Source organism: Myotis nattereri, assembly GCF_964212035.1.
Source record: "Myotis nattereri genome assembly, chromosome: 20".
Lineage (NCBI taxonomy): Eukaryota > Metazoa > Chordata > Mammalia > Chiroptera > Vespertilionidae > Myotis > Myotis nattereri.
In genome coordinates this window covers 1440535-1550773 of record NC_138096.1, presented here as the reverse complement: position 1 = coordinate 1550773, position 110239 = coordinate 1440535, and the positions used below count along the sequence as shown (strand labels likewise).

The 110239-nt window shown below is 54.3% G+C and overlaps 2 protein-coding genes across 3 annotated transcripts; one reads left to right on the top strand and one right to left on the bottom strand.

Moving 5' to 3' along the window:
* The first annotated feature begins 26616 nt into the window (after window positions 1-26616).
* Window positions 26617-65407, top strand: NEK7 (NIMA related kinase 7). Of its 2 annotated transcripts, none has more exons than XM_081114259.1 (10): window positions 26617-26780; window positions 40583-40667; window positions 44750-44890; window positions 45468-45530; window positions 46482-46592; window positions 50825-50933; window positions 51397-51504; window positions 54897-54991; window positions 59184-59297; window positions 62558-65407. In XM_081114259.1, the coding sequence occupies exons 2-10, from the start codon at window positions 40611-40613 to the stop codon at window positions 62666-62668; spliced, it is 909 nt and encodes a 302-aa protein (XP_080970385.1). In that variant the 5' UTR covers window positions 26617-26780; window positions 40583-40610; the 3' UTR covers window positions 62669-65407. The 2 variants fall into 2 exon arrangements, with proteins under 2 accessions (XP_080970385.1, XP_080970386.1); XM_081114260.1 differs by lacking the exon at window positions 26617-26780 and adding an exon at window positions 27172-27255.
* Window positions 65408-81272: 15865 nt separating this feature from the next.
* On the bottom strand, window positions 81273-92189 carry ATP6V1G3 (ATPase H+ transporting V1 subunit G3). Its single transcript, XM_081114636.1, has 3 exons — window positions 92075-92189; window positions 82739-82839; window positions 81273-81596 (listed from the first exon to the last, which is right to left on the bottom strand). The coding sequence occupies exons 1-3, from the start codon at window positions 92154-92156 to the stop codon at window positions 81423-81425; spliced, it is 357 nt and encodes a 118-aa protein (XP_080970762.1). The 5' UTR covers window positions 92157-92189; the 3' UTR covers window positions 81273-81422.
* Between the last annotated feature and the right edge of the window lie 18050 nt (window positions 92190-110239).

Sequence of the window (110239 nt, the reverse complement as noted above, 5' to 3'; positions counted from 1 at the left end):
GGCTTTTTAACACCCACCGTTTTCCCGACTCCACACCCTCCCTGGGCCCGGGCAAGGCTGTGGATAGGAGGCCATCAGGCAGCGGGAGGGGCGAGGCGCCGGCCCTGAGAGCCAGGGCTGAGGACCTGCGGCCCATCCTGCTCTGGGCGCTGACAGAACGTCTCCTAAAAGTTAGCCACCGGCCTCGGGTGCCGCGTCACGGCCGTGAGCACCGCAGAAGGTCACGCAGAGGGACGGAGGGTGACCTCCCGGGCGCATGGCAGCTGAATGAAGGCAGCTGAATGAAGGCAGCTGAATGAAAGCAGCTGCAGGAGATGCTCCCCACGCACCCAGGTGCCCAGGGGAGGAGAGCGAAGCAAAGCCAAGCAACGCCAAGCAACGCCAAGCAACGCAGGCAGGAGACGGCCTGGCCCCGGAGCCCGGGTCCGCCTCCCGCCTGGGCCCAGCGGGGAATGCAGGCGGCGGGCGAGGCGCTGAGAGGCGGAGAATTAAGACCATGTGAGTTTCCGTGCGAGCAGAAGGGCCTTCCCGGACCCACTCAGCTCCACGGCAGCAGCCGCCAAAGGGTCTGCCATTCAATCAAAGTCTCGGGCACCGGCTGGGTCTGTAGTTGTTTGTTTTTTTAAGTGATCTCTCTCTCTCTCTCTCTCTCTCTCTCTCTCTCTCTCTCTCTCTCTCTCTCATATATGTATATTTTTATTGATTTCAGAGAAGAAGGGAGAGGGAGAGAGAGGTAGAAACATCCACGATGAGAGAGAATCATGGACCGGCTGCCTCCTGCGTGCCCACACCGGGGATGGAACCTCTACCCCGGGCCTGTGCCCTGACCGGGAATCGAACCGTGACCTCCTGGTTCCTAGGTCGGTGCTCAACCACTGAGCCCCGCCGGCCGAGCACGTGTGCGTTTCAGACGAGCAGTTCTGACGCTGGGCAACAGGGCAGCGTCTGCCTGTGATCAGGGCGGTGGATGTGAGTCGCTTAGAACAACGATGCGACCAGGCAAGTCAGAACCACAGAGACTGGGGGAGGAGTGGGAGGGCCCGCAGAAAGGCATCGGGGAGCAGGGCGCGGGGAAGGAGGGAGGAGGGACATGGGCCGATGAGCTGAAAATAGGTCATCGCCCTGGCGGAGAAATCCTCCCATTTCAAACTCCAGCGTTTCCACTGGAAACAGGTTCTTCTGTGCTCAGCAGGCCCCGTCTTGGACTCTCGGGTCCATTCGAAACCTCCAGCCCTGCATCCTCCCAGTTTCCCTGGAAATGGTCCCATCCAGGGAGCAGCAGGTCCCACTTCATAGGAAAGGGCTGAACGCATTCTTATTTAAACAGACACGGTGTCAGGAGGCTTCTCTAGACGCCGAACGGGAACAAGGAAAAAAAGCCATGCGACTAACTCCCTCCTCCTGAAAACCTCTGTTCCTGTGCTGCCGGCGATGTCGGACGGCCACTGGGCGACCCACCCCCACCCCGGGGCCTTTCTCATCAAGCCCAGGACCCAGTTAGACTAAAAGAATAAATTAATAAAATGAATCAGAAGGCTTTTCTGGCCCTAACCGGTGTGGCTCAGTGGATAGAGCGTCGGCCTGCGGACTTGAGGGTCCCGGGTTCAATTCTGGTCAAGGGCATGTGCCTTGGTTGCGGGCACATCCCCAGTGGGGGGCGTGCAGGAGGCAGCTGATCGATGCTTCTCTCCCATCGATGTTTCTAACTCTCTATCCCTCTCCCTTCCTCTCTGTAAAATCAATAAAAACGAAAGGAAAAGAAAGAAAGAAAGAAAGAAAGAAAGAAAGAAAGAAAGAAAGAAAGAAAGAAAAGAAGGCTTTTCTGGGTCTTAACAAAGTCCTATATTCTTTCTCGCACCAATCCGTGCCCTCTGTAAAAAAAATAAAATAAAAATTTTAAACCTCTTTATAAAAAAATGTTTCCACCGATTAGGCTGTAATGAGGAACAGGAGTTTTATTTTGGATGGAGGCGGAATAAAGTCACATTTTCACCCCTTCCCGCCCTCAAGAAGCACAGACTTTATGTCCCGATAATCCGTTTTCCCCTCCAATATTCTTTGCCAAGCCCATTCAATGCTCAGTGCCCGGCTCTGTTTTAGATGTTAGAAAGGCCTGGCTGGTGTGGCTCAGTGGTTGAGCGTCGACCTATGAACCAATAGGTCAGGGTTCGATTCCCGCTCAGGGCACACGCCCAGGGGTTGCAGGCTCGATCCCCAGTGTGGGGCGTGCAGGAGGCAGCCGATCCATGATTCTCTCTCCTCATCGATGTTTCTATCTCTCTCTCCCTCTCCCTTCCTCTCTGAAATCTATAAAAGTATATATATTTTTTAAAACGTGTTTTACCCCATCAATCACTCGTCTTTGTGGAGCATTTCCCTCGGCTCTCCTCCGTGTTTCCCTGTGGGCTGAGAGCGAGCATGGAAAATCTCACCTTCCCAGACAGGCCTTCTTGGAAGCCGTAAGCCAGTGGGGAAGGGAGCTGAAATTTATATTTAACTTCAAATGCTTCTTACCGCAAATGTTAGAATACGGGGCACCGCGCGGCCTTTTCTGGGTATAATTGAGCTCGCGCGTTGGCCTGCCCCCTGATTTATGAGCCTCGTATAGATTTATTTGGGTGATTTCGGCGCCTCCTCCCCTCCATCTCCCAGAATCGAACATCTACAGCTTTTTATTTAATTTTTTTCTCCTCCTTGGCTACATAACCAAGAGGGTCTCCTACTAGTGAAAACCATTCCCATGCTGCCAAACGATAAGCGGAATATGTATTATCTCGGGCTATGGCGACCCCGAAGCACAGAGGACATGGGAGTAAAATGCCACAGCTCTCCAGGACGCTCCCCGCTCATGTGAGTGGAGAGGGAATGAAAGAAAGGGGTGGGCATGATGTTGGGAGAGGCAGGCATTTACTTTTTTTAAAAAAAATATATATATTTTATTGATTTCAGAGAGGAAGGGAGAGGGAGAGAGAGAAACATCCGTGATGAGAGAGAATCATGGATCGGCTGCCTCCTGCGTGCCCCCTACTGGGGATCGAGCCCGCAACCTGGGCATGTGCCCTGACCGGGAATCGAACCCTGACCTCCTGGTTCCTAGGTCGACGCTCAAACCACTGAGGCACACCAGCTGGGCTGGCATGTACTTTTTAATTTTCTCCCTGGAGTGTTGATGGGTTTAAAAATAAGACACAAACAGACATCAAGAGCAGGGTCCGAACGATCTTTTTATGTCTTCGTGTTAATGTATTTATGGGTCGATCCCTTTCTACGTTGTCACAGAGGTCAGCAGCTACAGGAATGGCACCTTCCAGACGAGGAGGGGAGAGGAGAAAAGTGGGCGGGGGGTAGGGAAAGGTAGGAAGCAATAAGGGGAAGTTGGTGAAAGGCCAGAATCCTCTGACTGGTGCCGGGAGGCCGCGGGAAGTAATAACTTTGGGGGCTGCCTGGGCGGAGGAGGTGTCCTGGGATCCTGGGGGGAAGGTGTGGACAGAGCGAGGTCACAGGATCAGGGGTCCCGGGAATGAACTGGGGACAACGGCAGCGGAGCAACTGGCACTTCTAATGGCTGGAAGGTGTGGCCTGAACCTGTCAGGGAGACCAGGGTCTGGGTCCGCCCTCGGGGTGGGCCGCGGCCCCTGGGGAGAGCGACAATCTCGCCCACGGTATGTTTTAGGGCAGGGATGGCGAACCTTCTGAGCTCGGCGTGTCAGCATTTTGAAAAACCCTACCTTCACTCGGGTGCCGTGTCACATATAGGAATTTTTTGATCTTTGCAACCATAGTAACACAAAGGCTTATATTTTTGATATTTATTTGATATATTTAAATGCCATTTAACAAAGAAAAATCAACCCCCAAAAATGAGTTCGCGTGTCACCTCCGACACGCGTGTCATAGGTTCGCCATCACTGTTTCAGGGTGACCTTTTAAAAAAATATATATTTTATTGATTTTTTTACAGAGAGGAAGGAGAGAGTCAGAAACATCGCTGAGAGAGAAACATCGGTCAGCTGCCTCCTGCACACTCCCAACTGGGGATGTGCCGGCAACCAAGGTACATGCCCTTGACCAGAATCGAACCTGGGACCCTTCAGTCCGCAGGCCGACGCTCTATCCACTGAGCCACACCAGTTAGGGCTAGGGTGACCTTTTGACCTTCACGCTGCTTCCCGTGTCCCACTCGAGCCTTGCATTTGGGGTTCCCAGGCCTTCTATGGGATTCGTGTCTCCTTTCCGCCCCTGGTGTGTCCCCAGCTGCCTGCAGCCATCAGGGCGTCGTCCGTAATCATTGGGTCAGTTCAGCAGCTGTGGTCGCACCACGTGTGGGATTTCACGTGTTCGTGTCGCTCTGGCTGTGGCGGGTGACGGGCTCATTCTCCGTGGCTCTGTGGCTAATTCCCTCCCCACCCCCGCCTCCCGGGGAAGCCGCTGCATCAGAAGGCTTTGCAAATACTTGCAAAAGTGGGGCTGGAAGAGAGCAGCTCCCCTTCGAGGTCCGTGCCGACCAGCGGTTCTCAACCTGTGGGTCGCCAACCTGTGGGTCGTGACCCCTTTGAGGGTCGAACGACCCTTTCACAGGGTCGCCTAAGACCATCGGAAAACACATAGATAATAACATACTGTTTTTGTGATTCCTCACTACGCTTTAATTATATTCAATTTATAACAATAAAAATACATCCTGCCTATCAGATATTTACATGACGATTCATAACAGTAGCAACATGACAGTGATGAAGTGGCCACGAAAATAATTCTATGGTTGGGGGTCCCCACAACATGAGGAACCGTATGACAGGGTCGTGGCGTGAGGAAGGTTGAGAACCACTGGTGTAGACCAAGCATGTCACACCCAAAGGCTAACACGGGCCAAATCCACAAGGCATGGGGCCGGAGGGCCGCGAGCTGGACATGCTGGGCGTGGACCCTGGACGCCGTGGCCACACACTCGGAACCCTTCTCCCCGCGTCGTGTGTCACCCCCGTGCCCCACAGGACAGCGTTCCGGTTTGGGAATTCCCGCATTTTCTGTAAACAGAGAAAACAGATTCTCCTCTGCGGCAAGGACTTGAAAGCAGAATTCCCCAAACGGGCCCCATGAAGGCAACAAACCCCATTTCTGCTCCAAGAGGCCCCCTCTCCGCCCCTCTCCCATCTGCCGCCGCCCCCGGCCGGTGGGACAGTTCAGAGCGATCGCTCAGGTTCATGCACAGCAAGCAACAAGCTTCGCTCGCCCTCGGGCCAGAACACCATGCATTTTAAAAGTTGTCTCAGCGGATGGCCTTGGACGAAGACAAATGGCCGAGGACGGACAGAGCCCTGAACGCGAATGTTTACCTTCCCCGTGAAGCCCTGCAGCAGCAGAAGGACCGTCCTGGGCAGGTGATTTAACGCGGGCGTGTGCTCGCCGACGCTCATGTCAGGCCCCGCACGGAGATTTACTGCCGGTGACACCCCGGGCCCGGGCTCGCTTGGGCCCCTGGTACCGCGCTGGGTTCCAAGAAAAACGCCTTGAACTTCCTCCTCCCGCGCTGACCTCTCGCCATAAAGCAAAGGGGGCCTGAGCCCCTGGAGGGCCCATGGCCATCCTTCACAGCGAAGGTAAACAGACGCTGCCATGCTCTGGCCCCGTCTTTGGGTCGCGCCTGGCCGGCGTGGCTTAGATGCCGGCCGGTGCCGGGAGCGCACCCCTCCTTGCTGGCTGCCTTCACCATTATGTCGGCGGAGGAGGGAGGGTGCGCTATAAATCTAAGCTATGCAAAGGCGCGGCCGGGACTGTCTGCAAAGCCACGTGGACTCTGAGGACACGAGTAGGATTTATGACAGGAATCGCTTCTCCTGGCACAGATGGGTGGCAGGCCGCATGGTCCCTTCCCTCGTCGGGAAAATGGAAGAGAGACTGCCCACAACCGCCCATTTCCAAACGCCAGCAGCGTCAAGTGGCATCGTTAGGCCTTAATGTAGACGTGCCCAGGACTAGCCAAGCACAGGATGTTGGCACACTAACTGTAATCGAATAACAGGAGTGAAGTCTGCTGGCTGTTTTTAAGAGTCTTGGCTTTTCACGCCCGAATTCCCGAGCCCAAGCCCAGGCCTGTCCTGGGACTTTGGAGGTGGGCGATGTCCTCAGGGCCTGCGTGGGGGGGTTCGGTGATGTCAGCTTGAAGTTGCAGAAACCTGACCTCAATCTGTCTTAAAGCGCAGGAGGGCCCGGCCAGCCTGGCTCAGTGGTTGAGCATCCACCTATGAACCAGGAGGTCAGGGTTCGATTCCCGGTCAGGGCACAGGCCCGGGTGGCGGGCTCCATCCCCAGTGGGGGGCGTGCGGGAGGCAGCCGATCCATGATTCTCTCTCATGATTGATGTTTCTAACTCTCTCTCTCTCTCTCCCTTCCTCTCTGAAATCAATAAACATATATTTTTTAAAAAAAGAGGAATCAGGAGTTTTGTTTTTTTTTTAATCCAGCAGATCTGAAGAGCACGTTGTAAAGAAATACCATGGGTTTTGGAAACAGATCAATCCCGTTTAAGTCATATCCTAGCAGCTTGACTGGGTCCCATTAATCCTCAGCTTTCTGTCAAAGGCGGTCTGACTAGCTCACCCCCCCCACCCCCGGGGCTGTGAGGGCGTTTACGGCGATAAAACCCCACGGTGCCAGGCACGGGGCATCTCTGGGAATATTTACAGGTTTGACATTTTAGAAAGGGTAATAAATGGGTCTCTCCGAAGCCGCCGCCGGAACAGATGTGAGCTGGCGGAATCCCCTTCCCGGGGACCCTTTGTGCAGTAAATAAATAAATAACCCAAAGCAAAATGAACCCTGGGTAGCATCTACCGGGCAATGGTGTCGGCAGAACGCATTTTAAAAGCTTTGCCGTTGTGGGGTCTGCGACGTCCCCCACGTGACTAGATGCCCATGATGCCGATGGCGTTGGGCTTCTGCTTGGAGTTTGCTATGGCTTAAGCCTTCATGCGGAAAAGGGCGATATCAAGTTGCCATGAGATCAGAATTCCCATTAAAAATGTGTCCATGGGGCCCGGCCTGTGTGGCTCAATGGTTGTGCATGGGCCTACGAACCAGGAGGTCAGGGTTCGATTCCCGGTCAGGGCACATGCCAGAGTTGCAGGCTTGACCCCCCCCCCCCCCCCAGTGTGGGGTGTGCAGGAGGCCAGGTTTGATCCATGATTCTCTCCCATCATTGATGTTTTTTTCTCTCTCTCTCCCTCTCCCTGCCTCTCTAAAATCAATAAAATATAGATTTTTTTTTAAAAAAAAGAATGCCCAGCATGCATATAAGCATAACCAATGGACACAGACAGCAGGGGGGTGAGGGCATGAGCGGGGGGTGGGGGGCTATAGGGGGATAAGGACACATATGCAATGCCTTAATCAATAAAGGGAAAAAAAAGAATGTCCATTGGCACCCCATAGTATTTTAATAAAGAATTGGGTCTAGTCCTAACCGGTGTGGCTCAGTGGATAGAGCGTCAGCCTGTGGACTGAAGGGTCCCAGGTTCGATTCCAGTCAAGGGCATGTACCTGGGTTGCGGGCACATCCCCAGTAGGGGGTGCGCAGGAGGCAGCTGATCGATGTTTCTCTCTCATTGATGTTTCTAGCTCTCTACCCCTCTCCCTTCCTCCCTGTAAAAAAATCAATAAAATACATTTTTTTAAAAAGAATTAGGTCTAGGTTTCATATTCTGGAAACCAGTGACCACCGGCATTTTATGAAATAATCAAATAGGAAAACAGAAACGGTGGTTCTCTCCGAAGAAATGAAGGGACTCCGTCAGTAGGGGGCGACCTCGCCAGGTTTTGCAAGGTGCCTGAACTTGGGAGGAGGGACAGCCTCCCTTCCCTCAGCGTTCCCAGGAGGTCAGTGGGGAGGTAGGAAAAGACGATGGGAAATGCAGGAGGGCTGGGGAGGGGTTGTCTGTCTGTCTGTCTGTCTGTCTGTCTGTTGTTGATCCTTTCTCGTGGCCCTTGACTAAGTAAGTGCCCAGGTGCAGAGTGAGCCGAGGGCATACAGAGGCTGAGGCCGCCAAGGTGATGGGCCAATGGTTTGACGCCGTTCCCGTGGCCGAGTTCTTGGCGTCTTGCAGGGGGGCCTGAGAGCATCTTGAGGGGCCAAGAATGCAGAGAGGGGCAGAGGGGACCCCAGTGCCCTCCATGGCAGCCACCCGAGAGGGTGGGTTATTTGGTAAACGCCGTGTCTTGCCCTGGCCGGTTTGGCTCAGTGGATAGAGCATCAGACCGTGGACGGAAGGGTCCCAGGTTCGGTCCCGGTCAAGGGCATGTACCTGGGTTATGGGCTCGATCGCTGGCCCTGGTCGGGGCGTGTGGGGGAGGCAACCAATCGATGTGTCTCTCTCACATCGATGTTTCCCTCTCTGCCTCTCCCGCTCCCTTCCACTCTCTCTAAAAATCAATGGGAAAAATATCCCCAGGTGAGGATCCACAACAAGAAAACAACGCCACGTCTTCTCACTGGATTTTTCAGTGACTGTAGTCTGTGTGCGTGCATATAGACATTTGTCTGTTAATGACACTGTTCGATGTCACCTTGAATCATCAGCACTACAGACGGAGTGGACGGGGTGGGAACTCTAGAAGATTCTGGAGAAAAAAGATCGACGGAGTGAGAGGAGGAAAACGCCTCTCCCAGGTGATGTTCGGTGAATTGATTACTTGAGAAACCAGCTCGGACAGGGCATGCTGACACGGGTGTTGGGAGTTACATTCAGTTAATGATACGAGAGGCCAGGTGCATGAAATTTGTGGACAGGTGGGGTCCCCAGGCCTGGCCGTCAATCGGGGCTTTCCGGCTGCCAGCCGGGGCCTTCCTTGGTTCCGCGACACGCCCTGGTGGTCAGCACACGCCATAGCGAGCGATTGAACTCCTGGTCGACCTCCTGCGGGGACAATTTGCCTATTAGGCTTTTCTATATATTGATTCTTTGCCATAGGAAGGCTATGATTCCTCGCTGGATTTAATAATGAATGCCCATAAGTATCGTATGTATTATTCAGAATATCAGGCAGTAGAACCACGATGAGCAGTCATTAAGAGCTTCCATGAAACGCCTTTGGAATGAGGGTTTAGATTTAGGACCAACAAAAGGCTGATTAATGGCATCTTTCTGCTAAATGTCACAAAAACAAACCAGACGCTCTCTCTCGTCAGTAAATCAGAATTGCTGCAGCTCCGGGAAGAATGCGTAATGAGAAGAGTGGGTAAGGTAACGTCAGCTCATTTCTATACGTGAGCCACTCCAGGTGAATTATTCATCTTTGCTGACCATAGCAATTATATGGGTTGAGTGGCAAGGTTGAGCGTGAAGGGTTCTACTCAGCAGGTCTCATTTGTATTCCCGCAACGGCACAGGCCACGGCTGGTTACGGATGAGCATGTCATAACGCTATATCATGTCATATTGGGAATAAGATCGCTTATTGAGAATGAGGATTTGTTAATGAGGAAAAGGCAAATTATATTTATTGCGGTTGCTCATCGCGGGGCAGTTCTCAGTGACTTTCCTTCAAAACGATGGGGAGACCACGTTTGGATTGACACCTCCATGATGACGACACGTAAGTTTCCTGGGCAATCACCCAATTCAACAAATAGGGATCGAGCCCCTAGTCAGTGCAAAGCACTGGCCCTAGATGTTGATGGGGTGTGGGTGATGGAGAGGACATGATCGTTGCTCTTACCACTGTTAGCTGTCACCTCATGCTCTTCCTGCACCCCTAAAATATGTCTGTCTTTGCCCCTCCCTACCTGGACACAGAAACCAGCAATTTTTATTTTATTTTGCATTCTCTGTACGGAACCAACACTCAGAATAGCACCGGGAGAGATGTAGTCTTTTCGATGCTTCCACCAGAAGGCGACATAGAGTCATACTTAGGAGCCTGGTTGGAACCTGGCTTTGTAGCTTCCCAGCTGTGCGTTGTTGGGAAAATACCTTAACGTCTCTGTGCTCGGCTTCCCAGCTACAACATAAGTACTTACAGGGATACGGTGGGTATTCGATGAGTTATAAACCTTGACGAAGGTCCAAAATAGTATTTTATCCTCCATCTTAGTATTTTAGTTTTGCAATCTTAAAGTAGAAGGCACTGCCATATTTTTATGGTGGCCCTCAAGTAAAATTTTTATGGTGGCTCATTAAAATTCTTCCCATTTTAGGGTTGGCAAATAGGAGGAGAGGAAAAGAAAGGACTTCTATGAGGTCACCAGGTCAGAAACCTTGGTTTCCATTACACTGTGATTTTTGCTCAGGGTTGGACAGGTTTTTAAAAAAGGAATTATTTTTTTTAAAAAAAAGAAAAAAAATTGAGTGTATAGAAAGTTATGCTTAGTCTATATAGTACAGAAACTTATCTTTATTATCTAAGTAGACAGTCTTTGGTATGATCCCGCCCCCCCCCTTCCCCCGGCTTCGTAAAATTTGAAAAGGAGTCAAAATCAATGCAAGAAAAGAATGCAGCAGGTGCTAATTCCCTACGGCAGTCTCTCATTTCCCCCCTCTTCTCTCTCATCCACGTCTGGGCAACTCCCTTCCTCCTGGTCCTTCCATTGCAAACCTGGAGGTGATATTGGAGCTGGGGACACAGTGGGAGTATTTTTAGAAGGTGGCTGTCTTGACTTTGTCTCTCCTTGGATATTCTGGGACCATCATCATCGCCGGCTGGGGCTGGGGGAGGTGTCTGAGAGCTGCTTTCCAGTGGGCCTGGGATCCCAAGCCTGAGGCCGAGACACCCGCACACAGCACGGGAGACCCCGGCAGTGGCCGGCTCCCACCACTCAGTCATCGTTCATTCAAAGTAGGCGAGGGTCTTCAAGCCCTTAGAAGACACCCCTGTTTTTCGGTTCAACAAACCACACTTCCCTTTCCATCCCTGGGAGCCCCCAGGACAACTTCCAAGCAAACTGACCAACCGCAGGGGAAGCCGTTGGAATGGGGTGGGGCGGAGCTGGAGGAGGGAGCCCTGCAGCCTGGGCGTGGGGATGGTATCTCTACTTGGCTCACTTTTGCAGGGAAGCTGGATGTGAAAGCTCAAGGTTCCTGAACAGCTGGCCCTGGGGCAGGTCCCTTATCCGGTGAGTGATAAGCATCAGGCCAGCACCTCCCCCTGCCTCCCACCAGGTACCGGATCTATCATCTCTATCATCATATCTATCGGGAGCATCAAATAGCAGTGAGGGGCGTTGGGGCGATAAAGCCCTCCTCCCCCCAAAGGCCAGAGCTGGAACGGGCATTGGTGGGATACCATCAATTTTCCCCAAGTGAACAGAATTGTTCATGGAATCGTAACTGTCATCCATCCATCCATCCATCCATCCATCCATCCATCTGACACCAAAGCAATGCTCCTCTGACAGATGGCGCTGGAGGGGATGAGTGTGCAGTAGTTACAATCATTATTCATCCCCTTGTTGCCAAGGCCACACCCAACCCCTGGGGCGGGGTGGGGGGTGGGAGGGCCTAGGGAAGAGGGGGACGCCTGGTACATTTCAGTGGAAAAACAAAGAGCTGAACCTTATGAAAGGCATTTTGCCAGTACAGTCGAGTCCTCATAATAATTTCTCTGAACTCACTGGTTACAAGCCACGGTAAGTAAAATCTGTTTCACATTTTATGTTACCCGTACGACGTCTCTTTCCTGCTGTTATTTTAAGACACGTAAGAGGGCAGCTAGGAAAATGGCCCAGCCCTGTGGCTCAGTGGTTGAGCGACGACCCATGAACCAGGAGGTCACGGTTCGATTCCCGGTCAAGGGCACATGCCCGGGTTGCGGGCTCCATCCCCAGTGTGGGGCGTGCAGGAGGCAGCCGATCCACGATTCTCTCTCATCGTGGATGTTTCTCTCTCTCTCCCTCTTGCTTCCTCTCTGAAATCAATAAAAAAATATTTTTAAAAATTTAGCAATTTCACTAAGGATTTGAAGACCACATGACAAAGAATGCAGTCTTTTCTTATTTTGCTATCTTGGTTGGACTCTGTTGTTTTTTTTGTTGGGTTTTTTTTTCTCCCCTTCTTTTCTTCCTCATTCTTTAAGGAAATACTCCTCCTTTCTTCTCTGGCTCAGCACCACCCACTCGGAAAAATTAATCATTTTTCCCGACCAAGATTTCTCCGTGGAAGAACCCCCAGGTGAGCCAGGGAGTGGATGAAAACATCTCCCTCCGGAGGCATCATTTCATCCCAAGTTCCCACTGTGTGGGCTGACGTCTACGTTCTCACTGAGATTTCCGATGAGAAGGCAACTCCATTGGGAATGTTGCTCCTTTCAGACTCAATGTGGATCACCCAGCAACTGGAATGCGTGCCCCAACCCTCCCTTCTCCCACAGAAACTCGCCCTTCTCCGGCCAACCCTTCCTTCTCGACCTCTACATACCGCCTTCCTTCCCATGGCGCAGGTACAACAGGGGGTCAGGCGGCCTCAGGGCCTAAACTTGAGGCTCCTCCCTCAAAACACTGACTGAGATGGGTCCCCAAACTTCCACCTGGTCTCCGAGGAAGGGTCCCTCCTGCAACTCAGAGCTAATTCTGCCAACTGTTCTCTTGACCCAATCAACTCCATCCCCGACTCTGATTCATTTCACCATTTCCCTTCCTCTGGGTTTCAGCCGTGTCTCTCTCTCTCTCTTTCTCTCTCTCTCTCTCTCTTTCTCTCTCTCTCTCTCTCTCTCTCTCTCTCTCTCTCTCTCTCTCTCTCCTGAAACGCACCTTCAACCCTCCCTCTCATGATACTTCTCTCTCTCTTCCTGCTTCTGCAGCCAGACCTCCTAGAGGTCAGCGCCTAACCCCCGTCATGACTGACTGTTGTGTTTGCTGCGGGAATTTCTTGTCATCTCAGCCTCATCTACCCAGTCCCTCGGTGCCCGCAGGCCATTCTGATGGATCGGAGCTGGACACTGGACCCCAATCATGCCAGTGAGAGCTCACCAGACTCCGCTTTGGGTCTTGCGTTCGCGTTATTGAGAAAATAGGTGTCCTCTTCCTTTGATGGGCTTTGAGCTGGAAACACCGACGTGCTGGAGCTGTCGCGGGCCGTCCGCCAACCCCGGGGCAGAGCCCAGCGGAAGGTGAGAGGCGCTGGGGAGAAACGGGATCCCGGTGACATCATCCGCCCGCCCGAGCCCAGCGGTGACTAAGGCCAGAAACACTCCTGGATATTTTCGCTCCATGAGCCAACAGATAACTTCTTGCCTCAGTCATTTCGGTTGTGGCATTTTGCCTGTTATTCTCAAGCAAAAATAAAATAAAATGAAATAAAAAATTCTTGGGGGATGCTGTTTCTAAGTCCTCACTTCTGGCTCATTCCTCGGCCCACGGCGGTCTGCCTTCTGGTCTCGGCTCACCCCCAAACGCTCTGTCGCGAGGGTCACCTCCTCTTTGCCGGGAGTTATTTCACGTGAAGCCCTTGCTGGAGGATTCGGAAACATTGGCCAATCTCTCCTTTTCTAAAACCGCCTGAGCCCTGGGTGCCTTTATGTTGGGTTTTTATTGGGTTTCCTCCTGCATCTCTGCAGTGCCTGCTCTCCCCCATCTCCCCCCCAAATCTTTAATCTGGCCATCACGGTATCGCCCTCTTTGTAGTCTCCAAATCGGCATTCTTTCCTTGTGCGAGTTCATCAGCGACCAAGGTTTTAATTATCCTTCATGTTCTAGTAGTTTCCACGTGTCTGTCTCTAGCTCCAAGTTCTCCTTCAACTCTGCACTCATAGAGCCAACTGCTCTTACGCAACCTCACCCCCCTCACCCCGATTTACCCTTTGCTATATTTCTTTCTTTCCTTTTCTGTCTCTCTTTCTTTTCTTTTTTTATTGATGTCAGAGAGGAAGGGAGAGGGAGAGAGAGAGAGAAGCATCCATGATGAGAAAGAATCACGGACCGGCTGCCTCCTGCACTCCCCACACTGGGGATCGAGCCCTCAACCCGGGCCTGTGCCCTGACCGGGAATCAAACCCTGACCTCCTGGTTCATAGGTCGACACTCAACCACTGAGCCACACCGGCCGGGCCTAAGTCCTTTATTGTAATAGTTTGTTTAACCCTCTCACAACAACTTAACAAGGCAGGGGCTCATTTTAATCCTCATTTTCTTCTTGCTTCAATTTTCAATCCCTTCGCCCTCGGACTTTCTTGGCTTCCATCTGGCTGTCCCCCAATCCTCCCTCCACGGCCTGCACCCTGGCGCCGGAGCCCAGCGGGAGGGGTTGCTTCAGTGTGAATCCATGGTCGCCGGTCCTAACGGGCCCTGAACCCCAAGTTTCCGGAGCCGGCCCCCTCCTGTTCTTAACCAAGTTTCGGCAGCCGCTCTCGCTCTGTTCTCCCGGTCCCTTCGGAAAAAGCCACCAGTAACCTTTATCTCCTGACTCTGGGGCTGGAGGTTAGGACAGCCTTTGGGCTCCTGGGAATCCCCTGCCTGCGCCTGACCCCGGGGAGAACCGCAGGTTTTATCACAGCAACTCCGGCTTTGTCATCCCGGATGCTTCGGGCCAAATTCCAGCTCCTCCAGGACCTCCTGGGGCTTATCTGTCTGTGGTCTTTTCTCCTCATTCCATTTCTTTCCTGGTTGGTTCCAGGGTTTGAATTTTGCCTGCGTCTTCAGTAAATTGCTTCCGGTCCTTTTAGGAGCGAGATTCGACCTGGAGATAGTGGCCGTGAAACATGTTTGCATCCACACCAGGAGCTGTGCAAACATAAGGCGGTAAATACAGGACTTTGAATCTTTTCAACAGCTGCCCTCCAGCCCAGCTGGGGTCTCAGGTCCCTGAACTAAAGGTTTGGGGAACTAGACTGAGCCCTGAGATGCATCTAGACTTTTTTTTTTTTAAATACATTTTTATTGATTTCAGAGAGGAAGCGAGAGGGAGAGAGAGAGAGAAACATTAATGATGAGAGAGAATCATCGATCGGCTGCCTCCTGCACGCCCCCTACAGGGGATGGAGCCTACAACCAAAGTATGTGCCCTTGACTGTAATCGAACCTGGGACCCTTCAGTTCACAGGCTGACGCTCTATCCACTGAGCCAAACCGGCCAGGGCCCCATCTAGACTTTTGACAACATCCAAGGGTGGGACTGACATAAACAGAGGGGCCATGACTCAGCAATTCTAGGAAAACTGGGATTCCTCATTCCTTTAGGACAGCGGTCGTGGCCCGGGACGGCCGGTTGGCGATCGCTGCTTTAGGTACAGTGCTTGTTATTGTTAAAACTAATTGACTGCTCTTATATGGAAGGAAATTTATTCTGTGGGGTTTCCCCCCATATAATCACCTTCACCTGACCTCTATGCAGTAGCATTTAGGAGGAACTCCTCCCTGTATACAACTGACTACTTCTTATTTTTTTTAAATATATTTTATTGATTTCAGAGAGGACGAGAGAGGGAGAGACAGATAGAAACATCGATGATGAGAGAGAATCATGGATCGGCTGCCTCCTGGCAGCCCCACACTGGGGGTTGAGCCCACAACCTGGGCATGTGCCCTGACCGGGAATCGAACTGGTGACTTCCTGGTTCATAGGTTGATGCTCAACCACTGAGCCACACTGGCCAAGCCTGACTTCCTCTTATTTTGAAAGAGTCATGTACAGAGCTATACTTTTATTCAAATAAGTTATGCAGCCACACAGAGAGCTCCCCAAAGGGGGGAACAAATGTATACAATAATATTTTATAAAGAATAAGTATAAAGAGGCATTCCACCAACTATCAGATGTTGATTGAGTGCCAACCGTACTCTAGGCTCAGTTCTAGGCTCTGCCGACCCAGTGATACAAACCACAGGCAAGCCCGGCCGGCGTGCAGTCTTATATACTCAGAGTCGACGGGTCAGGCATGGATTTTAGCATTATGACTATAAACTAGTGCCCAAAAGGGGAAGCGTTGCCCTAAAAAAATGTTTCAGATGTAAGACGAGAGAGAGGACCTAGTTCCTTTAAATATAGGACAAGGCGTGTGAGTCGATGATGCAGCCACAATCACCTGAGCCATAGGTTTGCTCCGACCAAGCTTGGCTTCTCTCTCGTTTTCCTCATTGGACTTCATGGTCTACTCTCCTTCCCGTTTCCCGAACCTTTCCCCCCCTAACAAAATAAATAATTAAAGCCACAGATGAGCTGTCAGAAGGGAGCATCGTTTCCATGCAACATTCACGTCTTGGTAATTAACATGGAAGCGGATGCGTTTAGCAGATGTAACAGCATTAGACTTGTAGATTTTAATTAAATGAACGGCTCACGAGAGCTGTGGGCTCTCTCCAGACGCTGAAAACACGGCTAAGGCGATCACAAATACTGACGGGAGGAAAAAGGACGGTCGTAGCAATGGCGGGTCTTCGTTTCTTACAGAATCGGTAACTTGAAAGTCCTCTTTTTTAAAGATATTTTTTGAGAGAGAGAGAGGAAGGGAGAGAGAGGGAGAGAAACATCAATGTATGTGTGCGTGTGTGTGTGTGAGAGAGAGAGAGAGAGAGAGAGAGAGGAAGGGAGAGGGAGAGAAACATCGATGTGTGTGTGTGTGTGTGTGAGAAAGAGAGAGAGAGAGGGAGAGAGAGAGAGAGAGAGAGAGGTGAGAGCAATATACCGCCCCGATACCGGGGATCCAGCCTGTAACCTGGGCATGTGCCCTAACCAGGAATCGAACCAGAGACCTTTCGGTGAATGGGATGACGCCCAACCCGCTGAGCCACACCCTCCAGGGCTGAAAATCCATTTAAGTGAGGCACCCGTCAAGCCAATAGAAGTCACGAGAACAGGCGATGATAACATGGAAGGGACTGAATCTACACTGCACACCCTGTTCTTACAAATTCCCCCTTTTTTGAGGGAGTTCCCTGAGATATTTCCCAGAAAGTCCATGGCAATATTTAGTCGCTTTAAACTAGCGGCTAATGCGTCATCTCTGATTCCTTCTGCAGTTTCGGTGGAGCGGGGCCATCCAAGGTTCCGTTCAGATGGCTCCGTCCGGGTTTTTAAAAGCAACAGTCAGTTCATCCGAGCGGCAAACAGAACCAAAAAAAAAAACCCTCCCCCAGTACAATTTCACTAAAATGATGACAATAATGGCGGAAGGGTAGCCACACTTCTTAGCCAACCAAAAGGACGCGTCCTATTCAAATTCAGGGCCAACGATCAGTACTTTGGCTGTGAATATCCAGTTTGTCTATTTACAAACGAGGATCATATTCCTTTGATATCCCCCCAAGTGTCTTTACTCCCGATGACGATGACTAATTTTAAGCAGCTCACTTACGTGACGGCACGCCTTCCATCCTAAGACCTATCCTTTTTACTTGCCAGCGTCTTGTGAAAATAGCACTCGGCAAAAATAGGAACTCAGCCACCAGTGGCTGAATGAAAGGCTACGTTTAATGGGTTTACGTTTAAATCAGAAGGTCAAAAATTTGAATGTTTTCGTAGAAATCGAAATGTGTAAACGAGAAGACATTCCCAATTCATGTTGACACTGATTATTAGCTAGTAAGTCTATATTTCATACATGATCTTCTATCGACCGTTAATATTGCTTTCTCGTTCTGTCCTCCAAGCCTGTCTCTCTTTTTTTTAAAAAATATATTTTATTGATTGTTTACAGAGAGGAAGGGAGAGGGATAGCGAGTTAGAAACATCGATCAGCTGCCTCCTGCACACTCCCTACTGGGGATGTGCCCGCAACCAAGGTACATGCCCTTGACCGGAATCGAACCTGGGACCCTTCAGTCCGCAGGCTGACGCTCTATCCACTGAGCCATACCGGCTATGGCTCCCCCCCGGCGCTGTCTTCACGTCCACCGCATCTTGCAAGGGCTGGTGGCACGGGATAAAAGAATGCAGGACGTTGAATGTCTCCATCGAGGAGCTATTCTGCTAAGACGACAGGGAAGTCTCCCAGCCATAAATCACGCCCGCGCTCTCAGCAGCCCTGAGTGAAAGAATTTTCATGAATCTTTAGCGAGAGGGCCGCATGCAGAAGGCTCAGCCGGGCTAAGCTTTAAATACCAGGGACTTTAGCAGCTGGCCTCTCCCCAGAGCGGCCACAGGCCCCGGACATTGGTGCTCACTTGTCAATGTCAGATTCCTCCCGGGGCAAAGCGTTGAATGGGTCGGCGGGGTCCCATGGGCTGAAGGGGGGGGGTGTGCATGGCAGAAATTAGGGATGAAACAGGGACCATTTTAACTCCTTTTCGCACTCCCTTTTTGGCTGGGTTTCCAGCCGCCGTGTAGACGGCTCATTTGCTGAGCTAGTGAAAGCTGGTAGCCCTGAGGTTTATTGTGGATTATAAATCGGATGGAATGTTGAGAATTAAAACTTGCCTCCTCATTGGTGACCCGAGGACTCTTTTAACTACTTTAAAACAGAAAAATGAAAAAAAAAAAAAAAATGACGGGAACTCCTACCCGGACAGAGTCTCGCATTTCAACACATAAAAAAAGTTGATTACGTAATATTTTCGTTATGAATTTTAAGCCTCTTTTAATAATCACCGTCAGCCCCGGGTCAGGTATGCTTCTGGCAATTAGTTACCAGCGGGGTTCTAGGAGCCCAGTTCTCATAAAATATTGTTAAGATGATTTTATGTTTTTATAACTTAGGAAGGCCAGCCTGGCTCAGTGGTGGAGGGTCGACCTAGGAACCAGGAGGTCACGGTTTGATTCCCGGTCGGGGCACAGGCCCGGGTTGCAGGCTCCATCCCCAGTGGGGGGCGTGCAGGAGGCAGCCGATCCATGATTCTCTCTCATCATGAATTTTTTTCTCTCTCTCTCTTCCTCTTTGAAAATCAATACAAAATTATTTTTAAAGATTTAAAAATTAAATGGAAGGACGGGGGCCCAGCACCCCATCTTACAACCCCGGGGAGCAGGGTGATAGCATCTCCAGTTGCTGGCATTCCTTCCACGCGAGCCATGGGAGGCGACCGGGACTTTCCTGAGCAAAAAGGAGGCCATTAAAACTCCCTCTGAGTCTAAAAATAAGACTCTCGCTTGGGAAGAGCTTAAAAAAAAAAAAAAGGCTCAAGGTCGTCTGGGAGAGTCACAGCCAAGGCATGTCGCACAACAGGTCTGATGAAAAAGGCCCTTGGTGTGTCCGCCCATCACTCCCCGGCCCTGCCTCTGTGGTCCCCACCGAGCACCGACTGTGCCCCGGGAACTTGGTCCCAGGACTCCAGAGCCCATGACGGCTCTTGGGACACACCCATGGGTGCCCCGGGGAGCCTGTCCCTTTCCCCAGTTGGGCAAGGTCAACGGGAGGATGTGACCACCGCTTGACCCATGAGCTGGACCTGGGTCGTCGAGGCTCCGCCCCCCTGCCCTGTGCTTGGGAATGAGCCCTCCCCCCCTTGTCTTTCCTGCTCCCAGAGCTGCTCCGAGGACACAGCCCCGGGACTGGGTGCGGGACTGACCCAGTTCAGACGCCCTGGGTGCGTTACGGAACCCCCCTGAGGACGCTATAATATAAACTCCCAGGATTCTGCCGGGCGGGCGTGGAGACCTACTCATCCTGTGGCCACCAAGACAAGCCTGTGAGTCCCCTTCCCTATTAGAACTGCCCCTACCCGTCTGTCACTCACCTGCCTTTCTCTCGGTTCCCTCCCTGCCCCAGCGTGTGTGGGTCGAAGGAATGGACACGGACAGGGAGAGCGGTGGCCAAGGTTAGGAGGTCTGGGGGGCTGGCTGCCTCTGGGTCCCGTCTCCTTGGCTGGCTGTGTCCTCACAAAGCCCCTTCTCTGGGGGTTTCTCTTGGTGGGTCCAAATTTCCTCTTACAGGGACAGCAGTCAGGGTGGACTAGGGTCCCTGCTCACAGCCTCCCATTAACGTAGCCACCCCACTAAAGGCCCTCTCTCCAAACGTCCTGAGGTACCGGAGGTTTGGGGTAACAGTGTTTGCAATGAAATCTTCGCCCTTCGGTCTTCCCGGGAGGCTGTGTCCTGGTTCGAAACACTGGCTGGGGCTCCTTAGATCACAGCGATAGGAACTTGATTGAAGAGGGCAAACCAACATCGAAAGCTGGGGTATTGAGGTGTGTAGCCGAGCAGCGCTCTGGAGGCGGGCTGCAGGCACGGCTGCATCCAGGGGCAGGCATTGGCCTCTCTCCACTTCTCAGCTCTGCCTTTCTGTGCACCGGCTTCAGGTTCCGCGGCCCAGAAGGCCCTCGGCCGGCCGCCTGCGATTATGTTCTACCCCGAAGGATTCCAGCAAAAGTCGTGAGGCCTGAGCGAGCTGGAGTCACAGTTATTTCTGACTCACACCTGTCCTGGCATTTGTTATTCTTTCTCGATTTCTATGTTGGAAACATGGATGTGATAGCCGGTGCCAGTCCCTCGTACGTGGCTATCCCTTACGTAGAAGTGTCCCCTTGGTAAAAACTATTATCTTTTTCCACCCCCAATGTACTCTTCCCTGCAATTTAGCCATCCAGTCACTAGGGGGCGATAGGCGCTCTAGTTATAACTGCCCACTGTGAGCAGGGCTTTTTGGGGTCTGCTCAACATTATTTTCCCATTCATTGTTTTCCCATCCCGTATGCAAACACTGTGCAAGGTCTACCCAGCTTCCTCTGTGACATAGTAAAACCTGCCCACCTACGTAGGTAGAAGCCGCAGGCGGAGGCGGACTTGAGGAAGCACCGATTTTGCTGAGTGTAGACCACGAAGAAGTGATATTTCTATTCCTCCCTTGTCTTCAGAGAAAAATGATAATGGTCTCCGAGCAAGCCAATGGCAAATACAAACACGACGGGGATTAAACAGCTGCATTCGCTGCTTGTCCAAACGACACGGGATGTGTGTGTGTGTGTGTGTGAGTAGATCCTTTGAAGTAAATTTGTAAACGTTATTGACATTCAGATAACTTTAAAAGTAATTTCGACTTCAAAAATAAATATTTAATAATACTCTTTAATAATTATCTCAAGATCATTATATACTGTGTATAAATGATTTAAACATGCTACAGATGAAATAAACCTACCAATTCACGGAGAGATTAGTCACGGTGATGGGCAACAGCGACAATATTTGTCCAGTCGGGACTGTCCGCGGTTGCCATGGGTAACCATGTACTGTGTGCTCTCTCCTGTTCTTTCCAAGGACGGATTAGTCCCTCTGCCTGTAGTTAAATATTGACCTGCCTCCTCCAGGCTTGTCAACTCAGAGGTTCCCGCCCTGACTCTCAAGGGCGGCCACTTCCTCCGGCGTTGACACACATCTCTGACCTTTGTCCCCGGAGCCCCAGCTTGAGACGCGACCCTGCTTGTTCCTGCCACGTGCTGTTTCAACCCCTCCTGGCCCATAGCCTTCTCTCTGCCTTTGGCCTGGGGAAGCGGGCAGGACAGAGGGACCAGGGACATAGAAGGGCCCTGGCCGGTGTGGCTCAGTGGATAGAGCGTCGGCCTGCGGACCGAAGGGTCTGGGTTCGATTCCCATCAAGGGCACCTGCCTTGGTTGCAGGCTTCTCCCCGGCCGGGGCCCCGGTACAGGAGACAACCCATCGATGTGTTTCTCTCACATCGATGTTTCTCTGTCTTTCCTTCTCTGTTCCGCTCTCCCTAAGAATCAACGGGGAAAATGCCCCCGGGGGAGGAGTAACAAATGAGAAAAAGGAAACAGAGAAAGAGAAGGTCTCCATCATTTGGCTTTTACCCCAGGGTGGATCAGGTGGCAGGGCAGTGGAGGGCATGGGGTACCCCCAGGTGGATCAGGTGGCAGGGCAGTGGAGGGCATGGGGTACCCCCAGGGTGGATCAGGTGGCAGGGCAGTGGAGGGTGTGGGGTACCCCAGGGTGGATCAGGTGGCAGGGCAGTGGAGGGCATGGGGTACCCCAGGGTGGATCAGGTGGCAGGGCAGTGGAGGGCCTGGGGGCCACGGGACGAAGGTGGCTCGCTGCCCTCAGGACAGAGCCTGCTCCGGTCTGCCTTTGGTTTGGGGTGGCGAGACCCTGAACCTGGTTTTACTCACATCCCGAATTTCCAAATAGGTTGACTATTGACAGGGCAACTGACCTGCTGGAGGAATAACACTAAAGGAAACTAATAATACTAAAGTATTATTTTAAATAATACTTCCTTCTGATTTCCCATTGTCCTTCCTCCTTAGGCCCCGGACAAGCACCTCGGCCGGCCGCCCCGGCAGGAATGGCGTGCCCGCATCCCGGGAGTGAAGCGAGGAGTCCGCCGAGGTACAGGGGGTGGGGATGAGGGACGCCTCTGCCAGGTGGTCCCATCCGGTTGTGGGAATCGAATCGCAGGGTGTTGGCGACACCCCTTTTTCAGGGGAGGTGCGTGCACGCACACAGCGTATTCCAGGCGAACCCCAGGGGGAATTCGGTGTTTCGGATGAACTCCAGGATGCGAGGGAGGACCTCCGGGATGCGAGGGCCGGGCTGCTGAGCGCAGCGTGTCCGGTGAAATGACCCCCTGCTTTGGCTCGGCACCAAGGCCGGGGTGCGGGCGTGTGGAAAGGGAAATCGTTTCTGAGTATATTTCCTCCACTGGTTTGACTTATGCCCCCTGCCCAGGAGCCCACAAAAAGCATGAGTTCAGTTGGGCTCTGTTGACCAGAGACAATCGTGATATGAACCTACACGGCTGGCTGGACTTTCTTTCCTATGGCGCAACCGGTATAAAATGTCGCATTCCCCTACATTTAAAAAAATACAGAGAATGCACTCAAAACTCCTAAGTTTCCCAGCTACTAGAAAAATAGCCAGCAACAGCCATCATTGGGCTGCTACTATTTTTTAAAATATATATCTATTTTATTATTTTTATTTTTAAAATATATTTCATTGATTTTTTTTTACAAAGAGGAAGGGAGAGGGATAGAGAGTTAGAAACATCGATGAGAGAGAAACATCCATCAGCTGCCTCCTGCACACCCCCTACCGGGGATGTGCCTGCAACCAAGGGACATGCCCTTGACTGGAATGGAACCTGGGACCCTTCAGGCCGCAGGCTGATGCTCTATCCACTGAGCCAAACTGGTTAGGGCTCTATTTTAAATAATTTAAAAAATATATTCTTATTGACTTCACAGAGGAAGGGAGAGGGAGAGAGAGAGAGAGAAACATCCATGATGAGAGAGAATCATGGATCGGCTGCCTCCTGCACGCCCCCTACCAGGGATCAAGCCCACAACCGGGGCCTGGGCCCTGACCGGGAATCGAACCGTGACCTCCTGGTTCATAGGTTGACGCTCAACCCCTGAGCCACACCGGCCGGGAGAATTGCTACTATTTTTATCTGTAACTAGACAATGCTCTAAGGACCAGAGCCAGCTCATCGGGACACGGCTCAGTCGTGTTTCTGGGATTTGGGTTCTAGCAGTTGGACGTGAGGACCCAGTCCCGGCTGATTTGTTTTCGACGGAAGCTTTCCCAGTGACCTCTGGCTTCCTAATGTCTTTCACGGGTGTTTTCAAAGCGAGAGAGAAAAAGATTTATTTTCTGACGCCGCACGGTGACCGCAGCCAGGGCCGGACAGCAGTGACCTCCCCCGGGTCGCTGGCCGTCTGCACTGGGCTTCCTCCTCTTGGCTGGGGTGAGTCCAGACATTTCGACAGCTTGACTAAGCCTCCTCGCCGCTCCCTGCCAAACCCCGCGGCTGCCAGCATCGCGCCGGGAGCTTCTAAAGGGCCCGCGGGGCCAGCTCCGTGACTGCGCCCCTTCTTGCCCTCCGTGGTGGCGAGGCTCCTTTCAAAGGGGAATTATTTCGAATATTACCTCACCGTCCTTCACTGGGAAAAAATGCTCCCGGCAAGCCTCTCTCCTTACAGGGGAGCGGCATTTATCCTGAACCAGGGCTGGGAGAGCTGAGGGATTTAAAGAAAATGGTTTGGAAAATCAACACGAACCTCCAATTTTTTTTTAAAAGAAATTATTTTATTTTTTAAGATATATTTTTATTGATTTCAGAGAGGAAGAGAGAGAGAGAGAGAGAGAGAAACAGCAACGATGAGAGAGAATCCTGGATCGGCTGCCTCCTGCACGCCCCACACTGGGGATGGAGCCCACAACCCGGGCATGTGCCCTGACCGGGAATCGAACCCCGACCTCCTGGTTCATAGGTTGGTGCTCAACCACTGAGCCACGCAGGCCGGGCTGCAGGCTTATTATTCTTTGCACGATTGCCTTTTTGACTACAGTGTGAACATCACGGGAGCGGGGACTTTGTATCTTCATTAACAGTGGTACCTTCGTTCTTTAGAACCGTGTCTAGCACATCGATGGACGCTTCTTTTTAAAAAATTAATTTTTTTATTGTCTAAAGTTTTACGTATGTCTCCTTTCCCCCCAATTAACCCCCCCCCCCCTCCGCCAGCCATTCCCACCCCGGGCAAGCCCCCACCGCCCCAGTGTCTATGTCCATTGGTGATGCTAATGGGCATGCACACAAGTCCTTTGGTTGCTCTCTAATCCTCCCCTCCCACCTCCTCTGCCATTTGTCTCTGGATCTATTTTTGTTCATCAAATTATGCTGATCATTATTATACCCCACATAGGAGTGAGAGCATGTGATACTTATCTTTCCCGACCGGCTTATTTCGCTAGCACAATGCTCTCCAGTTCCTCCACGGACACCTCTTGAGCCGCTGGAAGCCACATCTCCTCTGGAGATCTTGAATTCTTCCTCTTTCTGAAAATAAACTTCCTAAATCTTCGTTCGGCAGCCTTCGCATTTGAAATAAGTGTGAGCTGTGATCTACTCAGTCCTGCCTGGAATCCCCTGGGTAGGGAAGCCACACCAGTGCAAAGACCCCCGGGACGATAACTGTGGAATGAGGACCTCTTGCAATGCCAGGCTGGGCTCAGGCTCCTAGCTAGCCCTTTGCTTTATCTCCTAGCATTCTCTCCGCAGACTAGAGATAGGCGTCTCTGACTACCCTGCTCCCCTTTTACAAAGGGGCGCCTCCTCCCCAGAGGTGCACCACCTGGCCTCCAGGTCACACACAGTATTCAGGATCGCGGGGCTGAGATGAGAAATCCAGGTGTGGTGGGAGCCACACCGCCTCCTAGCGGTCACCTCCGCTGATGCGCGTCCAGGTGGTCAAGCCAGAAGGGGCTGGGTTGGCTGCCTTCCCAACGCGGCTTCTGGGGTGCATGTGTGTGTGTGTGATTACAATATGTGCGTGTGCGCGCGTGTAATTATAATATATGCATAACCTCCTGTGTGTGTGTGCATGGGTGTGTGTGTAATTATATAATATATGCATAACCTCCTATATGCGTGTGTGCATGTGTGTACGTAATTATATAATATATGCATAACCTCCTATGTGTGTGTGTGTAATTATGATATATGCATTACCTCCTATGTGTGTGTGTGTGTGTAATTATATTATAATATATGCATTACCTCCTGTGTGTGTGTAATTATATTATATGCATTACCTCCTGTGTGTGTGTGTGTGTAATTATAATATATGCATAACCTCCTGTGTGTGTGCATGTGTGTGTGTAATTATATAATATATGCATAACCTATGTGTGTGTGCATGCGTGTGTAATTATATTATAATATATGCATAACCTCCTATGTGTGTGTGTGTGTGTAATTATATTATAATATATGCATAACCTCCTGTGCGTGTGCATGTGTGTGTAATTATAACCTCCTGTGTGTGTGTGTAATTGTAATATATGCATTACCTCCTATGTGTGTGTGTGTAATTATATTATAATATATGCATAACCTCCTATGTGTGTGTGTGTGTGTAATTATATTATAATATATGCATAACCTCCTGTGCGTGTGCATGTGTGTGTAATTATAACCTCCTGTGTGTGTGTGTAATTGTAATATATGCATTACCTCCTATGTGTGTGTGTGTAATTATATTATAATATATGCATAACTTCCTATGTGTGTGTGTGTGTGTGTAATTATAATATATGCATAACCTCCTCCTTCATTGAGCTCGCCGGTGCAAACCAGGTTGTCCACTTTTCGGACACGTCCCAAGAGCCCCTGGCGTCCAGGCTGGGACTCACTCTCCCGCAGGTTCCCTCCGCGCACAGGTGGTTGAAACTGCCCTCGTGAGAGAGGCTGGCATCCCCACGCTGTGACCCCGAAGAAAGGGGACGTCACCCACTCGGCTCACCCCTTGCTAGTGGGGCGCGTTCACATCTAAGTGAACAACAAAAAGCAACAAGTTGTGTGGCTGGAAGTTGCCCCGAAGGAGGGGAATGGGGCGAGGGGGGCAGAACGGCGCGCCCCGCACAGCCAGGCCGGGCAGCGGCAGCGATGTGCCGGGAGGGGGGTCCCCCAGGGCGGCCTCGGCCCGGGAGTGAGGCTGCGGGGGTCCCTCCGCCACGCAAGGCGCCGAGAGTGGCGCGCGGGGACCACCCGGGAGTCTGCGCGCTGGCTGCTCGGCATGGGACTCAGGGGAGGGAGTGGGCGTGGTCAATGGCGGGGCGGGGCCAGAAGCACGGGGGCGTGGCCTCTCCGCCCCGCCCTCTCCTCGGGGATGCCGGGATGTTTACACTCCTGACAGCGGCGTCCGCGGGAGGAGGAGCGGGAGCCGCGGGAGGATGGGCCGCCGCTAGGCTCGCTCTCGGGACGCGCGGGGCCGTGCGAGGCGGGGTGGCCGCGCCTGCAGCGTCCGCGGGGGCGGCGCGGCGCGAGGTGGCGTTCGGCTCCGGGCACCGCAGCCACAGCCCCCGGCCCAGCGGGCCTTCCCGCGGCGCCTCCTGGCCGGGCCGCCCGCGCGCCCGCCCCGGGCCCCTCGCGGGCAGGAGGACGGGCGCCTCCCAACTTCCTGGTGAGTCGCTGCGGGGTCGCGGGCGCGGGGCCGGGCTGGAACGGCGAGTCGGGGCAGTTCGGGCGGCCTCCGGGCCCCGCGGCCGGCCGGGAGGTGGGGCGGGGCGCGCCGCGCTGAAGCCGGGGGTGGGGTCCCGCTCGTGGGCAGTGGAGTGGCCGGGGCTCCGCGCCCAGCACCGGCTCCGGCGGCCGAGGCCGCGGTAACTAAGAAACTGCGCGGCCTCGGCGGCGGCGGCGGCGGCAACAGGTCTTCGGTTTCAGGACCCGAGGAACTTGGGCGAAGTCCCGCCTCCTGCCGCCCGGCGCGTGCTGATTGGCCGCACCGGGTATTTATCCGTCGCTGATTGGTGGGGCCCAGCTGTCAGGATTCGGCCACCACCAGACTTGGCGGAGCGAAGTTCGGTGGCGAAGGGGGAGGAGGAAGGTGGTCTCCGGTGGCTGGGGAGGCGCGGGGAGGACCGCCGGCCGGTTGGACGGTGAGCTTTCGCGGGACGCCGTTAGGGCGAAGAACGGCAGGGAGGGATGGAGGGATGGCAAGGCCCTAGCGCGCACTGGGGGGTGGGGGTGGGGAGGGGGGAGAGACGATGGCAGCGGAAAAGAAAGACATCGAACTTCGAGGCCAAAGCCAGAGAGACGAAGGGGAGCCCGAAGGAAAGAGGAGGGAGGTGGGGGGGGACCACGTTTCCTGGGACAGGGTCGGGCAGCGAGCGCGACCCAGAAGATGCTACCGGCGGTGGCCCCTGTGCGCCATAGGCCTCGGCCAGGAGGTACCCCAACCGATGGAGCGGCCATCGCGCAGCTGTAGCCCTGGACAGGGGTCAGGAGGAAGGACTGACTTATTCTGCAGCAGGACATGCCCCCGTCCAACGCGTCGCACGAATGAAATGCTTTTCTTGCTCCTTGGAGACTAGGGATCCCAAGAATGCGGTGGGAGACGTCAGACGCCCGCGTTCCGGGAGCACCGAGCACCCGTCGTGATGACAGCCCCGGTGGGTTCTCGTCCCCCCTCCGAGGAGTTTTGCGTTTCAGGGAGCGTGCGCCCTCCCTGCAGGCGACAGCGGGGTTGCGCCGGGCGGCCTTTTGCAGAACCGCAGACAGAAAGTGTGTCGACGCGTCGGTGCGGGGGCTTGAGCGGCCGTGCGCCGGTCGGAGGGGAGGGCGAGCGGGCGCCCTAGGACTTGCACCCAGAAAAAGTGTGTGTGGCACGTTTGGGGCGACCCGACTGTCACCGACCCCGGTGCGTCCCCAGCGAGAGGGGCAAGTGAGCCCTGCGATGCGCTGTGGCAACTCTCGCCGGATGGGCGCTCGGGATTCTGGGCCGGAACAGCTAGCGGAGGCCAGTGCACGGGGGACGGTGAACGTAGCCCGTAGCCGTTTCGTTTCCCGGGGAAGGAGTCCGCTCCGCAGCGGGTTCACTGCGAAAACCGCAGCATCCTCTGCTGGTCCGGCCTGGGAGCGGGCTGGGCCGGGGAGGGGGGGCGGGGGGGCGGGGGGGGCCTGGAAACTTCGCTCCCGGGAGGAGTCAAAGGGCAGAAAGCAGGTGGGGACGGTGGGAGACGAGCTGTGGAAATAAAAGGGCGAAGGACCCCCTTGTGAGGGCTGTTGGCCAGAGACTCCGGCTCGGGGAGCCTGGGCGCCCCGGGAGGTGCGGGCCTGAGATGCCGCCCGGCAGCGCGACGCCCCGCCCCCGGGGCACTGACGGCCCCCGCAGCCAATGAGCGGCGAGGACAGCGTGGTTCCCGCTCGGGGCGGGACTTCCGGCCCCGGCGGGGGCGGGAGGGGCGGGACCTCCAGTGGAGGGAAGTGCTGGGCGCCGGGATGCGGGGCGCACGTGTAGGTGACGGCGGGGAGGCTCCGCTGTCCTCGCCCCTCATACGTGTCCGGCCCCCCAGCTCCCGCTGCGACGGAAACCGGAGGGTCGGCGGGAGACCGAGCCGGTCGGCAGCCTGAATTTGGCCGCGGCGACTGGTCGGGGTTTGCCCTGACGTTACCCCAAATGTCGGAACCCAAGTCCTTAGGCGATTCCTACAGCAGCGACCCCCTCTCTCACGTTCAGAGGGGATTTCCGGCCGGAGCAGGAGGGGGGGCAGATTGCTTTGTTCATTTAAAACGGAGTCTTTTATAAAGGACCCTCCCCCACTTCCCATTCAACCAACCGACCAATCAACAAAAAAGACCACTGTGCTGGGGGGGGGGGGGGTGTGTGTCCCTCCGTCCGTCCTGCACTCGGGGCGCACGCCATCGTCCTCTCCATCTGACCGCCGCCCGGCTTACCATCTCCTTCCAGAAGCTGCATGAGCCCATGTTTTCTCCTGGCTGAGTCTCTCCATTTGTCGGGACCCTGGTTTTCTCCGCTGGGAGAGGTCTGCTTCGGGGAGCAGAGGAGCGCCTCCCTGTCAAGTGCGCGGTCCCCGCGGGGTGCCCGGTTCTCTCTCCTGAGGACCCTGGGCCCTGGGGACCCCCGCTGCCCCTGCTTCCGCTTTGCTCTGTGATTCCCATATTCGTGATGCCCTGGGTTCCCGGTCCGAGTTGGTGTGTTTATGGCTTTGAGAGGCCGTTGCCCTTCGCTGCTGGGGTAGGAGAGGGCCACGGAGGCTTGGGGGTGATAGGATGGACAGCAGGACACGGGAGTTGCAGAAGACCCCGAAATCCCGATTGCGAAATGGCAAAATTAAAATTTCCTTCTTAGTCTGCTCCTATTATTATTTTTTAATTGTTAAAATATTTTCCTCATTCTCCTATTGATAACAAGGCCCCTAGCCTCTATTATATTGTGGTTAGGAAAATGGAATAGATATGCTTATATTAAGCTTCTACCACGGAAGGCATTGCGAAGCTTCCATTGCCTTTCCTGTCTGCCTGCCCGACCTGCAGTCAAATAATGCGGGATGTTTGCATGTCACACAGACACCCGGGGGCATGTCCTTATTCCAAACAGTGTATTTCCAGGCATGGTTTGTTATTCAACAAGTAGAGGTAAACGGAAAGATACTCATTATACACGAAGAGTGCTTACCGACGGGTTAATTTTGTGGGAAAGAACTCATGTTTTATTCTCAGTTTCTAATAGCAACGTACAAGTTCGCTTCTTTTGTGTTCTTTCTAGTCTTTGGTGTTAAACTAGTGTGGTGGCCAGTGTTTCCATTCAGGGTAGTAGGTGGGCAGGTGGAATATTCAGCGAGAACTGGCATTTCTGTTTACTTAACGTTTCCGTGTAGACCTAAAACAAAGTTTTAATGAAGTTTGTACATTCAGTGAGTATTTTGATTGTTGATGGCATGTTGTTTTAGCTTCACTTTGTTGTTCGATGACCTAGAGAGTCTGAACCACCTCTGATGATAAGGAGTTGTGTCTTGTTAGCAGTTCTCCCACTGCTCTGAATCATTCTCTGTGGAGTAGGGAGTTATGACGTGATGTTTGATGGTTGGCAGGGAGTCTGAGCCTGCAGAGTTGCCCCAAACCAGGCCACCAAGGGAGTGCTGTGCGTTCTGTGATCCGGGAGCCATCAGCCGGGACCGCGCAGCCAGGCCCTGGACACAGCCCTGGCAGGGAAGGGGCAGCTATTTTGGGGGCCCCAGACCCGGCCCTTGACTGCTGTGGCCCAGGAAGTGGATGCTGGGGCCCTGGCTCTGAACACCCAGAAGGCTGTCAGATCCGGGCTTGACAGGTACGCGGTTGGGAAGCAGGCACTCGGTGGTTTTCGTGTGCAGGTCCGGGAGCCACTGGTCTGCGATAGGCCACACGGGGATGCCACCGGCCTTTTAAAGGAAGATCTCTCATTGACAACGATGGATTGATGGATAGAGTCCGTTCCTGCTGCCGCCACGATGTCTGGCCGGGAGAGCGCACGCAGCTTCGTGGTGGTTCAGGCCCGAGAGTCCGCCTCTGCTGGCCGTTGTAGCCAGCGCCTCAGCTCAGATGCCGCTGGGCACTTGCTCTTTAAATCATTACTGTAACTCAGTCAGAATCAAGTCGATACAGAAGTACAGCTATTTTATAAATAACACTGAGTAATAACAGAAGAGAAAATCCCACTTCGCAGTGGAAGTAACAGCGCATCTGAGTGTGCGTTTCTGTTCCGTCCCAGCCAGGGGTGCCCACCGCAGTGGGTGCTGCTCTCACCTTTTGGCGTCTCTGCAGTGTCTCAGCTGGGCGTGAAGGCTGCCGCTTCCCGTGCCCCGGGGGGTGCAGTCCCACCCCAGGGCTGCCTGCAGCTCTGGCTCCGGCCGGAGGCACCCGCTTTCCATCCTGCCTACCTGGCCGCGTGGACGGCGTTCAAGAATGTCAGGATGAGTAACCGGTTCCTTTTTCCATGACCGGCTTCTTTCCACTGATAACAGGCGGCGGCCCTCGGCCCCTCCATCCGCCCTCCTGTCAGGAGCCCAGACAGGCCTTCGCCTGCCAGCCGGGCGCCCTGTGCCAAGAAGCTGCCCGGCTGCTTCCGATGCCAGCGTTCATTTGCTCACCTTTCTCAGTGATTGGGAGATTTGCTGGTGACCATTCCTAGGCCCACCTTAACACGGAATGTATTAGGATGAGGCACTTGGAAAAGAAGGTCTCCAAGTCCTGGGTTAAGTCCAGGCTCATCTCTATGTCTTTTCCCAGCCAAGCCCAGGTCTGAGGCTCAAGGAGCTGAGCTCATCCTTGGGACTGGGTCTGAGGGCGTGTCTGGCCTGGGAGGGGCGTGGCCGGTGGGAAGAGTGGCAGCTGGGCAGCAGATGGGCACGGTGTTGAGTGGGGCCGCTGGGACCCCTGCCTCCACGTGGGGTCCCTGATGCAGCTGTTTTGTTCTTGCGTGGGGTAGTCATCGCCCCACGGAGATGCGGAGGTCCATTTTCTCCCTGTGAGCGCTGATGGCACAGCGTCGGGTTCAAGCGAGTTTCACGTCAAGGTCGGCTTCTGTGAACTTGGGAGACAGGAGAGCCTGGACGCAGGATGTGGAGCCTTTGGTCACGGGAGGCTTCCCGCAGCCGTGAGATGGATGCGGCTGTGATCCCGCTCACTGCGTTCCTCTTTGCCCACTGGTCCTGTGATCCCCCACATCACAGGTTGAAGAAGAAATCCGGGGGTTGGTAGTAGTTGAAAGTAAGGAAACAGTCTGCACGAAAATCTCACTTTGTGCTTCTAGCCATAGTTTGGTTTTCGTGAATTGCAGGACGTGGGAGGCACCAGGCTGTGCCATGCTGCCTGGCTGGCCTGGAACCTGACCCTGACCCTGACCCACCTTTCCAGGCCATTCCCTTGTACTCCCCTCTGCTTACTCACCGCTGACCACTTTCCATTGCTTGATAAGTGCGCTTCCCTTTCTGGCTTCCCTGGCTCATCTGTATGCGTTTTAATGCCTGCTTTCTGCGCCTCAGCTCTTGCCTCTCGAGGGAAACAATCTTCATCCTTGAAGGCTCGGTGGCACGGGGGGTGCCCGGACGGCTCTCTGGCCTCCAGCTCCATCGCCTCTGCCCACAGTTGCGCTCGTCTCAGCTTCCTTCCTGGAGCATGAGCCTCTGGAAGGTGTGACTCACGCCCTGAGCCTCGCTGTGTTTCCTCACGGCCATTCTTGTCAGAACTGGCAACCAGGGGTGGCCGTGCCTGCAGCCCAGTGACGGCATGGGCAGAGGGCCTGGCGTTGGAGGAAGTGCGCGTGGTCACCGAGGCCGGAGAGGGATGACCAGGGTCAGTGCCGGCGGTGAGGAGCAGGGCTGAGGAAGAATGTGCCACTCCTGAAGGGCTGTCGGCAGGAGCGGGTCTCAGTCAGATTTGCACGTTAGGTAGGTGGTTCCGGCGAGAGCATGGGGGAGGAATTCAGTGACCAAAGGCAGGAGGAGCAGGATAAGCAGAGAGAGGATTGGGAGGTGGACTAACAATGGGGACTTTTGTGGAGGTGAGGGGTGGCCTGGGAACTCCCTGGGTGACAGGTGGCAATGCCACGCCCCGGGAAAGGGTGCAGAGGGGCTCTGAGGTGTTCAAGATGCCGGACCTCGCGAAGCGGGTGGTGGGTGGTCCTGGAGCCCCCGGCTCATAAAGCCTCAGCGTCAGGAGGCAGGTGTGCAGGAGGCAGGCGGGCAAGAGGCAGGCGTGCAGGAGGCAGGTGTGCACGGGAGGCAGGTGTGTGTGGGAGGCAGGTGTGTGTGGGAGGCAGGTGTGTGTGGGAGGCAGGTGTGTGTGGGAGGCAGGTGTGCAGGAGGCAGGTGTGCAGGAGGCAGGCGTGCGCAGGAGGCAGGTGTGCCAGCTGCAGACACATGAGCATTGATTTACATAACTAAGGGACTGGCCATATAACAGAACTCGAGCAAGAGAATCAGCAGAATTGCTCATTGATCGTAGGGCAAAAGGTGTATTTTGTGTGGAAATGAAAGCAGGTAAAACATTTCCTCTGAAACCTGCTCTTTCTAGTGGGGTTCCCGTTGCTGCTGGTTTATTTCAAGCAGGTACTGGATTAAGCAGTGACAGCTGCATGCACAGTTCTTCACCAGCAGCTGACAAAAGCCAGTCGCCGGAGCTGGTGCGTCACCAGGGCACTGAAGGCTCTCTCCAGGGTCACGGCATCCGGGAGCAGCGGGACAGCGGCCTCCCCCTGCACGCACAGCCAAAGCCCTGCTCTCGTGTGATGGACGTGGAGTGGAGTTTCCGGTTGTTAAGGGTTTGGGAGCTCGTGCCCCCTGGGCGCCCTTTAAAAAGCCCCTTGAAGATGTGCTGCAGCGAAAAGCCGGGCTGGGGAAGGGACGTGTTTGTGCAGAAGCAGCGGGACCGGCATTGAGACGGGCTCAGCGGAGAAGCGGGCCGCACAGGGGCCGACGCGCCTGGAAACAGCCAGAGGCCGGAATAACTCGGCAGGATCGGCCGTGGGATCACCCTGGCATCCAGCTGCCGGCTCTGTGCCTTCAACCTATACCGGGACGGGGTCAGCTATTCCTGAACAAAACGGGGTTCCGGGCCCCCCGGGCCGGAGGGCTGTCCGGGGAAGAGGCTCCTGGTGGCCAAAGGGCTCCTGCAGGAAGTCGGGTTTGGGACGGGGCTGCTCTGACCTCGCAGGATGTGGGCATCTCTGAGCCGCGCACACGTCCTGTGGTCGCGAGACGCCTAGGCCCACGAAACCAAAGCCGGGCCGGCCGCTTCACGGGCCGGGGTCCGCGGGTGCACACGCCGGCTTCTGCCTTTCCTAGAATCATCCCATCCCATTCCAGGAACCGCCCATTTCCTGGAAGAGGCGCAGTCACACGGCTTGGCATGTGTGTGCCTGTGTGTGAACACATACAAACAGGCTGATCTGCAGACTTCCGAAAACCCGAGCTCCGGGCTTGTCTCCGGTACAGTCCTGGGTCTCATCCGTCACCTGGAAACGACTCCCACTCGCCCACGGGGCGTCCTGAGAAGATTCTGGAGAGACTTGAAGTGTGTGAAGCCCGTTGCTGGCGTTTCGCTGGAAGAGTTCATAGAAACATGGGATTTGGAAACCCTGGGAGTCAAGGCCACGGGGGCACCTGCAGGCCCCCCCCCCCCCTTTCTTTTGGGCTGTAATTTAACGTTAAGCCTGCAGTTCTAACTGATACTGACAAGCCTGGGGACGCTGCTCACATTTCGCTCATGAAAGTGATTGGTCAGGTTCCCCCGAAGCTCCCGGTGGGACATGGTTGGCCCTTTGCTGGGGGACGGCAGGCTCCCTCGCTTCCCAGGGGGGAGCAGACGGCACCCAGCTGGAGTGATGGCGTCAGGGCCAGAGTTCATCGTTCGCATTGTTACTTAGCGCTCTGCCCCCTTTGGCCCAGGCCCCCCCGCCCCCCGATAATTATGACCTGAAACAACTTCTGATAATTATGATCCTTTAGTGTGGCTTTGCTCATTGAACTGAAGAGTCACAGTGAGAGCCCAGATGGAGTCGTTGCCATAGGAGGGCAGCGCTTTTTTCTTTGAGAGAGTGATTCTTCAGGTTTCTTACGTACATGACGTTCGTGGAGCCATTTACTAAAAATAAAAGTGTGAATAAGTAACGGCTGTCACTCCCACGGTTTCCGTGTGGGCGTGTGGAGGGGAAGGTGTGTGAGCGGCCTCCGTGCCACCGCCCCCGGCGGACTGCGTTTCTCGTGGGAGAGAAGCGTGTTCTGCGTGGGCCAGCCCGCAGGGGCAGGCACGTGACGGCACGGAGAGTCACCTTGTTGCCTAGTTTTCCCATGAACTGTAAACATGGTAGTTCCGTGCTACGTGGATGCGATAAATCATGATGAATCGGAATCTTGGGCATCGCAGCCTCTTTAACTAGCTCAGAGCACCACCCACCAAGAGGCCTCAGCTTTGCTTCTGGGTGAGGCCAGCGGTGGACGCGGTGTCGTTCTGAGCAGACCAGGCCTCGTGTCCCTGCAGTGCGGGTCCCACAGTAACCGGTCCTGGCCGGCTTGCAGGGTGCGCTCCCCCGGGCCGTCCAGGGGGTCCGGCAGGGCTGGGTCATGCGTGATCGCTGGTGGGTCGTCGCTATGGCAACTGCACTGGAGCACCCGCCTCCCAGCTTGGAGCCGCTCCCGGAGCCAGCATGCCAGCAAACCCTGAGTTTATGCAGCGTGACTTCCCTGTGCACTTATTTCAGAGGAAGTGGGTGGGCCCTGAGTGGACTGTGAGACTGGAAGGGACGCTGGAGACCAGGCAGTCGGTACCTCGTTCGCTGTTTGGGGAGCCTGGGGCTCAGAGCATTGTCGGTCGTTCTAAGGAGAATTCTGGGTAAAAGCGGGTGAAGGCTTGGATCCCTGCTCCTGTTCCACTGCTCCCCCCTAAATTATTTGTCCGTGAGACTCTCCTCTGAAACGTAACCTGCTGGGGCTGGATCCGGTCTCAGCCTTCCCAACAGAAGAAAGGGCTTCTGGAAAATTCCACGTGGAGGGTGGACGAATCCACAGGGTGGATTTACAGTCCACTTGAACACTTAGCCGCTTAAAGCCGGTCAGCCAGCCCCTCAACATGGCACGCGAGGGTCAGTGCTTGAGCTGAGGGAGAGGCCTCGTCAAACTCGCTAAATGATGAAAAGCAGTGGGTAGGACACTGAGTTTTGTTCTAATACAAAAGAACGGTAAAAAAGACAATTTTAAAATGCCTTTATACGTTTGACACTCGCAAACTAAGCGTGGGCAGGTGCTCTTCAGGGTGGCCTCTGTGATGGGAATAAGAGTGAAGCAGTGAGAAGATGGGCAGTAGGGAAAGGCTAGCGGCGCGTCAGTCAGCTCTGAGCACTGGCTGGAATGAACTGTTTGACCGACACTAACTCCAGGGGAGTTGGAGCCGCGTGGGCTGATGGTCAGCTTTCGGCAGGAGGGGTTCTCGGGCATGCACCGCGATGGGCTCACCATCCTGGGTTTTTCCCTGGTTAAAGTTTCATCGTATATTAAATACGTAGGTCTCTTCAGCCCCTGCTCCTCAGTGGACAAGGGTGTGTGTGTGTGTGTGTGTGTGGGGAGAGAGAGAGAGAGAGAGAGAGAGAGAGAGAGAGATTGGTTTGAGAGTATGCCTGCTCTCTCATTACTGCCCAAGGTTATGGTCATGAATTAAGACTTGAGGTTAGTGTTGTGGTTGGTGTTCTTGCTGCCCGGCCGGCCTGTGACTTTAAAGCGCCAGTAAAATGAAACCCAGTTGATACTCAAGTTATTCATCGAGCCTGTGAGGCACCTGGTGGGAAGCCTTGCTGATGTGCGGGCGGCCCGGGATCTCCGCAGCCTGTGGGTCGGACTGTGTGCCTTGCAGCACAGGAAGGCCTGGTGCCCAGCGCGCGGTGCTGCGGGGCACAGGAGGGCACGCCTGGCGGCCGTGGCTGCAGGGCGTCTGTGCTGGCCCAGGGCAAGCACGGGGCCAGGGGAACTAGGATTTCTGAAGCGCAGAGACGGCCGGTTTGGCAAAAAGAGTGGGACATGAGGCTCTGAGTCACTCCCCGTAGCTGCCCAGTGGCCTGTGTGGAAGGCAGCTCCGCCTGAGCAGCCACCGCAGAGCTGGGGCAGCCTGAAACCCGAGCCGCTTCCGGGCTGGCGTGGCCGCGAGCCTGGCCGTGGTCTGGACACTCCTCACCAGGCGATGAGCTCCCTGATGCCAGGCCCTTCGCTGTCATCCCTTCCTCCCGGGCCTGCCCACTTCAGAGAAGGACTCAGTGCGTTTCTGTGGCGTGAACCGGGCCTGCGGTTCCAGGCCGAGGAATTTGGACTTGACCCTGAGCCAGAGCACTGAAGGTCACCTTCCAGGGCTAGTTCCCGAGGAGCACTTCCTAGTAAGGCGGGTGGGAGACGTACACTCTGCTCAGAGCCCCGGAATCGGGAGCTCTTAGTTCAGCAAAGGCTGTGATAACGGGGACCCTGGGGCACTGGAGCGCGCACTGCGCACCGAGCCGGCGTTTCCTGTGCGGACCGGTCACTGCAGCCACGCCAGGCCCCGCTGCTGGCGCAGTTTGACTGGACCTGAAAAGTCAGAGGTGCTGCGGCCAGGCTGTTTCCAAACCAGAAATAACTCCGCGGCCTCAGCGCCCGAGCCCACACTCCTCTGGCTGGGGCATCCGTCATCACGCGAGGCAGGAGGCTGGCTGCTGCGGGAGGTGCTGTCAGGGGAGGAATCGTGGCGGCTGTGTTGGCAGGGAGGATGGAGAGGGCTGCTGGGCCGTGTGGGCGCTCACTGGCAGGGGGCAGGCTAGGGCCTCGCAGGCTTTGTGCACAGCCAGCGGGCGCTGGGGCTCCCTGGCCTTCCTCCCTTTCCCACTGACGCTCTCAGTGGGGCTGCTGCGCCTGCTGAACCCCCGGGCCAGGAGGGCTGGGGCCAGGCAGGGAGATGGGAAGAGAAGCAACCACTGCTGGGCCCTGGCTGTGTGCTCGGTTGCTATGGTCCCAGGCACCGAAAGGGTGCCTGTTAGATGCCCAGTCCGGGCACATGGCTGGTCGCAGGTTCCATCCCTGGTAAGGGGCTTGCAGGAGGCAGCCGGTCAATCTCTCTCTCTCTCTTTCTCTCCCCCCCACCCCCTATAATGGGCTTCATTTTCCAGTGAAATATGGCATCACCTCCTTTCAGCCTGCAGTGAGCCATTGATTTTAGACCCATTCTTGTTCATTGACTAGCCAGGGGAAGGTAATGTCTACTTTCCTACAGAGTTGAAAGGTTCATACGCTTCTCAGTTTCTCATGATCGCTGTTGGGAACGCTAGCTCTTCCTCCCTCCTCCCTGATGACTTGGCAGAAATACAAATCCAGTCGCAGATGCGACATGCAGGCTTTGGGGATGACCTCGTCGGAGCAGCGAGAGAGTGAGTGAGGAGATGAGGAGAGACCTCAGGGAGGGGTGGGGGCTCAGGACGAGCGGGCCACTTCCATCTTACTTCTGGTTGGACCGTGTGACCTGTTCCACACGCGCCCCTCCCGGAGTGGAGTCGAGTTCTTCTGCAGTCCTATTCCTAGCTTCCTACTCACGGGAGGCGAGCACTTGTGTCCGTGTTTACAGGGGCTTTGTCTGTCGTTGCCAAGCTGGAGCCCATGGCAGTGAACTTCAGGTGGAGGGTGGGCGACACGCGGGGACGTCCACACAGCTCAGTCCATCGTGTCTCCTCGTGGTCACTCGGGGTTTGCGAGTTGGGCAGGAACGTCCGAGGGTTTTCTTCCTCCTGCATCGTATGTCGAGGCACCTGGTGTCTCTCTAACTTGGTCTGTGGCTCGGGAGCGCTGCCAAGTTCTCTGCTTTCAGATCACCTTCTGCCTTGGGAACTGGTGAGGAGTGTGTGTGCGTGGGAGGGGGAGATGCTGTGGGAGACGGTACATAGCTTTCCCCACTCGTCTGCTCCACCGTGATTCTTGCCTTGAAGACTGGCAATAGTGACTTTTTAAACGCGCCCCTCCTCCTTTATAGGGGACCTTATCTTGGAAGGAGCCGCGTCCCCCTCGCCCACCGTGTGTTAGTGCCTGTCTGCGCCTCACGGGCCGTGTGAGGCGGTGGCTTACGGCGACGCTGGAACGGCCCCAGAGGTGGCGGCGCCCGTGCAGCTGGCGTGTCCCTGCAGCCGGTCCGCACTGCCCTTGACACACGCCTGCATGTCGGGGGCTCGGTGTGCACTCCCAGCCCCGGCCGCTCAGCAGTCACTTTCCAGGGAGCCCTGGCTCCTGGAGGGAGAACCGGGGAGGGAGAAGGGCGCTTGGAAACCACGCTCGGGCACCCATTAGCTTCCTGCTTTTCACTGGAAGCGCTGAGCTCCCGGGACATCCGTCATCCTCTCAAAGCCCGATGTTATCTCCCGGGACTGACTCACAAGGACTCGGAAACCTGTGAATGAACTGTTGATGCCCCGCCTCTGCCAGTGGCCTTTGTCCTGCTGTGATGGAAACCTGGGTGACTCAGTGGTTGAATAGACCCGAGTGAGGTCAGAAGCCGTCCTGCCCAGGGGGGGTTTGGGCCAAGAAACACACTGGGCTCTGGATGTGAGGGTTTAGACTCTGCCGAGTCCCAGCCCCCTCAGTTTCCACGGCGCCCTTCTCAGCGGCGAGGTGTCGGGCGCACAGAGTTATAAGCCGGCGACTTCCTTTCGGGCGAGAACAGCGTTGCTGTTTTCCTGCGGCCCAGGCTCTGCACTGTTATTCGTCCGTTGTGGCTGTTTTGATCAATGAAATGGAACTTACTAGTATTTCCTCATAGACTGCGTAGATGTTACTTATAACTGGACGCTTTGTGACTCGCCTTGCGACGGAAGGGCCCCTTCATTTAAAGAAAAGGAAACCACTTCGTAACTTTGAGCTTCAACTCTTCAGAGTTCTGAAAACTCAAGGAAAGAAAGACTTCTCCAACTGTTCATCCGAAATCTCGCTTCAGACTGGCTTGTGCACAGTGTCAAGTTTAAGATTTCACATTGTGTCGAGATCGGTTATAGAGAAACTGGATAGCAGGATGGAATCGTCAATGTATGTGTGAAAGCAGGAAGTACTTTGAAATGAATGGAATTTATACATACCCTTGGTTAGTCAAATCGCAGTTACTCTAAGCTTAGTTAGAAGTTGAATTTAAAAGATTTTAAGCTCTATGTCTTTATTATTAATTTTTGTTATATAAGGAGGGAGATATCTTCCTTTAGCTAAGCATTCTTTAATATTAATTATAATTTTAAAATGTTTCCTATGTAGTGACTAGTTTTATAGTTAGCCCCCTCGGCCCCCCAACACACACACTCCTGTGAGGACTGGCCTTTCAGTTGAGGCCTGACTGCCACTGTAGGCCTTGTCGTTGGACATACAGGACCTGGGTGGCCGGTGATAGAATATGACGCCGGGGGGAGTGTCGGGGAAGGGCATGTCAGGCATGAGTGCGATCGCAGGATCTTCCTGAATTTTCTTCCCGTTGTGGAGAGGGGCCCATGAGGCCTGAGGGAGGAGAGATAATCTCACCTTGTCTGCCAGGGTCTGCTGAGTACGTGACCGGGGACGGTGACGCTTGGTGGTGGGTAGACAGAACTTGTGCTAAGCAACTGGCAGATGTGAGGGTGTGGCTATCGTAATGGGTTCCTTTTTGAAAACAATATATTTTATTGATGTCAGAGAGGAAGGGAGAGAGAGACAGAAACATCAATGATGAGAGAGAATCATGGATCAGCTGCCTCCTGCACGCCCCACACTGGGGATCAAGCCCATGACCTGGGCATGTGCCCTGACCGGGAATGGAACCGTGACCTCCTGGTTCACAGGTTGATGCTTGACCACTGAGCCACACCAGCCGGGCTTAATGGCTCCTTTTGCAGCGTTGGGTCGGCCTCTGATGTTGCTGATGAGCACGGTGAGTGGTGATGTCCGCACTGACATCTCGTCTTTGCCTTCGCAGAGCTCTGACGGTCCTCTTCCTTCGGACAATGGATGAGCAGTCGCAAGGCCTGCAGGGGCCGCCTGTCCCCCAGTTCCAGCCCCAGGTAAGGGCCTCACGACGAGCACCCCTCTGTCCTTAAGACGCGCACTGACAGGTCCTTGAGGAACTGAAGCGGCCCGTCGCTAACGAGGAATGGCCGGGTGTTGTCAGCATTGTGTGCATTTTCCTGGCCGGCGAATACTTAGTTCTCAGGGACAAACATGGAGGAAGGTCGCAGCGCTGGTTTTTACCGTCTCCCTGCCTCGGCGGCTTGGCCACTGCGCCTCCATCTGCTCCGGCTCCTGAGGCCTGGCCAGCCTTCAGAGAGCACCTCCCCCGCGTCTGTCCGTGGGGAGCACCCCCTTCCCACTGTGACCTCTCTTCTTGGACCCTGACGGCACCTTCTCTGTGTCTCTCCTGGCGTTGCCGGCGCCTGCGTGTCGTGGCCTGTGGGCGTGTTCCCGTCCCTCCTGTTGGGTGGAGAAGGGTCCTCGTTCCCCCGACCTCGCGTGGAGCAGGGGCTGCGTGGACGGGCCCGGGAGCTGGTGAGGAAGGCCTGGCCGCGCTGGCGGGGGCACAGGGGCCTTCCTCTGTGTTGGATGAAAAGCCGCTGGTCATGGTTAATGGCACCCTGTCCTCACTGGGCGGAATCGCCAGCACTTTGTGTCTAGGAACAGGTTACTTTTCAGATATTCCGGGAGATTTCAGGGAGATAACTGCAACGGGAAGAAGCGTGGTTAGGTGACGTCGTTAGCACACGTGGCGCTGGTGTGTGCAGGTGTGCGCTGTGGCGCTGGTGTGTGCAGGTGTGCGCTGTTGCTCTCTGGTTCACAGGGAGGTTTGTAGAAAACACGTGGCAGAGCTGTGCCAGATTCGGTCACAGGACATTCTAACTGGAGGTGAGTCATGTCTCTTTCAAGATCATAGAATGAGTTTTATTGGCATAAAATGGAAGGGCATTTTGTTACTTTTAAATTCTGTTAACATTTAACAACATTAGTGTCAAATAGAAAGCAATTTGTTAGTTTGCTAAACGGTAATATGAAAACCACCCGTTAGAGACGATGGCAGTAACAACGAAAACCTTATTAATGATGCTAAACATAATGAGCGCTGGCTGGTGTCTTCGATCATTGATAACAGTCCCTCTGGGACTTCCCGGGACAGGAGGTTCTCCCTGGGGAGCCCGCGGAGTCCACGCTGCGACTCGGTTAATTTCCCCAGAGAGCCATCATCATCATGTTACCCCGAATCACCCATTGCTTAGTGAACGTCTTCGCTTCCAATTGTGAGCAAATTAATTAATTGAGTCCTAGCGATCAGCAGTTGTTCCGAGAGGCTGCGCCTGGGAGGCAGCCGGGGTGCGGCCGAGTGGGTTTTATTTGAGAGAGAACGCACGCTGTGCAGGAGGCGGCGAGCGGACCGCCAGGTACCAGTTGATCCCACTGAGTTAGCAGACCTGGTGTCGTGTGATTCGCTCGGAGAACGCGGACACTCGGGGGCTGGTTGCTGATTGTCCTGCGCAATTTTGAATAGTTGTCTCGTCTCTGAGATTTCAGGATGCTTTTCCAATATGACCTGTTCGTATGTGGATGCAGATCTCTTGAGATTAAACATAATAATTTACCCCCGAAATGGAACAGAAATGCTCCCCAAATCAGTTCCCTTGAGGTTAGGAGTTGTAGGGGTCTCAGGTCCTCAAGAAATAAAATCACATGTAAAACAACATATCGGCCGCGTGGTCCCTGCGCATTGGTTATGGTTTGAGACTTCTTCCGAAAAGGAACCCGTTTGAAAGTTGCCATGTGGGGGATGGTCTCTGTGCAGTGAGTTAGGAGACACTGGGCCAGACCAGCCCTGGCTCAGGGGCAGGCATGTCCGACCCCCGGGGCCTGGGCGTGGGGCCAGGTGTCCTCTCGTGCCTGGATCTTAACTCCTCAGCCCGTTCCAGCCAGGCGCCCACTTGCCATCCACGTGGCTTCATGTGGGATGCTCGCCCCTCCCCCATGAGCATGAGAGGCTTTGGCGGAATAACCCTGGTTAGATGCCCTGCGTTGGCTCCCTGAGTCAGGAGCTGGTCCGCAGGGAAGCAGGGTCTCCCGCTGGAGGCAGAGCCCCGGCCGGGGATCCTTAGGCCTCCTGGTCCGTGGGCTGTTGGCATAGGGCAGTGATGGTGAACCTATGACACGTGTGTCAGAGGTGACACGCAAACTCATTTTTTTGGTTGTTTTATCTTTGTTAAATGGCATTTAAATATATGAAATTAATATCAAAAATATAAGTCTTTGTTTTACTATGGTTGCAAAGATAAAAAAATTCTATATGTGACACGGCACCAGAGTTAAGTTAGGATTTTTCAAAATGCTGACACGCCCAGCTCAAAAGGTTCGCCATCCCTGGCTTAGGGAGAGGGGAGCAGGTGGAGGCAGACCCTTCGGGGCCCAGAGGGAGGGCCCTTGGGAAGGTGGAGGTGGCAGCTAAGCACTGTGACCTTGAAGCCAGAGGACCCGGAGGAGTCATGTACAGCACGAGGGCCGGGGGGAGGGCACAGCCGTAACGGGTGCTGAGCCTGTCACTGGCCTGGCTGCTTGCATGCACCACCCACTTGACAGCCCCGGGAGCCTCCCGCTCACAGAAGTGGGGAGCAGCTCCGAGGGTCCTGGGCGTCAGAGCTGGTCTCTGATCCCCCCATTCCAGCGCCCGGGCCTTGTCTCAGGTGGTGGGGACTCCATGGAGCTGTTTTATTCCCAGGATAACTCCATGCTACACCACACAGTGGAGGGTTGGACATCATGCAAAGGAGAGACCATGGCTTTTCTAAAAATAATTCTTCCTCGCGTGGCCTCCCCGGCGACACCAGCTTTTGTTTGAGGACGGACAGCGCTGCCTGCAGTGGGCAAGCCCGCCCAGTGACGTGGGCGCTGGGGACGGTCGGGGTTCACGACCGGGTGCGGGGTCACCTGGAGGAGCCTCCTGACAGCCTGTGCTATGCAGACTGCAGGGCGGTGGGACTGTGCCAGCCCCGTCTGCGCTGGAGACAGGACGGGGCGAGGAGAGGGCTGTCATTCAGCCCCGCTGCTCTTGGAAGAGGGGCCGAGGGGGAGGCGCCGCAAATGGGCTGTGAAGTTGACCCGCGGCCCCTGCCCAGCAGATGACGTGTAATGAAGTGTCTAATGCTCAGGCCGCTCAGCCTGATCCTGGGTGGCAGCCCGTCCCTCAGCTGCCAAGCTCGCCCCCTCCGGCCTCGCTGCCACCCCGGCCGGCCGCCGCGGCTTAATAAGCCCAGACAGTGTGCGATCTGACATGCAAATGTAGGTCATTGCATATGTAAATGCGTGATTACAGGCCTGCATGCCAGAGCACATTAGTGAGCCGGCCCAGCGGGCGGCTGTCACGGCGCCTCGGCGGGTCACGCTCGTGCCTGTCAGTCACCCGCCGGCGGAGGTGGGATTCCCGTGTCCCCGCAGCGCGGGGCGGTGCTGCCGGTGACGCTGCACCTGCTGGCGGCCAGGTTCGCCCCGGAGGCCGCGGGCCTGTCCCCACGGAAGAGGCAGGAGCCCTAGTTCTTAGACGCTGTGGGCTCCTTAGAGACCCACGCATTCCTGAGAAAGGCACAGGCGGTAGCGAAGCCCCTCCTCTTGAAGTAATACTTTCCTTTAAAGGTGAGAAACTGAACAAGCCCCCCATGGCCCGGCGTCGTCGGGGAAGCGGCGCTTTGTGAGTTGGCTCCGTTCCACGGGCACCGCTCTGTCCCAGGGACAGGGTGCGGGATTTCAGCTTCCTCGTTACGGTTGTGCGTGTGCTCAGCCTCATTTCTAACACGCGTGTCTGCCCAGCTCTGTTTTCTCATCGGGACTGGAGATGGCAACTCTCTGACTGTGGATTCTCTCGGGGGGTCCGCAGGGCTGGGCTGTAGTGCGGGCTTTGCTCAGCCGTGGGAGGCGCAGAGACTGGCGTGGGAGGCAGGACACCGTGGGGCTTGTGACGCCGACATGGCAGGAGTGTCAGGGGATGACTGGGTGCCCGTCTGTGCGGCTCCCTCCTGGCCCCCGCCGGGGTCCCAGCTCACACAGGCCACCTGCTGGAGTGACAGCCGCCATGGTGTGCACATCGTGTGGCTGAAACCTCTCTGGTCTCTCCTGACAGAAGGCCTTGCGGCCGGATATGGGCTACAACACGCTGGCCAACTTTCGGATAGAGAAGAAGATCGGCCGCGGGCAGTTCAGTGAGGTGTACCGGGCGGCCTGCCTGCTGGACGGCGTCCCGGTGGCTCTGAAGAAGGTGCAGGTGAGCTGGCTCCCGTCCTGTCCGGCGCCAGTGGCCCCACGGGCGTGCCCCTCACACGAAGGCGTTCCCTCCGTTACCGCGGACGGGCCGTGGGCTCGATGCCGCAAACAGTGTCTCACTGATGTTTGCTACTCACAGCCCTTCCATCCTGTCCCGTCCTGAAAGCCTAGAGCTGACACCTCCCGGGGCCGGGAGGGCGGGCGTCAGACTCACGGAGAAAAGGGAGTCACTCCTCCTGTGTACGGACGGCACCCCGTCCTTTTCCGTGACTTGAATGAAGTGGCCGGGGCCGGAGCCACCCGTGTGTCTCTCCTTGTAAGCCGTTACCTAGGATACGAGCCGATGCGTATTTTCCAAGTCTTAGTAACACGCGTGTTAGTACCGGCCGCCTGTGGAGGGAAATGGAGGCTCCAGTGCTAACGTCCAGTGAAATACCTACAGACCCTACAGCCCCTACAGGCTGATCGGAAAGACATGCTCAGTGTGTGTAGTTATATGTTTAAAAATCATAAGGAGTGGATGTGGCAGGTAGCGTGGACATAGGTTATTAATGTGTAATTCTGGACTCTGCTTTTAGATATTTGACTTAATGGACGCCAAAGCCCGTGCCGACTGCATCAAAGAAATAGACCTGCTCAAGGTACGAGTGCCAGCCGCATATTCTCCACCCGTGGGGTTACGTCCACGTTGGGAAATGAGTCTGTTTTGAAGGAGGGCCTTGTGGCCAAGATAAGGCAGCCTCGGGCCGGGCTCCGGCCTCCCAGCTGGGGGAGCCCCACGCTGGCAGCCCCCGCTTTCTCCATCCGCCTCAGAGCTCTTAGAGGCACCCAGTGGGGCCGACTCAGCCGCCTGTGGGGAGCACAGCTGCCCATGCCGATAAGTAACTTACTAAATGTTCCACTCACAAGCAGAAGGATCGTCAGGGCAACCGAGGCCACTCTCATTTCAGAGAATATATACGTTTGAATCTCAGTGTACTGAAGAGTCTGGTTACCTTTGGGAATCGTTGTGAAATAATGTAACTGGAACATTGGGTAGGATTCGCTCTCCCCCCCTCATTTCAAACTAGGAAGTAGTTAAAGGCAGTATTTAAATGCAATAAACAGATGACAGTTGTTGAAATTCTTTAATTTTTTTGTTTGTTTTGTCTTTTAACCACTGGACGTAGCTATGCTAGGGTCAGCCCGAACTTCAAAACAGGAGTAAAAAGGAGAAGGTGATTACCGCTGAGCGCCCTGCAATGGCAGAGCTCAGTCTGAAGGGAATCATTGTTAGCAGCTGGTGGCTCCATCATGTCATTCATTTGTAGGCGTGGATAGGTTGTTGGACAGAATATACTTTTTAAAACTTTAAGTGCCTGGTATTCTCTATTATTTCTAATAAAGAATATTAAAATAAAATTAATTTATACCCAGTTTTACTTTCAATTATTACGCTTCCTTTAAAATTCACAAGATTAAGGAAAAATACACTGTCATGTGAAGTTTCCATAACTTAAAGATGAGACGCAGTAGCTAAGTGCATTCTTAAGCTATGAAACTATTGGGAATTTTCCAGAAGAAACCTTTTTCTTGCCTTTTTTTTTCCGCAGCAACTCAACCATCCGAACGTGATTAAATATTATGCGTCATTCATTGAAGATAACGAACTCAACATAGTTTTGGAATTAGCCGATGCTGGTGACCTATCCAGGATGATAAAGGTAAGGTTTGTTCTTACTGCTCGGTTGTCCGTTGGACACACAGGTATGTCAGGTGCTTTACACTGACTTGGGCACCTGTGGAATGCATGGCATGCCCCGCGGTCATGGCTGTGGTTGGAGCTGGTCCCTGCCCTCAGCCGCAGGGGCAGAGAGAGGCTGTCAGGCAGCCTGACCTTTCCGGGCGACTCATTGGAGAGGAGTGTGGACTCTGCGTTCAGACCCTGCACATCAAACCCGACTTGGCTCTTAGCAGTGACTTCACTTTCTTTTAAACGGGCGTGTTACTAGCGTCAGAGTTCAGCTACAAGCCATAGAGACCCCCAGATCACAGTACGTTGGTGTTTGTCAAGAGCTTAGCACAGGGCCTCACACACAGAAAGCACGTGTTGCGTAAGTGCGGCCACTGCTATGGGATCACTGTTACGTGTGATTCTTTGTTCCATAAAACTCTGGGGCTGGTGTGGCGATTCCCAGAGCCCAGGCCTGTCTCCAGCTGACCTCACCTTCCCCACCTGAAGGGACAGGGCGCTTGCTGCTGCTCCTTTCAGCTCTGTCCCGCTGCCCGAGGCCAGGCGTGAACGCTCTAGCTGCAAGGGAGGCTGGGATGTCTGTCTGCGTGTGGCTGGCCACGTGCTCGGTGGAAAATCAATGAGAACCAACCAAATGAGAAAAGGAGGCTATTTATTCTGAGCTGACAGCAGGAGTCAGTACCACGGAGGGCGCGGCGGAGGTCATGGGTGGGAGTGGGAGCCTTTCCAGAGGGCGGCGGGCGGCCTGGGTCCAGGCCGTCGGAGGAGCTGATGGAAGCCGGCGCCTCATGTGACGGGCCTTTCCCTGGTTGGCCCTGAGGTGGGAGCAGGGACAGACGCTGGAAATGCTTCCGGTTGCTAATGAGGCGCCGACTGTGGCCGAGGCCGTGCAGCCGCCTGGATGGCCCGGGAGGAGGCCCTGGTCCCTGCAGGTCTGTCCCGGCGGCTGCTCCCTGGCATTTGCTGGAGAGAGAGGTGGGTTCCTGGTCGGGCTGCGGAAGGCTCAGCCTGTTCCCTGTGGTCTGGCCGTGGTCTGGGTGAACGTCCGTGTCGGCGGATCCGGGGCCCAGTAGGGATCCACCCAGGGGCCCTGGGTAGGAGGGTCAAAGGCAGCGCCCGGTGCTGCGTATGCGGACGTCAGTGCGCCCTGGACGAACGGGGACTGGCCCTTCGCGAAAGGAGTCTCAGCTCTGCCTCTGACGGGTCTGGCGGATGCACAGCCTCGTGTTCCCTTGACTGGCGCGCGGAGGCCGTGTCCCAGGACCCTCTGGAAGTCGGGGGACACCTGCGGTTTGCATTCCATGCCAGAGCCGCCCAGGGCCCCGGGCGAGGCGTGGGCAGACCTGGCGTAGCTGCGGCCCTCCCGGCTCGGCACCCTCTCAGGGGTCAGTGCCCTGTCCGCGAGGGGCAGGCGGTCTGAGCTGCTCTCGAACCCCGATGGCCTGCAGGAAGGAAGGCGATGCTCCCGCTGTCAGGATGCCATCGCGCTGACTCGGCCCGAGGCCGGTGGTGAGTGACTCACCCGGGCGCTTATCAGATTTTCGGTTTCAGGGACTTCCCGCCTCAGCACAAGCAGCCGCCCGTGTGAGACGCACAGGGAGACAGGACTGATGTGCCATCTGTGCGCCAGCCTTGGCACAGGGCCGATCCCGGGGGAGGCGCCAGGGGATCCTTGATGGGCCAACACCTGCTGACGGCCCGGAAGGACAGACTGTCCCGCGGGGGACCTGCCCGGCGGGTGAGGGGGCGTTTGACCGTCGCTGAGTTTCTTTGCTTAGTTTTTTCGGGCTCCGGCGCGTGGACCCGGCCCTGGACGGGCCCTGGATGGGCCTGCTTGTCCTGCTCCGGCGTCCGTGCCCACGTCTTGGCCACACGCGCTGGAGTGTTGGTCTGTTTGGTTCCATTCCCACTCACGTCCTTTCCCAGGGAGACCTTTCCACCCAGACACTGGCTTCTGCTCCTACTGCTCTTGGAACCGGCTCCTTTCGCGGCCTTAGCGTCGCGGCCTTAGCATCGCAGCCGCTAGTGCATTGGTCGCCTTTCCGTGGAGACTGTTCCATTGAGGCCCAGTTTCCCGCGGGATGTGGGGCTCACCTAGTGCAGGGCCAGGTCGCTTGCTCACCAGGCCCATGTGGGCCGTGCGGGTGTGCGTGCAGGTTGCCTGTTTCACGCCTGTCAGCGCTTCTCCGGGGGCCCAGGCTGGGCACGTGGCCGTAGGACACGGCAGGTTCCTGCTGACTCACGCTCTGCCCCCACGGGCGCTGGCGGGAGAGGATGGGCTCCGAGAGGAGGCGGCGGCTTCTCGCCCCGAGAGCTTCCCCGAGTGTTTCTGACCCTCGTCTGGGCCGTGAGCTGGTCTCCATGGAAGAGGCGAGGGTGATGGTGACAGTGTTTTATGGGGCCGCGCGGATGCTGGAGCGTGAGGGACGCGGTCACGCCGCAGCGGGGAGAGTTGTAAATCATGGGCATCGTGGAATGGCCGTGTCTCAGGCTCAGCCTAATTGGGGGGAAGAGGAAATATCGCTCCCGGTCTGATTCCGGAGCGAACCCGGGCGGCTCGCATCAAAGACCCTGCGATGAATAATTAACGGCGAGCGGCCGACAGCGGCATTAGCGTGTAGCGGAGACGCTCCGTGCTCCTCTAATTAGGCCGCGGACGCCCGAGGCTGTGGTCAGATGCAGCTGCAGGATGAGGTTCAGGATGAAAGGAAGCCCGGCTCTCTCATCACCCGTTTCTCTGTCTCCGGCGATCACAGCTTTAAAGGCAGGTGGACTCGGGCGGATTCCAGCTCACCCAGTGGTGTGCGCTGGGCTGGGCCAACTCCTGTTCCAGGGCCCCCGTGCCCGTCATCCCACTCCCCAGTGTCGGCACCCGCTCTCGGTGGAGGGCCTCACACAGAGGCGATGGGCCCAGCTCAGAGCTGGACCAGCCGGAGCTCGTGTGGGCCCAGCCGGGGCGGCCCGTGGCAGCTGCAGGGAGAGTAGCGCCCCCTGCGGTGCCCTCTGTGCCCTGTGAGATGCCATCGCCTGAGGCTGCTGCTCTCCTGGCCACAGCGGCTCACCCAGGGAGGGGCTTTACCCCGGGCGTGGGGATTGGGGGTGCGGGCGGAGACTTCTGTTACCACAGACTCTGAAAAATTAGCTGAAGTGCCAACAGCGTTTGGAGAGAATGATGACCCGCAAATATCATAACTTACGACTCCTGCTCGCCTTCTCCGCGGCGGGCTCTCCCTCCTGGTCCGGAAGGAATTCGTGTGCGGAAAGACGTTGCAGCCTGGCCCCTCAGAGTGAAAACTCATGCTGACGACAGCCCCCGACTGAAAACATGATGCGGAGGTTTTGAACTTCTTAGTAATGCCCGGGTTAGCTTTGTGATCGCCTGGCCATCTAATTGTTCTGCGTTTTAGCTGCTGATTTAATAGCCATTGAAAGGGCTGGTAAGTTCATTGCCGCAGTGTGTGTTACAGCAACGATTAGCCCACGCTACGAGCTACAGGTACTGTTACACGGCAGACCAAGTGCAGGCTTGTTGTGAATGGGTGTCTTTCTCGTGTGTTCCTCCAGCAAGGGTCACGTGGGAGAACGGACAGGCACCTGGACCTGTGGTTTGCAGTTCATTCCATGGGTGCTCCCCCCCCCCCCGTCCTGATTGGTGCTCAGCCTTGGCCCCGCCTTCCATCCTTTTTTCACTGAGTTTAGTTTCATTCATTCAAAGGGAACTGCAAGTCTGACGTGTAATGTGCAATAGAAATATTTATGAAAACTTTCAACCCAACCCCTTTCATGTTTAATAGTTGAAGTCGGATTTCAGTCACAAGGTGCTTCAATATTTATTTAAAAGGCTCTGCAGTGAGACCTCTGTCACACGAGAATTTCTCTTAATGAAACAGCCTCACCTTCGGCTTCTCGACTCTTTTATTCTGGCTTTTCCTCAAGTGGAACCTGACATCTTCCTTTCAGGAGGAGAATCAGTTTGTGCAGAAGCTATTTGAATAGGTGGACAGCGCCAGGGCAGGGGCCGGCTGTGCTGGCGTAGCTGCGGTGGGGGAGGTGGGGGGGTGGGGGCTGAGCTGTGATGTCAGGTAAAACCCTGGGACCCACCCACCCCCTCTGGCGGCCCCGGCCTTGCGTGGGCCTGAGGGAGGTGAACAGGCAGAATCCGGCCGGAGGACTTCAGCTCATCCTTCTCCCCTCCTCCCTCAGCACTTTAAGAAGCAGAAGAGGCTGATCCCGGAGAGGACCGTGTGGAAGTACTTCGTGCAGCTGTGCAGCGCCCTGGAGCACATGCATTCCCGCCGCGTCATGCACCGAGGTAGGCGCCCCGGGCCCCCGGACGCCCCGTCCATCCAGGAGCCAGTGCGTCCTGAATGTGATCAAAAGTCACATTTCCTGGTACAATTTAAAGTGCATCCTAAAAAGTCAGTCTGTTTGAATTGTGAACCGACTGCTTTATTTTGAGTAGCTTTTATATATCCTTCTATTTCTGTGTCCTCAGTCCTGAGACAAATAATAATGGAGGCAGCATGATTCAGGTCATGAATAATTTTCATTTAAAACACATTTTCCCCCTTTTCAAATAAACTCTTGTGAAATACAAAGCATAAATAAATGTGTCCCCTTTCACGTCAATTTTAAATAAAATCTCTATTTATTGACATATTTACGTAAAATATAAAATCCCAACGCTCTATGCACGTAACTGACGTAGAGGTCCTAGAAATCTAGAAAGCAGCTACACTGGCCTCACCTCTCCCGACGCCTACATTTGTCCGCAGATATCAAACCGGCCAACGTGTTCATCACGGCCACGGGCGTGGTCAAGCTCGGGGACCTGGGCCTCGGCCGCTTCTTCAGCTCCAAGACCACGGCGGCGCACTCCTTAGGTGAGCGGCCAGGGAGGTCCGTCCAGGGGCAGCCTCTCGCGGCGGGGTCGGGGGGTCGGGGGCGGGGACTCGCCAGGCGGCCGCCCACACACAGCCCCTCCTTCTGAGCAGACTGGTGACGGCTCCACGGGTCCTGGGTGGACCCCCACGCCCTGCAGTCTCGCAGCTCTTGGTGAAGGAGTCAGTGAGCAGACTCGGTTTAGCTGTCGCCATGGAACCCCCCTTTTATTTACATTATCCTCCTTGACAGAGAATAGTGTTGCTCCTCAACCTTCACGAATGAAGAGTGTGATGACCTGTGAGTGACCTGTTGTCCGAACACCAGCGTGTGCGTGCCGATGTGCGGCCGCTGGGTAGCGTGACGGTCGTGGTGGTACCAGGCATGCGGCCTGACAGGACCGCCCTTGTCTTCCTGGGCCTCGCCGGGACGTTTCACGTTCATTTTTCTTGTCTGATCGCTGTGGCTGGGACTTCTATGCTCTGAGGAAAGGAGGCGAAGGGGCACCCTTGTCTCGGCTCGGATCTTAGAGGAAGAGCTGCCAGCTTCTCACTGCGGAGGCTGCTCAGAGCTGCGGGCCTGGCGGGTGTGCTGGCCTCTGAGGTGTTGAGGCGCGTTTCCTTTATACCCACTTTGTTGAGAGTTTTTGCCAGAAATTGGTGTTGAGTTTTGTCAAATGATTGGGGTTGTTTTGGCATCTATTAAAGTGCTTCTATGGATTTTAATCTCGTGTTTTGTTGATGTGGTGTGCCAAGTTGTGGATATTAAAGCATCCTTACAGCCCTGGAAAAAATCCCACTTGGTCATGATTATGATTTTTAGGGGTATTTCCGAGTTTATTAGCTGGTACTTTGTTGAAGATTTTTGCATCTGTTTTTCAGGAATCGGGGCCTATATGTATGTCTGTATTTTCCTGTCTTTCTCTGGTTTTGGTGTCAGGGTAATGCTGGCCTCATAGAACGAGTTTGGAAGCATTCATTTATCTGTAATTTTTGGGAATAATTTGAAGGACACTTAATTCTTCTTTAAATGTTTGGTAGAATTCATGTGTGAAGCGATCTGGACTTGATGTCTTGTTCGTTGGGAGTTTTTAAAAATTTTATTATTGATTTCATTATTAATGAGTTTCCTCAGAATTTCTTCCTGAGTTCATCTTGGAAGATTGTACGTATCGAGGAGTCTGTCCATTTCTTTTAGATTGTCCTTATGTTGGCGTGTAATCGTTCATGGTAACCTCTTATGACCCTTTGTGCTTCTGTGGTATCAGTCATAATTTCTCCTGTTTCATTTCTGACTTTCTTTATTTTGGCCTTCTCTCTTTCTTTATCTCTCTCTCTCTCTCTCTCTCTCTCTCTCTCTCTCTCTCTCTCTCTGTAAGTCTGGCTAAAGGTTTATCAATCTTGCTTTTCTTTTCAAAGAACCAGCTCTTACTTCCATTGACGTTTTCCTGTTTTTTGGTCTCTAATCTGTTTCCTCTCTGATCTTCACACTTTTCTTTCTTCTACTAACTTTGGGCCTTTCCTGGCTCCCCTGGATGTAGGTTGGGTGCTCGTTGGCGAGTTTTCTGTGTCCTGAGGTAAGGCCTGCATCGCAATGTGCTTCCTCTTAGAAGTGCTCTCCTTTGGACCGAAGGTTAATGCTGCGCTCTCATTGGTCTCAGGCATATTTTGATTTCCTCTTCATTCTCTGCTCATTCTCCCCGTGTTTGCATGTCTCCGGTTTCTTGTCGTTGATCTCGTTGTATGCCATGGTGGTCGGGACAGCTGCTGCCTCTGACGCCTGCCTTTAGATTCACCGCGAGTGGCTCTGCCCCCCAGGAGGTGTCCTGGGCTGTCCCGTGTGCACTTGGGAGGCACGTGTGTTCGATGCTGCGGAGGGTGTGTCGCACGTCGGTTCTGTCCATCGGCCTGTTGTGTTGTTGGGCCTGTGTCTCCCGTGGATCTTCTGTCCGGACGTCTGTCCACTGGGAAGCGGCTCTGAAAGTCCTTTGTCCCTTCCCCTTTTCGTTAGTGTTTGCTTTGTAGACGTTGGGGCCTTCCCTGCGGGGCGCACAGATACTTACAGATGTCACCGCCCCCTGTGGCAGTAGCCCCTGTATTGCCCGTGCTGTACTGTTATTTTTTAAGGGAGAAAATAATACAAATTCTGTAAACAAGTCCTTTTCTGTCATCACAGTTTGTTATGAGTTCTCGTGTATTAAGTGAAAACGTGTATTTCATTCTCGGGGCTTCCTCCTGAGTACCAGGGGCCCCCTCCCCTCAGTGGACTGGGATAGGGAAGGAGACGAGAGGTGATTCTAAGGAAACTTACTTAGATAACTAACCTGCTGTAAACCTCCGCGTGCGTCCGCCGAAGGGGCGTGTGAGTCACTGGAGACAGACGGCCCAGCCCGCCTGCCCTGTCCTGGCCCGGCTGCCCCAAGAAGTCCCAGCGTGCTCGGGGCCGTGGCAGTGACAGACACAGCTGCCATGCATTTAGGGAAAGGGTCTAGGGAAGGACTGTGTGTCCATTCAGTTTGACGTGTGGGAATGTATTTCGATTTCCTGAGCGTTGAGGCTTCTCGGCCTCTGCCAGGCGGCGAGAGGGAAGGATGGGCCCGTGTCGGAGAGGAGGCCCAGCTCCCCGCTCCCACGAGAGCCCCGGCCGCACGCAGGCGCACTTGGGAGCAGTGAGAGGGCGCGTGGGACCCCCAGGCCTGTGTCCGGCAGTTCACTTTGAATTCAGCCGGTCAGTGACTGTGATCCTCCTCCTCCCACTTCTCCCAGAGGAGACTGGACATGTGTCCATCAGGAGGTGAGTAGCCCATGTAGATTTGCACGTGAACACATATCTGAGATGCGTGTCGCTTAAATGTTAAGATAAAGCATGCATATTTTGTAAAAAATACGTTTAATACATGCTTACCTCTCATGTTGACGGTTGTTGTGGTAGCATGATCTGAAACGGCCATAGGAAGAGAAAAAGGCGTTAGCACGTCAACAAATAAAACCAAAGTCACCGGGAGCCCCCAGTGTCCACAAGTCTCCGTGGCAACCCCGGCAGTTCTCGGGGCCCGGGCCTCTCACAGGCGTGGCCCAGCCCCTCGACGTCCCAGCGCCCTCACCGTCGTTCAGAGCGGGCGTGAGGCGGCGGCGAGGCTCCCACGGGGCGGAGTGGAGGGCGCAGGCCGCATCGTGTCCTCGGGGTGTTTCTGTGAGAGCTGACGAGTCTGACTGACGGCTGTTCGCGGGTCTGCGAGGAGAGAGGAGTTGGAAAGTTTCGCGTTTTCTCAGAAACCGTTTTGTGACTGTAGTGAGTGGTCTCGGTGACACTTTAATCCAGAATTTTGAGTGATATCTCTCACCAGGCTGCGCCTCATCTGCCTTCCCTCCTTCTCACTGGGTGTGTTTTGCAGTGGGCACCCCGTACTACATGTCTCCCGAGAGGATACACGAAAACGGCTACAACTTCAAGTCGGACATCTGGTCTCTGGGCTGCCTGCTGTACGAGGTAGGTCCTGCCTGTGAACTCGTGTGTCCTCCGACTCCTCGCTGCCGGGCGTCTCCCCCGTCCTTACAGGAGGCACTGATGTTGTCCTGGGTGATGAGTAAGAATGGATGTTGAGTTATGAGTCCATGGGCGTGTTAACTGCTTTTATAATGGGACTTAGTGACTACACATCCCTGCACATTCACTTTCTTTAATATATTTTTAGATTACTTTCCTTTTGATGAGAATTTTACTTTTTAATTTTTTTTATGTTGACATGTTTTGAGCATCTTATTTATAAAAATACATTTGAACGTCCGTGACAAACCTGGCCTATCCAGGCGTTGCAGCAGAGGGCTAATGGGATGGATTTAACATGGGAAAGCAGCAGGAAAGATCTTTATCACCGTTATTTTCCCTTCACGTGGGGTAACTGGGCTTAAGGGTAGCAGGCACCCAGGTCGTTCTCTTGGTTGCATTTCCACGAGGAACGGTCGGTGCAGTGCTCTCTGCCGGGCGACCGCTGACCATCCCCACGGTCACGGTGCAGGCTGACCCTCCCGCACACACTGCGGGCAGCACCCAGGCGGGGAGAGGGGCGTAGTGTGACCCCACAGGCCTCTCACCGGGCGAGGGCCCCAAAGAGGGGCTTCAGCTAGGACTGAAGAGGCATCTCCGAGGATTAAAGGCTCCGCGCCAGCTCTGTCATTTCAGAACCAGCCCACATCTAACTCCTGTCATAGAGTAAAACGAGGGGTGATTCACGGCGTCCCCTGCCCGTGTCAGTGTCACCAAGGAAGCCTGAGGGGGCGTGTGGGGGCCTGAGGGGGCGCGTGGAGGCCAGTGCGTCCCTTACGCCCTGTGTGTCTCTTGGCCTCGTACTTAAATGAGATGCGAGCTACAGTGAGGCCTCCGGGTCATTGCTTACCTCTGCTCGGAAGTGGTGCTTCGAGGGTTATTTTTAACATGAATCCTGATCGTGAATCGTTTTACTGATTGCGGGTTCATGTCCCCATTTTAAAGAGGTTATTTATTTTGGGATCACTGACTTTCTCTCTCTACTAAGCGACTAGTGATTACTTAGAAAGAAAGGATTTTTAAACGTTCTTAACTCTGTCCCTCGGATAATGTGTATCATGAAGAAAATGAGTTAGTGATAGAACGTTATTTTATGTATGCATGTGATATTGCTTTATACTTGGTGATATTTTGTTAAAATCTGGCACAGTGTCAAAAAGAGCTGATTTGATTAAGTGACTAATGTTGAAAGGTCAGTGTCATGCGGATGCGTTTAATACCCGCTTAGATCTCAGATTCCTCCCGGCAGCGTCTGGTGTGATCACAGGAGCACCTTCCTCTCAAACCCGAAAATGAGCAGCAGAGTGAGTCCCCGATGAGATTCAGTGAAAGAGAGAAAGTTCGGGGGAAGTTTGCAGCTTCTTTAGGGCCGCAGGCCCTCCGGTCAGGACTGGGCCGTCCTCCGCCCCTAGACCTGGCCGGGGGGCTGGAGGGGGCGCAGTGTCCCCTCTGTGTCCCGAAGGGCCACCCCCTAATGGCTTTGGTGGCCACTCCTCCGCCCATTGGCTTCCAGGCTGTGGGTGATTTGAATTGAAGTGTGTGTCCCGGGGGCATTAGCTTCCATTCAGTGCGTTTTGCTCAGTTCCTGCCAGCAGGCCGTGCGGGAGAACTGGGATTTTTCTAGAGATTTACTCCACATTCATGTTGTATCTGCTCCCAGTTAGGGTTTAATAGTGTGTTACTGGAGCCTTTCAAACTGCCTGTACGATGACACTGGCCTTTCACATGGTTCCCACTAAGAATGCGCCATGCAGGGGCCGGAGCCTCTGCCGCAGATGCATTTGAAACTCAGAAAATTAGACTTTCAAATACTCCCGAGACCTCAAAAATAAATAAATAAATAAATAACCCCGCACACCTCGCAGCAGCGTTTTAATTGATATGCAACAAAGTAGACTTTGCTAATTAAAACCAAGATGCCGCCTTGGCTACAGGGACCTTTACACGGAAAAGGAGGTTTTACACGGCTCCTTTATTGTTCAGCTCAGCGGCGGCCTCCGCGCCGGGTTGGAGGTTGGTGGCTTACGGTTCAAAAAAAGAGAGAGCTGCCAGCGGCCCGCAGACAGACAGCGGCCCGGTCCCCGCGACGCCCCCGGAATACTGATCAGGGCGCCGGGCCCCGGAGGTCAGGGAGCGCGTCAATCAGCCCGCGGCCGGCTCCGCGCGGAGCATCAAATTAGCCTGAAAAATTCAGCTGGCGGGAGGCGAGGGCGCGCAGCTGTCAGGCCCGCGCCGGGCGGCACTAATGAAGCAGATGAATAGTGCAGGAGCTGGAAAATAAAAACAGGACAGTTGACATTTTTCATCTGTCAGAGCAGGAGACGCGTGAGAACACACCGTCCCTGTTAACCCCCGAGGGCCCGCGGCTCCGTCTTGCACGGAGCCCGTGGCGCAGGCGTGTGGCCCTTCCCGTGGACAGAGCTTTTCGCATACACAGCCCCGTCCGCAATGGCCTGTTTTATCAGAAAGCGTCCTTGTGTTTATTTAAAATATATTTCTATTGATTTCAGAGAGGAAGGGAGAGGGAGAGAGAGAGAGAGAGAGACATCCATGATGAGAGAGAACCATGGATCGGCTGCCTCCTGCACGCCCCCCACTGGGGATCGAGCCTGCAACCCGGGCCTGTGCCCTGACCGGGAATCGAACCGGGGACCCTTCAGTCTGCAGGCCGATGCTCTATCCACTGAGCCACACCAGCTGGGGCTGTCCTTGCATTTTGAACACGAAAACATGTGGTTCTGATTGGAGCCCCTCTTTTAGAAACCTCCTCCCCTTGGGGTGTTCTCTGTGATCGGGGACATTCAGATCCCCCCTTCCCTCTCCCTGGGGAGCTGTTCGAGGTGTTTGTGCAGGACCCTGGGATGGTACGTAAGATGCAGGCTGGGCCTCCGGCCGCCCTCCTGCCCGAGGCACCGAAGGGGTTAAAGCCGGGCCCGCAGACAGAGCAGTCGGTGCGGCGTCCCTGACGCTCCTGAGCACAGAGCACGGACAAGCGTGTCTCACACGCACCGCCTGTCGGGGGCACGTTGTCCTCCGCGCTCGCGATTAGCGCGTGGGAAAGGGGTGACTGGCTCGGGCAGCCCCGCGCCCGCGTCCTCGCTGCTGCGCCTCCAGCCGCCACGGGGCCGAACGGGACGCGAACACTCGAAAGGGTGTTTGAGTTTGTAGCCTGCTTCCCGCGTCCTCGCTGCACTCCAAGTGCCAGCCCGGAGCCCTGGCTGGAATCAGTTTGAATTCAATCATCTCCTTTAAAAGTTGTTCATTCCTTGAGGTTTTTTTCTGCATTAAAAATCTCACTTGGATGCCTGGACTTGGTGCCTGTGAGTCCTAGAGCTTTTGAACATAGTCAGTGGTTTTTCGAGATGCTTCCAAAGGGAGCACAGGTCCAGGTCACTGCAGACTGAGGGTCCGGCGGGGGCTCGGGTGGGGACCCTCTTCCACAGAAACGATGATGCGAGAGCAGTGCCCGCATTCTCCTCCCTGAGCCGCTGCTGGTGATAGTTCAGCTCCAGCTCAGCTTTGTGGTTGTTAATTCCGGCCGTTACCTGTTCCATATAGACCAGCGGTTCTCAACCTGTGGGTCGCGACCCCTTTGGCGGTCGAACGACCCTTTCACAGGGGCCACCTAAGACCATCCTGCATATCAGATATTTACATGACGATTCATAGCAGTAGCAACATGACAGTGATGAAGTAGCAACGAATATAATTTTATGGTTGGGTCACAACATGAGGAACTGTATTTAAAGGGCCGGAAGGTTGAGAGCCACTGATATGGACCATCGAGGTCTGTTTAGTCCTGGGGGAATACTCGCTGCTTTGATGGCCACTAGTTACAATGAATTCCAGTTTACTTTATGTCCTTTTTCTTGTTGTGTTGTACGTGTCTGTACGTAAATATATGGTAACCATTTCTCCCTTTTAGGGGATTTTAAATGTGGAAAATAAACAATCATAAATTGAAGTAAGATTTCTAGAGGTTCCCAGAGAATGGCCAGGAAGGGGTGCCCGTGAGAACCAGAGGCCCCCTATGTGAGAGTCTGTCACTGTGTCCGACCCGTGTAGCGCCGGGGGGCGGGGGGGGGTCCCCGGGAAGCAGCCCTCTGACGACCTGGGCCTCACGGGCCTTTTGCAGATGGCCGCCCTTCAGAGCCCCTTCTACGGCGACAAGATGAACCTGTACTCGCTGTGCAAGAAGATCGAGCAGTGTGACTACCCACCGCTGCCTTCCGACCACTACTCGGAGGAGGTGAGTGCTCCGCCCGGCAGCCGTCCGTCCGTCCACCCCCCCCGCATTCGCGCTGCCCGAGGGACGCGCCCTTCCCCAAACACCCGGCTGCCCGTGCAGGTGGCAGAGGTGGCCCTTCTCACCGGTACAGTCCCCAGAGACTCCTGTCTAAGTTGACCCTGCGATTCGTCGATGGAGTGGTGTAGACGCGGCCACGTGGGCTGCGAAGGGACCCGCCTGGGCAGCCAGGGCTCAGCCCGGCTCAGGCCCAAGCTGCTGGTTCCGTGTCCGTGTGTCCACATGTCCCCAGGCCCCTCTTCAGGGGCAGCTCCGCCCTCCCTCACCCTCAGAACTACAGGCAACCAGAACTTTCCTCTTCGGCACAACCCCCTCCTGTCGTGTCTTCCCAGAACAGAAATGGGCGTCTTGGCCACGTGCCCCTCAGCCTCATGCTTTCGGGCTCCCCCCCCCCCCCCCCCCCCCCCCCGCAGCACCTGCCCTGTCCCGCCTCTGGCCGCACGCAGGTTCCCACGGGCGGGTCTCCGGCTCCCGCTGTGGCCCTGTGCGGAGTGGAAGGGGCTGGAGGGACCTGGTGGAAGCTCTGCCCGCGTGATCCCCGAGGCTGAGCCTCGCTGCTTGGGGAACCCGCTGAAAGGAATTGCCTGGCCTCCTTCAGCGTCTCCCGTTTAGCCGAACACACAGTGATTGTAGCCATTTCGTCGTGGTTGTAGCGATCCCCTCGTGACGGTAGCAACCCCGGCGTGATGTCACCTGTGAGGGAGACACGCGGGGCAGCAGGCCTCAGTCAGCTTGCGTGTGGCCTGTTCACGTCTCTCCGGGAGCTGGTGGAGGCCCCCGGGGAGGACACGTGAGGGCGTCTGTCTGCCCGGGAGAAGGGGAAGGCGCGAAGGAGCAGCAGGAAGCCGCTGCGCTGCTGGCTGGTGGGTGGCTGTCAGCTTTCTGTTCGCACGCAGAGCCCCGGTTCCGGTTCTGTCTCTGCGGGACCTGGAGCCGCGGGGCCGGAACAGTGAGCCCTAAAGGGCTTCTGCCGCCTGAGCGTCCGGCCTCCGCGTAGCGCCCCTTGCTGGGCGTGGATGGGGGCCGCCGGCTGCCTGCTTTGCGCCCGCAGCCTTTGCATCAGGTCATTAGAGCGAGCACCGCGCGGGCAGCGAGCTCATCAGAGTGTTATGTTTGCTGGACGGTGTGCGGCCTGCGCGCCGTTCCTAATGGCTGTTGGGGCTGGAATATCATCAACGCGCTTTGCACAGAGCGCTGGGCGGCCGCGAGTACGGCGCCCGGCTCGGCATGTCAGGGCCGGCTCTTTGTTGTGTCACTCAGGCCGCTTCCCTCCGCGAGGCATGAATATTTCACGCGCCCGCACCTCCGCGCTCCTCCTGCACTAATTTCCGCGCCGCATTTGCATTTCACATGCGGCTGATGAGGGGATGCGGGCGCAGCGGGCGGTTGCCATGGTGACCTCAGCAGGATTTTAATGATGGGGCCGCATGGTGGAAGCGCCTGCCTGCGGGGCCACGTCTGGCCGCCGAGTGGGAGGTCGGGGCAGATGTCAGAGTCCCGGAGTCTGCCCCATGGAAGGCCCCGGGTCGGAGGGACCGGCCTCCTCCTCCCTCCACGCTGGTCCCGGCCCCGTGGTCTCCCACGGGCAGCACCTTCCTCCCGTGGCCCAGGAGGTCCTGTGCCTGGTGGGCAGGAGGCTGTGCTGTCCAGGTCCACACGCAGCCAGGTCCTTCCAGAGAAACGAGACGTGGAAGGTGCGCCTGACGATGACCCGGATCCGGGCAGCTTCGCAGGAACGTCCGGGAGCCGGAGCTCTGGGGGCAGATGTGCATCGGGCCGCTCTCCTCGGGGGGCAGCCCACGCTGCCTGTGGAGCCCGCACTCCCGTTCCTGCCGGGGAAGCCAAGCAGGTCCCGGCTGCCGCTCAGGGCACCTTCATGGCTCTGCATGCAGAGCGGGGCTTTCGGTCGGTTCAAGTCCAGGTCGGTGTCACTCCCAGGGTGGGAGCGTACAGGACACGGTGAAAAATGACGTGTCAGGTTTGTAAACTGGCTTTTCATCCAGACCAGGCCAGGAGGTGTCAGCTTATGGCTAAACGGTAACGGGCTCTGTAGTTTCCCAGAACTGCCCCCCGACACCCCCTACCCAACTCGGACTCCGTGTCTTTATGGGCACCGTTGCCTCTTTCTGAAACACTTTCCTGGTCTTCACCAGGCCAGCGGGTCTCTTTAAAACCAAACTGGGGCGTGTCTCCTGCAGGAGGTTGTCCTGCCCGCCCCTGCCCGCCGGCCCGTCCTCCTGGGCTCCCCCTCCAGGCCACAGGCCCTGCTCCTGGAGGTCACTGCTCACCATCGGCCCCGGCCGCCCGTGGGCCTGCAGGGCCTGGGCACTGAGGCTCAGGGGAGACTGAGGAAAGGGGAGAGAGAGAGTAAGGTAACCACGGAGGAAAGATAGGATTTCTGGTGCTGTTCGCTGCTCTGTCGCAGGAGCACAAATGGGCATCTTTAGCCCCTCAGAGGTAGAGCTTGATGGCTGTGAAGAGATTATAGCAATTTGGTGATTTCACAAGCGCTAATGTACTGACCAGAAAGAGTTAACGCAAGTTTTTGAAAAATCTAAATGATTCCTAAAGACCTTCGTATAAGGCAGAGAATCTGGTGCTGGTTGTGGAAAGGCCTCTTGTTGAAGTTAAATGTGTGGGGGCGACATTGGTTGGTAAGGCTGTTTGGTGTCCAGTGTGCGACTCCATGACGCGCCATCTGCATACGCACTGTGCCCACCCCCCAGCCCGTCTCCGTCCGTCCCCCGGTAGTTGACTCCTTCTGCCCTCTCCTGCCCCCCACCTTCCCTCTGTCACCAGCATGCTGTTGTCTGTGTCCGTGAGTGTTTGCTTGCTTTTCTTCTTCGTTCATTTGCAGTTTTCGGTTGTGTATCCCACCTGTGAGTGAAACCGTACGCTTCTTGACTCTCCGTCCGACCTCTCGCTGGGCGTGATGTCCTCCAGGTCCACCCGTGTGGTCGCAAGGGCGGCACTCGCGTGGGAAGGCCCTTGGCTTGCCCCTGACGCTCACCCGTGAGCGGCTTCCTGGCCCCTCCACCGGGCTGGGATGCCGTCCACGCAGTCGCGTGTGTCTCGGTCAGATGAACACGTGGCCAGAACACCTGCTTCCTCCCCTGCGTCCGGCTGCTCAGGCCCCGTCCGTCCGTCCGTCCATCTCGGTGCGTGGCCCCGGGTTCTGAGTGTCCTGCCTTCTGTCCCCGCAGCTCCGGCAGCTGGTGAACATGTGCATCAACCCGGACCCTGAGAAGCGGCCGGACATCGCCTACGTGTCCGACGTGGCCAAGAGGATGCACGCGTGCACCGCGAGCAGCTGAGCCGGGCGTGGACAGCCAGCGCCCCGAGCCTCTCCTGCAGCTCCACCCCGGCGTCGGTCTGGGGGCGAGACGACTCCTCAGAGCTCGCGCGCTTGGAACCCTTCCCCCGTTTTCAGATCAGCTTCCTTGCACCCATGTCAGTCGCCTTCCTGCAAACCCCGTGACTTGGGGGAAATCGGATTGCATGTTGGGAGAGTGGGCGGCACAGGATGGTCCTCGTGGCTGAAGGTGGGAGACGCAGCGAGGTTTCTCCTGACGGGTGTGTGGGGACCGACTCTCAGTGCCAAACGCGGCGCCGCGGCCCTCGTCAGGGGAGACGCAGCCGGAGCGGCGCCTGGGGCCGCGGGCCTCCCAGCTGCGGACACGACATGAGCCCACTGTGGACTCTGTGGTCGTTTTCTCTTTCCAGGTTGGACTATGTGTTTTAGTTCTTAGCATTGTAGCTGTTGGAATGTAATTCTTAAGAGAGATGTCACCGTTGGAGAAACGTTGAAACTTCTTCACATTCAAAAGGCAACTCTGAAATGTGAAACCATGTGGGGACAGAATGTGAGTCAGACACTGAAGAGTTTCCCGCCTTGTTTTGTCTTGTGTTCCCACCTTTGACGTCCTCTCCGCATTAAAACGTATTCACGAACCCGTTTAAAAGTGGTTAAGGCTGGCGTGGCTGGCGTGGCTGGCGCAGCGGTGACCTCGGAGGGTGTGCGCTCCGAGGCGCTCTCTGTGTTTTTATTCCCGTTTGTACATTTGAAAACACCCTTTGAGTCGCCTTGCAGTGCCGTCTTTCAGTGATCCTTACAAACCCGAGGGCTTGACCCACAACTGTGCCCTGGAGTGTAAGCGTATGCTCTTATTCATGGATTTTATGGGCGCTTCATCGATCCCCTTCAGAAAACCTTTTGTATTCTCCAAGCTCCTTCCTTATTTATGTCCTCCGTGCATCTTACCCAGGACTGTCTCGGATCCCGACCACCTTGTGCCCTGAGAAGGATGTGGTGTCCCAGCCCTGGCCTGGGATGGAGGCCATGTTTCCTATCCTCGCCCAGTGCGTCGTCTGCACGTGGGTGTCGGTGGTCGGAGGGGAGGGAGGGAGGGAGGGAGGTGTGCGGGTCTGTGCGGGCGACGAGGCGTGACTCAGCATGTGTGTAAAGAGGTGAGAGCCGGCGTGGGATGGATTTGGGGAGGCGGGCGTTTATTTCCGTTGCGAAGCTCTGAGCACGTGCTGCATCCGCGCGTGAGGAGGGCGAGGAAGTGGACGGTCTCGTGGAGGCTGTGCGGGCACGTCTGTTCTCCGTGTGCCCCGTGCGAGTGGTGACCAGAGCGGCTGCCACCACCAAGGGACAGCGCGGTGCCCCCCTGTGACCCTGCTGTGACCTGGGGATCCGCCCTCCTGCCCACGCAGCTGCGCCTTGGGGGAGAACAGCGCCCTCTAGCGGATAGAACCCACCGCCGGCCCTGTGTCTTCATGTAAGTCTCTCTCTTACAGCCACTGGGATACATTCAAGTCGTGTGTTCACTTTAAATGTGCAGAAAGTGCCCAGGTGTACACCCTGCCTCTCCCGGTGTGCCCAGCCCCGGATCTTCATCCGCGAGTCTTGATCGGTGACGGCACCTGGGAACGAGGGGGTTGACCTTGGGAGAGGCAGACGGGCCTGGGGGCCGTGTGTGCGGGCTGGTGCGTGTCTGCCCAGGTCCCAGCGCCTGACTGACAGCTGACACGCGCCCTGAGCGCCCACAGACTCGTCTCCCGTGACGGGGAGGGTGGGTTTTGTCGCCCAAGGGTGCGATGGAGTTGGTGAGATGAGCTGTTCCTCGCTGGGAACCCACACCCTCCTTTTTCTTGCAATCTCCAAAAATCCCCGGATCGAAAACCCATCGGCTGCACCCCTCACGGTGCTTAAAACTCATAAGTGAAGGAGTGAGCTTCCTTTCCAGCGACTCCGTCTGCCGGGAGGAAATCGGGGGGTGGGGGTGGGGGAATCGAACGGTCAGGGGACCCCGTGGTCATCTTCCACACGAGGAAACCTGCCGTCATGTCCATCTTTCCCCTGAAGAGGCCACTGGGTGAAAAACCAAGTTGGATTTTGAGGGGGGTCATTGCGAAGCATCGCGAAGGCAGTCGGGAGTTTAAAGTTTTATGACCACACGTCAAATGTTGTTCTTTATATACTTCTGTTTCTGGGCGAGTTTTGTATTGATTAAGCAAAGCATTTGACTTGATCTGAGGGGCAGTAAAATGCAAGGTGCATCTGATTCTAAGCCGCATGGAGACACCGGTGCCCTGGTGACGTGGGGGACGCCGGTGCGTGCGCCGAGGGTTGGGGTGGTGGCCGGGGGTGTCCCCGTGTAAATAAGGCGCTCACTCCCGCGTGCGATGAGTGTAATTACTGATGCCACAGCGCTCCCCGCGTATGCCCACCCTCCCGGCTCCCGTTACAAAACCCCGTCCCTGTGTCGATGTACTCCAGCTGTCACTGTTCACATTTACATGATATTTATTTTCGCCAAAATGTTACTCACGTGAACTGTTTTTCCCTTTACAGTGAATGTATTATGTGTATAACCCGCAAGCGCATAACCCCCCGTGCCTCGTATTCCCATAGTTCTGTCCTGCGGACTTCCTTTCTGAAAGACCTTTATTTTGTCAATGCTTCAGATACACAGACAGAACACTCGGATGTCAGCTTGGAACATTGTATCATATCCTAATACCAATAAAAACATACAGTTAAAAACCGAGCACAGTAAACGGCTTGTGTCTCTGTGGTGGTTTCCCCTCACGTCTGCCATGATTTCTCTCACCCACCGTCCTGCTTCGGAAACAGCCCTTCCTCGAGCCCCTCGCTCGATTGTCCTGGAGTTGCCCCAGATCGGCCCTGTCCGGGCGACGGGGGAGCCTGGCTGACCCTGAGGTGGTGTCCCGACTGTGCCCTGAACTGCGGCACACCCTCCCGCCCCTCTTCTCTCCAGCACACCTGTCACCTCCATGTCCCTCTGAACTCTCCAGCGTACGCCAGACACAGCATTTGGGGGAGCCCTGCTGAGTCCCCAGAATAACGAGGTGGCCATGGGATCGATTTGCTGGACTTTTTTACAGCTTCTATGGATTTTTAACACCTTTTCACAGAAAAGCGCACACGGAAACCGCTGTCCTCCCGGAACGGGGGTGCGTTGGGTGGGAGCCGTGTCCCTGATACAAAGCCGGGAGCGGGGCTGTGGCGCCTGCGAACCAGACGGCCAAGCACAGTCCCTCCTCCCCGACGGTCCCGTGCTCGGCGCTCTTCCCGGCGAGGCCGAAAGCCGCATTCATGTCCACAGAAGTCAGATGGGGAGCTTTGCACCCCGAGACGGAGCCATCCTCTCGGCTTCCAATCGGTTCCGCTTCCTCCACGTCTGCACCAGCGCGGTCCCCGCGGCAGCTCCTTAGCGAGGGCCCCGCTGTCCTGACCATTGATCGGCGGCAGCCCAGGGCCACAGCGTGTCTTCCCTCCGCTCCTCGCTGCTCCCCGGGGACGGCCAGTCACGGGAACGACCCCCGCGCTGGGCGCGTGGAGAGGCAGAGCGGTGTGATGTCCGTTGCCCGCCCGTCCACGGGCTCGGGGCGTCATGTCTGTCCTGCGGGCAAAGGGAACCCGTAGCCGACGTGTGTGCGGGCCTGTGCAGGCGTGTGTCTGCATGCGAGTCTGTGCAGTGTCCATGCTTGTGTGCACGTGCACGGGTATGTGTGCAGTACACGTGTCTGCATGTGTGCACGCAGGCGTGTGTGAAGGTGTGCGCGTGTGAATGTGTGAGTGTTTATGTGCATTGTGCTCTTGAGACCCAGTTAAACTGTAGGTGAAACCACAGGAATTCCCCCGCTGACTTAAACGCCAGGAATTGAAAAAGCACCCCCCCCCCCCCCTTAGAGGCGGGAGTAGTGTTTTCCAGTCAGAGCATCAGTCCCCAGACGGCGGATCGCGCACCTCGTGCAGCGATGTCACATGCGCGAGCTTAGGTTTGGCCCCGGGGGGATGATGGCTTTTTAAAAAACCCGTGTATTTCTGCTGAGTCATCAATCTGGGGGGGTGGATTTCTTCCAGTAAAAACTTCAGATAAAAGCTGTTTCCGCCAAACGCATGCCAACGGCGAGGCTCCAGGAAGGATCGGCCTGACATTGTCGCAGAGGTTGAGCGTTATATGAACCAGGAGGTCACGGTTCGATTCCCGGTCGGGGCACAGGCCCGGGTTGTGGGCTCCATCCCCAGTGTGGGGTGTGCAGGAGGCAGCTGATCCATGATCCTCTCTCATCACTGCTGTTTCTCTCTCTCCCTCTCCCTTCCTCTCTGAAATCAATTACAAAAAAAGAGAACCCTCTCCTCCCGTCTCCCGCCCTCAGAGCCAGCGTGGGAAGGGCCTTTTTAAAAAATACATATTTTATTGATTTTTTACTGGGAGGAAGGGAGAGGAATAGTTAGAAACATCGATGAGAGAGAAACATCGATCAGCTGCCTCCTGCACACCCCGTACTGGGGATGTGCCCGCAACCAAGGTCCATGCCCTTGACCGGAATCGAACCCGGGACCCTTCAGTCCACAGGCCGACACTCTACCCACTGAGCCACACCGGTTAGGGAAGGGCCTTTGAAGGGACCGTCCACCAAATCGCACCAAACGGGAGGAGCTTGTTGGCCTGCTTTGCAGGGCGGGGAAGCCGCGGGGAGATGGAGAAGCCGCGCTGTCCCCGAGTGAGCACCATGCGGACGCCTGTCCAGCAGAAACGACCCGGGAGGCCACGAGCTGCCCGGGCTGCGGGCTCTGCTGTGGCTCCGGACACGGAAACGTGGGGCAGACGCCTCCGTCCCCACCTCGCGGGCGGGCAGGTGGCAGGGACCTCGGTTCTTCTTTGATTCTCCCAGTGACGTCCACGGTGCCACACGGGCCACGGGCATCCCATGGGCGGCCACGGGCCAAAGTCAGCCTCCCCTCCTGACTAACCAGGCTTTCAGCGTCAGGGTCTCCGAGGAACCCTTCGATTAATTAGTTAATTAATTTTTAATATTTTCTTTTACTGATTTGGAGAGGAAGGGAGAGGGAGAGAGAGAGAGAAACATTCATGATGAGAGAGAATCACGGATTGGCTGCCTCCTGCACGCCCCACACTGGGGATCGAGCCCACAACCCGGGCATGTGCCCTGACCGGGAATCGAACCCGGGACCCTTCAGTCCGCAGGCTGACGCTCTGCCCACTGAGCCACACCAGCCAGGGCGGGAACCCTTTCATTTAGAGCCGGGATCCTTGGCCAAATACTCTGCTTGGCTGAGGCGGAGAGGATTTTGCAGGACAAGCTCCCGGAGGCGAACCCTTCGCCTTCACAAACGGAATCTGATTGCGTGGAGCGTGGCCCTCGGTGACAGGGTGGGGAGCGCTGTCCGAGCTCGGGCCGAGCCCACGTCTCATTCAACGGCCCCCGGAAGCGACTGGCCCCGGAACCGCGGGTCATAAATTGCGCTTTGCAGGAGGCTCAATTACCGCCCCCGTCTCCTCCAAGAGGCCGGCGGAGCTGAAATGCAATATTTCATTCCTGACACTCAATCGATGCGGGTGGCCGTGGAGATCTATTATGCCTTTAAAGTAATTTATGGACGTCCTCGGGTTGCGCGGAGCCGACGGGCTGTCGGAGCGCGTTGGGTTCTATCAATAGGTTCCCGGGGCCAGTCGGAGTGAGGGGTTAGTGGGAGTCCCTACAGGCACCGAGGAAAAGCAGGCGCTTCATTCCAACCGTTAAGGAAACTCTACCCCCGGCCCGGCCGGCGTGGCTCAGTGGTGAGCGTCGACCTATGAACCAGGAGGTCAGGGTTCGATTCCCCGTCGGGGCACAGGCCCGGGTGGCAGGCTCGATCCCTGTGTGGGGTGTGCAGGAGGCAGCCGGTCCATCATCCTCTCTCATCACTCATGCTTCTATCCCTCTCCCTCTCCCTTCCTCTCTGAAATCAATGAAAATGTATTTTAAATAAATAAAAGGACCCTCTCTGGTCGCAGCCACCCTGGAGTCCCGCCCTCTCGGCGCCTGGACCGGGGGCTCCTCCTGGAAGCGGTCTCCTGCCTCAGCTCCCTCAGCACCGTGGGCGTCTGGGCGCACCCTCCGCCCGCCCTGCCCACCGCCCGGTGCGGGTTCTGCCTCACTGCCCTGGGCGGCTGCACGTCCAGGAACTGAGTGAGTCCCAGGCTCCTTCACGCGGTGACTTCCAGTCGGCTGGGAGGGGGGCCCCCTTCACAGGATCCGCCGTCGGAGGGAGAGGAGCCCATTCACAGCGCACAGCGGAGGCCGCAGCGTCTCCTGTGGCCCAGTGGCCGGCTCTCAAGGGAAAAAACCTCGAAGAAAGCAAATAAACAGCCCCTGGGAAAGCTCAGCACACACCCACACTCACTCACACACTCACACACACACACACACCCATACATGCACACACACTCATACATACACTTACGTAAAGTCACGCACACACATACTCTTGCACACACATACACACATAATGCACACACATACACATACACACACTAATACACATGCATACATGCTCATGCATACAGCCACACACACACATGCACACACACTCATACATACACTCACGTACATACACAGTCACACACACATATACTCTTGCACAGACATATACACATAATGCACACACATACACATACACACACTAATACACATGCATACATGCTCATGCATACAGCCACACACACACACATGCACACACACTCATACATACACTCACGTACATACACAGTCACACACACATATACTTTTGCACAGACATATACACATAATGCACACACATACACACACACTAATACACATGCATACATGCTCATGCATACAGCCACACACACACATGCACACACACTCATACATACACTCACGTCCATACACAGTCACACACACATATACTCTTGCACACACATATACACATAATGCACACACATACACAAGCACCCACACACATACACATACACACACTAATGCACACACATGCATACATGCTCACGCATACAGCCACACACATGCACACACACTTATACACACAATGCGCACACTCATACACATAATCTCACACATACACAGGCTCACATACACAGTCACAGCAAACACACATGCACACACACTTATACACATATACATGCATGCACACTCTTGCACACACATATACACACACGTGCAGGCTCACACACAGTCACATACACACACACACACACACTGAACACATCCTAAAAAGACAACCGAAGTCCATGCCGTGTGTGGGCGATGAGATGGTGATGGGAGGCGGGTTGTTCAGGAAGTGTGTGTATACATACGTGTGTGTGTGTGTGTGTGTGTGTGTGTGTGTGCATGTACCTCTTTGATGTTTCGGGCTCTGTGTGTGCGGCCTCAGGAAAGCGCGGGGCGAGGAGAGAGGATTCCCCAAAGGAGGCCCATCCTGTTGACTGACAGACCCAATCAATGGCCAATAGATTCGTTAAACTTTTAAAGTTTCCCTCCAGCCAAGGAGGCAAATGAAGTACAAACCGCCCGATTTGTACCGCTCTCCGATTCCTGGGGTGCCGGGAGAATGGCCCGGCCGGAGGTGCCCCTGTCCAGGAGGCCCCGTGGGGGCCAGCGTCCGATGCTGCCTGGTTTGAAATGAGCCTTTCTGGGCTCACCTTTTTATTATTATTATTATTTTTAAACAGGGCAGCAGAGCGCTACCCGACCCCCGTCTTCTGCAGCTAAAATAATGGAGTCACTCGCAGCGGGCTTCGGGGAAAAGACTCGCCGAGCTGCCCCTTGCCCACGGCTCTCAGTGACGGTCAGTGCCTGAGCCCCACAGTCCACACGTCGTGTCCCTCCCATTCCCACTTGACATTGTCCTCAAAGCGCTCTGCTGCCTCCTCGTCTCACCCTGAGGCCTCCCAGCCCCGACCCCACGGCCGCAGGAACCCGTGGGAGCCCCGGCTTCTGTAGGACGTCCACGCTTTTAAACACAATCTCACCTGTTTCCTTTTAGTATTTTATTTTTATTTTTATTGATCTCAGAGAGGAAGGGAGAGGGAGAGGGAGAGAGGAACATCCACGATGAGAGAGACTCATGGATCGGCTGTCCCCTGCACGCCCCACGCTGGGGATTCAGCCCAATCCTCGGGTGAAGATTAATAAATAAAAATAACATGGAAGATGTGATGTGCACACAGCATTCAATTAAACGTCTAGAACCGACTTTTTTTTTTTTTTGCGTCCCAGTTTCTTCTTATTTTTTTGTTCTTTTAAGTATGGAAGCTCAAGTATCAGATATAGATTTTTTTTTTAAGCTTTACAAAAAAAAAAAAACCCAAATAAAACAAAAAAGTCCTTTTGCATTCCATAAAAATGGACAGAAAAGCACCTGCCCGGAAGAGCAGACGGCCGAGGCCCCCTGCCCCCACAACGTGCTCTCCGAGGCCAGGGGCCAGCGTGCGGGACAGTGAATCATGACGTATCTCCCCCCTTTCGAATTCACCCCCTCCGCTGGGAATGGGGACTCACACAGGTACGTGAATTGAAAACTCGGTTTGAGAAAAACGGGGAAACTCTGTGAGCACTTTGGAAGTGGAAGTTGGAAAATGCTTCTGGCTTCAGTTCTACAAAGACAGCGTTGCAGTGTGGCTCTATTTAAGGTAGTGAAAAAAGGGATGCAAATTGTACCTAACTATGACTACCGGTGAGAAAAAAAATAATTGATAGGGTAGAGACAATGACTAATTTCTCCTTGTGTGTGTGTGTTTTTTAAAAAAATATATTTCTTTATTGAAGGGAGAGAGAGAGAGAAACATCCATGATGAGAGAGAGTCATGGATCGGCTGCCTCCTGCACGCCCCACACTGGGGATGGAGCCCACAACCCGGGCCTGTGCCCTGACTGGGAATCGAACCGTGACCTCCTGGTTCCTAGGTCGATGCTCGACCACTGAGCCACGCCGGCCGGGCCCGAAATTGATTTTAAGAAAAGCCCGACCCACATCAGAATATAATATTGTAGTTTGTTCAGTTTAAACCATTTCAAGGGGAACAAAGAACCCCACAGCAACCTCAGATCTTTGGTAGGAAAACAGATCTCTCTCTCGAGATAACGATAAAGCGTTTACGGGATACGGCCGCCCTGCGGTCTGTGATTTCCTTCTGCGTGTTCCCTTCCCGGTGGATTCCTTCTTCCTCGTTGTGGCGGCTCCTCCATTCCCCTCAGAGGACGTTCCATGTCCTCTTTTCCTCCCTTCCCCGTTTCCTCTGCTCTCCTCCTTGCTTTTCTCTCCCCCCGTCGCACCATAACCCTCCTCGCTCCCCAAAGGCAGAGCCAGCTACCCGAGCAGCCCTTTGTCAGCACAACGCGTCCGCAGAATGCATATTTATGAGCCTTTGAGCTTTTATTGCTCCACGGGGCAAATAAAAAACATGAAAAGTAGCAATATAGCGTTTCAAAGGTCCCTCCAGGAAAACAAAAGTCGCTGGAAATAAATTTGGGGAAAAGGGCTCCTCTGGAAGAACAGAACCCCGACGAGGCACACGCAGGAGGCGGAGGAGGAGAAACCGTGTCGCTCGTCCCCCTACACGAAGCCTTGGGAAATTTTAAACTTTTTAATGGGTCCGGGCGCTTCACGTTTGGAAAAGAAAATAATGTTGAAGGAGGATGGGACATAAATGTTTATCATCCAGAGAATCTTAAAACAGCATGTGCCATTTGGCCATATAATCCTATTTCTAAAAAGGCAAGGAGAGGGCGTAAATTGAAAAGCCCATCGCAGGCCCAGCCGGCGTGGCTCAGGGGTTGAGCATTGACTTATGAACCAGGAGGTCCCGGGTTCGATTCCCTGTCGGGGCACATGCCCGGGTTGTGGGCTCGATCCCCAGTAGGGGGCATGCAGGAGGCAGCCGATCCATGATTCTTATCATTGATGTTTCTCTCTCTCCCTCTCCCTTCCTCTCTGAAATCAATCTATATATATAAAAGCCTAAGTGACTGGTCGACCGGTCCCTATGACGACACACTGACCACCAGGGGGCAGACGCTCAACGCAGGAGCTGCCCCCTGGTGGTCAGTGCGCTCCCACAGCCAACTTCCCATGGCTGGCCAACCTCCGGTGGTCCCTCCCAGGCCGAGGGACCCCACCCGTGCACGAATTCGTGCACTGAGCCTCTAGTAAAAATATACTGAAAAAAAGAAAGAAAGGAAAAAAGGACCACACACGTTTTGGAAAGTAGGGCTCAGAGAAGTCCCCCGCAGTGAGTGGTGGTGGTTCTGGGAATTCAACCCATTTCCTTCGACTCCGAGTGTCTCGTTTGCAGTCGGTCAAGAGTTATTCGACGCTACGATGAGGCCACTGTCAGGGGACCCTCGCGGGTCAGAAGCTCTTGGTCTGACCTTCTTGGTGATGCAGTGTCTACAGCCTGTGGATCCGTTCCTGGTCCCCCCTCCCCCTCCCCCCGCTCCCCGTATTTGTTGAATGAATAAACCAACGGGCACATTCTTCTAGGACTTGGAGATTCCAAATGAGGTGCAAACGCTGAAGAGGCTGGGCCACCCAATAAGGTAACTCTGCACCCTTTCCTTCGTGTTCCTGTTGGACGGGCCTCGGTCTAGACGTGCCGTCGGGCCTGCTGGCTGACAGGCGTCTGGGGATAGCGGGAAACGTTGTTATTCTAACCGACGTGGCCGCGTGCAGCAGACGGCTGACTTTTTCCTTCCGAGAGGCCGTTAGGACCTCCTTAGGCAACGTGTGGAGAAAGCCCAGCTTTTGAGAATAAAAGAAACAAATGAACCCTGGCTGGTGTGGCCCAGTGGATAGAGCGTCGGCCTGCGGACTGAAGGGTCCCGGGTTCGATTCCGGTCAAGGGCACAGGCCCTGGGTTGCGGGCGCGATCCCCAGTGGAGGGCGTGCAGGAGGCAGCCGACCCATGATTCTCTCTCATCATGGATGTTTCTGTCTCTCTCTCCCTCTCCCTTCTTCTCTCTGCAATCACTAAAACTATATATATTTTAAAAAGAAACAAATGAAAGAATATGAGGGCATGTTCTCAAGGTCATCAGGTTATTAAGTCCAAGAGCTAAGATTTCAACGCAAACGGTTTTACGCCAAACCCATGCTTTTCCCGCTGTTCTGGGCTCCCTTAAAACTGCCAGCTGCAATCTTCTAGTTCCCTTTGCTGTTATTGATCCTCACCCGAGGATGTTTTCCCATTGATGTTCAGAGAGAGTGGAAGGGAGAGGGAGAGACACACAGAGAGAGAAACAACGATGTGAGAGAGACACATCGATTGGTTGCCTCCCGCACATGCCCCCACCAGGGCCGGGGCCAAGCCTGCAGCTGAGGTCCGTGCCCTTGACCGGAGTCGACCCTGGTGTGTCGCGGCAGCACAGCCAAGGGTGATCCTGAGTTGGGGGGGCATGAAAGGATTAAGAAAAGACAGACAAGAGAATGAAAGCTGGGTCTCGGGGGGACGCTGCCCCTCTGATGGACAGCGCCCGCGCCCACAAGCCGTGTCATTATTTTATAGCAGGTGCCACGAGGCAAAGTAGGGGCGTGATCACGTTGTTTACAGCATTCTCGTGAGTTCTAACCTCACTCAACTGCATGCACCTGAACTCTAGCACCAGGCACGTGGGGCCACGTGTTCGGACCACAGGTTCAAGCTCACAACCACAGCCCTTGGCTATAATTGTGCTGGGAGGGCTCTGCCCTCCAAGCTGGGACTTGCATGTGGCCATGAGAGGACTGTGCCCTCTCATCAGTCCGAGGCTTGAACCCGTCCAAACACCGTAGCCGCGCTCCATACCCTGGAACCACGGTATACCCAGTCCACGGGCTGACGTCCTACCCACTGAGCCACACTGGCTAGGGCTTCTAGTTTCTTTATCACGCAAGTGCACACACCTGAAAATCCATCCCCTTCAGCGTTCTGATCCTTCATATCAGCGTGTGGGCAGCGGGATCTGTCATGCGTGCCTCCTCCTGCTCTGGGCCCTCTGCTTCGGCCGGGTGGTCAGGGAGGGCTCCCTGAGGAGGCGACCGTAGAGCGGAGGCTGGAAGGAGGAGGCGAGAAAGTTCAGGTGGAAGGAGCAGGTGTGGGGCTTTAAGCAGGATTGGGTGGCGATGCTCTTTGTGCTTCTAAAGGTCACGGGGAGGATCAGGCCTCCTGGGGAGCAGGAGGGGGACGGGCCGGCTGGGAGCCTGGCCCAGGAGCTCTGGACAGGGGCCAGGGCTCCAGCTGCGGAGACCGTTGGGGCTCAGCTTCAGCGTGTGTGTGGGGAAGGGGGACGGGGGGTGTGCTGAGCTGGGGGGGATGAGGGGAGTGGGGGCGGGGCAGAGAGAGCCGAAGGAGGCTGGAGGGTTGCATCCGGAGAATGGGTGGATGGTGACTGAGTAGGTGGTGCTTCCGGCGTCGGATGTTCTCCATACACATTTTTATAAAAGAATAAAGGCCGGTGGGAGATGGAGGCGGCTTGCTTTGGAGAATTTTGGTGAAGACGTCCCGGTTTCAAAAAAAAAAAAAAAAAAGGATATAATTTAGAGTGAAATGCGGCTACTAGACTACGCTAAAAACATAACAAAAACACCAGAGCCATAAATGATTATTTATGTGTATGATGACACGTTTATATATATTATCTATAGATCTTATTCTACATATCTTATCGTCCTATATATCCTATCATTATATATGTCATATACAGTGGGGCCTCGACTTACGAGTTTAATTCGTTCCGAGACCGAGCTTGTTAAGGAGCTTGTTAACTCGCTCGTTAACTCAAATTACTCTATCAACTCAATGCAAAAAATCGGCCGAGAGACAGCTGGTATCTCAAAAAACTGGTTAGTCGGGACACTCGTAAGTCAAGGCCCCACTATATACATATGTATGTGTGTGTGTGTGTGTATATATATGTGTGTGTGTATATATGTATATATATATATATCTCACTGCACTAGGCAAGAAGCAACCTACAGTCAGAAAAGAAATAATGAGGCGGTTGTGAAATCCTTGTCTTCGGATCACTTGGCTCTGCTTCCAGGAAATTAAAAAAAAAAAAAAAAGAGGCAACAATGAAAAGCCTGTCAATCAAATGGGCCATTGACCACGCCTCTTCCCACCTGGGAAGCAGGGAGCCCGCTCAGGGGAATGGAATGAGGACAGGGCCCGGCTCCCCACGCCTTTACCTCTCCCCTCGCGCTCTGGGGGTGGGGGGGGGGATGTGCACACGTGGAGCATGGCCTTCGCTAAGAACACGCTGACCACGCGGACGAGGAGCCCCTCTGGTTTGGCAGTGTCCTGTTTACAGTGAGAGCGGGAGAGAGAGGGAGAGAGAGAGAGAGAGAGAGAGAGAGAGAGAGAGAGAGAGAGAGAGAGGAATTGTGTGGATCAAGCACGTTCTTGCCTCCCAATGACGGCTTTCCTGACGTTCATTAAACAACGTGGGTCAGATTTTAACCTTTTTACGAGGCACGCGCGTCCACACTGTGATGCCGATCGGCAACCCGGGAGGCCAGGCCCCTAAGTTCGCTCTGAAACGGCCAGAGGCCCGCTGCCGGCTGGGTCACCGAGAAGGTTCTCACCGGGACTGAGGTTCCGTCCGGCCTCGCCGGGATCCCACAGCTGCTCCTCCCTCTTGCCCTCGAACCTGAATATTTAGCTTCCGCCTCCGTTTTGTTAACACTTTGCTGGGGCGTTTTAGTCATGGGCTTTTTGTTTGTTTGTTTGTTTTAACCTGTTTTCAAGTCTCCTCAGATCTTTTCCAGAAGTGACTTTGGGGCAGGGAGGGGAAGGGGGCGGGAGAGTTATGTGGTCGAAGTGCAGGTGGATAAATGCCACTTGCACGGGCTCGCTCTCTGTGTTTAGTGACTCGCATTGAGGCCTCAAGGTGAGTGATACGAACCCTCGAGCCCATGTCATTTCTTCATTTTTTTTTTTAAATATTTTAATTGATGTCAGAGAGGAAGGGAGAGGGAGAGAGAGAAACATTCATGATGAGAGAGTCATGGATCGGCTGCCTCCTGCACGCCCCCCACTGGGGATGGAGCCCGCAAGCCGGGCCTGTGCCCTGACCGGGAATCGAACCGTGACCGCCTGGTTCACAGGTCGGCGTTCAACCGCTGAGCCACGCCAACTGGACTTAATTATTATGTTAAAAAACAATCTTCCGCATGGGCCTGTGGGAGACATCTCCCTAATTTACATCCGGGGAAACCCGGCCTGGCCGCCTGCCTGGGGGAGGAGGTCGGTGAGAGAAGGAATAATCAGCTTCGCCGATCACACTCCTTCCTGTATGAGGCACCCACTGCTCTGTGGGCTGAGGGACGTTTTATTTACAAACAGAAGATCAGCTGCCTCGGGACACACCCGGCTGCACGGAGAGTCGCCGTTTCCCCGGCGTCTGCGTGTCGGTGAGCGATGTCACCCACCGGGCGCTTGCAGGCTCCCCCGACTTCAGAAGGTTGTTCATGGCTCTGACGCCAGGACAACAATATTTTTAAGAGTGTGGGTAGTGGTTCGCTCTGCGTTACAATCTTGGGATTTTTTTACTTCCACGGAGAACATACACTCTACATCCACACCTTTGCATGAAAACATATAGAAATATGCCTAATATGCAAATTGTTCCCTTGAGAGAGAGTTTGACCGGAAGACCCGGAGTTCGATCGCTTGCGATAACATGTGCTGACCACCAGGGGGTGGCGTGGAATGAAGGGAGGCCCGGGCTGGCAGCCGGAAGGCCCTGATGGGCCCTGATTGCCGGCCCGGCTTAGGGACCCTACCTGTGCACGAATTTCGTGCACCGGGCCTCTAGTATTAAAATAGAGCCTCCGGTCAATGATTCTCTCTTATCATCGATGTGTTTCTCTTTCTCTCTCTCTCTACCTTCCTCTCTGAAATCAATAAAAATATATTTTGAACGAGTCATCCTGGATGTGTACGCTGGTCATGAAGATCAGTGTGGTACCGCTTTTTAAAATAAACTGTCATGCCCTGAAAAAAATAAATGAAAAAGCCGTCCTGGAACATGTTAATCCACCCTGGATACGCGCCCCGCTCGGCAGTTGTTCGTAACTCGCTGTGTACGAACCTTGAGTGAGGGTCACCGTTATTACCTGACTTTTGCGTCATTTGCTTTCTCGCCGCTGATGCTAATGTTGCCTCTTTCATTGGTTTGCAGCTTCCTGGGGTCGGAAGGCTCTGCCCCCCGCCCGCCCCCCGCAATGTCGCCCCCCCGTGGCACCTCCCACGTGCCTTCCAGGAACAGAATTCAGGTGAGTCTTTTTCATTTATGATTTGATGCTTTTCTCCTGGCTCACGCGCGATTTCACTGAAATATATTTGCGGAGGTACAGATACAGTGTGTGCTGAACCCGGGGTGTTTCACACACGTGCAAGGTGAGATATGTAAGCCCTGGCTCGTGTGGCTCAGCGGATGGAGCGTTGGCCTGCAGACTGAAGGGTCCCGGGTTCGATTCTGGCTTGTGGGCTTGATCCCCAGTAGGGGGCGTGCAAGAGGCAGCCGATCCATGATTCTCTCTCATCACTGATGTTTCTATCTCTCCCTCTCCCTTCCTGTCTGAAATCAATAAAAATATATTTTTTAAAAAATGATTAGATATGTAAGGAACACACACGAGACCAAAGGCTTGAGATCTCCATGTCTGAGAAAAACAACGTAATTTCCAGTTAAAACTAAAATCCTATTCAAGCACGTTGGTGGATGTTCAGGAAACAGGACCAATATAATATGATTAAAGGATAGACACAGAAGGAAAAGATCTGGGCCACTAACTAATAAACCTCACTTACAGAGTCATTTCTGTTTCTGTGTCAAATCCTTAGTTGTCTCTCTCTCTCTTTTTAAAAATATATATATATTTTATTGATTTTTTATAGAGAGGAAGGGAGAGGGATGGAGAGTTAGAAACATCGATCAGCTGCCTCCTGCACACCCCCCACTGGGGATGTGCCCGCAACCCAGGTACATGCCCTTGACCGGAATCGAACCCGGGACCCTTCAGTCCGTAGGCTGACGCTCTATCCACTGAGCCACACCAGTCAGGGCTGTCTCCATCTCTTAATGGAAACATTTTGTTGTTGTTAATCCTCACCCGAGGATATTTTTTTCCCATTGATTTTTAGAGAGAGTGGAAGGGAGGGAGAAGGAAAGAGAGAGAGAAACGTTCAGGTGAGAGAGGCACATCGACCGGTTGCCTTGGGCACAGCTTGTCTGACGCCCTTGAGGCCCCAAGTCCTAGGCGCAGGGGATGCTCCCAAATCTCAGATACCTCCCCGTCCCCCCACCCGTCCTCCCCGAAGGCCTGTCCACGTCTTGCCGTCGGATGCCGGTGAATCCTTTGGGATCGGGCTCCGGGGACCGCCTGGGGGCTGGACCTTCTTCCCGCTTCCTTGGCAGTTGATGTCTACGTCGTCGGGGATGTCAAGTGCTACGTTATCCGATATCCGTTTGCCCCTTGATCTTCCTAGCGAGACTGGGAAGTCCCGATACGGGCCCTCCCTTAGGCCCTTCTCCCCGGGGATCAGCTCCCTGCCCGGCATCTACAGTAAATGAACATATACCCGAACGAGCAGACGGGAACGGCACTGGCCGGTCAGCCGCGCTGGCGGTACACCCCCTCTTTCCTAGAGAGCGACCGTGCCCGTCTGCTGTTCGCAGGGGACCCCTCGGGGCCGTTTCCATCTCCCTGTAATGATGTGTTCATTCGGACCACGGGCCCACCCGTGCGCGGGAGTCTCTGAAGACCCGGCGTTGGTGTGTGGGAGGGGCTGGTCAGAGTCAAAGTCACCGTGGAGCCAAGGAGCGGCCTTGGGCTCTGTGAGCGGAACGCACCTTCCGGCAGGAATGGAATCGGGGTGACCTCGGCCTCATTAGCACCTGCCCTGGCGCACCCGCCTCGCCAGCCAGACTACAAAGCACCCAGCCAGCTCAGACGTCCCCTTTGTCACATGAAACCTGCGGCGGAGACACACACACACACACACACACACACAGGCACACACACACACACACGCACACGCACGCACACGCACAGGCTCCGCGGGCCCTCACGTAGCCAAGGAGATCATCGTCCGTCCAAAGCCAGGCAAGCCCGCCAGCCAGGGCGTCCGGCTTCTTCTTTCTCTGAATAGCCTTCGCCTGCTAATTGGATGGTTTCGTGTTTGTAAGAAAGTCCCTATTTCCCTGGTCAAATCAAGGATGTGTCCCCCCCATCCCCCCAAAACTTAATGAAATAACTGTGACATCATTCACATGCATTTCCTTAAGGATCCGTGTCAGGCCAGCAAACCCACGAAGGAAAAATTCGCATCTTCTCTCTTTTTTTTTTCCTCTTTCAAATGCTGGGCCAGGCTGGGTGGGTTCCAAGTTCAGCGAGTGCACAGCGCCATCTCGTGTTCGGAGACGGGATGGCCGGCGCCCCTGGGGGGAGCCGGGCGCTGGGCTGGGCTGTGTCTGGCCAGCGTTTCCTGGGTTGGGAGTTTGGTCCCCACGTATCTTATCGGGGAGCGACGTCTTGGCACACTCCCTGGCCTGAGAAATCCCCCCTTAAAGTTCAGCTTGGAAAAGGGCCCCCCCCGGACGGAGGCAGAAACACGCATGTCCCTCCGCTCTTCTGAGGATCAGCGTGAAGTGAACCCACAAATGCAACGAAAGGGCAGCGCCCAAGACAAAGGATGGACATCCCACCTTTATTATTTATTTACTTAAAATTCTGTTATGTGTTAATCCCACCAGAGGGTATTTTATTTCATTGATTTTTAGAGAGAGAGAGAAAAAGAGAGAGAGAGAGAGAGAGAGAGAGAGAGAGAGAGAGAGAGGAAGGGGGAGACACACCCAGAGAGAAACATCGATGAGGGAGAGACACATCATTTGGTTGCCACCTGCTTGCGTCTGAAGACGGCCTGGGGATGGAGCCTGCGGCTGAGGTACCCACCCCGACCGGGAATCAAACTGTGACCTCCTGGTTCATAGGTCGACGCCCAACCACTGAGCCACCTGAGCCCGGCATGTCCCCGTGGGGCATGAACGTGCCTCTGGCATAGACGGGAGCCCACGGTGTTACTGTGGGTGTTTGGACATATTTGCATTTTTTCCCCCTTTTTTTGCTTAGGAAAGCGTCTCTTGGAACTGTGAGTCCAAACCGTGATTTCCCGGGAGCCAGGCCTCCCGGATATTGGTGAGGTCCCCCCGAGGTCTCCCCCCCCCGTACCCCTATGAGCTCCGCTGGGCTGCACCCGGAGTCTCTCTGTGGGGCACACGGACCCTCATTAATGGACGGCACGTGCGTAACAGCGCTAACACGCTAACAGGTGCTGTTCTCGGGGAGGCGCTCACGGGATAGACATGGGCTCCCCACAGCGTCTGCTCTGCCGAACCCCACTCACCCAACGATGAGCAGCTCCCCTTACAAACAGGATCGCACCCTGGCCGCCGTCGATGACGGTGATTTTCTGCTCTTCTCGCCCCACCGCCTCCTCCCTCCTCATGTTTCCCCTTAAGTCAGCTTATCTGGCTTAGTTCCTTTCAACAATAGCAACAGTAACCACACTGTTCTTTATTATTATCATTTATTGGTGTTTCTATCTCTCGTTCCCTCTCCCTTCCTCTCTGTAAAAATCAGTAAAATATATTTTTTAAAAAATCCCACAAGACGAGAAGCCAGGAGCCAGCGGGTGACTTGCAAGACCCCTTTACGGAGCCGCGGTCCTGGCTTCAATCCGTGGCTCTGTAGTTCAGGTGCAGCCCCGGCTTCACGTCGCAGACCAGGCTCAGCACCCGCGCCAGCACACCCTCCAGGCAGCGGCGGTAGCTCCCCGTCAGCTCCGTGATCCTCTCCAGCGCCTGCGCCTCCATCTCCTCCACCAGGTTGCTCTGCGAGCCCATGGCCTGCGGGACGACACAGAGTCTCAGACGGCCCTGCACGCGGCGTCCGCCCCGAGCGCTTCCCAAGTTCAATCTGCTCCGGCCCCGTTTCCCTACGACGACGGCCCTGAGGTGTGTGCACCTCCCGGGTTATGTGCCAGGATGTCCTCCGGGGATGGTACGATCACCAGGGTCACCAGGGGGGGTGGGTACACTTTTCTTAAACCAGGAAGGGGTCTCCGGCAGGCCACGGCTGCGTCCAGAGCTGACCTCGGCCAGTGAAAAGCAAATATGGGTTCAGCATCGTCACCCCATGTTCATCGACAAGGGTTGTCTTTGCATTTTCCTTTTTCTTTTCTTTTTTAAATTATTTTTATTGATTTCAGAGAGGAAGGGAGGGGAAGACAGAGGCAGAAAAACCTAAGGAAATACCAGACTTTTCAGCAATTTGCAACCACAAGGACCTTGGTCACCTGTAAATCTTGAGTTCGCTAACGGAAGTTTGGGCCCACAAACCCGTTCTACAGCATTGTAGAGCACTTGTTGTTGATTCTACCAGTCAACGCGTATAGTTAAAAAAAAAATGTTTTCCGAAGCGTTTCTCTTATGAAAATGTGTTGGTCAAGAATGTGTCATTTGGCCCTAGCTGGTTTGGCTCAGTGGTTAGAGCATCGGTCTGCAGACGGAAGGGTCCCGGGTTCGATTCTGGTCAAGGGCACATTCCTGGGTCTCGGGCTCGATCCCCAGTATAGGGGTTGTGCAGGAGGCAGCCGGTCCATGATTCTCTCTCCTCATTGATGTTTCTATCTCTCCCTCTCCCTTCCTCTCTGAAATCAATGAAGATATATTTAAAAAAAAAAAAAAGAAAAAAGAATGTGTTATTTGCAATCATCCTTGAAAGAACCCCTTCAATGTGTGCATTTGAGAGTGTAATGTTTAATACGTACTGTGTAGGTAGGAGATGATAACTGTTGATTGACACTCGAGGTGGCCAATCAAAAGGCCTTGGAGTAAAGAGGCCAAGTTCACTCAAGTGTAAGATCTAGTTTAGCACTCAGCCTTGGCTGGTCTGCATCTGCTCAGTCGGGGGTGCGGTCTGCGTTACAGCTGACGCATATGTGCCTCTGGGATCCCCGTTGCGTAAACACCAGCGCCGAGGGGCTCACCTTCGCCTGTTTCATGCGAAACTCCTTGTCTTTCTGCATCCTGTACTGGTCCACCTCCACCATGGCCTCCTCCTTTGCTTGCCGTATGCGCTTGGCTTTTCCTGGAAACCAACAGTGCGTAGAGGCCATGATATTTCTTTGTCAGACACGTGGCATTTCGAGCTTGATTTTTAAACATTTGAGGGGTGGTCTGGGTTATTTATTTTTATTTCTATTTTTTAAATATATATTTTATTGACTTTTTACAGAGAGGAAGGGAGAGGGATAGAGAGCTAGAAACATCGATGAGAGAGAAACATCGATCAGCCGCCTCCCGCACACCCCTTACTGGGGATGTGCCCGCAACCAAGGCACATGCCCTTGCCGGGAATCAAACCCGGGACCCTTCAGTCCGCAGGCCTACGCTCTATCCACTGAGCCAAACCGGTCAGGGCTGGATTATTTTTTTTTTTTTATGACGTTTCTCTAGAATGCAAACTTCACTAAAAACTCTATTAGCCCGGCTGGTGTGGCTCAGTGGTTGAGCGTCGACCTATGAACCAGGAGGTCAGGGTTCGATTCCCAGTCAGGGCACATGCCCGGGTTGCGGGCTCCATCCCCAGTGTGGGGCGTGCAGGAGGCAGCCGATCCATGATTCTCTCCCATCATAGATGTTTCTCTCTCTCTCTTCCTCTCCCCTTTTCTCTGAAGTTAATAAAAGTATATAAAAAACAAACAAAACAGCGATATTAAAAACACCTATTTTTTTTCCAATTGGATTCTTTAGAACGTGGGCATGATTACGCTCTTTCCCGCAAACACGTTTAAATATATTCTCTCTCTCTCTGCCCCCCTCCTCACAGCAGTTACAGCCACAGGACAGATTTCGGCTGTCACTTCCCCGGAAAGACATTATTTGGTCCGGTTTTCTGTCCTGGTCCCCAGCCAGGCGTCCACCGGCCCCGGCGGCTGGACCCCATTGCCACTGGCAGGTCTCCAGCGGCCCCAGACAGGCAGCTCAGACTCCATCAAACCCACTAACGGCTTTTAAAAGCCTTTTATTGAGATTTTTTTTCCTGGCCATTTCTCCCCTCTAGAATGTCTGATTAAGCAAGCCTCCCAGCACATCAAAGTATTTATATACACATTCACATACACATACACATACACATTCACATACATATACATATATATATATATATATATTTTTTTTTCTAGTAGCCTTCTTGATGGGGGACTTGAAAGTGGTTGTAAAGCGATTGTTTGATGGCGGGGAGTGTACTTAGGGAGCGCGCTCTGCTTTTATGAAGAGCGAAGGTGTAAGCCTGAAGCCAGCTCGCCGGCCACGTAGACAGCCGCCATGGCCTGGGGATCATTAGCCAGGCACGTGACGTTTGGGGCAACGGGAGGAAGTTTGGGGGGGGGGTTATAGACTCCTATTAATTGCTGCTGTGCCCCCCTTCCCCTCACTACCGCCCTCGGGGGGTTAGGTACTAACACGCTGGGATCATTAAAACCTTAAAGAAACGCTGAACTGTATGAAAACGCGTGTCCCCTCCCCGCCCCCCGAATCGATGGTCTTTCTGCTTCAGGGACATGCCTTCCTCCTTCGGCCCGTTTCACACGGTTTCTCTCTCCTCGTGAGCGTGGGTGGACCCCCTTGGCCAGGGCGGGCGATGCTGTGCAGAGCTGGAACCCAGTGGACTGTCCCCTGAGTACGTAGCCGAGGAGCCAATGTCCACCAGCGTTCACCCGGGACCCCCAAGCCCGGCTTCCCAGGGCTCTCTTTTTATGAATCCTTGTGGCGTTGGAGTGGAGATGGCTTTTCCACTTCTCTCCCTGCGAGCTGTGAGCCGCTTTCCGATCACTGTGTAATGTATGGACTAAAGATTCATGGAGGGCCCGGCCAGTGTTGTTCAGTGGTTTGAGCGTCGACCTATGACCCAGGAGATCATGGTTCGACTCCCGGTCAGGGCACAGGCCCGGGTGGTGGGCTCCATCCCCAGTGTGGGGCGTGCAGGAGGCAGCCGATCAGTGATTCTCCCTCATCATTGATGTTTCTCTCTCTCTCTCCCTCTCCCTTCCTCTCTGACATCAATAATAAAATATATATATATATATATATTTTAAAAATTAGACCTCTTGCTTCTTAAGCATGAAAAACAGAAGGAGTTCCATTCTTTCTCAATACCATCTGTGCCACACATGGGGTGACCAGCAGGGGTCAGATTTTAGGTATGACACTCCAATATTCGGTCACCAAGTTCCTACAAGATCTTATAGCTTCATCAGGCCAAACGTTCTGATGTTTGGTTTAGAAAACAGGGCTATCTCATCCATCATAGCTTTTTATTTTATTTTTGAAGTTTTTTCCTTCTTTTTTTTTTTTAAAAAAAAATTTTAATTCTTTTTAAAAATATATATATTTTATTGATTTTTTACAGAGAGGAAGGGAGAGGGACAGAGAGTTAGAAACATCGATGAGAGAGAAACATCGATCAGCTGCCTCCTACACACCCCCTACTGGGGATGTTCCCACAACCAAGGTACATGCCCTTGACTGGAATCGAACCTGGGACCCTTCAGTCCGCAGGCCGACGCTCTATCCACTGGGCCAAACCAGTTAGGGCAAAAATTTGAATTCTTTATTGTATAAAGTATTACATAACTCTCCTTTTCCCCCCATTGACCTCTCCCCGGCTGCCCCCACTCCTCCATTTTTTTTTTTTTTTTAAAAGAGAAGAAAGGAGAGGGAGGGAGAGATAGAAACATCCATGATGAGAGAGAATCATGGATCGGCTGCCTCCTGCACGTCCCCTCCAGGGAATCAAGCCCGCACCCCAGGCATGTGGCCTGACCGGGAATCGAACCGGGGACCGACCGCCTGGTTCTCAGGTCGGTGATCAACCACTGAGCCACGCCGGCCGGGCCAGCACAGCTTTAAATAGGACTCAGGCGTTGGGCGGTTTCTACCTGCTCCTAAGCACCCTGTTGACTCTGTTCTAACTCGCAGGAGAAAGCAAACAACACCTTTCTCGGTGCTGTTAAATATTATGACAAAGCCGACCCCGTTCAGGGAGCGCGCTCTGCTTCTCTCTAACGGCAAACGCTGGGGAAGGCGACACGTCGGCAGGAACCGGAGCCACTTTATCTCATTCATCGCCTTCTCGGGTCTTTCCGTGGCTTCTCTTTTCCTTGCACTTTTCTTTCTTTTTTTAAAAAAATATTTTAAAATAGATTTTTACAGAGTGGAAGGGAGAGGGACAGAGAGTCAGAAACATCAATGAGAGAGAAACATCCATCGGCTGCCTCCTGCACACCCCCCACTGGGGATGTGCCTGCAGCCAAGGTACATGCCCTTGACCGGAATCGAACCCGGGACCCTTCAGTCCGAGGGCTGATGCTGTATCCACTGAGCAAACCGGTTAGGGCTGCACTTTTCTTATTTAAAAAAAAAAAAATGTATATATACCGTAAGGGGTTTTCTGTAGCTCCTGGGTGGAATATAACCAAAGGGCATTTATTGGCCGATGGAAATGTCTGTGGTGGTTATTTTACGGTGACCCCCTCGGAGAAATGAAAGCCCAGTAATGCTCTGGAGTCGCCCCCTTGTCTGTGGGCCGTGAAGGAGGGAGGGGTATTTATAGGCCCACAAACCTCAGAAGACAGGGCCGCCGACTTCTCCCAGAACCACTTCTGGTTTACGAGTTTGTTAAAAGGCACGTCTTCCTGAGCCCGGCGTGCACTTGCGCGGCGCGGGGTTGATTAAATCCAGGGGCTGGTGGAAATCATTCGGAAGAAAGTGCATATTCGGGAACAAATAGGCAATTAGCTGATTAAAAAAAAAAAAAAGAGGAAAAGAAAAGTATGCGTGGCTGGCGTCCTGGAGACCCGCGAAACAGGAATTGTCTTCCTGTAACAGCCAGTGTGTGATCTGCGTGGCTCCGCGGTTGAGCGTCGACCTGGGAACCAGGAGGTCACCAGTTCGATTCCCGGTCGGGGCACAGGCCAGGGTTGTGAGCTCGACCCCCAGTGGGGGGCTGCAGGAGGCAGCCGATCCATGATTCTCTCTCATCATGGATGTTTCTCTCTCTCTCTCTCTCTCTCTCTCCCTCTTCCTTCCTCTCTGACATCAATAAAAATGTATTTTAAGAAAATAATAAATAAAATAAATAAAGTCAACTAGATGGTAAGGCTGTTTGGCAGCTAAACATATAATGTAGTCCACAATCAGGGAATAAGAGCAAATACCTGAGCTTTTCTTTTTTTTAAAAAAAAAAATTTTTTTATTGATTTCAGAGAGGGAGAGAGAGAGAAACATCCATGATGAGAGAGAATCATGGTCCGGCTGCCTCCTGCACGCCCCCCACTGGGGATGGAGCCCACAACCCGGGCCTGTGCCCGGATCAGGGAGCAGACCGTGACCTCCTGGTTCACAGGTCGATGCTCAGCCCCTGAGCCACGCCGGCCGGGCAGGTATCTGGGCGTGTCCAGTCATCTTACTGGAACAGGCCAGGTCTCTCTGGTTACAGGAAAAGTTGACTCAGAACTGGCAGCAGTTGTAAAAAAAAAAAAAGAAAAAGAATGAAACTAGAGTGTTCTACTCCAGTCTCCCACTGCTATTGCTTATAATAATATGCAAGTAAGTAGTTTAAATATTAAACATGACTGTTGCCCTGGTCGGCTTGGCTCAGCGGTTCCCAATCAAGGGCACGTCCTACCTGGGCTACAGGTTCGATCCCCGGCCCTGGTCGGGCCACGCGTGGCCGGCAACCAATCGATGTGTCTCTCTCACATCAATGTTTCTCTCTCCCCCCTCCTCCCTAACACTCTCTCTAAAAATCAAGGGAAAAAATATCCTCGGGGGAGGACTAAAGAAAACCCAACTATTTAGTCTGTAATCTACTATCTCAGATACAGTTTTCTGATCCTCCAAATGCCTTGGCCGTGGGTTCATTTTACGCAAAGAAAAGATGGAAGGTCTGAGACACTAAATAATGTCTACAAAGAAGCTTACGTTAATATAAAGAAACATTTAAAAAAAAAAAAAGCCAATGCTTTTTGTACTCTGTGGCCTCACCCCCAGCTTTTCAACCCTGCTTAGAGTCCACTCCCACCTTCTCCCCCCCACCCCCCACCCCCCCAAATTGTCTCTCTCCGTGGCTGGTGACTGTCTTGAGAGCCAGTAGCAGCCCATTCCCCATCGGGTCTGTATTCCTCAAGGCAAGGCATGCACACCGCACACCGTATTAGGCGGCGGCTCCGGAGATCTGAGGTGGCCTCCTCCGTGGAATGCATGCCTATTTTTGCAGCATGCTGTATGAACACGGGCACCTCATTAATCTCGTATTTTTCTAAAATGATTACCATGTGCATGGCTCTGTTTGTATTCTCCTCTCCCCTTCTCTCCCTCCATCTCTGTCTTTCTTCTTTAAAAATATATTCAGGCCTTCACCCCTGAAGGCCTGGGGCAGGGGGTGGGGTGGGGTGGGGGGGTTGGAAGAGGTCATTGGGGGGGAAGGGGGGACATATGTAATACTTTCAACAATAAAGAACTTTTTTAAAGTAAAAAAAAAGAAAGAAAAATACACACACACACACACATATTCAGGAGTCTGCTATAAAGGGTCTCAGGTTGGCTTCTGGTCAAGGGCATGTACCTGGGTTGCAGGATCGATTCCCGGCCCCGGGTCCGGGTGCACGCAGGAGGCAACCAATCGACGTGTCTCTCTCACATTGATGTCTCTCTCTCTCTCTCTCTCTCTCTCTCTCTCTCTCTCTCTCTCTCCCCCACTCACTCACTCCCTCCCTTCTATTCTCTCTAAAAAAGCAATGGGAAAAATGTCCTCAGGTGAGGAAGAACAAAAAAGAAAGAGAAAGGATCTTAGACCTTCTAAATGGTGCTCAGATCCTTGTTCATGGGTTTTCATTCTGAGTCTCTGTTTGGCCTTCTTACATGTCAGGTTTCAAATGAATTTCTTTATGGGGGGAAAGAAACAACACAGTGAAACCTCTGGGGCTATAAAAGCGATGGCTATCTGACCCTCCCATGACATTCTCTCTCTCTCTCTCTCTCTCTCTCTCTCTCTCTCTCTCTCTCTCTCTCTCTTCCCCGTTCTCATCTATACACTTATCTCCCTGGAAAATTCTTGAGGGAAGAGCCTAGACTTTGTCATCTGTATACAGCTCACTGTGGCTGGCAAATAGCCCTCCCCCCCATAAATACTTATTAAATTAAAGGAGGGAATGAAGGACAAAGGAGTGAAACAGGAGAGATGCTCACACAGCCCCAGGCAGGGAAAGTAAGGCTTGTTTTCGCCTGGGGACCTTGGAGAAGTCATATGATGGGCGAGGTCAGTGGAGTTGTCACTATGAGCTCCTGCCGCCGATCACTATGTCAGATAGCGGCTGGCTCCCGGCCCGCCCCGGCCGGAGCCGGGGACAGACAGACCGACAGACAGACGGACGGACATTCCCCGGGACACGGAGCACGGAGGTGAGTTGTTGAAAGTCAAAATATTTTCCCGGAGTGTGTTCTATGGCTGGTGGGGTATCTGCTTGAATATTCATGAAGAGAGACGGAGGAAAAAAAAAATTACCCAGGTACCTTACAGCTGCGGGCAGCTAGGATGGACATGTGTGCATTAATCATAGAGTGTGTTCCTTCCCATGCTGGCGACAGGCAATGATGTGTGGCTTTTATCTGCGCTGTGGAAGCTGAGGCCGGGGTCCCCGTGGCCGGCAAACTGCGGCTCGCGAGCCACAGGCGGCTCTCTGGCCCCTTGAGGGTGGCTCTTCCTAAGCCTTAGGAGGACCCTGATTAAGTGAATAACAATGTACCTACCTGTATAGTTTCAGTTTAAAAAATGTGGCTCTCAAAAGAAATTTCAGTCGTGGTCCTGTTGGTATTTGGCTCTCTTGGCTCATGAGTTTGCCGACCACTGGGTTAGGCTGTTCTGAGCGCTCCCCGCTTCCGAACAACTTGGGTGGTTCATAGCCCCTTTCTCCTCCCGTGACAACTGGTCAAACCACCTGAGTCACCTGGTGATACTGGTTAGGGAGGGGCTCCCGGGTTACTCCTAGGCCCCTGGTTGCCTCGATTGCCCTTTTATTCCTTCCGTCCTGAGGAAGCGAGGTTAGCACCCGTGGTCGCCTCTTCAAACCAGTTGTTCTGTCTTGGGCGTTTCCAACGTCTTGGCCAGGACATTTGAATAAAGGGGGAGGGAGTTTCTCCCCCTTCGCCACCCAGAAGGGCCGGGCGGCTCTGCGTCCTACGATCGTTTGCATAGTTTGTTTTGCAGAAACATAAATGGCCGAGCAGGCCAGTTCGTCTCCATATCTTCCTCCTTCCTTTCCTCCTCTAACAGGCCTCACGCCAGGGACTCTTGGCTTGTGTGGTTGGCACCCACCTTGCTGAGTGTTCAGGGAATCCATTCGTCTTAAGAAAGGAAAATGGCCCTGGCTGGTGTGGCTCAGTGGATAGAGCATCGGCCTGTGGACCGAAGGGTCCCAAGTTTGATTCCAGTCAAGGGCACAGGCCCGGGGTTGCGGGTTCGATCCCCAGTTGGGGGCGTGCAGGAGGCAGCTGATCCATGATTCTCTCTCATCATAGATGTTTCTATCTCTCTGTCCCTCTCCCTTCCTCTCTGAAATCAATAAGTATATATTTTTTAAAAAAGAAAGGGAAATGGTTACCTGAGGTTCGCACCCCAGTGAACTGAATGTGGCCCGTACTGCCCGCCTGTTGGCGTGGTGACTACTGTCCCACCTCCCGTTCCGGACACTACAGCTCACTCTATGGGGTCCTCTTTGCCCCTGTCACCCCACGCACCCAAAGAGTGACAACAGCCACAGTGTAAGGCGTGGCCTCTATCTGGCTGGTCCCTGAATTTAAATATTTTTATTGATGTCAGAGAGGAAGGGAGAGGGAGAGAGAGATAGAAACACCAATGATGAGAGAGAACCATGGATTGGCTTCCTCCTGTACCCCCTGCACTGGGGATCGAGCCCACAACCCAGGCATGGGCCCTGGACCAGAACTGAACCTGGGACCTTTCAGTCCACAGGCCGATGCTCTATCCACTGAGCCACACCGGCCAGGGCGACACAAGTGACTATAGATCAAGTGATGATTGGAAACGGGAGCGTGGGAAGAACACGGTGTTGGCCCACACGGCCTGCATTCGAGGTGCAGACTCGTGACGTGGGGTTTCCTCAAGGCAGAGGTGATGGGCATTTTGGGGAGCGTGGTGGTTGGGATCTTGGCCTGGAAGCGGGACCCCACCCAGGCCCTGCCTCTACCACTTCCTGTCTGGAGGACTTGGGCAATAATTCCTCTAGGCTTCCCTTTCCCCTTTTGTTCACGTGAGGATTCAACGAGACACGCATTACCCATCGAGCCCGGCACACTCTTGTCTAATTTTTAGAATGATGACCTTTTTCAAATGATGACCCCTCCGTCTCCCCCTCCACAGAGTGGGAATAATAGTGGTCCCTAATTCATGGCTACGAAAGTGACCAGGAAAGGGGTTGAAATTGACTGAGAAGGTTCTATGGGCAAGTTCCTAGATGCATGGCCCAGTCAACAGAAAGTTAGAGAAAATGAGACTATACCCTGGCCGGTATGGCCCAGTGGATAGAGCGCCGGCCTGTGGACCGAAGGGTCCCGGGTTCCATTCGGGTCAAGGGCATGTACCTCGGTTGCAGGCTCCGCCCCAGCCCGGGGCCCTGGTCGGGGCGTGTGCAGGAGGCATCCACAATCCATGTGTCTCTCTCACATGGATGTTTCTCTCCCTCTGTCTCTCTCCCTCCGACTCTCTCTAAATTTCGATGGAAATATATCCTCGGGTGAGGATTAAAAAAAAGAAAAGAAACAGAGAATAAAATGGAAATATTACGAAACACCGGAAATTCAAAGGCATCCAGAGAAGGACAAGAGAGAGAGCCCTGAGCTGCATTATCATAATTTTACAGAAACGGGCAGGGCGCTGAGGGCGGGTCGGCCCCCCGCCCCGGAGTGTCCTCTGCAAGCTGCAGACTTCCATCTGCAAGTCCTCTCTCTCTCACGCCTTTCACAGGATTGCGACACGCGTGGGGCCCTCAGGAAGTTGCAGAGACGGGGAAGCCCAGGCCTCCGTAACTTCCACCTTCCACGTCCGTGAGCATTTCACAGCAGCTCAGGAGGATCTGAGTGAGAGACCTTTGTCCCCATGACAGCCCTGGGGCCATGGTGTCGCAGGAAGAGGGCTGGGCACCGAGTTGACCTGCAGCTGAGGTCCATGCCCACCCCACGGCCGCCCCCCCCCCCCTGCGCCCACTGGTGCCACCTCCCTCCCGGGCAGGCAGAGGGGCACTTACTCTTCTTGGCCTCCTCCAGCTTGTCCTTGGCCTTCCTCTCGGCCTGCAGGAGCTGGTGGATGCCCTGGGACTGGCTGGCCATGGCGGCGGCCGTCCTGTCCAGTCGGGCGGCTTCTGTGGATTCCGGGAAGGGAATGGACGGGGGGGCTTATCCGGCTGGAAATCACCAGCCCCTCTGCTTGTGGTGTCAACAGCTGGAGCTATAAACACGGCTCTTTGTTCCCCGGTGGCCGGCTGGGGCCGGAGGGAGAGCCGGGCCCCAAGGGGAGCCCAAGGGTGGAATCCAGAAAAACAAGTCGGGTGGGTGGACCTGAGGGAGCCGGCTGTCATTCTTAGGGACCTCAGGGGACAGGGCCGCATGACGGAGGTGCTGAGTCTCCTGACAAGGAGGGTCCTCACGGCTCTTCTTCCCAGACAGAGGGACCTGCCGCGGGCTCTTCTCCGGAGGACAGGGCCTTTCTTTGGTCCTCGTCTGGGCGGTTCTAGGGGGAGGGTGTTTGAGTGACTCGGTGATGCCTGGGACATAGTGACTGAGCTTGGTCTCCGAGGGGCGTCCGGCTCGGTGCACAGAGATGGGCCAGGGGGCTGTTCCCTCTCCTCCCCAGACCTCAGGGGCCGGGAAGGAGCTGCCGGGGAGGGGGTGGGGGGTAAGGATGGCCCTGTGCACTGGCGGTGCTGTGTGTCCCAGTCCCAGGGAGCCATCAGGGTGGGGACGGAATCAGCAATCGTGGAGTCAGAGCTGTAGGTTTGGCGGTTCCACTGAAATGGCGTTACCCGCTGTTGGCCTTGGGTCTCGTTCTGAGACAGGGCATGTGACCCGGGGGTGAGCAGACAAATGAGCTGGTTGATCACAGGGGAGAATCATCAGACATCCTATCCACGTCTCTAAAAGTTTTCTCCGGCCCCAGCTGGTTTGGCTCAGTGGGTAGAGTGTCAGACTGTAGACCAAAGGGTCCCAGGTTCGATTCTGGTCAGGGCGCATGCCTGGGTTGTGGGCTCGATCCCCAGTTGGGGGCGTGCAGGAGGCAGCCCATCAATGATTCTCTCTCATCATTGATGTTTCTCTCTCTCTCCCTTTCTCTTCCTCTCTGACATCAATAAAAAAATATTTTTAAAAAATGAAAAAATAAAAGTTCTCTTCGGCATGAAAAGCGAAGCTTTTGACTTACGGCCAAGACTCCCTCCCCTCCCCCCCCCACCCCCCACCCCCCCCGCCGAAATGATCAGCATATTAGAGTTTCACAGATTGTCGATTCCCAAAACGACTTCTCTGTGGCCTTGCCCCTAAAACCCAGCTTCAGTCTCTCTGCATCGGAGGGTGGGTGTGAAAGTAACGTCTCCCACCATTAAGGGCGCATCGCCCCTAGCAAATCTGTCCAAAAGAACCACCTTCCTTTCTTTTTACCTTCCCATCGAGTTCGATAAAAATGTAAATTTTTATCGGGCCTCTACAATCCTTGGTAGAGCTGGAGCAGACGGCTTTCGGTAAACACACATTCTAACTCGTGAGAGCGGATGTGAATGTGAAGGGGAGAGAGGTTCTTCAGGCTCAAGTGCAGCCCGTCTTGGGCCTCGATTGGTACATGTAAAAATATATACATAGCCCTGGCTGGAATGGCTCAGTGGATAGAGCATCGGCCTGTGGACTGAAGGGTCCTGAGTTGGATTCCAGTCAGGGCACATGCCCGGGTTGTGGGCTCGATCCCCAGTAGGAGGCATGCAAGAGGCAGCTGATCAATGATGCTCTCTCATCACTGATGTTTCTCTCTCTTTCTCTCTCTCTCTCTCTCTCTCTCTCTCTCTCTCTCTCTCCCTCTCTGAAATCAATAAAAAGATATTAAAAAATAATAATGAAAATATATTTTAAAAATATTACATATTTTAAAAAATCTATAATGATATGAGGTGATCATTATAATTTTCAATGATGCACTGAGTCTTCAGTTGTACATCTTTATAAAGATTCTTAAGTGTTAGAAGGGAGGTGTTTGTTGGATGGAATAGAGAAATGGACGTATTACTCACAGTCACTTTGTAAAACAGGAAGTGTCCGAATCAGCATAGTGTGTATCTGGCCCCTGATCTTTGTGTCACTTTCCTAAATACTCATCTGTTTCCTTGTTTTATTCCTGCAAAATGCAAAAAAAAAAAGTTAATGAAAACGACAAAATCTTAAAGACAAAATCGGTGCCCGTTGGAAAAAGTCCGCCGGTTCGATGGTAGAGGATCACACAGGAATGCCTCTGATGTTTGCTTGTTCTTAACTTGGAAAAAAAGAGAAGAAATCGAACGTTGAATGTTTTGAATAGCTATAATTAAAAGTTAGCCAGTACTCCGTGTGCATATATATATATATATATATTTTTTGGTTTCTCTTTTTTGAAGTTTTGTTTCTACTCAGACTTCCTCTTATTCCGTCATCACCTCTGCTCGGTGCACTGCCATGTGCCTTCCTCTTTTGTCCATGTTGGTGTAGCCCTTGGACCCGGATCATAGCTGGAATCACAGGAGATTCATTCCTGTTTTCCCCCAGGCCCGAAACTTCTAGGTATTTTAAAACCATGAACTCCAATCTTTTTTTTTTTTTTTAATATATTTTATTGATTTTTTACAGAGAGGAAGGGAGAGGGATAGAGAGCTAGAAACATCGATGAGAGAGAAACATCGATCAGCTGCCTCCTGCACACCCCCTACTGGGTATGTGCCCTCAACCAAGGTACATGCCCTTGACCGAATCGAACCTGGGACCCTTCAGTCCGCAGGCCGATGCTCTACCCACTGAGCCAAACCGGTTAGCCCTCTGAGGATAAAGATGGCACCTCATTCGTGGTTCTCTCTGGAGCGGTGCCTGGCACATAGGGGGCACCAAACATTTTTTTTTTTTTAAATCACGCAGACACCTTCTTTCCGATGAAGTACAACTGTGAGAAATCTGAGCGGATGCTGCTCTGTTTCAAACTGTCACCCCCGGCCGGTGTGGCTCAGTGGTTGAGTGTTGACCTATGAACCAGGAGGTCACGGTTCGATTCCCGGTCAGGGCACATGCCTGGGTTGCGGGCTCGATCCCCAGGGTGGGGCGTGCGGAAGGCAGCCGATCCATGATTCTCTCTCCTCGTTGATGTTTCTCTCTCTCTGTCCCCCTTCCTCTCTGAAGTCAATGCAAATATATTAAAAAATAATAATGTAGACCTAGCTATGGTGAAATGATGCAAATTCTTTGCCAGATGGCTTCTGCCATGGTCCACTCCCAGGAATAGAGGAGACCCTTCAACTTCCACTTTCGTTTTCCCGACGGAGGTCACAACGTCCTGCTCCCTTTGGTTTGGTGCTGGTGAGGGGACCCTCCTGTGAGCCTTCAGCACCGGGTGCCCAAGGCCTGAGCTGTGGTGACCTGAGTCAGGCTCCCGTTCCTGCCCTCCACGTGGGTCCTTAGAGAAGCAACTGTGAAAGAAGGTCGAGCGTAGGGACTGATAAGTCGGGAAACCCCGGGCAAGTTACTTCGCCTCATCCATACAGTGCTGTGGACGGAAGAGTCCCTGTGTTGTGAGCATCTATGAAGACGAAGTTGGATCAAGTCTGAGAAAGGCATGTCCTGTAGTCCGCGCTCAGGCAATGTTGGCTGTTATCGTTGGCCGTTGGACAACGCAGAGGCCACACGTCCAAGCAGTAGGTAGCCTACTCGACTTCCACACACACCAGGGATCGCAGGGACTCGTCTAGCTCTGCTCTGAACTGTGTCTTCTCTTTCTCCGGGGCCAACACTCCCCCGTCTAAAGTCATGGTCTGCAGGACGTTCTCATGGAGCCCCTGAAGGGTGTCAAACACCCCGTTGGTTCAGATGGACCACGACACCACGTTATCCGTCCCTCATGGCAGCCCGGGAGGAGAACCACAGCGTTGGCTCCTCTTCCTCCATCGGTGCCAGCCCCTGGGCTTAGATTCTCCTGCCCGGTGGCCACCCTGTCCAGGAAATCGGTGAGGGAGCTCGAGATGGAATCCCTCCCAGGTGATTTCTTGAGAGGAAATGGGATTGAGGCTCCCAAGTGCTGGGACCGTGGATGAGGTGTGGCTGAGGCTGTCCCTGGAGGACCCTGTGTGCCTGGTGGGGGTAACAATGGCTCCCGGAGGACTTAGGACATCACCAGATTGGGGGCAGAGGGTGTTTCCCAGCTCATTGCATAGAGAACCGAGACTGCTTTGCACACCATCCGCCCATAACTTCTCTTACTAGAAACTCTTGTCAGGGAGGCAAGGCGGGGGTGGTGTTCCTCTTTCTTCTGCTCTTCCCCCCCTCCACCCCCTCACCCCCACACAGGCTGCCCTTTGCTGGGCTATTTTAAATCTTCTAGGGCTGCCCCAAACGCTCCTTTAGCCTACTTCCTCCTTTATGGGATGGGAGAGGGAAGAAGGAACAGCGATTGAGTTACCCACCGGTGACCCTGGAGAATGTTCAGGAAACCTCCGTGAAAGGGAGGTAAGGTGTCAGAGAGACAGTGCCAAGAACATGACCTAGCGATGCAGTGTGTCACGTAGCCTTTGCCCTGGGCCAGTTCCTGTCTCTGTGCCCTCTTTCTGGCGTCCGGGACACGCCCCGTTCTGCGACTTTAGCTCCAGAGATGTCCTCTTTCCTTGGCCAAAGCAGCGGCTGAGCACAGGGGACATCAGAGAGCATTAGTACAGGAGGGTGCTCAGAGATATCGGGGAGCCTGCATGACCCCTGCGCCCCCCCCAAAGCTCAAGTAGATTGCTGGGTTAGGAACTCACACGAGAAAGGAGGGGTGGTTGGGAGACGTTCTGGGGCAGGAGGGGCTGCACAGCCAAGCAGAAGGACACGGGTAGTTTTGGGGGACGGAGGGAGAAGGGGGCTGGATGTCGCAGAGTGGAACCGAGGCTCAGGGTCAGAGGTGAGCAGCTGGAGTGGGTGGAGCTCATTTGCATAAAGTAGGCTCCCATTCGTGTCTAACGCAGGCAGAACTTCTCAGCCCGTGTGCATAGAGACTCCTTCTGAAGTCAACACAGGCCATGTACTTGCATTATTATTTAGCGCTGAGGGTATTGACGTAAGCAAAACCCACTCACCCAATCAGCAAGGTGCACCATGTTGAAGCCGGACATGGAGCGATGTCAAGCATAAAGCAAAAATGTCCAGACAGTAGAACCGCCTTGTGCCCAACGGCAGCCACTCCCCAGACCTGCCTACTGAGGTCGTGACCTGTGACTGGTACACATGCAATTAGATGACAGATTCCAAGAACGCAGTGTGCATAAAAACGCGTAATAATGTCGCGTCCGTCATTTTTTTCATTCGTTGCACGTTGACATAATAGTTTGGATGTACCGGGTACGAAGAAACGTGGAAGAATTCATTTATTCCTTCTCTTTACTTTCCAACATGTGAGGATCAGAAAGCTCAGAATGACGTGCGTCGGTGCTGGTATGTTGACGTTGGCCAGCGCTGCTCTTGAGTCGAATTCTGCCCTTTATCTGCTCCACATCCTCGGGGAAGTTAGTTAACTTCTCTGTTTCTCCGATCCCCCAGCTGTCGAGTAGCAGCGTTGTGGAGATGAAATGATTTGATATAGGAAAAGCACTTTAAAAATACCTAGGGTATAGAGAATTTAGTTATCATCTGTCTTATCTATCATCTATCTGTCTGTCTGTCTGTCTATCTTAACTAGCAACTAACGAGCAGCACAAGTGCTCAGAGGCGCCCTGGGTGTGGTCGCCTGTGTTAAGGGTATTGAGGGCTTCCTGTCTTGTTGAGAAAAAGGAAGAGCGAAGCCAGTGTGTGTGTGTGTGTGTGTGTGCGCGCGCGCGCGCGCGCGTGCGCGTTGGTGTGTGAGTTTCACACTGTGTGTGTGAGTTTCCATGTGTGTTTCCGGGTGTCAGAGGGGAGGATGGGTGCCCGTCTGTCCCCTGGGAACCAGCCTGGGACACTCCCTCGGTGCCCGCTGTGGCTCTCCGTTACTTCGGGCCTGGGCGTGATGGGTGTTCATGACCCGTTTGGTTTTACGCCCGTGTTTCTGGGGGACACACCTCCTTTTCCCTTCTCCTCCAGTTCTCAGAGGCCCTGTGAGTTCTTTTGCTACTTCTCTGCATTTTAATCATCTTTTGTTCCCTTGGCTCTTGATATCCAAAAGGTCTGAGCAGACTGATAGATACCGTCACCCTACCCAGGGCCCTGTGTGTGTGTGTGTGTTTTTAAAAATTATTTCTTACATTATCTTACCTATGAGGCAGGGCCTCCTACTAGCAACAGCTATGTGTTAGGGACTAGGCTACATTCTCTGCAGACACTTTTTCTTAAAAATATATTTTTATTGATCTCAAAGAGGAAGGGAGAGGGAGAGGGAGAGAGAGAGAGAAACATCAATAATGAGAGAGAATCAGTGATCGGCTGCCTCCTGCACGCCCCCCCACTGGGGATTGAGCCCGTTACCTGGGCATGTGGCCTTGACTGGCATTGAACCTAGGACCCTCCAGTCCATAGGCCAACACTCTAGGGCAGTGGTCCTCAACCTTCTGGCCCTTTAAATACAGTTCCTCATGTGGTGACCCAACCATAACATTATTTTCGTTGCTACTTCATCACTGTAACGTTGCTACTGTGATGAATCGTCATGGAAATATCTGATAAGCAGGATGGTCTTAGGCGACCCCTGTGAAAGGGTCGTTCGACCACCAAAGGGGTCGCAGCCCACAGGTTGAGAACCACTGCTCTAGGGCTTTGCAGACACTTTCTGTTTAATTCTCACACCAACCCCGGGAGGCAGGTATCAGCATCACCTCTGGCCGACACGTGAGGAGGGGCCATTCTTCCTCCTGGGGTGCGGTCAGCCGCGAGCCCACCCTCCGTCCCCACCCTCCGTCCCCGTGGCCGGCCAGGGCATGGCCCGCAGGCACAGAACTGCGGCCATCCCTCCCTCTGCCTCCGGGATTTCTCCAGCTCTGCGTCTCCTCTTTCATCCGGCGTCTGTCCGCTTCTTGTTTCCATTCTGGGATTCCGGCTTCTGGCTGCGGGCTCGCTGAAGCTGACAACGCTGTTTTAATGACCTGCCGGGCTGTGATTTAGTGCGCACGCTTCATGGCTGCCTGCTGCCTCGGGTGCCCATGGCACACGGCCTGGCACCACTCAGGGCTGAGCCTGCTGCCTGCCTAGCAGGGGATGGGAAAGGAGGGATGTGTTAGATTCCTTCTGTGGCTGATAATTACTTGTGACATATCCAGTAGCTCCTCTAAATACCATGTGCTCATTTATTCACTCATTTAATTAATCCTTTTCTGTCTCTCTCTCTCCTTCCTTCCTTCCTTCCTTCCTTCCTTCCTTCCTTCCTTCCTCTCTCTCTCTCTCTATCTCTTTCCTTTTTTAAAAAAAATATATTTTTATTGATTTCAGAGAGGAAGGGAGAGGGAGAGAGAGAGAGAGATACACCAACGATGAGAGAGAATCATTAATGGGCTGCCTCCCCCACGCCCCGCCCTGGGGATCGAGCCCGCAGCCCAGGCACGTGCCCTTGACTGGAATCAAACCCAGGACCCTTCAGTCCCCAGGCTGGCGCTCTATCCACTGAGCCACCCCAGCTAGCGACACGGGTTACATTTGACTTGTGAACGAATAGCACGGTTTAAAGTCTAAGTATGTCCCACATGAGTGCCGATTCTTGGTGTCCTGCGTTTTACCCGGGAACCCCATGGAGGCGGTGACCTCTCTGGATAGGAGCCTGTGGGCCGCCAGCTTCTCCTTTCTCCGAACAGAAGGAGCGATTTCCTGGTACAACGCGCAGTAACTGGCTGTCGGCGGGGTAGGCGTGTGTGTAAACACTGCAGTCGGCTAAGGTGACATGTTCACTTGTTCTCGCTCTTCGTTATGAAACGCCATTGCCTAACCTCCTGACACGCTAGGCCCTCGGAGGGCTGTGTGGACAGCAGCAGAGACGACACAGGACGTGAATTGTAGACCTGGAAGGGCCAGACCTCATGCGTCACCACTGGGGACGATGCACGGAGTGATGGTCAATGAGTTGATGAAAGGCAGCGGTTCTCAACCTGTGGGTCGCGACCCCTTTGGCGGTCGAACGACCCTTTCACAGGGGTCGCCTAAGACCATCCTGCATATCAGATATTTACATGACGAGTCATCACAGTAGCAACATGACAGTGATGAGGTAGCAACGAAAATAATTTTATGGTTGGGGGTCACCACAACATGAGGAACGGTATTGAAAGGGTCGCGGCATCAGGAAGGTTGAGAACCACTGATTAAAGGCACGACACGCTGGTGGCCAAGCACAGACAACATGCGTTCCTAGACTTCTTGTCGGGGACAGTCTTCCTGACTGACCACAGAATATTCTCTAAGCTTCCCAGTGGGTTTGTGCTTCTAAGACATCCACGGGCCATGCTCGGCCAGCGTGGCTCCGTGGTTGAGTGTTGGCCTTTGAACCAGGAGGTCACGGTTTGATTCCTGGTCAGGGCACCTGCCTGGGTGGTGAGCTTGATCCCTGGTGTGGGGCCTACCAATCAATGATTCTCTCTCATCATTGATGTTTCTGTCTCTCTGCCCCTCTCCCTTCCTCTCTGAAATCCATAAAAATATATTTTTAAAAAATAAAAATGAGCCGAAACCGGTTTGGCTCAGTGGATAGAGCATCGGCCTGCGGACTGAAAGGTCCCAGGTTCGATTCCGGTCAAGGGCATGTACCTGGGTTGCGGGCACATCCCCAGTAGGAGATGTGCAGGAGGCAGCTGATCGATGTTTCTCTCCCATCGATGTTTCTAGCTCTCTATCTCTCTCCCTTCTTCTCTGTAAAAAGTCAATAAAATATATTAAAAAAAAATAATAAAATAAAAATGAAACACCCACGGGGCCCCCCAAGAAAGCAGAGGGCTTTCTGGCTAGGACTTTGGGGGTGGCCTTCATATATAGCCTATTGGTTCCCTTTCTCTGGAGAACCCCAAGACCCACTATGTTTTGCCCTCGAGTTTAAAGACTCAAATAATGAGGTTAAGACATGGCCCCTTCCGTGGGGCCTTTGAAAACACACTGGGTATTGGACATCCTGAATTCAGGTGGCAGACTTGACTAAGCACACTCCTGGATGGCCAGGCCTGGTCTTAATTTGGGGGGGAGGGGGAGAGCTTTAATTAGTTCTCTCATTAGGGGGGACGAGCTTCCTGGACTGAGGCGTTTGACTGGATTGGGCAGAACATGGCATGGAAGCCAATGGGCTCAACATCCGAGAGACGTCACCGAGTGAAGTTCTGATTCTTGCTCACGCCAAGTGGGCCGGTGCATAGGGGCGTTCTCTCTCTCTCTCTCTCTCTCTCTCTCTCTCTCTCTCTCTCTCTCTCTCCCCCACCCCTTCTCTCTCTCTCTGTGCTGTGGAGGTGACGGGGGAGGGTATTTGTGGTGCTTAGGGGCTGAGCACTCACATAAAGTGCCTTTTCAAGGGGGAAAGAAGTGCAAGGCTGTGCGTTCAGCAGCATGGTGCTCATTAGCTCCCCAACTGGGCGCTGTTCTTTACAAGGACAACTTCCTCCGGGCGGGGAACGGGGAGGGGGTGCGAGGGACGGAGAAGGTGGGGCGCCTGTGAGGCTGAGGGCTCCTGTCTCCGGCTCCGGCTCCGGCTCCGAGGTGACTAAATTAGAAACAGCCCACCAAGCCCTGCGCTCCCTGCAGAAGCTGCCGCCCCCGCCCCGAGGTCATGGCCCCAGCAGGGGAGTGGTTGGTGCCTCAGAGCTGGGGGTTCATTAACATTTCTACGGGGAGCTGCCCGGGGCTGAGTCCCCCCAGCAAGACTCCAATGACGTCAGGGGGCCCCCAGGATAGGGCCTGGGTGGGGGGCGGCCTCGGGGAGTCCCAGGGAGCAGAGTCAATGTTCTGTTCTAGGGACAGGCCCTTGGGATCCTAGGAAACCCATTCATTCATCTTTACTCGCAAAGCTACCGATTTCTGCATCTGTATGCGTGGGAGGTGGGAGGTGGGGAGTCTCCAGGGACCACGGAACCGGGACCATGCCTGTGGGTGTTTCCCCACGTGGTGCATTTGAATGCTGTTGTGACCGGACCATCAGAGGGTCCGGGCTGCCTGTCGCGACTTGAGCCAATGCAACAGACACACAATTGAGTCACTTAGTGTTTATCCCAATCCTGCCGGCGCCGTGGAGAGCAGCAGGCCGGCCGCAAACATCTGCTCTGCCCCCACCCCCCCATCAGCAGCTGCTTGTATTGGGGAGAAGGACAAGGATGACGTGGGGAAGCAGGCAAAGGGTCTGCCAAGTGGGCAGTTCACAGGTCTGGAGATCTGCAAAGGCCTGTGGGTCTGCAAAGGGCTGGGGGTCTGCAAAGGCCTGTGGGTCTGCAAAGGGCTGGGGGTCTGCAAAGGCCTGTGGGTCTGCAAAGGGCTGGGGGTCTGCAAAGGGCTGGGGGTCTGCAAAGGGCTGGGGGTCTGCAAAGGCCTGTGGGTCTGCAAAGGGCTGGGGGTCTGCAAAGGCCTGTGGGTCTGCAAAGGGCTGGGGGTCTGCAAAGGGCTGGGGGTCTGCAAAGGGCTGGGGGTCTGCAAAGGGCTGAGGGTCTGCAAAGGGCTGGGGGTCTGCAAAGGCCTGTGGGTCTGCAAAGGGCTGAGGGTCTGCAAAGGGCTGGGGGTCTGCAAAGGGCTGTGGGTCTGCAAAGGCCTGTGGGTCTGCAAAGGGCTGAGGGTCTGCAAAGGGCTGGGGGTCTGCAAAGGGCTGGGGGTCTGCAAAGGGCTGAGGGTCTGCAAAGGGCTGGGGGTCTGCAAAGGGCTGGGGGTCTGCAAAGGGCTGGGGGTCTGCAAAGGGCTGTGGGTCTGCAAAGGCTGGGGGTCTGCAAAGGGCTGGGGGTCTGCAAAGAGCTGAGGGTCTGCAAAGGGCTGGGGGTCTCCCAGGGGCTGGCGGCTCTGGCTTCTGCAACGAGGCTGTTGTCTTTCCATGATCACAGCCCTCCCAGGTGCGCTCCCAGGTCCCGCGTGCAGCTCCCAGCCAGGTTAGAACGTGCCTTCTTTAACCGGAACCAAACCGCCGCGGTTAACAGAGCAGGACTCCCGTTTCTTGCGATTCTAGCTGGTCCCCAATATTCTATTCCTGCCCCATCTCCTCCTCTGAGGAGATGGTTTAGCAGCTCCATCTCCTCCCCAGATAACAAGTTATCTCCCGCCCTTTCTCTCCTGGCCATGCTTCCCAGCGACGGAAAAGGGAGAGAAAGGATGCCACCGTGAGCTGTGTGAGCTCAAAGCGGCGATAAAGCAATGCTAGGCGAGCAGATGCTGTGTCCACTGTAACTCATTCACTGTAAGAAATCCCTGCCGCCCAATTCAGTAGCTTCATTGGGGGAAATTTTACCTCCTCTGCCCCCGTCCCCCAGGTCCGGGGCCACCACGGGATCATTCTGCAACCGGGAGCTCTTCCTGGCTTCTGGTGGGAGGAGGCCGGGAGGCTGCTAAGAGAACAGGCCCTCCAACCGAGAGTTACTGACCCAGCCCTACTGTCTACGGCGCTGAGGCTAAGCCACACCGCCTCATTCAAGGTCAAGGACATAGGTCGACTTCAATGCTCACCACGGATGGACTGTGAGTATGTCAAGGAAAGGGTCCATCTGCTTAAGGAAAGTTCATCATAACGCTGAGAGTCCAGAGGTTTTGCTTCAAGCATCCTGGCCCTTTCAGAGATCACCCGTTATATTTCTTAAATATGAGATGAGTTGAGAACTGATTCCGACGTGTACCGACTTCATCTCAGACGTTCATGACCACCTCTCTGTCCAGAACAGGAAGGTAGTTTACCAGTCGAAACGTTATGAGTAATAAACAAAACCCCCGGAATGTCAGCCTTCACATGTAAACGGAGGAATCCCAGGAGGTCATCCATGAAGGCGTCACCGCGTGTAACCGACATGCGGCCGCTTGAACTAACATGTCGGGGCCGTCGCATTTAGACCCCTTTGTGCCGTAATCACGGTGCCACATTTTAAAGTCCCAGATGCTCCGAATAAACCTGGGGTTTGATCATTTCGGGACACTTGGTTCAAAACCCAAAAGCTAAGGGAGCATCCTGCGTTTGTCTCGCGGTCGTCTTGGTACGCGTCTGCTTGTATGCTCATATCGCAAGGTCGAGGACAGAGAAGCAAGGGATTTGCAATGAAAACCGTCTAAGCCAGAGGTCGGCAAACTCATCAGTCCACAGAGCCAGATATCAACAGCACGACGATTGAAATTTCTTTTGAGAGCCACATTTTTTAAACTTAGACTGTATAGGTAGGTACCTTGTTATTAACTTAATTGGGGTCCTCTTAAGCTGGCCTTTGCTAAAAACGTCCTCCATCTGACGGAGGTACGTTCGCTGAGGTCGACCCCTTCCAACTCTCCCATCCACACTCGCCTTGTAGACTTGTTTCGTCCATCTCCTTCCGTTCATCCTCTCTATACGTCCAAACCATCTCAACATACCTTTCTCCATCCTCGACACTACATCTCCTTTCACTCCACAACGTTCCCTAAAATTAACTTAATAAACTTTACTTAAAGTGTTAAGTCAACTTCGTATTGTACGTGAGCGACCACACGTGGTATTTTGTGGAAGAGCCACACTCAAGGGGCCAAAGAGCCGCATGTGGCTCGCGAGCCGCGATTTGCCGACCACTGTGCCAGGAAAATACATATTCTAAAGCATCTCGAGTTCAGGTGCATGCGCCGCCTTCTTGGGCAACATGGCAGGTCCTGAGCCTGTAAAATGCACAGCTCCCCACGCCCGTCCGCGTTCCTGGTGGATGATGGAGGCGCCCAGGGTCGGCGTGGACCTGCAACCCCGTGCGCCAAGCACGCATGTGCTTCCATGTCGGTGATTATATTTTCTGCGGCGTTGGAAGGGCGACAGTAAACAAGGGCCGCTTGTTTTCCTGCCAAATGTGGCGAGTTCCCAAATCACAGGCCCTTTGACACCCTGTCAATGCGTCTTTGTGCCGTGAGAGGTGCACTCCGCCCCCCTCCGCCTTCTGCAGGTAGAAGCACGGGGCCTCACGTGACACATTGAAATCCTCACGCCTGTCCCATCGACACATGTCACGTCATGTAAAGTACACGGCAGCTCTGGCTGTGAAAATTAAAGAGCTGTTTGTTTTTTTTAAAAAGATATACTTTTATTGATTTCAGAGAGAGGAAGGGGAAGGGAGAGAGAAATAGAAACATCCATGATGAGAGAGAATCATGGATCAGCTGCCTCCTGCACGCCCCCTACTGGGGATCGAGCCCACAACCCGGGCACGTGCCCTTGACCAGAATCGAACCCAGGACTCTTCAGTCTGCAGGCCGATGCTCTATCCACTGAACCACACCGTCCAGGGTGAAGAGCTGGTTTTTAATACGACCCATTTATTTAACTGATGTTGTAGACGTGTGTTTATGGAAAGTGATCAGATGGGAATCCCCAAGCCTTATTTTGTAATAATTTGAACAAACGACACGTAAAGAGTGTGCGTTTTTGCCAAAACACTTTTAACAATTTGAAAGCAAAGAAGACGATTCACCTATACTTTCAGCATTTAATCTCCCAACATCAGCCGTTTTCAAACACACGCTGTTTTCCAAAGACGGTGCCATTGTGATGACCGGGCTATTATAATTTCGTGGGGAAGTATTTAAACGATGAGGGAGAAAAGCAGACGTGTTGGGGAACCAGATTCTGGCAGGCTTTCCAGCTGGATGGGAAGAGTCCGGGTCATTTGGGGAACTGAATTTCCTATTACTTGGCAGGATTTTTTTTTTAAATGTGTTTTTTCCTTGAGAAATGATAGTGGCTTTTTTTGGAAAATGCCCACTTTCTCACAAAAGCCTTGTCTTTAGAACATACATCCCATCACCTCGTCTCCCCATCTCCTCTCGCTCCCTTGCTAGCTTCCCCCTTTCACAGCAGGAGGCGAACGCTTTATGTTCTGGTGGGTCCTCTTCATCAGAAGGTGCAGAGAGATCTCCCTTTTCCCAATTTTATGAAATCATAAGACCATGGACACAGCTTCCCAGGGCCTTGAATCAGGCCTGTGTAAGCCCGGGGCCCTGAAACCTCCCCATCAGAGTAAGTTCACCTCTCTTCTTTTCTTTAAACTTTTATTTTTTAAAGAATATTTTTATTGATGTCAGAGAGGAAGGGAGAGGGAGAGAGAGAGAGAGAGAAGCATCCATGATGAGAGAGAAGCATGGATCGGCTGCCTCCTGCACGCCCCAGACTGAGGATCGAGCCCGCAACCCAGGCAGGTGCCCTGACCGGGAATTGAGCCTTGACCTCTGGGTCATAGGTCAGCGCTCAACTCCTGAGCCATGGCTGGTTGGGCTCACCTCTATTTCTGAAGTCTTAAACCTCAGATACTAATATTTATCTTCGTTTCTTCCAGGGGAAGAATTGTTGACAATTACGAAATTGATGCTCACTTAGGTAAGTTGTACGATTTGTAGAGACCCCTCGGCTAATTCATAACAGAAATAAGACGAGATTCTAGCAGCCCTGGCCAGGTGGCCCAGTCCGTCACAGCGTCGTCCTGATACACCAAGATCTCAGGTTTGGTCAGGTTTGTATGAATCCCCCCGGTCAGGATTCATACAAGCATCAACCAATGAATGCACAGATGAGTAGAACAAACACATCAATGTGTCTCTCTCTTTCTCCCTCTCCCTCCCTCTCTCTCTCTCTCTCTCTCTCTCTCTCTAAAGAAACATCAATAGATAACATCCTATATAATAAAACCCTAATATGCAAATTGACCAAATGGCAGAACGACTGGTTGCTATGACGCGCACTGACCACCAGGGGGCAGATGCTCAAAGCAGGAGCTGTGCGAAGCATGGGTGTGCATATGAAATTTTTGTGCTCAGCCAGAAGCCGGGCTCACGGCTGGCAAGCTCAGCGGCAGTGGCGGGAGCCTCTCCCACCTCTGTGGCAGTGCTAAGGACCCCTCGGGGGATGTCCAACTGCTGGCTTAGGCCCGCACCCCAGGCAGACATCCCTTGAGGGATCCCAGACTGTGAGAGGGCACAGGCCGGGCTGAGGGAGCCCCTCCCCCCAGTGCATGAATGTCATGCACCAGGCCTCTAGTTTTCAATAAAAGACTAGATTCCAGGCCTCTCAATTGTGCCCATTTCCCAGGCGGATGAAGAGTCCGCCCACGAATGTGTATTTGGAAGTGAGTGTCCTTTCCCGTAACGCAGGCCCCTGCTTCCTCCCTCGGGGGCACACGCTTCTCCTCTGCAGTGTGGTGTCTCAGTCCTCAGCTACCACGTAGCGGGCAGTTTCCAGCCCAGCGCAGGCCACCTCAGGGGCCCAGCCTGGGGGGTCAATGTTCAGGTGGGTGTCACTTCTGCTTCCTTTGAAGTGTGTGCAATCAAACTCAAGCAACAAATATCAAAAGGCTGGACAGGGACCCGCCCTCCCCGCCCCCCGCCCCCAGACCGCACAATTACGAAATTGAGGGGTCCCAGTTGTTAGGATTCGGCGGTTTTCTTTGCCTACCTGTCTCTCTGTCTCGATGTGATCTCTTTGTTATATACGTATATCTATACTAACAGAAGCCTTGGGGGCGATCAGGCCATCAGGGAGGGGAGTTGGGGGCAATCAGGCCATCAGGGGAGGGCAGTTGGGGGCGATCAGGCTGGCAGGGAAGCAGATAGGCATCAATCAGGCAGGCAGGGGAGCAGTTAGGAGCCAGCAGTCCCAGATTGTGAGAGGGATGTCCGACTGCTGGTTCAGGGATCAGGCCTAAACTGTCAGTTGGACATCCCCCGAGGGGGTCCCAGATTGGAGAGGGTGCAGGCCAGGCTGAGGGGACTACCCCCCAATGCACGAATTTTGTGCACCAGGCCACTAGTGTGTATATATATACTCTTATTGATTTCAGAGAGGAAGAGAGAGAGAAACATCAATGATGAGAGAGGATCATGGATGGGCTGCCTCCTGCACGCCCCCCACTGGGGATCGAACCCACAACCCGGGCATGTGCCCTTGACCTGGAATCGAACCGTGACCTCCTGGTCCATAGGTCGACGCTCAACCCCTGAGCTGGCCTGCTGGGTAGTTCATCCCTTCTGTATGTAAATGAGAAAGGACCTCGTCTGGAGCGGGGATGGATGGACGCATGACGCAGGGCAGGGTTGTGTGTGAGGGAGGAACTGCTCTCCCCGTCATGCATGTCATCGCCATGGCAACGCTCACCTGCTGCTGGGTGAAAGGTCGACTGCCCCTGTGCTGCATCGACAACCTCGGGGGGCTGGGACGGGGCACTGAGCTCAGCTCCCGGCTCTGACCTTGGAGCTCGGCCGCCCCCCACCTGTGCGATGAACCCCGGGCTGCTGTGTGTCCCCCCAACCCGCCCTCCTCAGCCAGTGGAAGAGGTTCCCTCAGGAGCCCAGGAGGCCAAGCTGCAGCAGGGGCGGTGAGAAGGGGAACCGGGCCTCCTGAGCGCCTTCCGGCCCCCCCTCCCGGGCAGCAGGGTGGAGGCTGGCCAGCCACCACTAAGGGGGTGCCCCCAGCGCCCCAGGACCTGCTCCCAAGAGCCACCATCCCCATTGTCAACCACGCGTCTGCTTCTGTAGGTCTCTGTGGCCCCTCTCAGGGCTCAGGGCCCGCACTTTGCAGCTGCAGAGCTGGGAGGGAGGAGGGGAGGAAGGGGGAGGGAGGAGCCAGCGGAGCATCTGGGGTGAGCACATCTCCGCCCACATCAGAGGCAGCCCCGGGGGAGGGTGACACCCAGGCCTGCACTAGCTGCTCTCAGCTCGCAGACCAAGGTGCCACTTCCTACGCCCTGTGTGGGGGCTGCATGGGGAGCTGCTGCACAGAGAGCTGGCCCTGCAAGCGCTTGGGGTTGGGGCGTCTTCCCCATGCGCCCTCGCTGCCCTGGCGGGGGGGAGGGGGTCTTAACCACAAGGTCACCCCCTCTCCTCTCTCTTGGGAGTTATGTCACTGCACACATTCTGAGTGCTTGGAGGAGAGGGAGAGAGAGAGGGGAAGAGAAGAGAGAGGGGGAGGGGAGGGAGAGACAGAGAAAGGGGGGGGTGAGGGGGGAGAGAGAGGGAGAGAGGGAGAGAGAGAGAGAGAGAGAGAGAGAGAGAGAGAGAGAGAGAGAGAGAAGGGGGGGGGAGTGGGAGAATGAGAATGTATCAGCCAAAAGTTGCTTAGAAGGGACATGACATAAAGATGATGAAATTTAAAAAACATGAGATCTTACCAAGTTGTATATATATATATTTTTTCAAATACATATTTTTATTGATTTTAGAGAGGAAGAAAGAGGGAGAGAGAGAGAGAGAGAGAGAGAAACATCCATGAGGAGAGAGACTCATGGATCGGCTGCCTCCTGCACGCCCCCCACTGGGGGTCGAGCCCACAACCCAGACAGGTGCCCTGACGGGGAATCGAACCGGGACCTCCTGGTTCACAGGTCGATGCTCACCCCTGAGCCGCGCTGGCCGGGCCAAGTTATATATTCTTATTCGTTCATTATGTTTTTACCACCTCCCGCCCCCCTCCCCCATTTGGCAACCATCAGCGTGTGTCTAGTTCCTGTTCGGTTTCTTCATTGTTTAAAGCACATTGTTGTCTTGAGGGAAAATGGAAATGAGTTGGTCGCAGAGAAGAAGAAGAAAAGGGAAGCATCTGTGAAATGCAAAGCAGGCGAAGTGGGAATCAGGCGAGATGAGAGGCGGGAGAGCTCGGCCTGGACCCGCGGCCGCCACACTCGCCTCCCACTGGCCACCCCCAGATGTGTCCTCCATGAGGCATCTTTCCTGCCTTTTGTTTCTGGTCCCTATCACCTGCCCCCCCCGCCCCCCCCGCTCTTCGTCTGGCGTCCATCACGGGGTCACCACTGTTGTCCCCACACTCAGGCAAGACCTCCCTGTGCCATGGGCAGAAGGACTGATGAAGAATCCAGGTCATTGTGCTGGCCAGTGTGGCTCAGTGGATAGAGCGTCGGCCTGCAGACCCAAGGGTCCCGGGTTCGATTCCGGTCAAGAGCACGGACCTCGGTTGCAGGCTCCTCCCTGGACCCCTGGCCCTGGTCGGGGCGTGTGCAGGAGGCCACCCATCCGTGTGTTTCTCTCACGTCGGTGGATGTTTCTCTCTGGCTTTCCCTCTCTCTTCCACTCTCTCTAAAAATCAATGGAAAAATAGT

What these genes read in the sequence shown, in the direction of transcription:
- NEK7 (XM_081114259.1), top strand. Translation starts at nt 40,611, where the DNA reads ATGGATGAGCAGTCGCAAGGCCTGCAGGGGCCGCCTGTCCCCCAGTTC. An exon ending in CACGGCGGCGCACTCCTTAG is followed by an intron (nt 51,505 to 54,896) that starts GTGAGCGGCCAG and finishes TGTGTTTTGCAG; the next exon opens with TGGGCACCCCGTACTACATG. An exon ending in TGGGCTGCCTGCTGTACGAG is followed by an intron (nt 54,992 to 59,183) that starts GTAGGTCCTGCC and finishes GGCCTTTTGCAG; the next exon opens with ATGGCCGCCCTTCAGAGCCC.
- ATP6V1G3 (XM_081114636.1), bottom strand. Translation starts at nt 92,156, where the DNA reads ATGGCCAGCCAGTCCCAGGGCATCCACCAGCTCCTGCAGGCCGAGAGG. An exon ending in GCTGGAGGAGGCCAAGAAGA is followed by an intron (nt 82,840 to 92,074) that starts GTAAGTGCCCCT and finishes GTTGGTTTCCAG; the next exon opens with GAAAAGCCAAGCGCATACGG. An exon ending in TTCGCATGAAACAGGCGAAG is followed by an intron (nt 81,597 to 82,738) that starts GTGAGCCCCTCG and finishes GTCGTCCCGCAG; the next exon opens with GCCATGGGCTCGCAGAGCAA.